Source organism: Erpetoichthys calabaricus, chromosome 5 (genome assembly GCF_900747795.2).
Source record: "Erpetoichthys calabaricus chromosome 5, fErpCal1.3, whole genome shotgun sequence".
Taxonomy (NCBI): domain Eukaryota; kingdom Metazoa; phylum Chordata; class Cladistia; order Polypteriformes; family Polypteridae; genus Erpetoichthys; species Erpetoichthys calabaricus.
In genome coordinates this window covers 172303012-172447190 of record NC_041398.2, presented here as the reverse complement: position 1 = coordinate 172447190, position 144179 = coordinate 172303012, and the positions used below count along the sequence as shown (strand labels likewise).

The following is a 144179-nucleotide window of genomic DNA, read 5'->3' as shown; positions in this document are numbered from 1 at the left end:
ACATAGCCAGTTCTTGATTTTCCATTTCCTATAAGTTCATGCACTTCCCACCCACTATTACACTTTAATCAAAATGCTTCCAGGACTTCATATCAAGTAACAAATTGCTCAGTATTAACCTCTTGACCAGAACATTTTCCGTTTACCGTAATTGTGTCATAATCAAGAGTCAATTCATTAATTCATTTTCCTGATTTCTCTTACTTGGTTTTACTGGCAGCATTATTCATTTTTGATTTCATTAACACAGAATAAATGTATTTAAAGTGTGCTATGAAGCTCATTTATCACTTTGTTCATTGAAAACAGCATTTTATTTTCACTAATAAGTTTTTAAATGAGTGAAGGTAAACAGTGTGACAGCTAAAGATAACGTCAGTTACAAGATGGAAAAGAGTCTACTGTATATTACGATATTGCTTCTTGGAAAGCTAAGGTAACTAGAGAGAGTTCAAAAAGGTGAACACCTGAAAGCAGTGGTGAATCTTAGGAGAGAACAGAAGGTCAAGTCAAAGGGAGAGACAAAGCAAAGGCCACTGTCACTAAACACAGTGTTCTTAGAATGAAATTGAAATATTTATACAAAACATAGCTGGTGTTGTGAGTACACCATAAAAAACTAGGTGGCACAGAGTTAAAATCAGAGTAATAAGACTAGGAGATAATAAAAATAATAATAATAACTAAATAAATAATAATCAGTAATTAAAAAAGGAGTAGGCTTAGTTGTTGTCAGTGTTAAGGATAACTCAAAGCAGAAGATGTGGTCAGGAGATAGCTAAGAGTTTAAAAAAGAAGATCAATCAAAACCTGGCAACCAGAAACTGAAAGGACAGGACTTACTTGAAAGTCAAAGGTAGAATGAAGTTGTAACCAAAACACAAAATCCTGTCATTAGAGCACACTTGATTTGAAAATATAATTGAATCCACTGAGAGATGTTTCCATTTGCAATGGAATTAATACACGGTCTTCTCTATTACCAAATGATTTATATTCACCAGTTATTCTTATAGTTTCATCTTTCATTTTGGATTCTTTTTGATTAAATAATTTAAATGCTGCAAGAATTAAGAAGGTTCGCTACATGGACAGTCGAAAAGACTAAAAGATAAAAAGCTATCCCATATTCTAACAATGTGACTGTCACCAAAACTAGGGACACTGAAATGATCAAGTATGAGTGAATGTGTGCCTACTCCTAGTAACTCAAAAACTGGATTAAGAGGTTCCTGCAAATTAAATTATTTAGTAATTATTTGAATTGAATCGAGTTGTTTAGTGATTAACAACTATGCTGAAATGAAAACCAGCATGTACTATAGCTATGCAGGTCCCAGTTAAGAATTCAAGCACTATATTCAAAAGCATTGCCTTCACCTTTTTAAAACAAAAGTAGTAATTTAAAATGATTGCCAAATAAATCTATGAGACACAAGAAACTAAAAACTGTACTAATGAACAAAAAGAAGAACCTGTGAAAAATGAAACAATGGGACTGGAGATAGAAAAGCTTCAGGAGATACTACAACACCTTTGAAAAAACATAGGTATGTTTCTAGAAAAACACACCAATAACAACATAATAACATCTATGTATTGTGAATTTCCCCTTGGGACTAATAAAGTATCTATCTATCTATCTATCTATCTATCTATCTATCTATCTATCTATCTATCTATCTATCTATCTATCTATCTATCTATCTATCTATCTATCTATCTATCTATCTATCTATCTATCTATCTATCTATCTATCTATCTATCTATCTATCTATCTATCTAACAGAGGTAAGCCTGCAGAGAGAGCTACTGAACAGAGTAGATGCATTTAAATATCTAAGATCAGTGGTAGCCCAAGATGGAGAACTAGATGCAGAGATAATCCATAGAGTGCAGTGTGGATGAAATATTTGGAAGAAAGCATCAAGAGTATATTGTGTGATCAAAGAATTAAGGCGAAGGTTAAAGGTAAGATTTTTAAGACAGTGGTAATACCAGCAATGATGTATGCAGCTGATACATTGGTAATAAAGGCAGCACAGGGGGAGAAATTAGATGTGGCAGAAATGAAGGATGTGTGGAGATTGACTGAACAAGAAATCAGACAATTAGAGGTACAACAAAATTAAAACAGAGTAGATGCATTTAAATATAATAATAATAATTTATTACATTTATATAGCGCTTTTCTCAGTACTCAAAGCGTTATCCACACAGGGAGGAACCGGGAAGCGACAATTAGAGGTACAACAAAATTAATAAATATCTAAAAGGTATGGACATGTAATGAGGAAAGATAATGAATATGTGGGCAAAAGAGTGATTGAAATGGAAGTGCAGGAGAAGAGAAAGTGATACATCCAGGGGTCCAGAGTGCATCCTATAACTGAGCTTGCCCTTTTAATTAGCTTGTTGGTTCAGTGGGACTTGCTTAAAATGATGCTACCAGCCCAGCACACCATAGTGTAGAAAATCACACTGGCCATCACAGAGTTATAGTAGATGTAAAGATTGTCATTACCCCCATTAAAGAAACACAGTCTCCAAAGGAAAAAGAGCATGCTCTGCCTTTTCTTATGTATTTCTTCTGTGTTCTGAGACCAGTCCAACCTGTTATTAATGAGGAACCCCAAAAACTTGTAAGAATAGATCACCTGTACATCCACTCCTTAAATAGTGACTGGACATAGAGACTCTTTGGTGTGGTGAAAGTAAATAACTAGTTCATTAGTTTTCTGATGTTAAGATTTGCACACAGAAAGAAACTTTTCCACCTGACTCCTATACTCTGTCTTATCCCCCGAACCAATACACCCCATAAGTGCCTAGCAGATGGATAAAGTAAAAGAAGATTTAAAGGAAAAGAGTCTAATTGGGGAGGAGGTGCAAGACCGAGAGATAATAGAGAAGCTTGATCAAGCATATTGACCCCGCATAGAAGTGGAAAAAGTCGAAGAGAAAGAAAAAAGAGAATAACATCTACTGCATCTATTTTCTTAACTCACGTTTTCCACTATAAGGTTGTGGGAATCTGGAGTTAATCTCATAAGGACAAACAAGTTCTGCTTAGGATGCCTATCCATTGCAGCCCACACAAGCACTCACACCCACACAAACCAGGCCAGTTTAGAAACACCAATTAATCTGGCAAACACACAGAATACTATTGGGAGTCCACATAAAATATGTAGACAGTGCCTGGGCCAGGGCTCAAACCCTGGTTATTGGTGCCACAGTATAACACAGCAGCAACATGTCACCCAGTTGTCATTAATAAAGCTCAGGAATGCCAAAAAGGAAACTGCAAAAAATATTGAAAATGTAAAAAAAAAAAAACTTATAAGACACTGTAATTAGTTTAACTGGAAGGATTTCAAGGAAGCCATAAAATATAGGGATTAGACAAAAGGAAATACATTACCTGTTTTCGAGACATGAAATAGTCATAAATATGCTATGAATACAGGGGCTGCTAGAGTCAGAGGAGATAAAAGTGAGATAAAAAGAGCACAATTTTTAATGTGAATAAAAACAATATAGAAAATAAATGATCAAGCTCCACCCAAAAGATTTTGTTTTTAATTTGTTTTTAACCTCTTGGTGTTCAACACTCACTACAATCCATGGAAATGCTTAGATAATGGCTAGGCAATAAGTTAAAAAAGTTAACTCTGAGTCAGGAAATTGCACAGTAGATCAGTTAAATTTTGCTGCAGACAAAGCAATGGCAGTTATTTCATAAGACAATGTGCCAAAGCATGGGTAATTAAGGGACAATCAAGATGAATTTAGTCAGGAGAAATTCAATGCACAGAAAACAGAGTAAGATGTTTACATCTTGCCTGAAGAAGGGGCCTGAGTTGCCTCGAAAGCTTGCATATTGTAATCTTTTTATTTAGCCAATAAAAGGTGTCATTTTGCTTGGCTTTTCTCTACATTCATAATGGCTAACACGGTACAACACCCTAGTACTACAGAAATGGAAAAGAATAGTTTCACGCAGGATACAGAATATTTTTTACTGCACTTATAAATCACATTATAATAAGTAAAACACAATTCAGTCAAAAATGTGCTCAGCACAGTATATTACCTTCCCATGGGCTCACCACCTATGGGAGGGGCCAAGGAGGTCGGGTGCAGTGTGAGTTGGGTGGTGGCCGAAGGCGGGTACCTTGGCGGTCCGATCCTCGGCTACAGAAGCTGGCTCTTGGGATGTGGAATGTCACCTCTCTGAAGGAGAAGGAGCCTGAGCTTGTGCGCGAGGTTGAGAGGTTCCAGATAGATATAGTCGGGCTCACCTCGACGCACAGCTTGGACTCTGGAACCAATCTCCTTGAGAGGGGCTGGACTCTGTACCACTCTGTTGTTGCCCCCGGTGAGAGGTGCCAAGCGGGTGTGGGCATACTTATTGCCCCCGACTTGGAGCCTGTACATTGGGGTTTACCCCGGTGGACGAGAGGGTAGCCTTCCTCTGCCTTCGGGTTGGGGGACGGGTCCTAACTGTTGTTTGTGCGTATGCACTGAACGGCAGTTCGGAGTACCCACCCTTTTTGGAGTCCCTGGAGGGGGTGCTAGAGGGCATACCTTCTGGGGACTCCCTTGTACTGCTGGGAGACTTCAATGCTCACGTGGGCAATGACAGTGAGACCTGGAAGGGTGTGATTGGGAGGAATGGCCCCCCGGATCTGAACCCGAGTGGTGTTTTGTTATTGGACTTCTGTGCTCATCACGGATTGTCCATAACAAACACCATGTTCAAGCATAGGGGTGTTAATATGTGCACTTGGCACCAGGACACCCTAGGCCTCAGTTCGATGGTCGACTTTGTGGTCGTGTCATCGGATTTGTGACCACATGTCTTGGACACTCGGGTGAAGAGAGGGGCGGAGCTGTCAACTGATCACCACCTGGTGGTGAGTTGGCTTCGATGGTGGGGGAGGATGCCGGTCAGGCCTGGTAGGTCCAAACGTGTTGTGAGGGTCTGCTGGGAACGTCTGGCAGAGCCCCCTGTCAGAAGTAGCTTCAACTCCCACCTCTGGCAGAACTTTGACCACATCCCGAGGGAGGTGGGGGACATTGAGTCCGAATGGGCCATGTTCCGTGCCTCTATTGTTGAGGCGGCTGACCGGAGCTGTGGCTGTAAGGTGGTCAGGGCCTGTCGTGGCAGCAATCCCCGAACCCATTGGTGGACACCGACGGTGAGGGATGCTGTCAAGCTGAAGAAGGAGTCCTACCGGTCCCTTTTGTCCTGTGGGACTCTTGAGGCAGCTAATAGGTACCGGCAGGCCAAGTGGAATGCGGCTTCGGTGGTTGCTGAGGCAAAAACTCGGGCATGGGAGGAGTTTGGGGAGGCCATGGAGAACGACTTTCGGACGGCTTCAAGGAGATTCTGGTCCACCGTCCGGCGTCTCAGGAGGGGGAAGCAGTACAGTGTCAACACTGTATATGGTGGGGATGGTGCGCTGCTGACCTCGACTAGGGACGTTGTGGGTCGGTGGGGGGAGTACTTCAAAGACCTCCTCAATCCCACTAACATGCCTTCCAATGAGGAAGCAGAGCCTAGGGACTCGGAGGTGGGCTCCCCCATCTCTGGGACTGAAGTCACCGAGGTGGTCAAAAAACTCCTTGGTGGCAGGGCCCCGGGGGTGGATGAGATACGCCCAGATTTCCTTAAGGCTCTGGATGTGGTAGGGCTGTCTTGGTTGACACATCTCTGCAACATCGCATGGACATCAGGGACAGTGCCTCTGGATTGGCAGACCGGGGTGGTGGTCCCCCTCTTTAAGAAGGGGCACCGGAGGGTGTGTTCCAACTACAGAAGGATCACACTCCTCAGCCTCCCTGGAAAAGTCTATTCGGGGGTTCTGGAGAGGAGGGTCAGTCGGATAGTCGAACCTCGGATTCATGAGGAACAGTGTGGTTTTCATCCTGGTCGCAGAACAGTGGACCAGCTCTACACCCTTAGCAGAGTCCTGGAGGGTGCATGGGAGTTTGCCCAACCAATCTACATGTGTTTTGTGGACTTGGAAAAGGCGTTCGACCGTGTCCCTCGGGGAATCCTGTGGGGGGTGCTCCGGGAGTATGGGGTACCGGACCCCCTGATAAGGGCTGTTCGGTCCATGTACAACCGGTGTCAGAGCTTGATCCGCATTGCCGGCAGTAAGTCGAACCCGTTTCCAGTGAGAGTTGGACTTGTTCACGAGTGAGGGAAGAATGGAGCGTGAGATCAACAGGTGGATCGGTGCGGCGTCCGCAGTGATGCGGGCTCTGCATCGGTCTGTTGTGGTGAAAAAGGAGCTGAGCCGTAAGGCAAAGCTCTCAATTTACCAATCGATCTATGTTCCTACCTTCACTTATGGTCATGAGCTATGGGCAGTGACCGAAATTACGAAATTACGAGATCGCGAATACAAGCGGCTGAAATGAGTTTCCTCCGCAGGGTGTCTGGGCTCTCCCTTAAAGATAGGGTGAGAAGCTCGGTCATCCGGGAGGGGCTCAGAGTAGAGCCGCTGCTCCTCCGCATCGAGTCAGATGAGGTGGCTCGGGCATCTGATCAGGATGCCTCCTGGACGCCTCCCTGGTGAGGTGTTCTGGGCACGTCCAACCGGGAGGAGGCCCCAGGGATGACCCAGGACACGCTGGAGGGACTATGTCTCCCGGCTGGCCTGGGAACGCCTCAGGATTCTCCCGGAAGAGCTAGAAGAAGTGGCCGGGGAGAGGGAAGTCTGGGTATCTCTGCTCAAGCTGCTGCCCCCGCGACCCGATCTCGGATAAGCGGAAGAGGATAGATGGATGGATGACAGTATATTACAAAAATGAGTGTTCAAAATATTCATTTACCATTTATTGCTGTATTTCCTGAATGTGTCACAGTCAGCGCCTCAAGATTTGTGTGCCTTTGTTTTGCCACTGCAGTGATTTTTGTACTTGTGAATGGGGTGGGCAAGGAGATGTCCATGCCTTTAGAGGGTGAGCAGTGATTGGGTGTGATGTCACTGTGGTCACTTTATTTCATAAATATATTTGGAAACACAGGAGAAATGACCAGCTCGTCCAATCATCATTGGAAAGCTTGATGCCATCTTCGTCTTATTATAATAGTTTGTGGTTTTGAATGTTTGCTATTTATTTATGTGCCCTTTGCACTGTTGCTGCATTCCATTAACCTCAGAAGTCGGATGTCGGAGCTGGGAATGAAGTCACATCCAAGTTGATTGTGTTCCAGTTAAACATTTGGAAAACCAATATGAACGCATCCCGGAAATCCTATGTTGCAATTGCTCCACCTGAATAAATAGCAGTTGATAACATTATACAGTGCTTTGCACATTTTGGATAGTACTGTGTGTACAACTAATTTAATAAGACAGAAGTGCTAATAAACAGTGTAATACATTCACTTAAGTTTGAGGTGTATGTCACCATTTTGGATTAACGTCATAATGTAAAGTCGGACAAACTCAGATTTGACAGACTAGCCCAGAGTTTCTGAATTGGAAGTCCAACCTAAGGGGAGGACTTTTCAATGGAAAATTCCTACTAGGACCTCGAAATTCCAACTTTCTACTTCAAATGGAATGCAGGTTCATGTGTCAGAGAATAATAAATACATGAGCACTTCAAATTAATAGTTTATTTAGAAGTTAATATTATCTTTTTATTAAGTATATCCGTATTTTATAGTCTCAGCATTTTCTTGCTGTGTTGTTAAGATGAGCTGCAATTTTGCAAGGGGCTGCCTTCTAAAAGACACTATGCACCATGTCATATGTGTTCAGCTTTATAACCCAATATAGTGCTTAGCACACAAGATGCCAGATGCAGCCCCCGAACAAATTCAACATAGCCCCTTTATGTCTTCTTGTTCACAGCACTTAGCATTCCATTTCTCAATTTTGCAAACGGTTTTAGTGTCTCAGTGTTGGTGACAATATGTCTTCCAGTTTACAGCTCTTGATAATTTTTGTTTTTCAGCTACTCCTACAGTTTAGCTCTTTGGTTTTTGACAGCATCTTTGCCGAGTCTTTGATACTGATTTTCATTTCAGAACATTTCTGTAATGCCCATGAATCTCCTGGTCCAGTTAACACCATTCTTGTGGTTGCTGCCATCCCCTTTGCCAGCAGGCTTGAACTTAAAGGCAGGTGGATGCTGTGATGCTCTCAGTCCTCTGTGGTTATGTATGACTGGAATAACAGAAGTAAGTCATTGCAGGCTTTTCAAAAAAATACTGAACTGGATTAAGGTTACACTAGTGGGAGAATCTGTGATGATCCTTTGGATTATGTTAAGTTGAATTTCTATTGTCCATCCATCCATCCATCCATCCATCCATCCATCCATCCATCCATCCATCCATCCATCCATCCTCTTCCGCTTATTACAAGGTTGGGTCGCGGGGGCAGCAGCTTGAGCAGAGATGCCCAGACTTCCGGGGAAATCCCGAGGCGTTCCCAGGCCAGCCAGGAGACATAGTCCCTCCAGCGTGTCCTGGGTCTTCCCCGGGGCCTCCTCCTGGTTGGACGTGCCCGGAACACCTCACCAGGGAGGCATCCAGGAGGCATCCTGATCAGATGTCCGAGCCACCTCATCTGACTCCTCTCGATGTGGAGGAGCAGCGGCTCTATTCTGAGCTCCTCCCAGATGACTGAGCTTCTCACCCTATCTTTAAGGGAAAGCCCAGACACTCTGCGGAGGAAACTCATTTCAGCCGCTTGTATTCGCGATCTCGTTCTTTCAGTCACTACCCATAGCTCATGACCATAGGTGAGGGTAGGAGCGTAGATCGACTGGTAAATTGAGAGCCTCGCCTTGCGGCTCAGCTCCTTTTTCACCACGACAGACCGATGCAGAGCCCGCATTACTGCGGATGCCGCACTGATCCGCCTGTCAATCTCACTCTCCATTCTTCACTCACTCGTGAACAAGACCCCGAGATACTTGAACTCCTCCACTTGAGGCAGGATCTCGCTACCAACCCTGTGTAAAAGGCGCTATATAGCGCCCGACCTGGCACAGACTCACGCAGAGGCACGTACTTCAATAAAATGCACTTTTATTTTATCTTCAGCCGTGGGGCACGCCTTCCCCGTGTCCCACAGGCCCAACACAGTCCCAAAAGCACTTCAAATACAACAAACCACACTTCTCTCCACCTCAGCACCACCACTCCTCCTCAGGCTTAGTCCTCTTCCTCCCGACTCTGGCTCTCAGAGTGGTGGTGGCTGGCCCTTTTTATATCCCACCCGGAAGCGGTCCAGGTGCTTGGACACCAGGTCCTAATTGCCCTTCCGGGTGGGGCTGAAGGTATGACCAGCCAGGCTGCTGTCTCCACGCAGCTCCCCCTGGCGGCCATCCGAGCCCCCAACCAGGCTGTGAAGGACTCCATCTCCTATGGAGCCATGCGCCGGGCTGGGGAATCATTGGCTGCCAGGGAGGCTGCCACCAAGCATCCAGGGGGAGGTATTGAACAGTCCATGGCTGCTCCCCCGGAACAGATGTAGCAGAGGCGTCCCTGCCGGGCATGGGACCCGGCTGTCCTTTACACCTGAGAGGGCACTCCACCCTTTTCAGGCTGAGGACCATGGTCTCGGATTTGGAGGTGCTGATTCCCATCCCAGCCGCTTCACACTCGGCTGCGAACCGATCCAGAGAGAGCTGAAGATCACGGCCTGATGAAGCAAACAGGACAACATCATCTGCAAAAAGCAGTGACCCAATCCTGAGTCCACCAAACCGGACCCCCTCAACGCCCTGGCTGCGCCTAGAACTTCTGTCCATAAAAGTTATGAAGAATTTCTATTGTCTTTTGACAAATTAGTGTTGTGACATTATTTTTCAATTACTTGATATTAATTTTTTACAGGCACCACCATATTGTTTATAGTTACTGTGCTAGTTACTGGTCATATGACTTCACAATGTCAGTTACCTTTATTATTTAAGGAATTAGCATCTATCAAATGAAACAAAGGTATTATCACAATTTTTAGTGTAATTATTATTTTACAGCAGCCTTTGTGAGGGGAGATGCCTAGTTGAGCAAATCCATTCTCCTTGCTTGTCCCACTGACTCTTTTGTCTAGTTTGCTGCAGATCAACTACCCCAGTGTTGCTTCTGTTGTAATGGTATACAATTTTTGAGAAGTCAATTCCTTGTTGCCCTTCTACTCCTGTCTATTCCATTCAATTTGTATTCTATTGCACTTTCACCAATCTGCTTGTCCAATTCAGAGTTACGGGGAATTTGACTTCAGGCACAAGGCATCAACTAACTTTGCATGTCCATCACTTGCACATAAAAACAGTCACTCAAACAAAGCCAATATAAGTTGTCAATGAACCTATGATACATATATTAGACATGTATCTGGGAGAAAGCTAATACAGAAATAGGAATAAGTTGCCAAATACACAAAGTAAGTGAGCTATGATTCAGAGCTTAATGCAACTGTGTTAACCACTGTGTCACCAGGTTAGCTCCTTAGTTAAACATCCACTGTACAAATTAGGAACATTTCAAAGTGACATTATTTAGTTGAGAAGGTGCACAGTGGTTAGCCCTGCTGCCTCACAGATCTTCATTCAAGGGTTCAAATCTCATACTCAATCATTGTCTGTAGAAAGTTATATGTGCAATGGCATTTCTACCCACATCCTTAAATATTTTCACTTTAACTAAGAATCTCTTAGTTCTTTGTGTGAGTATCCCTTGTCATGTAGGACCATTCTCCCCAGGTTGCCTCCTGCTTACATCCCAGTCATGCTGATTTAGGTTCTAGTTCCCTGCAACCATGAACTGCATTAATCGGGTTTTGATATTTCAAGTTATGTCGTGGTATTTTACTTATTTAGGTGGAATAAATCAGCTCTGTAGGAGATCAACAATATTCAAAGCTGTGCTGTTTTCTACACTGAGAGCAGGTGGGGCATTCCTCCCACCATCCCAGCAGATGGTGGTGCTTTACAAATATTAAATAAATAGTAAACTAATCTCAAATTTATTATTAAATTGATTCTTAGCAAATGCAAGTTAGTTATCTAGACTGTAACTGTAAAAATGCATTTAGTGTACACATGTTGGTTGAAGGGGATCTAATACTAATTGTAATTCACACATAATTAAATATAACATTTTTCAAAGAACTACATGATGGAAATTTTATAATTATCTTGAAGGTCTCCTGTGAGTATATGCAGCTAATGTGACTGCAAGTTCCTACGTGCGCATAACTCAATAGGTGATTCAGTAACTGTTTTGCTGAACAAAGATGGAGTAGATAAGTAGGAAACAGCTACTGTAAATATATGTTATGTGAGATGTTTTCTTGGCACACATTAGCCCTCTGTATATCAATTGACAATCAACTTTTTCAAATACATTTTTACAACTGGATAATTATGCCATTTTAAATTAATCTTGAAGTGTCACCTTAGGCTGCTTTCATGAACACGACAGTGATTTCAGTTTATTCCAATGGGCTGTGCAGTCTAAAGATCTCAAGCCATTAGAGCAGCTTTGGAATGAGAAGGAATGTGAGATTTGTAGCATGAACATGTGACTGGAAAATCTGCAGTTACTGTGTAGTACTGTTTAGTCAGCATGGAACAAAATCCTAAAGAATACTTGCAGCACCTTGTGGAATCAATGTCAAAAGCACCTTATTGAATCCATTTCACAAAGAATTCAGGCTGTTCTCTAGGCAAAGAAGATCTTACTTGATTTTAGATAAGCATATATGTGGCCACTGAGTGTATATTCTGAGGTTGTGATCTGCATATTGGAATCTGCAATGAGCAAATCCAGGGAGGTAGGGCCCTGCTTAAAAAAGAACATCATGTAAATATAAACGCATTGGTATTCAGTGAAATTTTAAAGTGATACATTGTTATGAAGACAGCACAGACCTTGATGTATGAATATATGACACCATCTGTCAGACCTCATCTTGGAGGATGATGTCATTAAAGAAATTTTACCCCTAAAATGAATGTTAGACACTTGTACAGGTGTAGCTATACCACAGTCAAAGAAAACCCACCTTGAAGAGCTATGACTTGACAAAGCAGTGTGACATGTGGCCGGCCGTTCATCCTGGCCAATACCCCCAGGCCGCCAGGTGGAGCCCTCCCTGCAGTATGGAGGTACCCTGAATGCCAGCAGGGAATTCTGGACAATGCAGTTTTTATCCCCAACCCTGCTGGATGCCGTGGGGGCTGCTAGGGGATGCTGCAGGGAGGAACAAGGATTATTTGCCCTACGCCCCGGAAGTACATTCAAGTCACATGGACAGGAAGAATGACGTGCTTCCGGGTGAAGAAGAAAGGATTTTTATCTGACCTGGAAGTGTTCCAGGTCACGTGGACAGAGGAAGGGTGGCAACGCGTCTGGGAGTGGGGGATTGTGATTGATTATTGTATTGATTTATTTATGAGTATTGTGGAGTGGAGGGTGCTTTGTGCATTGTTTATTGTTCAAATAAATTATATTTGGACTTTTACCTGGTGTCTGAAGAGTGGTCAGAGGGTTCAAGGGGTCGAGAGGACCGCAAACTGTCACAGCAGTTAAGGATACATTAGCTTAAAAATATGCATGCTAATTGTGAAGCAATGTACATGACTAAATGAAATATTAAAAGGTTTATTAACATAAATGTATACATATTTAAAGGGAGATATTACACACAAAAATGTATAATTACATGAAATAGTAAATGGCAGAATCACATTTGCAAAAACAAATTTATGTACAAATTAATGGCACTATGTTGTAAGGCAAATAACAAAACTTTATAAAGACACATAATCTTCTTATATAATATGCTACCGTGGCTGTCTGTTTGTCTGTCCAGGATTTTAAATTACCTGTAGCTCGAAAAACCATTTAACCTATTGACCTGAAATTTGGTACACATATACTACGTGACATCTACTATCCGCTTTTGGGGTGATGATTGACATCCAAGGTTATTCCTCTTTTTATTTTTATATTATTTTATTGTAGAATCAACTCTCGGCAGCAGCCGGCAGGGCAGCCGTGAAGCGCATGCATGCAGGCGCCATTCTCATCCCTTACCACCTTCACCATCACTTCCCCTACCCCTTCATATCTTAAATCATTCTTGAGGCAGATTGAAGTGCCAGCTTAAGTGAAAAATTAAAGAAAACGTACTAAGTAATTGCAACACAAACACTGACTTAATCAGTTTTAAAGTGAAAAGATGCCGATGGAAGAAGAGAAGAAGCGGGCTGCTAAGGTGGAGAAAAGAAGAGCTGCCCAGCAAGCAGCAAGCGCATCAACCTCTGAGCAAACAAATGCTAAATGTACAGAGAAAGAGTCTGAAAACTAGGAATGCTCAGGTCAAGTGTATTCACTGCACGTTATCGTGCAGTACACCATTTCTGGTGAATTATAAATCAAATACTTAATCGAGGAATTGTACTTAGTAAAGCTCTGACACTTCTAAGTAATAGAATATACTGCATACAGACAAAAGTCATGCCGATGGCAGAAACTGCCAATTAAACAGACACATTTATATTAGAAATATTGATGTTTTCACTGCAGTACCAAAAACATGATGAATCAGTACTAAAAAGGTGTACTGGAATTAACTTCATAATAAACAAAATATGTTTATGACCACTTATGGGTGTGTGTGTGTGGGGGGGGGGGGGGGAGGGGGGATTGTCCCCAGATAGGGTACCATTCTAGCGCAAAGCCCACTTTTTCACTTACCCCCGAGTGAATAAGTGGGCTCTGTGCTAGAATGGTACCCCATCTCGGGCCAATTCCTTCTTTGCACACAATACTGTCAGGATGGCTTGCAGCTCCTGGAGATGCTGAATTTAACTAAGTGGATTTGAATTTGAATTTAAACATGATCTGTGATCTTAAAGGACATAAAAGTGACCAAGAAAATTATTTGGAAATCCAATTGGTTTTAATGTTTATTCAAGGGCATTAAGAATAAAAAAAAGAAAAGAAAATCTTGGTATTAATGGTGAATGTCACAATAAGAACATTCCCTTTTTCTTTTGCACAAAAAATCAGCTACTTTTTCCTTCCAGGTGTTAAGACTACTAAATGAAAAAGTAGCATTTTATTAATGGACACCTGGACAGAGTGGAGATGGAAATTAAATATGAGTGGGAAGTATTGCCCTTTTCACGGAAGACAGAATGAAAAAACAAAGCAGATTTCTGGGTTAAGAACTCCTTCTCCTATATATACACAATATACGTATAGTCAAGTTTGGGTCGTAGAGTTGCACAGGAAACAGATTTTTCCAAGGAAGGTTAAATTTATTACTGAATAGGCAGAAACAGACACAAGACTTTATTCACCAGGAGTTTATCTTCAGCACATGAATGCACAAGTAGCAACTGGCAAATGTTGTGCTCCGGCTCCACCCTTCAGCTTAAAAAAAACACAAAGTATTATTCGTTGGGCAGGTTCAATGTCTCGGAAGCACTGCCTGTGAACGAGGCGGTCTGGGCAAGAGAGGACAGAAGAGTGAGCAATTGGGCTGGCCTGGGATCGGCCTTTTAAATGTTCTATGCATCATGTGAGAAGCATGTTACGTGGTAAGGGAACAAAGCTGATGCCGCAAAAGACCCAGTTAAGAGTGTGTTTGTTTCCCATTGAAATACTGTTTAGGAAGAGTTTTTGAAGGGCAGCTGTGTTTCTTTGCCATTGGTTTACTATGTAACAGAAAGTCAGCTTGCTGCTAAGGCAGCATCAGCATACAGCAGCTGGCATTAGGTGGTAGGAATACAGAGCAGAGGAGTTGGTGTGTTGATAAAGCGCTGCCACCGCTGTCATATATATAAATTGTAATGGACTGCACACATTCACTAACATCCCAACTGAGATTGAATAAGGACACTTACCCGCCCGGGAGGCCAGGAAAACAGAAGGACTGGAGAAAAGGAACACTGATAAATATTTTTTTCCCCAATGTACTAGGTGGCAGCCTCCTTGGATTAGGATCCCCACATGGATGCCTGCAGGGCATGCTGTGACCTGTAGTCCCATGAGGCAGCCCTTTTGGCTTCCAAGGCAGCCACTAGGAGGAGCTGAAGGGATTCAAAATTCCTACCTTTTGGAACTTCTGATTGACCTAGAAATACTTCCATTGTTTTATGCCATAGCACTAGAAGTACTCCGGGGTCCAAGATAAAAGAGACCACTCAACCTCATCCAGGCAAACTGGAGTCGGATAGAAGGAAGACAAAGCCAACCTAGGAGGTGTGGAAGACAGAGGCGTGACCATGGGGGGGCTGGGGTGGGCACTGCCCCCCCAGAGACAAGCTGTGCCCACCCTGCGAAATGCTCTGTCTGTCCAATGAAAACCCTGGAGAAGAATAACATTTGATTTTCAAAACTGAGTTGCTTTCCAATTGGCTGTTTGAATTTGGGGCATATCCGTCAGTGTCTCCTCCACTAGACAAGCACCGTGCCGCTCACAGTTCACTTCGCCGCACATTTTGCAGCACATTTTGAACCTGTTGACTGCATTCTTTAATTAAAACAGCGTATACATTCCATTCTTCTTTTATTTTCTGGTTGGTAACACCAAAGGCTATGCATAGGTGGCCTATTAAAAAGCAGACATCTTCAACCTCTGTCCCTCCGCAAGCTGCTGACTCCATGTTTGAGCCCAGCACCGCTGCTACCAACACGGACCACAGTGCACCCACGTCGGGAACTGAAACTCCAAAAGATGTAGATAAGTCTACACAATCCTCCAGCTCTGCGCCCGTGTTGGATACTCCAAACCTCTGCCTTCAACAAAATATACAGTCCAGTCTGCCTGACTTAAATATGGATAGCCTATCCCAGCCCGTTTTAATTAATTATCCCAAGCGCGCATTCGGAAAGACACTCAGATGTTTTAGTGCAAGCTGGTATCAGTCTCGACCATGGCGTGAATATTCTGTTGTCCGTGATGGCAGCTTTTGCTTTGCTTGCCGCAAATTTAGTGTTTCCAATTCGGACCGCGAGGACATATTCACTAAACACGGCTACACTAATTGGAAAAAAGACGGTGGCGGCTTCCATAAACACGCGTCTAGTATCCCGCACATCAGAGCCATGTCTGCATCACAGCACTCATCATTGGTGTGTCTTCAGCTGCATGCAAAAGCTCTTTCTCTACTTTGAACCGCATTCTCACTCCACTCCGCTGAACAATGCTGCATTCAAGGAAGAGAAATTTAGTCATTCTGGCACATGAGAAAAACATCACAGAAAATCTAGACATGAATGAATTTATTTCAGAATTTGCCAAGAGTAACCGCAGACTGGTCCTGTAGATAATATCCAGGTTAAACACTGGAAACTGATGTCCTATAGCCTCCCATGACTACAATAAGCCACGTTTCTGTTCTTGCTCTCATATGTTGTACACATTTGACTTTATTGATATTTACCTTGTAGATGTAGTTCTATATTTGTTCACAAAAAATAATAATACAAGTTCCATTGCCTCTGTTAATTTTATTGAACAATAGGTTATGATTTATGCCACAATTTTTGCTTTTATATGTTATATAAAACTATGTTGTTATTATTATTTGACCCCCCTACAAAAATGGGGATGGATGGATGGATATTTTTTGACCCCCCAGACAAGCCAAATGCCTACCCACACATGATGTTCTGGTCACACCTCTGGTGGAAGAGAAAAAAAGAGAGAGAAGAATTGTGTTGTGCTGTATTTATGATACTCTTGGAGCCTTTGTGGAAGGTATTTTGTGAAAATAAACCTGTGAAGTTGTGTCTTAGATTTGGGGTGCGACAATACCCCCTGTTGGTCACAGTATATTTATATGTGTTTGTGTATATGCATGATATATACATTTAATGTGATAGATCAAACCAGCTCCTCTTTTCCTCTTCTTTCTCTATCGATCAGTTTTGGCTTTTTTTCCTCACATTTATTGTGCATTTGCACCAACCCATCTGCCAGTTCCACGATCAAAGAGATAACAGTGTTGGTGTACATCTTCCTTCATGAGGCTTTTGTGTTGTTAGAGTTTCAGTGTAACAGACACAGATAGTAGGGGCTAATGGAAAGGTTAGGGGTGCCGCATCTGCATGTCTCTAAATTGATCCAGGTTTGAGAATGTTATGTTGTGTAAGAATTTAAGATGTTTATTATTTTAAAACATTTTTTCTGAAAAAAGAATTATTAAACAATGTTGTGCTTGAAAGCTTATAAGTATATGGAAATTTCAGCATTAAATGTATTTCTGTAGAAAAGCACATTTTTTACAAATCATTTTTATGAACTGGTAAACTCAATTACAATCATGTCCTATGAACAATAAGGATTAAGCCAAGACATCTCTGGATACACCAGAAGTTACCCATTTAGTTGTACATAACGAAATGGCCAAAAAATACTTCTCTGACTTGTGGTTGGTAGCAGTTTAGAGGTAGTACCTAGAGCAAGGTGACTGTCGTCTTTTGATAACAACTTTTTTGGTCTGTCTTAGTTTCTCCCTCTGTCTCCTAGGCCCTTCCAGATTTGGCTCCTTCTACAACATAGACAGCCAGACTAACAAATCCAGTGGGATATAAAGTTTTTATTGATCAACTGCAGAGTGGGGGCAGACAAGGGAATTAGTTATTTTCCAAGTTAAAAGACTCTATGAGCTTTCTTATCTGTTAAAGAACGTTAGAGTGAACGTTTATAAAGAAAACTAGAGGGGTGGGAATTCTCATACATAGAACAGTTCCATTTGTAGCATCAGATGTAGTGTCGGACCCTGAAGGGAGATATGTGATGGTCATGGGCAACTTATATAACAGTAAAATGATTTTGATAAATGTTTATGCACCCAATGTTGATGATAAGGAATTCATGCAAAATCTATTTGCATCCATTCCCAATGTGAACACTCATAAAATTATAATGGCTGGGGACTTTAATTGTGTATTAAATCCACTCTTAGATAGGACTCCTGTGACAGGGGGGACGACATCTAATACTGCAAAGACAATTACACAGTTTTTAAATGATCACAACTTATCAGACCCCTGGAGGTTTCTTAACCCAAACTCAAGAACATTTTCGTCCTACTCACCAGTGCATTATAGCTACTCAAGAATTGATTATATTTTTATAGATAATAATTTCCTGCCTACAATTAAATCATGCAAATATGACACAATTGTTATCTCTGACCATGCCCCTCTAGTCTTGAAGCTAAAATTAATAAGCCCCTCACACTCACCTCGCAGATGGCGTCTTAACCCTCTTTTATTGGCAGACGAGAACTGCACAGAATTTATATCCAAACAAATTAGCTTCTTCCTAGAGACAAACACGTCCACAGAGGTTTCTGCAGGAACACTCTGGGAAACTCTAAAGGCCTTCTTAAGAGGACAGATTATTTCATATCTTTCCCACAGAAATAAATTAGAAACCAAGAAAGTGTCAGAGCTAAGAAATGAAATTACTAGAATAGATGAAGAACAAGCCAGGCGTCCAAATGAAGTTCTCCACAGGAAAAGGCAGGCCCTACATACAGAACTTAACATCTTAACAACTAAAGAAACTGAACAACTTATTTATAAGTCTAGACAGCATTACTATGAACACAGAGAAAAAGCTAATAAGCTTTTAGCTCAACAAATTCATAAACAAGAAGTTCACAATGCAATACCAGTAATCACCAACAAGAATGGAGAAGAAATCATCGACCATAATAAAATAATGCACACATTTAGAGATTGCTATAAGTCTTTATATTCCACTGAGCCCAAAGAAGACAACACACAATCTAATGCATTTCTGGATACATCACATATACCACAAATAGATGCTTTAAGTGCTGAGGAACTGGATAAACCTCTAACGCTAACAGAATTACTAGACGCTATAAAGTCACTACAAAGCGGGAAATCATCAGGCCCTGATGGTTACCCCGTAGAATTTTATAAGAAATTCTCCACTCAGCTAGCTCCCCTCTTATTGGCAACATTTACAGAAGCTAGAGACAACCAAATACTACCTCAAACATTTCGACAAGCATTAATCACCGTCTTTCCTAAACAAAATAAGGACTTGTTACAATGTGCATCATACAGACCAATTTCACTCCTGAATAATGATGTTAAGATACTCTCAAAAATCCTAGCTAGAAGGATGGAGAAAGTGCTGCCCTCGGTAATATCACAAGATCAAACTGGATTTATTAAAGGCCGACACCTATCTTCAAATCTCCGACGCTTGTTTAATGTTATATATTCACCAGCAAAATCAAACACCCCAGAGATATTATTATCATTAGACGCAGAAAAAGCATTTGATATGATTGAAAGGAATTACCTTTTCACTGCATTGGAGAAATTTGGGTTTGGCCCGAATATTTGTGCTTGGATCAAACTACTGTATACCAATCCAGAAGCTTCAGTTTGTATTAATAACATTTGCTCAGACTACTTTAAACTAGAACGTGGTACCAGACAAGGATGTCCCTTGTCGACACTGTTGTTTGCAATCGCTATTGAACCACTGGCGGTTCACTGCCGAAATTCTTATCAGATAAAGGGGATTGTCAGAGAAGGACTGGAACAGAAAATTTCTCTATATGCAGATGATATGGTCTTATATATATCAGACCCAGAAAACACTGTCCCCGCTGTTTTAACAGCACTAACAGAATTTCAAAAGATATCTGGTCTGGAATTAATCTGAATAAAAGTATACTCTTTCCAGTGAATTCACAAGCATATAATATTAGATTAGACACCCTACCTTTTACCATAGCAGATCAGTTTAAATACCTAGGGGTAAATATCACAAGTAAACATAAAGCTCTTTATCAACAAAATTTTGGCGTCTGTATGGAAAAAATTAAGCAAGACTTGCATAGATGGTCAACCCTTCATCTCACTCTAGCTGGAAGAAGTAACATTGTTAAGATGAATATCCTTCCTAAACTTCTCTTTTTATTTCAAAACATTCCAATATATATCAATAAATCGTTTTTTAAACAGTTAGATTCAATAATAACCTCATTCATTTGGAACTCAAAACACCCACATCCGAAAAGCGACCCTACAAAGACCTCAGGCAGATGGTGGCATGGCTTTACCTAATTTTCAGTTTTATTACTGGGCAGCAAACATACAAGCCATAAAAACCTGGACACAAATAAATGAACATACACAGGCTTGGTCCGCAATAGAAGTAAAATCCTGTAGTACTACTTTATATTCCCTGCTCTGCTCTCCAATAAATGAAAGTTATCGCAAATATACTAATAACCCAATTGTGCTTTACTCACTCAGAATATGGAACCAAAGTAGAAAGCATTTTAAGATGGAAAATCTTTTATCAGTGGCACCTCTGCAAGAGAACCACCTCTTTCAACCTTCGCAAGTATATCCAGTTTTTAATACCTGGAAAAGTTTTGGGATTAAAATGCTCAGAGATCTTTATATAGACAACATATTTACATCTTTTGAACAATTATGTTCAAAATTCAACCTCCCAGCTACACATTTCTTTTACTATCTTCAAATTAGAAATTTTGTTAAACAGAAATTGCCCGATTTCCCCCACCTTGCACCCTCCACAATGCTGGAAAAAATACTGCTCAATTTCGAGGAAACAAACACTATTTCCGCAATATATAAAATCTTATTAGAGTCCCTACCTTTCAAAGATCCAAGAGGACATTGGGAAGAAGATCTCTTAATCAATATATCAGAAAAGGAGTGGAAGGTAGCAAAGCAGAGAATTCACTCGAGTTCTATATGCGCAAAGCATAGAATTATTCAACTAAAAATTATATATCGAGCCCATCTGTCTCGCTTAAAACTGTCCAAAATGTTTCCAGGGCAGGATCCAACCTGCGAACGCTGCAACCAAGCTCCTGCCTCACTGGGCCACATGTTTTGGGCCTGCACCAAACTAACATCATTTTGGACAAAACTTTTTAAGTGCCTCTCAGACAGCCTTAGTATCACAATCCCTCCTAACCCATTAACAGCTGTGTTTGGTGTTCTTCCAGATGGACTTGAATTGGAGAAGGACAAGCAAACGGTGATTGCATTCACTACACTTTTGGCACGCAGACTTATTTTGTTAAATTGGAAGAATCCTAATTCTCCTCTTATAAGTCAGTGGGAAACTGATGTTTTATATTATTTGAAATTGGAAAAAATCTAATTTTCAGTTAGAGGATCTGTACAAAATTTTCTCAAAACATGGCAGGATTTAATCAATATTATTTTAGAATAAGAGAAATAACTATTACCGCATTTAACTCCCTTCTCCATCTCTTATTTACATATATATTTACTTCTCCCTTTCTTTTGTTTAATGTTGCCTTATTAAAAAGCCTTAAGCAATTTTCCTTTAGCTAAGCTCTTCTTCTCAGGGGTGGGGTTTGATTAGTCTTCAAATTTGTTGGGTTATAAATTGATCTGTTTGTATGGAATGATTACAATGAAAATTAATAAAATAAAAATATATAATAAGAACGTTAGAGTGAACCAGAATGGAGAGGATATTTTTAAAATATTTAATAAAAAATCTCAGGAAAATATAAAAAAATAAAGAGATAATTGCGTGAATCTTTTATAACCTGAAAGAACAGAGTGTCCTGAACCACGTGTTCTTTATGTAAGATGCAGAAGGCATCAGCATTTCAGTACAGGACAGACCTTTAGTAAGACTGGGGAGAATTCTTGTGTGAGCTAGATACAGTGTGTTTGTGTTTGTGTAACAAGAAAAACTGGCAGGATGGCACTCTCGCTTGACAGCAAAATCTGGCAGAAATAAATGAGTGGATAGATTCCTTGGTTTGGATTATGATGCCTTCTATTTTGAAAATTCAATTTTATACCAGAGTGACTGTAGCAAAGGACAACTGTACCTGTAATGTGCTCAGGACTTACAGTGTTCACTCCGGGGTATCGGTCAGGACACTGGTAAATGATGCGGAGAATTCCACACAGCAGCTCAGAATGAAATTGACTTATTTATTCGAAGATATACACCTGTATTAGAATAGGTATATACTGGCTCTTAGTTATTACAAACAAATATTTCTCTATGCAGAAATTACTACTGGAATACATGTGCATCTCTTTCACTTTTTGAATATCCCATAATATGTGCTCTCGTGCATGCTGGGAGGTGCACCTTGAAATGTGAGCTGTGTCTCTTAATTATTTCTGTCTCTCTAACATTGGCACCCCCAAATTTGCTATGCATATTTGCTATTCATTTTTAACAGCAAAAATATTAAACTTATGGTTTATTACTGTCAGATTCCTGAAGTGGAATTTACGGAAGGGGAATAAGGCAAGCAACAGGCCTAATATAGAGTCTATCCTTCACCTTCACCTCTGCAGCTCTTACATGACCATCTGGGCTAGGGAAAGTTCTAACAATTTGGCCTATTAACCAAAGTGCTTGAGGAAGCTGAGGATCAATGAGCATGACTATCGTTCCTTCTAAGGGATCTTCAGGCTCTTTATGCCACTTCTGTCTGGCCTGTAAACTAGGTAAATAGTACTTGACGGAACTTGACCAGAATTGGTCAGTAAGCCTTTGACTCTGTCTCTGTCTCCACCTCCCCATCAGCTCATCTATGGGAGAGACAATTTGTGGTAGAGAAGTATCAGGCAGCCCCATCAGCAGGAAATTAGGTGTAACTGGGTCCAAGTCAGCAGCGTTTGATGACACATACCCCTGAGGCTTACTGTTCAAGATTCCCTCTATTTCAATGAAAACTGTTTTAAGCACTTCTTCAGACACTGACTGTGAACCTATTGTGGTGTAAAGGGCCTATTTCATGGAGTTAATTTCCCTCTCTCATGCACCACTAAATTGTGGTTCTCCTATTGGATTGAAATGGAAAATGATTTTTTGCTTTGCAAGCAGTTTCTGAAGCTCTAAACTAAGGGTGGAAAATGTTTCTCTTAACTCCCTCTCTCAACCATGGAAATTTGTGCCTTGGTCAGACAGTAGCTCATAGGGTGTGCCCCTTCGACCTATGAACCTTCTGAGCACCATTAGGAAGGAATCCGTGTCAATACTAGTGAGAACATCCAAATGGACACATCGGGTAGTTAGACACTTGAAGAAAATGCCCCATTTCTTCTCAAAGCGCCTACCTATCTTAACCTGAAACGGTCCAAAGCAGTCCATGCCAATGCTGAAAAAGGCAGGTTTGTGAAGCCTCAATCTTGCTAGGGGTAGGTCTGCCATTTTAGGGATAAGGGGCTTTTCCTTCAGTTTACTGCAAATGATGCAAGTATGTTGGAATTTGCAAACTGCTTCTCTGCCTCTTAGGATCCAGACATTTCTTCTTAATTCAGTAAACAATCTCTCGGGACCTGGATGATGAAGTTTGGCATCATATTCTTGACTAACTAATTTAGTTACTGGATGGTGAGGGTCTTAAACAATAGGATGAATTGATGACAGCTCAACCCCTTCAATACGGCATAATCAAACTCCAACTCGAATAACCCGACATGATGTGTCAAACTCTGGTGCTAAAGTAAGAAGTCGGCTGGTGGCAGGAACAGGCTTTCCATTTTTCAGTAACATGTATTCCTCAGGAAAGGTTTACACCATCTACCATTACCTTTATTGTTTTTGCCTGTAATAATTCAATGGCCTATTGATCTTGTTTAGACCTTGTTATGAGTCTCTCATTTCTGTAAGGAATGATGTATGCTTGCCAGAGTCTTTCAATATTTCTGAAAAGTTCAGACATTGAAAGTGTAAGGGTAATATGAAGGCATTGCTGTGGTTGAAGGTTTTCCTTAAGCAGTTGTGCTGGACCTTGTAAAGTCCACCCTAATCTGGTTTTAAATGCTGCAGGGTCCCCTAGTGGTCTAAAGCGCACAGGTACAATAGGGGTGATCAAGTGTGGATGATCAGCTCCAATCAACAAGAGAGGGCATGCTTTATGAACAGGCAGATCTGCTATTGGGTATGAGTGTTCTGCAAAGCTCAGTTGTTCAGTTGTAAAGGCTCTTGTGATAAGATAATTTTTGTAAGATTGGGAAACTGAAGCTATTCTGAAGGATACTGAAGCACCATGTAGTGTCTTCATATCTTGCCTAATGGTACTTAGTATTAGATCCTCTGGTTCTCCTTTCAGACATAGTTCCTGGGTGGTAGCATATAACAGGATAGTTCTCTCTGACCCATCATCAAGGATAATATATGTGTCTAAAACTTTATCTTGGTGTTGCAGATGAACTTTGATTATTTTAAGGAGGACACGGTTGGAGCCTTCAGGTTTATCTAGGTACAGAGTTTCACTGGGAGAACTTACTAAACAAATTTCTTTCTATTGTGATCTATCATTTACTTCATGCAGGATTTGAAGATGCTTCTTGTTACAGAGATGACATGGTTTCTTCAATGTGCACTGAGCTGCTTGATGGGCTCGTCCACACCTCCAGCACCAGTGACATTATCCATTTTGAGTATGGTCTGAAGACAAGTCATGGCTATAAATGTTGCTGCTAGACACAATAACTGCCAGCTAAAAAGTTTCAGTATCCACCAAATGGCCCCTCACCAAATGCAGTCTTCATGCCTTATCTGATATGATGACTGATACCAGACCATTTAACATCACAGAGGTATTTCTTAGAGGAATGAGCTTGATCAAACAAAGGACAAACTCAAGGATAAGTAACAGTGATGGACAGAACTTTGCATCAATGGTCAACCAAATGGATGGGATTATGTGCACCGTAAAAACCAATGGGAAGACTTCTATTCCTTCCTTTAAAAACCCCTGTAAGACCCTAATGCATTACCTATCTCAATTAGCCCACTGCTCAAACTGACTGTAACTTTTGCTATATACACTAGCATACAGTGCATCCGGAAAGTATTCACAGCGCATCACTTTTTCCACATTTTGTTATGTTACAGCCTTATTCCAAAATGGATTAAATTCATTTTTTCCTCAGAATTTTACACACAACACCCCATGATGACAATGTGAAAAAAGTTTACTTGAGGTTTTTGCAAATTTATTAAAAATAAAAAAATTGAGAACCCGATGGTCACTCTGTCAGAGCTCCAGAGGTCCTCTGTGGAGAGAGGAGAACCTTCCAGAAGGACAACCATCTCTGCAGCAATCCACCAATCAGGCCTGTATGTTAGAGTGGCCAGACGGAAGCCACTCCTTAGTAAAAGGCACATGGCAGCCCGCCTGGAGTTTGCCAAAAGGCACCTGAAGGACTCTCAGACCATGAGAAAGAAAATTCTCTGGTCTGATGAGACAAAGATTGAACTCTTTGGTGTGAATGCCAGGCGTCACATTTGGGGGAAACCTGGCACCATCCCTACAGTGAAGCATGGTGGTGGCAGCATCATGCTGTGGGGATGTTTTTCAGCGGCAGGAACTGGGAGACTATTCAGGATAAAGGGAAAGATGACTGCAGCAATGTACAGAGACATCCTGGATGAAAACCTGCTCCAGAGCGCTCTTGACCTCAGACTGGGGCGACGGTTCATCTTTCAGCAGGACAACAACCCTAAGCACACAGCCAAGATATCAAAGGAGTGGCTTCAGCACAACTCTGTGAATGTCAGACTTGAACCCGATTGAACATCTCTGGAGAGATCTTAAAATGGCTGTGCACTGACGCTTCCCATCCAACCTGATGGACCTTGAGAGGTGCTGCAAAGAGGAATGGACGAAACTGGCCAAGGAGAGGTGTGCCAAGCTTGTGGCATCATATTCAACAAGACTTGAGGCTGTAATTGCTGCCAAAGGTGCATCGACAAAGTATTGAGCAAAGGCCGTGAATACTTATGTACATGTGATTTCTCAGTTTTTTTATTTTTAATAAATTTGCAAAAACCTCAAGTAAACTTTTTTCACATTGTCATTATGGGGTGTTGTGTGTAGAATTCTGAAGAAAAAAAATGAATTTAATTCATTTTGGAATAAGGCTGTAACATAACAAAATGTAGAAAAAGTGATGCGCTGTGAATACTTTCCAGATGCACTGTATATACACTAGCAGAGACACTAGTGCTTAGAGCAGAGGGCCACATGGACATCAGTAAAGTCTCTTGAGGGCCGCATGTGGCAAAAATCTAAATTAACTAAACAATGAATGTTATTTTCACACATAAATACATTTATTAGTTATATGACTATGTAACCTTGGTACACAAAGAAAGCAGCAAAAAAAAAAAAGGATGGACTGTAAAAATGGAAAACCATCCATGACAGAAGTTGGATGAGTGGCGTCATTAGTCCATACTTTACTAAGATAGCAAGTACCCCAGCAGAGGATGACCATATGTATACTGTAATAGCCATGCGTTCACTTTGCTAACAACGGAGGCTGACCAATCACAAGCCAACCCATCAGGCTAAATTTTAATAGTAACCTGTGGATGCTGTGTGAGTAAAAACCTCAAAGAGAAACAACAGTACTGCCTGCAAGCTGAAGGTGCAACCATGGCAAAGAAGGAGATGAGCTCCTGAACTAAGAAAGTATACTGAAGATTGTTCATACATATCTGGAGAAAGATGACCAGGAAAGAAACAAAGCATCACTTACACCAAACCATAAGAACATCTACTTAGATTCTGAGAACTATTAATTGTAATTTAATAGATAGGTCAAAGCCAGATCTTATGGCATTGGTGTCACTGTAACTGAATGTTAATAACCTTGTAACAGATACGTTTTAGTTATTATGAGTTTCTCATCTTAAAACCCATAAGAAAGTGCAGAGCAGCATCCCACACACAGAAACTGCTGAGTGTTGAGCCAATGCAGACTAGCTGTGGACAAAAGAATGCCACAGTGCAGGTACAAGAAGTTTAATTATTAGTGTGGAGGATGGCCAGGGTTCATGCCCGGCCAGGACGTCCCTTCTACTTGTATTCCGGGGGAGCAGCCATGGACTCCTCAATACCTCCCCCAGGATGCTTGGTGGCCGCCTTCCTGGTTGATGATGCCTCAGTTTCCCACAGGGTTTCATGGGAGATGGAGTTCTTCCCAACCCTGTGGGATCTGGGATGGCCGCCAGGGAGCAAGGCAGAGATAGTTAAGCCCAGCTGGTCTAATCATGGGCCCCACATGGGAATGCAATTGGGAACAGGTGAGCAAGCACCAAGAGCACTCCCGGGAGGCCAGCAACCACCACTCAGGGCCAGAATCGTAAGGAAGAGGACGAGGTGCCTGAGAGGAGTGGTGGTGCCAACGGAAGGATTGCTGTCTTGAGAAAGAGGTACTTTGGGACTGTGTTATACCTGTGGGGTTCACGGGGAAGATGTGTCCCACAGGTGAAGAAAAAGATTTATTTTGTGTTGTGTTAAGTGCTTGTGGGACTGTGTTGGGCCTGTGGGACACGGGGAAGACGTGCCCCACAGCTGAAGAGAAAATAAAAAGATTTGTGTTCAATTTAAACGTGCCTCAGTGTGAATCTGTGCCGGGTCGGATGCTTATATAGCGCCTTATTCACACTAGCTAAAGTATTCCTCCATCTTGAGCACATGAATTGAAGATCAGAATTCATAATTTTTGTGCCTTTTTCTATAAGAAAGAAAAAGATCTAAGTGATAGAGTTCATAACTTATGTTCCCTCTTTTATAGGAGAGAAAAAGTTCAACTAAGCTTTTGTAATTTCAATGTGTTTTTTGTTATTCTCTTTCACCTATATGCATCTATATGCATATATATCTACATATATACTGTATAAACTTGTATATATCCATAATACTATGATCCATATATTATCCTTACAGGCTAGTTGTGACAGTAAGAACCACTACATAGAAAGTGAAAAGGATTAATATTGACTTTTGCTAATTTGTGAACCTCATACATAAACTTGGAGCCCCTCAAGCCCTTGGGTCTTATTGATTGTTTTATTTAATTACCAACATTGCCAGAGATAAAGCTAATAATTAATCAACTGAATGATAATACACCCTTTCCTACATACATCATTGCCATTTTATGTTTTTTGCAGGTGTTTAGAAACAATTCCAGCAATGTTGAGCCACCTGACTTCTGTCTGACATTTTATTTAAAGAGCGACATTCATCTGGACTTCCTTTAATCATAAAGAGTCTCAGACATTCAAAGCCTTGGTTATTTTTGTAGCTACTGTGTTTCTGACCCACTGTTTGAATTATGACTGCTTTCTTTGCCTTGTTCCTAGGAGACTTATTGAGATTTCTCCTGCTTCAGATCCACAGACTTCACTTCTGACTCTTTCTCATTGTGTTAGTCTTACCTGTTTGTGTTTTGTGAGCTTGCTTGTGATCACTCTGCTGCAGTCGCCTTGCCGGGGAAATAGATGTTTAGCCATAGGTATCAGGTGGGTTTTTGGCCAAAGACAGCACAACCCAATAAAATCATTGATAAACATAGACACACTATTTACAATAATGAAATCTCCATGCATCTATTTTCTGATCTTTCTGTTTCTTTTACAGAGTTTTGAACAGCCAGAGACACTCCTAGACAGGATAACTGGTCATTATAGGGCCAACTCACAACAGTGCCATTTCAGGCAATTATTATTTTAAACAGTTTTTTGGCATGTGGCAAAAGAATAATTAGAGTACTCACAAAAAAAAATCCCACAGAGACACTGTGAGAGCTTGCAAACTCCTGATAGTTATTGGGACTGGAGTCAAACCTAAGTGCCAAGAAACTGTGAAACAAGAGCATTAACTACTATACCACTGTGATGTGTTGTCAATTTCAAACTTAAGCTACTAAACAGAAACAGAAAACAAAGTTAAAAAAAAAAAGCTATAGAGCTGCTAAGGCAAAATTAGTTAATATGTGGATAGAAAAATAACATCCAATACTCATTACTGAACTGAAATTTCAACATTAGCAACACTCATCTTGAGCATGGGAAAGGCACTATATAAATAAAATGTATTATTATTATTATCTTGCAGTTATTTGATATTCTGAGTGACCATATCATCCAGCTACCACTTCCAGCTTGACACTTCTGGCCTACAGAGCCAATGGTCTTCTGAGTTTGCAGTTGTAGAATGTTATCCCATTCCTACAGAAGGATCTAAAAAAGTCGATGGCAATTTGCAGGCTGAAGTCTCACATCTCTGAATGTTGTGATTTATGGGGTTAAGGTCTGAAGAAAAGCAGGCCAAGAAAGCAGCTATGTACCAGCATTCATACCTGCATGCATGCAGCATTGTCCTGCAGCATGGTCACATGTCTAGAATGTTTGAATAGAGGGCCTCTGACATGTGTTCTGAGGCCAGCAGAAAAATGCTTGTCCCGCATTGTCCTGTCACCAGCACATTGTATCTGATAACAGATCTTAAACGTGAGCCAGGCTGCTGTGTTGGTCCTGCTCTAGTGTGCTCAGATGAGGAAGACCAGATATTGGAAAGGCACCTCTTTTTCCAATATGCTGAAACCTTGCTTGCATTTTTGACATAGTGTGGCCACTTCATCTGTAGTATCTGGCAGTACTGGCACATGGCAGCCTTCCTTGCTTCTGGTTATATTTGAGGCATTATGGAATGCATAAAAACTAAGTGCTGTGACCTAAACTTGGAATTAAGGCCTTTTAAAGGTTACATGATACATCACATCATTCCAACTGGACCTAAAAAGTTCACGTAACAAGCTTTGTGTTGTTAGCAGTTCTCAATTTCAAAAGCTCTACTGCTGCTCTGTGGGCTAAAACAAAATAACAACTTTATAAAAGCTGTAATTATAGCTTTCTCATTCCAGAAAAAGTTGTGTTTATTTTTCCTTCAGTATATGTAGTAATCTTTGAAGGTTTTGTTTCAAATTTTAATGTTTTATGATTTTTTACCAAAATGCTAAACCATTTTAATTGAATTAAGTTAAGCATTATGAAGAGAATTAGCTACACTTTTAGAAACTGTATTCTAATACATTAAAGAGAAAAACAGCTGCACATGATGTGCCAAATTAACTTACTGCCATCCCAGTCTGTAAGTTTGGTGCATGGATGGATCTTATTCTGAATGATCTGCCAGTTTATAGTAGAGCACACCGATATGTGTACTCAGTATCATTCAAATCTGTCCAACATGGAGGCTCCAACTAAACCAGTGTGCATATCTTTAGGATGGTATAAGATAACAATAATACTAAAAGAAAACTACATATGAACACTGGAACAACATGAAAACTCTACACAACAGATTATTGGGATCTGATCCCATCCTCCTTGACTTATGAGAATGCAGAGCTAAACATTGTGCCATTATGGAACACTATAAGTAAAACACAATATTTAAAATTAAGAATCGATAGCTCTTATTTAATTAGTAACTATTGTGATAGATTGAGGGTCTCCGTGACCCCTTGAACCCTCAGACTAGACGTCAGACACCAGATAGAAGTCCAAATAATAGTTTTATTATTAATAATAATAGTGCACAAAGCACCCTCCACTCCACAATACTCAATAATTCAACAAACAATAACCAATCCTCCACTCCCAGACACGTTGCCCTCCTTCCACCCAGCTCAGCTCGACGTCTGGGATTTCCCATAGTCCTTTTATATTCCCTGACCCGGAAGTGATTTCTTATCACTTCCGGGTCAGATAAAAAGTCCTTTTCTTCAACCCGGAAATTGCCTACAATGAACTTCCGGGTTATAGGGCACAAACAACTCTGGGCCTCCCTGCAGCGTCATCTGTTGGCCCCTGTGATATCCAGCAGGGCTGTAAAGGAAAATTCCATCGTCCATGATTCCCTGCTGGTATTCGGGGCACTTCCATGCAGCAGGGACAGCTCCATCTGGCGGCCTGGGGATGTTGGCCAGGGTGACAGGCCGGCCATATCCCACAGGATCCCTCCCCCCCCCCCCAGCGAAGAACCAAGGTTCGAAGCGGCCAGCCCCACGAGGGACGTCCTCCTCCAGGAGCATCCATGGGTCGGGCCATGGCTACATCGTTGAGACTCCTCGGAGAACCTAGGGGGAACGTTGTATCGGAAATCCCTCTGATCCCCCGTCCTCCGAGGACAACTTCGCCATAAGTGGCCCGGCCGGCAGCAGTCGTAGCATAGCCGCCGTCCTCCCGTTTGTAACCCTCTGCGTGACTGGAAAAACCTTGGGAACTCCGTCAACTCCTCCCTTTTCTCCGCCAAGGGAGGTTTTATAGCCGCCTCAGTATACTCTGCCCTTCTCTCTACTGTGTCAGGAGACCCGTATTTTATTTTGGGGATCTCCTGCTTTCTCTGGGGCTTGTGCTCAGCTTGAGGCTCTCTATGGAGAAAAGAGAGCCTCTTTGCTGTTTGCACGCCCATTGTCCTATGCAATTTAGGAGGCGGCGTCATTAGTACCACATCGCTCCAGGTAACAGCACTTTCCAGCTGCTCTGGTTTGATTGGCACTTCCTCCGCCCCTCCAGTACCTAGTGACAAGTCCCTCATCACTTTATCAGGAGACTCCCGTTTCTCTTTTAGGATCTCCTTTTTAATCTGGGGCTTTTCCACAGTTTGGATCTCTCTATTAGTAAAAGAGAGCCCTTTTTCTGTCTGAACGCCCATCATTTTTACCTTAATTAGGGGTGGCATCTTCAGCACCGCATCGTTCTGAGAGACAGCACTTTTCAGCTGCTCCGGTTTGACTGGCGCTTCCTCCGCCCCTTCAGTCATCACACCACAATCTCTTGTAGGGCTCGCAGTGGTTTGGCACCCGCTACTTATCAAATGCGGGCCCGTTTCATACTGCATCCCTATTTCATTATATATGGTACCGGCATTTCCTACTTGTACCGCCAAATCATATAACACGGGACGCTCTCTACCAAACCGCCGTAGGTATTCATCCACCTTTTGTAACAGCGCTTCAGCTGCTGCTCCCAGCTCTCCAACAATCTTCTGTATTGTTGCCACAATCTGCAAGAAACTGTGCACGGGCTGAACAACTTCTCCAGCTCGTGCATGTCCAAAAAGTTATTTAATTCAGCCGGAGGTATGCTCAGGAGATTACTAGCCTTACCCTCCGGCTGGGAGCCAATTAGCACGCCCTCTCCTGGCACGTGCTCTGACGGGTTCCGCAAGGGAGCCTAGGATTTGGAGTTTTCATTTTCCGAGGACCCGGGTTGGCCTTCTTCGGCAGACTGCGGTCTGTCTTTTTAATTTGTCGGCAGACCGATCAGCCATTTCTCGGCCCTCCTTACCTTTTTGTGGTTCGAGCGGCGCTTCGCTCGCCTCCCCCTTCTCCTTCGAACAGGCCAAGACCGTCTTTTTACAGGCGAAGGCAAAAACATCAGGACGCGTACCGTCTGTTTCCCCCACTCTTTCCGGAGTGGTCACGTGCCCTTCACCAGCACCCGACATGCGGAAGTCCTTCTTTTTATTTTCAGGGCAGTGACTGCGCGTATACCATCGTCTTCAGGAGGTTTTCCTGCCTTCCGCAGAGTCTCCTGGTGGACACCTGGGAGGTATGTGCACGGGACAAAATGGGTTATTTTAAAAAGGTTTTCAAATGCTTCCCCGGAACATACCTCTTTGAAATCGTCCTCCTCCGGATGTCTCTCCCGAGACGCGTAACCGCTCCATGGCTCGTCTTGAGCATAGGCCATATTAAACATAGGACCTCCACTTGGGCTGCCGCTCTGCTTTGTCTTCTTCTTTCCCATGACATCCTTGGAAATGGAAGGTTTTGGCGATGTTGCAGTGTGTCTGAACGTTGTCTTCTCAGGGTTCTGTCCACAGTAAAATTTATTTAAATTCAGGTCCTCTGCCAAATCCGACGGCCAGAGAATCCTGCTGAGACTACGCCAAATGTGATAGATTGAGGGTCTCCGTGACCCCTTGAACCCTCAGACTAGACGTCAGACACCAGATAAAAGTCCAAATAATAGTTTTATTATTAATAATAATAATAGTGCACAAAGCACCCTCCACTCCACAATACTCAATAATAATCAATAATTCAACAAACAAATAACCAATCCTCCACTCCCAGATGCGTTGCCCTCCTTCCACCCAGCTCAGCTCGACGTCTGGGATTTCCCATAGTCCTTTTATATTCCCTGACCCGGAAGTGTTTCCCATTCTACAGTCCATGTGATTTCTTATCACTTCCGGGTCAGATAAAAAGTCCTTTTCTTCAACCCGGAAATTGCCTACAATGAACTTCCGGGTTATAGGGCACAAACAACTCTCTGGGCCTCCCTGCAGCGTCATCTGTTGGCACCTGTGATATCCAGCAGGGCTGTAAAAGAAAATTCCATCGTCCATGATTCCCTGCTGGTATTCGGGGCACTTCCATGCAGCAGGGACAGCTCCATCTGGCGGCATGGGGATGTAGGCCAGAGTGACAGGCCGGCCATATCCCACACTATATATTTTATATTAACAGTCATTACTAAAATCAGGGTTGTTCACTAAGTCAGAAACAGTTATTTAACCCTTAGGTGTCTCAAGCTAAACCAAGATATTTTAGTAATCATACCATGCTCTGGAATTTGTATGAATTTTTGTATCATGCTCTTGTATTTGTGTAAATATCATCAGCTTTACACACAGTTATTCCAAAGTGTATCATATTTTTTTTCAGTATAAACACAGTCACAGTAACAGGTGTTCAACATCAATGGCAGACTGGACTGGTCTAGTAACACTGACACACTATATACTGTAAGAAACAGCACAGCAGACTCTTTTTCTTAGAAGAATGAATGAATATGTGGGTAGTGACGTCCTTCATATCTTTTACAACTCTGTGATGGCCAGTGTGACAACAAATCAACAGGCTAATTGAAAGGGCATGCTCAGTTATGAGATGTACTCTCAAGTCACTCAAGGTAGTCGCAAAGGAAAGAATGAAAATAAAACTAAAGGCCATTATGAACAATGTTGTATATCCTCTGACACAGTAATACTGAGTAGCTTCAACCAGTGGATAATTCAGAAGTGTAGCAAGAAACATTACCTTTATACCTTTATGCCTTTATAATTCCTCTGGGATTGTTCTTTTTATCTTCACCAAGTCAGACAGTTTTTGTGTGTATTTGATGAGAGTTGTTGTTTGATATAATAGTTATTTATTTATTGAGCTTCTGTAAAAAAGCTAAATTTACAACTTGGGACAAATAAAGTTCTATCTATCTATCTATCTATCTATCTATCTATCTATCTATCTATCTATCTATCTATCTATCTATCTATCTATCTATCTATCTATCTATCTATCTATCTATCTATCTATCTTAGCCGTGTTATTTTTTTCAAAACAGCATCACTTACCATCAGCACACTTATTCCAATAACCTGTTACTTGTGTACTTATTTTGGCTATTGATTTTGGGAGACAATTTTCTAATAGTGGGTGATTGAGTCTAGTTGTATGTCTATTCCAATCAAACTTTAGTAACTAAAGACAATCAACATAATGACATCAATCTGACAGCCACTCTCCCCTTTAAGCCAGTGATGGAATTAATATTTCTTGCCCATTCTAGTTCTAGCTCACTTGCCCTTCCCCTGATTTTGTGAACTGGCTTAACGCATTATAAAGTCAGTAAGTCATACACCAACAACAGCAGGGATGCAAGAGATATAAGACTACAGCTTTAATTACCTTTAAGGACACATGGTAGATTTTAACCTACTGAATTTCAGTCAAGTAGCTAATTTGCTATAATGCATGTGACTTCTATTTTGATTCAATCAGTTCAGATTTAAGTGTCACACACCCCAGGACAAACATAGAATAATGGACAAACTTCTAAATATAGGACAAACAGATAGGAGAGTGCAAAATTATATTGTGAAGGGAACCCAGTCAAAGCATGGAGTGCACATATTTAAATGCAGTATGGAACAGACGTTGGACCTAAGAAACTCTTACAAACAAAATATGTCTGTAGCATGCGGCCGGGGATCTTGTCCAGCTGGGATGCCGCCACACTGAGAAGACCGGGGAACCAAGTGGGGCCAGATCGTTACCTTCCCCGGGATGCTAGATGGCAACCCCCCTGGGTTGCAACAGTGCCTCGGACTCCTGCAGGGCTGCATTGGAGTTGAAGTGTGGTGCAGCCCTATTGAGATCCACAGGTGCCGCTAGGGGGTGCTGCAGCAAGAGCTTGCTGAGCCCTTATGGGCAGTTTTTCAGCCACACCCAGAACTGCTGCCGGAAACAAGTAATCAAGCAGCTGGAGCACTGCATTATAAAAGGAGCCAGCAGCCACTACTCAGGGAACCAGAGTCGGGAGGAGGAGCGATTAAGCTTGACCCGAGGAGTGAAGGTGGAGAAAGATAAAGAGAAGAGACGTATTGTATTGTGCTGTGCTTGTGCTGGGACTGTGTTATACTTGTGGGGAATGGGGAAGGCGTTCCCACAAGGGAAAAATAGGAAAAATAAAACCTGTGTGCCGTGAACTTGTGTCCCACGCGTGTCTGTGTCGGGTTCAGCTGGCGGTTCCAGCCTGGTGGACCACAATGTCATACAATAATAATGCAGGTAGTACTAGGCCACCATCAGTAGAGGGCGATATTCCTCTTATATCGAGAAGTTGTTCTCAAGTTAATCAGTCAGGAACAAGTTATCAATTGGAAAGACAATGGGTTACCACAAGTAATACAACAACAACAACAACATTTATTTATATAGCACATTTTCATACAAAAAGTAGCTCAAAGTGCTTTACATAACGAAGAAAAGAAGAATAAAAGACAAATAAGAAATTAAAATAAGACAACATTAGTTAACATAGAAAGGAGTAAGGTCCGATGGCCAGGGTGGACAAAGCAAGATTCAGCCAGGCAAATAGGTATAATATGCTGGTCAAGTTCTTCAATGCATTGTGTGATGTAAGATATTGTCACAATGGCTTAAAGGAAAAACTGAAGCCTGTTGGAACTACGATTTCCCACCAATCTGTGTAGACATGTGTTTACTGAGCTGAGTGATTATACCTTTACCACTATGTAGTGATTTATTGTTTTTTGCCTGAGGTTTATTCTGTGACCCGAGCTGGATGAAGAGTGAAGGATCCTGTTTTTGGGACCTAAATTGTAAATAAATTTGGACCAGACCAATGACCTAAATTTGTTTTTCAACAAGTTCCACTCCCTTCTGTCGATTACTAACACTGCTAGCTTTTGTGTGTTGGATAGGAAGGATGCAGCTCCCTTGGTGCTTATTTCCTCATCTCCATGCATTTCCTACTGACGCCTGCAACCCCCATTTCACTTCCTGGAGTGTCTGTCTCATCTGATCAGGTGAGGAGTCAGCTAGAGAAGCTCTGCAAATGCAAGGTAACTGCGCCTGATGGCATCAGTACAAGAGTGTTTAAGGCATGTGTGGGCCTTCAGCACCTATCGTTCATTTCTCTGAATGTACAGAGGGTGCCACAACTGTGGAAGACATCCTGTATAATCCTTGAGCTCAAAAATGAGTGTCTCAGTGCTCCTAAGGACTGACAGAATACCTGAATAAAGTGACCAGGAATGTCAGCTGCATCATATGATTAACTCTAGGCTTACTTAAACAGAAATGAGGAACCTTGGAAAAATTAGATACCATAATGACTAATGCTGCCCATCCTGTTCATAATACATTGTCCATGAACATAGTTAGCCACCCCCTCATTCTACTACAGTGTGCCAAAAGGAAATACTGGAGCTCTATTTTGCATGCAGCCATTATAATTTACAATGCCTGCTCACACCATAGTGCTCATTTGACCCATCTATCTATCTATCTATCTATCTATCTATCTATCTATCTATCTATCTATCTATCTATCTATCTATCTATCTATCTATCTATCTATCTATCTATCTATCTATCTATCTATCTATCTATCTATCTATCTATCTATCTATCTGCCTGCCTGCCTGCCTGCCTGCCTGCCTGCCTGCCTGCCTGCCTGTCTGTCTGTCTACATAATGCAGTCACTTTTTCTTATCTTATCAAGGTTTCTCTCACTTGTTTGTCTGTAAATGCAGTGGAAACAAAAATTAAATCTGAAGGACTACCATTGCTTGAAATGGTATATTATACAGTCAAGTTAAACTTTATTTATAAAACACAAGTAATGAGAAGTCAAGCAAAATGACACTTTTTATTGGATAACTATTCAATAATTTTAGGATTAATTACATTGGTCAACAAGCATTTTGCTACTTGGAGTCTTTCACCTTTACTTTAACAGGTTTCACTTGCTGACTCCAAATCTGAAAACCGTTTTCGTCCTGCACGTCCTGTTTTTTAGTTTTGATGTTCTAGGTCTTGGACAACTAGGGTGACTGGACAGTAAAGGCGGATAACCATTTTGATAAATACTGGTAATTGCACTAGGGATGCCATTGAGATAAAAGGATTCACCACACGTTACTAACAGCTGTGAGTTGTTTACCTTGTCATTATTAATTTTATTTAAAAATTATTAATTTTTAATTAGCAGAAAAAATATTTGTTACTGATTACCAGGTCTTATATGACTAATGACACAACTCAGACATGACGGTGCAGTAGGTAGAGATTTTACTGTTAACATAACATTGCATTTCAGGACATTTTGTTTTTTATATTCACCATTACTTTGAAAATTTTGTCAAAGAGATGGACAGAAACGGCAATGCTTTCCAGCATTTAAGAAATAAGTTTGGTCTTGAGAAAAGTGAAGTCAAAATTAAGGAAGGTGTTTTTGTTGCTCCTGAAATCCGTGAACTGATGCTTGATGATGAGTTCAAAAGGAAACTGAAGCCAACTGAATCAGCACCCTCATTCATGCAGGTTGTCCAGAATTTTCTTGGCAGTCACAGAGCAGAGAATAATGCTGAGCTTGTGGAGAACCTGCTGAAAGCGTATCAGCTTATGGGAGCCAGAATGTCACTGAAGATGCATTTTTTACATTCTCGTCTCGACTTTTTTCCATCAAATCTGGGCGATGTCAGCGATGAGTATAAGGAAAGATTTCATCAAGATATAAAGGTGATGGAAAACTGATATCGGGGAAAATTCACTCCGAGCATGATGGGTGACTACTGTTGGTTCTTGCAAAGAGAGACAGATGTGCAGTACAAGCACAAAAGCAAGTGCCTCCAACATTTTTAGGCACACTGACCTCACTTTTATATTGAGGTAAATTGACATAAATATGCTTTAATGTGTCTCTTCTGGTTTTTTTTCAGAATAAAAACATCAAAACAATTTTGGTGGAACATAGTCCAAGCTCCAGATATCGTGTTGATATATTATATTGATATATATTGCGTGTCAAAACATCAATGATGTGTATTTCAAAAACCTGACATGCTAGCTTAATTCCGATTTCATATATGAAATCAGTGTAAAAAACTTAACAAAGAGCTGCTCTGAAGTTCCCAGTAGCAAAAAAAAAATATTTTTTTGTACACCAGTGTTATAATTACATGTGATTATATCTTGTCTGAAGAAGGGGCCTGAGTTGCCTCAAAAGCTTGCATATTATCATCTTTTTAGTTAGCCAATAATAGGTGTGATATTGCACACAACACTCTAGTACTATAAAACACATATAAAACAGCCTAAACTGAACCAAAGTGCCCTACAAGATAAGCTAAATGGAACATTTAAATATATATATATATATATAGGGTGGTCCAGATCTAACTATGCAATTTTTAATGCACTGCAATAACTGCATGGTTAGATCTGGACCACCCTGTATATATATATATATATATATATATATATATATATATATATATATATATATATATATATATATATATATTGTGAAGGATTGCCGGCTTTCTACTCCGGCCCTCACCCCCAGGCCGCCAGGAGGAGCTCTCCCAGCAGCGTGGACGTGCCCCGAATTCCAGCAGGGCGTCATGGACTCTGTAGTTTATATGCACAGCCCTGCTGGATACCATAGGGGCCACCAGAAATCGCTGTAGGGAGGCTGTCGGACTCTTACGTGCCCTATAACCCGGAGGTGCGTCATGATCACATGACAGGAAACGACGTGCCTCCGGGGTGAAGAAGAGTTTTTATATGACCCGGAAGTGTTCCTAGTCACGTGGACAGAGAGGGCGAAACACTTCCGGATCAAGGACTATAAAAGGACTATGGGAAATCCCAGACGTCGAGCTGAGCTGGGTGGAAGGGTGGCAACGCGTCTGGGAGTGGAGGATTGATTATTGTGTATTGTTTATTGATTAGTTATATGAGTATTGTGGAGTGGAGGGTGCTTTGTGCACATTATTGTCTAAATAAAAGAAATATTTGGACTTTTACCTGGTGTCTGACGTCTAGTCTGAGGGTTCAAGGGGTCACGGAGCCCATAATCTGTCACTATATATATATATATTATAATAAAAAAAGTCTTGGGAAGAGAGACACTTTCATGTCCCGTGAGACAAGACTTTGTGCCAAGAGATTTAACCACGCCTGGGGCCGGAAATAAAGACAAACAGTAGATGACAAAGTAGAACGTTGTAAAGAATTCAAAAACATTGGTGCAATACACATGCAGAGCAGGTTAGAGATAATGAAAGTACTAAAATTCGAAAGTCTCAACAAATGATAGTAAAGATCGCATTAGCGCAAACAAACGGAAATTATTACTCGGTGAAATAACGGAACAGCAAAAAGACATTGAATATATTGTTCGGATTTAAACTTTAAATCGGAGAATTGTAGATCGTCTAATTCGTGTTGCCATCAGGGAAAAGGAGTGTTTCTTCCCAATGAAGAGGCGTAGTTGCAAGAATTAAAAGATTTATTGTTTGGTGAAAGTGAAATCCACATATGCTGTCACGCTTGGGTCACAAAGTTGCACAGATACACAGGAGATTTTAGAGACAGAAACGTTATTCAAACACTTCAAACAAACATAAGTCTCTTTCAGGAGTGAATTGAGCCCCATGTGTAGTCAGAGGCGTCAGTTCCATCTCTCAATTAAAAAAATAAAAAATCTTCCTCTTCATAGGGGTGTGCCTCGGGAGTGGAACACCAACAGGAGCAGAGGATGTCTGGGGGAGAAGAGAGACAAGGCAGTGAGACAAAAGGACAGCTGCTGTACAGTGACACAGCAGCAGCAGCAAGCCAGCAGCTGATCGAGCAAAGAGGAGGTAAAAAAAACTGCATTTGTTTCCCATTGTATCACTGATTAACAGGGGGTTTCGGAGGATCGACCGTGCCTCCTTTGGGTGTATTTAGCCCCCCTCTTCATATACAGTGCATCCGGAAAGTATTCACAGCGCATCACTTTTTCCACATTTTGTTATGGTACAGCCTTATTCCACAATGGATTAAATTCATTTTTTTCCTCAGAATTCTACACACAACACCCCATAATGACAACGTGAAAGAAGTTTACTTGAGGTTTTTGCAAATTTATTAAAAATAAAAAAACTGAGAAATCACATGTACATAAGTATTCACAGCCTTTGCTCAATACTTTGTCGATGCACCTTTGGCAGCAATTACAGCCTCAAGTCTTGTTGAATATGATGCCACAAGCTTGGCACACCTATCCTTGGCCAGTTTCGCCCATTCCTCTTTGCAGCACCTCCCAGGCTCTATCAGGTTGGATGGGAAGCGTCGGTGCACAGCCATTTTAAAATCTCTCCAGAGATGTTCAATCGGATTCAAGTCTGGGCTCTGGCTGAGCCACTCAAGGACATTCACAGAGTTGTTCTGAAGCCACTCCTTTGATATCTTGGCTGTGTGCTTAGGGTCGTTGTCCTGCTGAAAGATGAACCGTCGCCCCAGTCTGAGGTCAAGAGCGCTCTGGAGCAGGTTTTCATCCAGGATGTCTCTGTACATTGCTGCAGTCATCTTTCCCTTTATCCTGACTAGTCTTCCAGTCCCTGCTGTTGAAAAACATCCCCACAGCATGATGCTGCCACCACCATGCTTCACTGTAAGGATGGTATTGGCCTGGTGATGAGCGGTGCCTGGTTTCCTCCAAACGTGACGCTTGGCATTCACACCAAAGAGTTCAATCTTTGTCTCATCAGACCAGAGAATTTTCTTTCTCATGGTCTGAGAGTCCTTCAGGTGCCTTTTGGCAAACTCCAGGCAGGCTGCCATGTGCCTTTTACTAAGGAGTGGCTTCCGTCTGGCCACTCTACCATACAGGCCTGATTGGTGGATTGCAGCAGAGATGGTTGTCCTTCTGGAAGGTTCTCTTCTCTCCACAGAGGACCTCTGGAGCTCTGACAGAGTGACCATCGGGTTCTTGGTCACCTCCCTGACTAAGGCCCTTCTCCCCCAATCGCTCAGTTTAGATGGCCGGCCAGCTCTAGGAAGAGTCCTGGTGGTTTCGAACGGATGATGGAGGCCACTGTGCTCATTGGGACCTTCAAAACAGCAGAAATTTTTCTGAAACCTTCCCCAGATTTGTGCCTCGAGACAATCCTGTCTCGGAGGTCTACAGACAATTCCTTTGACTTCATGCTTGGTTTGTGCTCTGACATGAACTGTCAACTGTGGGACCTTATATAGACAGGTGTGTGCCTTTCCAAATCATGTCCAATCAACTGAATTTATCACAGGTGGACTCCAATTAAGCTGCAGAAACATCTCAAGGATGATCAGGGGAAAAAGGATACACCTGAGCTCAATTTTGAGCTTCATGGCAAAGGCTGTGAATACTCATGTACATGTGCTTTCTCAATTTTTTTATTTTTAATAAATTTGCAAAAATCTCAAGTAAACTTTTTTCATGTTGTCATTATGGGGTGTTGTGTGTAGAATTCTGAGGAAAAAAATGAATTTAATCCATTGTGGAATAAGGCTGTAACATAACAAAATGTGGAAAAAGTGATGCGCTGTGAATACTTTCTGGATGCACTGTATATATATATATATATATATATATATATATATATATATATATATATATATATATATATATATATATATATATATATAGTCACACATGCATGATTGGGAGACAGTTTATGGGCTCAAAGGAGTGCATGCTCCTGCTGGACCAGCGGTTGGAGCTGTCCTCTAATTCTTCCTCCTCTCTTCCTGCAGAACAACCGATGACCCCTCAAATTAAGGATCAGTTCTGGTGCTCAGAAGACACCCACAACCTCACTTCTAGTTCCCAGCCTCAAGATTCTACCTCCTGCTGATGTCACTTCCGGTTCCAGAATGCCAAATTCCATTACGTCTTTTCCATTCCGTTGACTAAACAGTATATATATATATATATATATATATATATATATATATATATATATATGACAGCCATTTTGTTGTTATCAGTTTTGCTTGGACTCAAGTCTGTGAAGACCTCACTTTCGCTATCTATGACTGTACAGTACAGAGGGTGGGTCCCCAAACCTTTGACATTGCTCTTGTGTTTTATTTACAGTAGTGTAGTCAGCAGGATATTGCTCCAATATCTGAAGAACAGGACCTGATTTCTGTCATCACGAATATGGCCACTAAACTACAAAGGGTGAAGCTACAGCTGGAGGAGATGGAAATCAGGCTCACCTAATTAAGGCAAGGGCACAAGCCACAGCTGCCATCAAGGAGGACCAGGTGCGGGCTCCTTCACAGGTACTGTTAGCTTTGCAAGAGAAGGATGATATTAAAACCTATTTTCTTATTTTTGAATCGATGGCAGTTCGCCATCATTGGGAGCGTGGGGAGTGGGCTGACATATTGCTCCCTGTTCCTAAAGGGTGAAACTCAGCAAACCTATTATGACCTCAGAGAGGAGGAGGCTGCCAATTACGACGTTCTCAAGTGCTTATTGAGATTCCCCTTATTGATATTCCTTTTTAACGTATCGGGGATGACATTGTGGGACCCTTTGATCCCTTGGCTACAGGACATAAATATATACAGTATTAGTCCTCATGGATTATGCTACTTGTTTCTCGGAGGCTGTCCCTTTATGAACAGCTAATGCTAAGAATATCACATGGGCACTTGTAGAGGTTTTCGTGCAACTAGGCATCCCCCCAAAAGATTTTAACTGATCAAGGAACACCTTTAACCTTGGAAACATTCAAGGAAGTTACCAGTTTACTCTGGGTAAAGCATCTCAAGACCGCAGAGTATCATCCTCAAACTGACGGTCTTGTGGAGCGGTTCAATCAGATCCTCAAGCAAATGATGCACAAGGTGCGTGGATGGAAGAAACTGGAATCAGTTACTTTCCCTCATTCTTTTTGCTCATCTGGAGGTCCCTCAAGCCTCAACAGGGTTTTCCCCTTTTGAATTATTATATGGAGGTAAACCCTGGGACTATTGGACATCCTAAACGAAGGATGGGAGGAAGAAGCCCACCCATCCACTAATATTTTAGAATATATTGCGCATTTGCACAATAGATTGGCAAAGATTAGATCTATTTTAAAAGAAAACATTGAAAAAGCCCAAGCAGCACAGGCCCGGTGTTATAACTGGGGGACATCCCTTTGAGAATTCTGACTCAGTGACCGTGCCATGGTCCTAGTGCCAACCTCCCACTTTAAATTACTGACTCATTGGCAAGGCCCATACGAAATTAAGGAACTAAAAGGTTTGGTCGACTATTTGGTTAAACAACTGAATTGACGACTGACCGAACGGATATTGTGTCAAATTGCTGAAACCATGGAGAGACAGAGATGTGGATACCTTTCCAGCTCAGCCCCACTGTCCTAAAACTCATAATCTATCACTTAATTTCAGTCCAAATTTGACTCCCATACAGAAGCAAGAGCTGAAAACAGTGATCCTGTGAGTACCAGAGGTAATTAGTGAATGACCTGGCCAGACCTCGCTGATTGCACTGATATTATAACTGAACTCTTGGTTATAGTCAGGGAACACCTCTATCATTTCCCAGAAGCGAAAAAAGCTGAAATGGAACTTGAGATTAAGAGGATGTTGGAACTAAGTCTGATTGAGGAAAGCCATAGTTCCTGGTCCAGCCCAATAGTCTTGGTTGTAAAGCCAGTTGGGAGTTGGAGGTTTTGCCACAACTTCCGTCAGCTCAATCAAGTTTCCTAATTTGAAGCCTACCCCATGCCTCGCGTGAATGACCTCCTCTAGAGACTGGGAAGTAAAAAATATTTGACCATCCTTGACATAACAAAAGGATGTTGGCAAACTCCTTTAACGGAATCAGCAAAGGCCAAAACCCCTAGTGGACACTGGTAACATTGTGTGCTTCCATTTGGTTTGCATGGAGTGCCTGCCACATTCCAGCATCTGGTGGATAAAGTCCTAAGGCCCCCAAATTCCTATTGTGTTGCTTACCTGGATGAAATCGTCATCTATTCCAGCACATGAAAGCAACACCTAGAGCAGGTACAAGCTGTGCTTTGATCACTAGGTTTAGCCGGTCTACGGATGAATCCCAAGAAATGTGTCTTTGGATTTACCAAAGCCATATATTTAGGTTAAAAGGTGGGCAGAGGTTCAGTGCAGTCACTGTGTTCCAAAGTTGAAGCCATTTTGCATTGGCCCTGTCCAAATCCAAAGATCCAAGCTTTTCTTTTCAGTTCGTGGCCCATTTCTCAGAGACAGCGGAGCCCTTGACAAATCTGTTGAAGAAAATAAATTTGGTGGTATGGGATGAAAAGGTGGACTTTGCATTTCCTGACCTAAAGCAGGCCCTGACCTCAGCACCTGTACTAATTTCTCCTGGTTCCTCTTTACATTTTATTCTCCAGACCAACACTTCGGACACAATTCTTTGTGCTGTGCTGAGCCAAGGAGTTGACAGTGTCAAGCACCCCATTATGTTCCTGAGCCAGAACCGGGAAACTGGGTATGCGGCAGTGGAGGACTTGGGGATTAAATATGCCATTACACAGCTGACGTATTACCTCCTGGGCCATAAATTCACCCTCATTACCAACCATGCTGCTTTACTGTGGATGGCGGAACATAAGGAGACAAACCCGCGTGTCACACTCTGGTTTTTAGATCTACAGCCTTACTGGTTTTCGGTTGATTATCACTGGGGCTTTCTACAGGCCAATGCCGATGCTCTTTCTCGGATTCAAAACCTCTCAGTTTGGGCCTCTCGACCTGATGGGTCCAGGCTGGGCGGTGGGGGGGGGCCCGTGTCACACATGTGTGATTGGGAGACAGCTTACGGGCTCAAAAAAGTGCATGTCCCCTCCGGACCAGGGGTTAGAGCTGCCCTCTAACTCTTTCTTCTCTCTTCCTGCAGAACAACCGATGACCCCTCAAATTAACGATCACTTCCAATCCTCAGAAGACACACACAACATCACTTCCGGGTCCGGGCCTCAAGATCCCAACTCCCGCTGATGTCACTTCCGGTTCCAGAATGCCACTTTCCATGATATAATTTCCCTTCCGCCAACTATAGATATGACAGCCATTTTCTTTTTTTCAATTCTGTTTGAACTGAAGTCTTTAAAGACCTCACTTTTGCTATCTACTATTCTACAGTATACAGAGTGGATCCCCAAACCTTTGACACTGTTCTTGTGTTTTATTTACAATATACACATATAAAAAACACACGCATGACAAACTATACACAAAAGATATACTCAAAATACCCCACACACACATACACACTCATAATCATGAAATAAGAGTTTAAGAATGTTAAATGCCATCCAGGTTTTAATATCATTTAACCTGAATGGAGAGACTGTATTTTCTCGCTCTGCTTTTATTTCACTGAGAAGACATAATGTACTTACTGACAATCGAGTATAAAGGTAGCATATATATCAGAAAGAGAATTGTTCCAAGGACAGAACCCTGAGGAGAATAGTAAAACTCATATTGCTTAAATAGGATATTAAACATTTAAGGGCATTACCTTAGATGCTGTGATGGATGGCCGGGGCCCATGCCTGGCTGGGACGCCCCTTCACCACATCTGCCAGGGGGACAAGGGTGGGAAGCCCAGTATCTCCCCCTAGACGCTAGATGGCAACCTCCCTGGGTTGCAGCGGTGCCTTGGACTCCCCCAGGGCTTCATGGGGGTTGGAGTTCTGTGCAGCTCTGTGGGGTTCCACAGGCGCCGCCAGGGTGTGCTGCAACAGGAGTGGCTGGCCTCTTTTGGGCACTGGTTTCCCCTTACCCAGAAGCCAGATGTCAATAATCAACCACCTGGAGCACTTCCAGGTACCCAATAAAATGGAGCCAGCGACCACCACTCGGCGGCCAGAGTCGGGTGGAGGAGGACAAGGTTGCTTGAGAGCAGTGGTGGTGCCAAGGAGAAGAAGAGTGCTTGCTGTACTGGTGTGCTTTATTTGGGACTGTGTATTGCCTGTGGGTCATGGGGAAGACGTGCGCCCACAAGTGAAGAAAAATAAATCTTTATTTGCTTTATTTTACACTTGCCTCCCGTGTCCAATCTGTGTCAGGCCGGGTGCTATACAGTGTCCATCTTACAATGTCTACATACTTTTCAAGGCAGGAAATAAGAATTGCATGATCCACTGTTTCAAAAGCTGAGGCAAGATCTAGCAGTACAAGAATAGCAGAATCTTCAGTGTTAGTAATTAGTAGGAGGATATTGTAAACCTATAACAGTGTGGTTTCAGTGCTGTAATTGAGTTTGAATGCGGACTGAAATTCTTCCAGAATACCAATTTCATTCTCTGTCAACAAAAACGGCCTTCTATTCTGAGCAATTCACTGTTGAAGTCAGTTTCATCACTAGCGAGGTGACGGAGTAGGAAGAACTATGAAAAAGGAAGGGAGTGTTCTGTGTATCTGGAACAAGAGGAATTGCAGAGAAGATAACTGTGTGAATATCTTTCTTTGATAAGGTTTACCAGTACATTTGTTAGAAATCAAATGATTTATGGTATGCAATGGCCAGACCTTCTATCAAATGAAAAAACAAATTATTTTCATAGTACTGTAAGGTGTTATGACAAATATGTGGAAATTAACTCTGTCTCTCAGTTCCAAAGGTTCAGGCTTAATTGACAGTCCTTTCCACTATAGTTTTTATGTTATTCCTTCTTCTTTCTCTGTGTTTGTGTGTGTTTTCTATTTTAAAAATATTAACATTGCACATTAGGATGTAAAATGTGCTACATTATATTTCATATACTGTCAAAAACATTAGAATGAGCCATCATCAGAAATGAATAAAAGATAAGAGATTAAAAGATAAGGAGTTTAAAACAGATTAATAAAAGAAATAAAATGAATCAGTCCTAACGTTTAAAGTCATTAAGTAAACAATTTATAAAAGATGTTTTCACATGTGTTTCTGCTAAATATGTACTTAAATATGTAAAATCTAATTTTATCATATAAGAGTTCAAATAATGGATGGATAATATAATTGAAGAATGAACTAAAGAATGAACCCTATTCTAGTAACTTAGTTTTTAGCATCCAAAATCCCTTTTATTTATGAAGACATTAACATTTAATTATATAAACACTTACAGTTTTTCATCATTATACATGTCTTTATTGAAAATCTTTATAAATGGAACTTGTTGCTCATGAGTATCGTTAAAAAAGTGTTATATATTAAATTAGTAAGCATGTGGCGACTACTTTGAATGCTCAATCTGGGGTACATACATTGAGAAACAGGAACAGTTATCTATCCCTGCTTTATTAACTGTTGTAAATGTATTTATTTATTCGTTGGACCTTGGTTACAAATTAAGCGATTAAATACTCCAACAGAAATATATTACGTGTAAAGCTGAAGCAGATTGTGTGTGTGTGTTCACACTGATCAATTTTCTCCGTTACTGTTTAAATGAACAGTGGGTTTAACCGTTAAAGTGAGATTTTTAAGAAATTTGGACTGAGGTTGGTCACTTTCAGTTTGTGGTGTCGTCTGGGTCAATTATAAAACAGTATGTCATGAGCCACCTCTCCGACTCACTGGCTTTATGTTTTTTAAGACCTCCCTGAAACTCGTGATTCGACAGCAGCCGCAGACCCGCACTATCACGACTACCTCGGTGTGAGTCACGAATCTCACTGTGATCTGTCAACAAACCTTAAACTGAGCATGACAGACATTATTCGGAAATGGAAACGTTACGTTTTATTAAATTCAATTTAACTGTGTTTATTTACTTGCGTATTTCTTTATTATATATTTTGTTTCAAGTAATGCAATGTTAAAATTATTTAACAGTTAATTTATTTTAGCATATGTTCAGTTTCTGATTTTTACTTACTGAATGTACAATACTGAACATTCCTGAAAAGACTTTATTCATTAGGAAATGGTATAAATAATGTATCCTACTAATTCGTCACACTTAGAACAGAGACGTTGTTCTTCATCCCAATAATCCATTCGTATTTGTTCTTCCATTTGTAGTTTAAATATATCATAACATAACTTTAGGGTTAAATTCCTTTTAGGTTAAAAAAGTACACAGATTAATGCAACATGGTTGACCTGCAGGGGGTCTTGTGACGAGACAGTTAGGCCGTTAATTTCGACTCCGCTCGACGTCCAATTCAGTAAGCACAGCGTCTCTCTCTCTCTCTCTCTCTCTCTCTCTCTCTCTCTCTCTCTCTCTCTCTCTCTCTCTCTCTCTCACTCACTGTTACTCGGTCATGTGCACAGAAGTGCGCCAAGTGTCAGCGCGTTCGGACGTAAGAAGCATCACCGGGACCAGGAGGAGGAAAATGGAATAGCAGCTCAGTGAGGCGCCGTTTGGAGATGCGGATAATTTCCTTATTTAAAATCTGTCTGACAGTATCAACTGGCGATTAGGAATTACGGGACCTTTTGTCGGAACTTTGGAACATGGCTGTTATGTGTCTTCTGATTATTTTAGCGTGCATTATGGGACAGCAACCAGTTAAAGGTAGTTATTATTACAATCACTTCCACTTCTTAGAAGTTCACAACTTTTCATATTGTATTAAAATATAATAATTAGCTTTAACTACAACATGTTAAAGGTAATTATTATATAATTATAATAATAATTATTATGCGAATTCCATAGGTACAGTATGTGGAGTTTGCATGGCCTCCCGGTGCACGAATGTTCTTTCTCAAAGTACTTTCTTCACAAATGTACGTTTTTGGTTCAGTCTAAACTGAGAATTTATGTGTGAGAGTGTTCTTAAATAGACCAGACTTTAGACTGGCAATCCGTCCAGGACTGGTCCAACGAGTGGTGTTAAATGCTGCCTGGATAGCCCCCTGCCAACCCACTCAGAAATAATGGATTGGGGAGTGATATCGTATTGCATACACATCACTTTTTGAGAATTTTGATAATGTTCCTTTTTGACGCATATTCACTTGTTATACAAATTTATTAATATTACGTTAATTAACGCCATCCTTGTCGTCATGTTCTATTCGTCCCTTAACTGAACTCGCACAATCCAGTTTTAGTTTTGCGTTTATCATTACAAGTCCAACGTAGTCTTTTTTGTCACCACCCTTTTCCACCTAAATGATAATAATAAAAATATACTTTATGAATCACCGAAAGGAATTGTTTTTTCGCATAACCTTAAATGCCGAAAGTAACCTCGTGGTGGAATTGAAAAACAGCTTCACTTCTTTGCGTATCAATTTAGGTTTACTGCATGAAGTTTTGAGCAGTCCATATTACCGCATTAATAGAAGCATGCGCCCGCTGGAGGAATTGTCCCTTTCATGAGTTAGTTAGTATGCTTCACGATTAGAGGGGATCTCCTACTGGCTCAGGATGCCACCGTGACGTAGCCTATCAATGAAATTTGAAGCGTTTTTTTTTTTCAAAAATATACATCAGTAATATTAAAATCTCCGCGGATAAAATGTATAATTAGGCAACAAAAATAACATCACATAACATTTTCAAATCAAAATATACCATTTAGTGGTCGCCAGGGTTGATGTCTGCTCCAACAGAATGTTGTCCAAGGCCCACTCACACGCATGTCCACACTCGCACAAGTTGCAAGTTTTGGAGGGTTCATAATAAAAATGCACGACGTGAATATAATGTAAATTAAACTGAAGTGACAGGTTGGCCAGTGATTAGCGTTGCTGCTTCAGTGCTCAGAGCGCGTGCTGTGGGTATGCTTCTTGGCCATGTCACTGTGTTTGCGTGTTCACGACAATCCAACAACGGACTAGTATTACTGATTACTGCCACACATTGGATGTTCTGTTTCGATATGTTTTACCAATCAGCCTACTATAATAATAATAATAATAATAATAATAATAATAATAATAAAAGTAGATAAATTGTTATAATTAAAACTGCCCAGATTTCTGTGATTAGAGAGTCAACTTTGCAAAGTATCTTTGGCTTTAGTAGGTCTCCAGTATGTATTGTTTACCAAAGTTTCTTAACTTTAAAGTGTGTGTTTGTGTTGGAAATATATAAAATCGATATTCTTTGTTTCTCAAAGTTACTTTATACATTACCTATGTAATAAGAGGTTTGAAAAAGGGAGGCTGTGATTAGAGAAGCTGCTGCACGACTCCCAAACCTGTTTACCAACTTTGTGTACTTTTTCCCATGTGTGCATTGTTTTTTTCTCTGGGTGCTCTGTTTTCCCTCTTATATCCCAAAAACATGCCTATTGGTGACTATGAAATGGCCTAATTTGAGAAAGTATTTCTGTGTCTGTTAGAGGCTCTGCTGTGGATTGGTGCTCAATTCTGGATTGGATCCTTTTAGTGCTCCAAGTACAGGCTCCAATTGTAGAGACGCTGAACAGAGTTAAATGTATTAGAATAAAAATGGGTGAATGTTCATTAAATGCTATATGAATGTATTTTTGAAAAAAAAATTCTTCTTCCACCTTACAATAAGCTTTATCAAAATTACTATACGTAAACATGATAGTTTTTTCACTGATTGTTAGCCTTTGGTTTTGATTAATTAAAGAGCTCTTATCTTTTTCCTCTTCAATGCTATTCTTAAGGATATAAACATATTTTACTTTTGAAATTAAGCAGGTAAGCACATCTATCTATCTATCTATCTATCTATCTATCTATCTATCTATCTATCTATCTATCTATCTATCTATCTATCTATCTATCTATCTATCTATCTATCTATCTATCTAGCTGTATGTCAGTCCATCTGTCTGCCTGCCTGCTGGTGTAGTGTGCTCTGCATGTATAGAATTCGTCTTTTTCCTGTGGTTTTTAATTTTCACCAAGTGCAATGCATTACTAGTAACTTGGATTTTTTTGAGGCTATATAGACACTGGCCTATAATCTATCCATTAATTCTGCATTAATGTTATAGTACTTACAGTTTGTTGATTAAGGACTCTGTTTCTGATGTTTTTAAAAATGGCCAAATGTTTTCTTTAGGGCATTTAATAATAAAGTAGTCCATGATAAAATCTGCGCAGTGAGTGGATGGTGGATAAGTCATGCTCACATGTGTCTGAGATCTAAATGAAGGGCCTGTAGATACTGGGTGTAGGTTATTATACATATTTTTTTTTTCCAATTTGAATTGTACAAGTAATAGTAAATTGACTAATGTATGTAAAGATTCAGTATGGTTTGATAAGCCTCTTCTTTCATATCATAGTTCTGATGAGATATTTTCTTTGTGAAATACCTCCAAAATTTCCATTTAGAAGGAAGAAAGCCTTATGAACATGTAAAAGGAATTTGTTTTTACTTTGCTTGATTTATGAGTACAGTATACATAAATTATATTTGAATGATCAAAGTTTGATATAAGAATCATTTATTGCACCATAAGATATGGAAGAACTGGTGAACTGCATTGAACATACACAATGTTAAAACATAAGCATAATTATATAAACTATTGGTTAAAATCAATTGTACCTACAAATATACTACAGTAAGGTCACCTTTGTCTTTGCTTTCACTATAGGTAATGGTGAGTTGGTACCTACAAAAGTAACATTGGATACAAAAAAGCAGCCCAGAACTATATTATGTCATGGTTAAACATGACACACTCCACAAGGGTGTTGTAAAGTAACCATCAAATGATATTCAGTTTAAAAAGACATTTTAAAATTCTGAGATAAAAGAAGAAAAAAATGGTACCACATTATATACTGTAGTAACACAGAAATAGGGATTCAACCTATTTCTGTCAGTTTCAGCATATAAAAATCTATGATCTGATGAACTGAACGCTTCATTTCTTTGCTAGTGGTTACTTCATAGCTAACTCTTTTTAACAAGTTTGGTACTTATATATATTAAAAGATACAAAAATGCATAAATTCCTTTTTAATTCCCAGGCTCCATATCCTTAGCAGAGGTCTTGTACTTTAGAGTGCGAAAACAGGAACTCCACCCTGATTTCAGAAAATACAATGCCATTGAGGCGACTTGGGGCCATCTGCCTTCTTTTCCTGTTATGATAGAAATTTGAGATTTGCTGCTGATCTATGGAAAAACATGTCTTGTAAAATTTGAATTCATATTAGCTCTGTTTGTGATATTCATTTTAAAAACTATGCTGTGGCTGTGTTGGTCAATTCTGAAAGTTTTTTTTTTAATTCTCTTAGGACTAAATCTGGGATACATCTCCGAAGCCCCCAGCATTAATATAAAAGAAGAAGTATACACAATCAATGCAAGTGATACTCTAGAGATTATTTGTTGGTAAGAAATTATGCCTAAATTATTTCCAAAAGCAGTTGAATAATGCACTTCTGGAATTTACAAAAACAAAAATAGTCTAACGTACCTACTGTGCAAATGTGCTTTACAGTGATAGTAAATATAGAGTGTACCATTCAAAGCATCAAAAAAGTATTACAGTGACTTCTTAAAAAAGGTTGGAAGCACATAAAGGTGAAAGACAACCCTTTTCTGAAGCTACTATATATTGGATACCACATCTCTCGGGTTAGTGTCCTGGCAGATCTGACATTTGTGGTGTTCATCAATGTGGGAAATATTGGATCAGGACTTGCTATCACTGTATTAATGTTCATTCATGACCATGATGTCATTCAAATGGCACCAATGACTATGAGAACACTATTTACAAGATCTTTTGGGTTCAGTGGCGCATGAAGGTTGTATATAAGTTAGATTTGTGATTAGATCATTATGATCACAGCCCATGTAGCCTTCTTTCAGTAAGGTCATTTTCCACTTCCAACTTCATAGAGGATGTCCATCATAAATTTACAGCAAAGGGAAATGAATTACAAATGAAGACATTTTCGGTTAGTTGCTGCATGTTTCTCTTAAAGTGAAGGGCCTTATGTAGCAAAGTACCTTATTGATATTAATAATGAGATGATGATGCTATTAATTATGTCTCCTGATTATATGTGTGAAGTTTAGATATTCTCTCCAAGCTGAAATAAGTTTCCTTGAGTTCGTGTATTCTGCTCCCAAATCAAGCCAAGACTCATAGGTTTGACTAACTGGCAATTCTTAATTGGCCTGATCAGAAAGTGAGTTTTGATGTGTGAATTAAGTTACCCTTTAATGGACTGGCATGTTGTCCAGGGCTAGTTCCATATGTTGCTGGCACAGGCTCTGGCTGTTATAACTGTGTGTTGGAATGTTGGCGCTGAAGGAAAATTTGAGGTGCCACAATGAAAACAAAACAAATAGAAGCAAAACATATTGCACCAGGTTACAGAGTTTATACAAAAAAGAGAAAAAAATAATCCATCCTGATAGCTCCTGGTAGTGACCTAAAATAGTCAATGCATGCACACGGACAAAAGTTATATGTATTATATAAATATTTCTTTACCGGCTGTTGTATCTAAAAATCAAAAAGTAAAATTGCACAGTTGGCTTATAATTTTGGAATATCACATTATATACTATTTTAAAATTGTATTTAAAGAATACTTCTCATTTGTTGTTTACTACTGTTATCTTGAAGGGGACAACAAATCTTGGAGTGGACATGGCCTAGAAATCAAAGCAGTCTTGAGCACAGGATATCAGTGAATGACTGCACTGGATATGGTCTCTTCTGTAAAAATCTTACTCTTTCAAAAGCCATTGGAAATGATACTGGGAGCTACAAATGTGCTTATAAAGATTTACCCCAGGAAGAAGGGAAAACATCTTCAAGCATCTATATATACATTGAAGGTATGGAACTCTCACTCTATATGTGCTTTCATTTGCAATTCTGTATACTTCACATTTATAAAAAGTGTCTATGTCATTCCTTTCCAAAAAGATACTACTGTAATGATGTGCTTAATATTGGTTATATGTTGGTGTGTTATGGCCAGTCAGTAACACACAATATATTAAAAAAGATGCCTATCCAGTTAGTGTCCATGATCGTGCTGACGACATTTTCAGTATTAGGAACAGATTCTGGAATGGAGAGCAGTTGCACAGTATTTTGGCAGGGTTTTGACCACATATCTTGGAGTCAAATGTTTGAAAATTCTGTGGAGACACTTAATATTATGCTGTTGTTCATGCTGGTTTTATCTTGTGGCAGTTAGTTTTGTTTCAGAGATGAAATTGTTCTGTTGATGCAACTTTAGCCTACAAAAAATTGAAAATTGAGCACTGGTCTTCTTTGGTGCATATAGATAGATCATGTTAGCAACTGTATAATAAACTGCAATCAACTAGTCCAAATGGACTAAGTTGTGACATAGCAAAACACTCAAACAAAGGTTTGCAAACGCATGAGTAGTTACCATTGCAGCCAACAGTATTAAAAAATTCAAACATTATTACAGGTAATTTTTGACTTCCCTTAACATACTGAAAAGTCATCTGCCTGATTGTTTTTATAACCTCCTTAATCTTCTTCTGACTCATGGGGTGCTGGTAGGGTTAAGAGCAGGAACTGATCATGAACTGGATACCAGTACAAAAAACTGCCATACATTTTTCAATCATTAGTGTTCATTTGACTCAGCTGTTTGTCTCTAAAATATAACAGGAAACCCATGAGTCTCATGAGGAAGTCTCATTAGCAGCAGAAGGTGAATATGCAAATCAAAATCTCCAACCCCCCCCCCTCCACCCCAAAACACTACAACCATATTTAAATCTATTCCTCTACTCAGTGTCACATACAGTATTGTCCAATGTCAGTCATTTATTACTTATAAAATTAGTACTTTCTATTTGCAATTTGTCTCATGGCTAAGCAGGATAACCCTACCAAAATCCACAGATGTGAGTAGTGTATAGGTAAATATTAGGTGTTATACAAGTAATAAATAAAAAGAAAAATACTTGTCATATAATATAAAATGTACAGAATATCAAACAGTATATAAAATAAATACAGACAGCAATAAATTCTTTCAGGGTGTCTAAGAAACTGTTTTCGGTGAAACTGACAATTATATCTGTCAAATGTTCTGCAACAAAAACAAAGAAAATCATCTTAATAATGAAATGAAGTGCATTGTAACATCGGAATTTGTCAGTATAAAACATTTTCTTCACAGCATCCTTATGGATCTTGAGAGGTGAACTGTGAGTACAATTACTTTAAAATACATACTTAGTAAAACAATATCCATAGAAAATTAATATTTAATTGTGAGGCCCAGGTTGCCAGTGACCTTAGCATCCTCTCCTCGAACCTGAACATCAATAATCATGACTGGGATGGCTAGAGCAATGATAACTCATAAGCAAGAGTACTATAGATGCAAAAAGTGCTTTGTGTTGTTTATTTCCATCATCATTGATCATCATTGTCCACTGTAAACATATAAGGTACAAAGCAGTTATTTTTTAAATAAATAAGATAGGTAGATAGATTTTGGCACACTGTATTAATTCCTGAGGAGAAATAGTGTTTTAGATAGATAGATAGATAGATAGATAGATAGATAGATAGATAGATAGATAGATAGATAGATAGATAGATAGATAGATAGATAGATAGATAGATAGATAGATAGATAGAACTTTATTTATCCCCAGGGGGAAATTTGGATTTTGACAGAAGCTCTTTAAATAAATAATTACATAAATAGATAGATAAGTGAGTAAATAAATAAATATACACACACACTTTGGTCTGAACACATACAGGAATGACAATAAAGCAAGAAAATTCAAAAGAAAGAAAAGTTCTGACTTGGCTGTCACAGTCCCAGTAAGGCATTATGCAGATATATTGCTGTTGGTGTAAAGGGGCCTCAGTAGTGTTTCATGACACACTTCTGTTTAATACATTTTTGGCTGAATGTACCATACTCAGTGTTAGTGTGTCAGGGAGAGAATGTGCAGCATTGTTTTAATGACACTCAGTTTTGTGTTAATTCTCCCCTTCACTACTACCATCAGGGGTTCTAGAGTGCATCTTAGAGTATAAATGAGCTTGCCTCTTTAATTAGTTTGTTGATTCAGTTGGCCTCTCATGAAGTGATGTCAAGTGATGACCACAGCATAGAAAATTTCATTGGCAATCGCAGAGTTATAACAGATGTAAAAGATGTCACTTCCCACATTAAAGGAACGCAATCTCCTAAGGAAGATGAGCTTGCTCTGCCCTTGCTTATATAGTTCCTCTGTGTTCCAAGACCAGTCCAACCTGTCATTAATGTGGACCCCCAAGTACCTGAAGGACTGGACCACCTCTATATCCTCTCCTTGAATAGTAACTGGACAAAGAGGCTCTTTGGTGTGGCAAAAGTCAATAACTAGTTCCTTGGTTTTACTGATGTTAAGATACAAACATCTCCACCTGACTCCTAGACTCTGCCTCATCCCCTTTATCAATACACCCTATAATTGCAGAATCATCTGAGTATTTTTGCAAGTGACATGACCTGGTGTTATTTTTAAAGTCTGAGGTGTACAGAGTGAAGAGAAAAGGAGACTGGACTATTCCTTGTGGTGCTCCAGTGTTGTTCACAGTTTTATCAGAAATACAGTCCTTGAGTCTCACGGTCTTCCTGGGAGATGGTCCATCATCAAGGACACTATAGGCTCATCCACCTGAGTATCTCTCTGGTAAATCCTTTAATAGGAATGCCTGGATGGTATTGAAGGCATTGGAAAAATCACAAAATGTAATCCTTGCAGTGCTGCCCTCTTTGTCCGGCTGAGAATAAGTCCTGTGAAAGTCACTTCCTTTCAAAGATCCCAGGTATTGGTGGGAAAAAGACCTTTCACATAAAATTTCAAAAAAGGAGTGGAAGGCAGCCTTGTATAGAATACAACCTAGCTCCATTGCATTTAATCATTCAACTTAAAATTTTTATCGGGTGCATTTATCCTGTTTACAATTGGTTTAAAATGTATCCAGGGCAAGATTCAACCTGTGAACATTGCAATTGAGCTCCGGCCTCACTGGGCCACATGTTTTGGGCATGTACCAAATCAACATAATTTTGGACAAAAATTTTTGAATGCCTCTCAAACAGTCTTGGTGCCACAGTCACTCCTAAACCATTAACAGCTGTGTTTGGTGTACTCCCAAATGAGATTAAAGTGGAGAAGGACAAACGAACTGTAACCACCTTTACCTCACTACTTGCACATAAACTTATCTTGCTCAATTGGAAGAATCCCATCCCACCTCTTTTAAGTCAGTGGGTAAGTGATGTTCGATAAATAAGTTTATAAATAATCCATAAAATCAGTGCCGTAGTGCTGGAAGATTAAAAACACTAAATAAGTTCAACAGTTAAAAACCAGGAATAAAAACACAGGATCACCTAACCTCCAGATGTCTCCCGTGCTTTTCTCTGTTATCTCTTCAGCTCAACCTGATGGGTCTACTCAGCAGGAGAGAGATACAGATGAGTGCAGTCAACCTTTTGGCTCAACCTCAGCCAGCTCAGTTGGTAACCCGTCAAGACCATCCAAGTCTGACTCCTCTGTTCTGCCACCTCTATGGGTCACTACAGGACCTTCAGAGCTCTGATTGCTCCTGCTACACAGTGCTTTGCTCAACAACATGCCTAGTGTCAATGAGACAATGGCTGAGCTGATCGCATTTGGAAATTAATGAACAATCAGCCAATTTCCCCATTAAACACTTAGGGGAGGAAGGCATTGCAGCAGCCTGCGTGCACTCACAAACCAGAACCACACTGTTTATTTAAAAACCCTGCATGGCCACAGACTTCTTACTCACTTTACCACATTAATATCTTGATTTTTACTTCATCACATTAATATGGTACAGTTCGGTGGCACTGCTGCCTCACAGTTCTAACATCTTGGGCTCAAATCCTGCAACAGGATGGTGAAGCTTGTGAATTCTGCCTGTGTCTGCATAAGTTTTTTGTCAACGGAATACAGGCTAAGTTGCAGTAAATGGCACTTACAAAATGGTGTGATGAGTGCCTGATGCCTTACTCAGGGTTGGTTCCTGCCTTGCACCCAGTGCTACCAGGATAGGTTTTAGCCCCCTGCAACCTAAACTGGATTTAAGAAGGCATGAGAATGATAAATGATTTTATTTTAGCAGAAAATACATTAGGAGCAAGCAATGTACCCACTGAATTTATTGTAACTAATTTTCCTTTGTTGTTGTTTTTTTATTGCACGCCATATAATAAGAAAATTATATCTTTGCTCAATTATTATTTGCGCTATCTGTTAACTGAATTTAGAAATTACCTTATGTAACACATTTCTAATAGGTCTGAATTTTTGATGACTTTATGTTACATTGTGCTGCTTATTGCTGGCACTTCATATTCATTTGTGTGGATAGCGCTTTGAGTACTGAGAAAAGCGCTATATAAATGTAATGAATTATTATTATTATTATTTGCTCAGCGTTTTTGATTGATTCCTCAAAGTCAAGGAGGGTTTTAATTTATTTGTGACATAGTAATACTGTACTTGAACTCTTTTATTTACACTATTAAGTACTTGATTTCAAAAGTTATTTGCAGCCTTTTTATAGATTAACTACCGAGAGATTTTTTTGACATTTGCACTTTGGACATCCCTAAAAAAACAGTATATGCAGGTACAGAAAGTCTTTTGGTTTGTCACAACGTAGTTGAGGTGTTTTTTGTGTAATATGTTTTCCACATGCAGTAGTTTTACTCATTGTGGGGTCAACTAATACAGTTGAGAGGTGGACTGCTTTTGACGTGAATTTCCTGTATCCTTGATATTTTGTACTCTGTGTTATTCTAGAGAAAATACTCTTCATACCTTTGAAAATGTACTTCTTCTTTTAGCTATGCTTAAAGATATAAATTGTACATTTTATTTACTATTGTAAAGAAGATGCAATTGTCCATTAAATTACTTTATTTTTAAGAAGTTTGTTCAATTAGGAATTGCAGCTCACTAAACGTAGCAGGAATGTCTGCTGGAATGATTGGCACTTAGAGAATGTAAAGTGTTTTGTCCAGAGACTTTTCCATATATTATATTAGATATTGTCTGAGATTACAGATACTTTTACTTAATAATCTTGTGTTATTGCAAAGATTTAATTATTACAAATATTGTAGATACAATGTATTATTTTTGTAAAGCACTATTAAGTGTCAAGAATTTGACTTTTGGTGGATTTGTAAGTTTTAGGTATCATTGAAAACAGTTTTAACTGCTGGTATGATGCCTGTAGGTTGGTGTGTGTTGGGTCTATGAGTCAGAATGTAAATCTGTGGCTATCACAACCCAAAAATAAAGCACTTATAATGGACTGTTCTCAAGAAAAGTGACCAATATTATTAAAGATTTCTGCCATCTTACACAGTCATATTCTTTACTCTTCCATTAAGCCAAATGGTTTTGGACTACTAACAGCCTGCTAAATCAGTCATGAGGCTACCCAAAAGTTACTCATACTGACAAATACCTGTATGTTTATTATGTCTAGTGTGATGTTGTATTTACTGTCTATGATGCATTCATTACCTGTTTCTATTATTGTACAATTTTCAGTATTCTGTGTTACGTATAGCATGATTATAATTTTGAACTAAAAACTGAATAAACGTATTACCATCCCAAAATGCCTGAAACCGTATCCAGATAGCTCCAGTAGATTTTGGTCTGCATACTGTTAATAATGATTCTACACTTTTTGTATATATTGAGCTTCATTGTTTTACTACTAAAAATCACTAAGATGTATTTTGTGTTTTTCAGTGTTTGTTTTGATAACTGAGATGTTGTTTGGCTTCCAGTTTATGCATTCTTCTTTTGATTTTGTTTAGTATAATTTTGAGATCACCAATACATAGAAATTGTTAATATGGTCTTCAGTTGTGTCTTATTTTGCAGAAGTACAGATCATTGCATCAAAAATACTGTATTATCAATGCCTGGTGTCTCTAAATTATGGGAACATATAGCCAGTGCTGGCTGTTAAGATCTCTGCTATTCAGCAGTTTCCTGCTCATCTACACTAGTAATTCAAAGACAAGTCTCCTTCCATTCACACCCTCATTGTGTTACTCTTCATTTAAATTTCCCATTGTAGCAATCACCTTTTTTGTGTAAAATGATGTTTACCAAACCCCAGTTTTGCACTTGCATTCCTTTTGAAGGATTTAATATAAGTCTTCTCTTTAAGACTAGTCACAAGGCTCTTTTGTGGAATAAATGCAACTATTTATGGTATATTCAATACACTCATTTATTAGTTTGTTTTGCAGTTCTTTATTTTTAGATGGTTTGTAAAGCTATTTGTACTGTATTTTATATTAATGCATCTTGCTCTAATGCAAACTCATATACAAAACATTCCACATGTGCGCATTACATAGTATAATTTCCCTAGAGTTAATATAACATTTTCAAATCTGCTTAATTTTTTTTTAATCCTAACAAGTCTTTTCTTTCTCATCTTTATAATGTAAAGATTTGTTTATTAAACCCTCTTTTTCCATTTCATGGTTGGTGTGAATTAAAACCTATCCCAACATGTAGATATCTCACTTAAAGGTTTTCCAATGTTGTATCTGTTCTAGTATCTATATAAACACAGGGAATTCCAGTTTCTATATTACATCTTGCCTGAAGAAGGGGCCTGAGTTGCCTCGAAAGCTTGCATATTGTAATCTTTTTAGTTAGCTAATAAAAGGTGTCATTTTGCTTAACTTCTCGGTACATCCATGATGGCTAACCCAGTACAGCATCCTAATATTATTGAAAAATTTTAAAATACTTTAAACTCATTTTACATCCTACAAATACACTATAATGTATGATAAAAAGATACAGCTGGAAGAAAAATTAATACAGTATAATGTTTATTTGTGAAAAGAAAATCTGTACAACTACATTCATTTTTTATGTACATTTCCTAAATTGTTCCACATGTGGATTCTTAAAAGGGGAAGTATTTACACAATGGGGAATGGTGCAGCTTCATGCCTATTACATAGTCATTTTCTGGATATAGTAGGAGTTTGTAGGTGATAGCGATTAAAAACATAATAAGAAGCATCATGTTATACTGTGAATGTAAAATAGTGTCAAGTTAAGATGTGAACATTCTGAAGGTGCAGCTTTTAACTATACTGCTTAAGTAAAGTGTTACAGAGGTTTACTCTTTATCATGGCAAACATACAAATGTTTTAGAGTAACGTCTGTCATGAACCTTACTTTTTTCCTTCATAATTCTGTATATTTTTGTAATATTTTAGCTTAGTTTCTATTTATTAGATCATGCACAATATTCCAATATTCCAGGGATAAATCTGGAATCTCTTCTGTGAACTTTTCCTTACACTGTTATATCTTACACTATGAAGACCAAAAATAGATCAACATATTAAAGATGTATTTTTAATAAGCTATACCTTAAATATAATGCCTTTAGACTTGTACTCCATACAATATGCAATAAAATTCAGCACCCTGTTAACATTTTTAATTACTTGTTTATAGTGTATTGTTGTGGCCAGTGACAAATAAGACTCAATATTATTTAGTACTCCAGACATCACCTTTTACCTATTTATACTTGATATTTTCCTTTTTATATGTAAAACATTACAATTATTTATATTAAGTGTCATTCATAACTGATGTATATAATATTAGGCACCACACATGGATCTACGTCTTCCTCAGTTTGAATGTTTATTTTTTTGTTCTGATACTTTAGGTTCTGTCCAGTTACGAGCATTTTATGTTAATATGCTGAGAATATGTATAGTTATGTGAATGTGGCTTGGAGTACACTGATGTTTTATCTAGAGTTGTCTTATGTCTTTGACATGATGCTTGAATGACTCTGTCTCACTATCATCTTGTAATTGAGATATAAATGAAAGGCAGATAATGTCATACACGTTTTGCTTCTTTAGGAAATTTCAAGTGAAGCAAATTAGTAAAACAAATATTCCCCTCTCTTAACATGTTTTTTTCTTCTCTTTTCTAATTCCATCAATCCATTTTCTTAACTCACTTAGACCAATGAAATGTCATGGGAAGTGGCAGACTATCTCACAAAGACAGAAGCCAGCCTTCAACTAAATGCCAGTCAATCAAAGACCATAATCACACCTGTACTCACAACAGGCCAGTTAGAGTCCATGTTCAATCTAACATTCACATCTTTGTGATGAAGGTTGCAATTTTAGTCCCAAAGGAAGTCCCATACGGAACAAGGTTAAAATATGCAAACTCCACTGACACCGTAACAATTGATGAGAACTTTCCATAGAAGACTTCGGGGACTTTAAGTAGGGAAACACAGTTGTTTGTTTTTTAATGGTGTGTCAGGGGGATCATCAGATGAAGCAGTGATCAGTACTAGGAGCAGAGTACAGTAGTCAACAGTCACAGGACAAAATTATACTCCATTTTATTAAAAAAAAGCAAAGTTAACACAAGAATCTAAACTATATAATTTTTTCAAAGCACTAAATCTGTTGCAAAGTTGCTTAGACGTTGTTTAATGTACACAGCCATAAATCTGAAAGCCATGATGTCACATGTCATGTGGCACACACGTCATGTGACTAGCAGCCACTTAGTAGTATTATGGCCATCAGACATGCAAACTAGTGTCACTCATGAAGACTAGAAACAGAAAATGTCAGTGCCCAGACAGACAAATAAAAAAAATGCCTGAGAAGTTCTGATTGCTTGAATTGTGAGACAGCAGCCCTAAGTCACTGCATCATTGTCTTCCATGCCTGAATATGCTAAATTGCTTGTGATTTTGGTTAAATTTTATTTTACACAGACCTCTGTCTTATACTAGTTGCTTATTGCTCCTGGGTAGGCTGTGGCTTAGTTAAAAGTATAAAAAATGATTTTATGGCTTGCATTTTGTCAAAGTGCATTTTTTCATTTATGATGCTGAAAAAGTGTCCAACTTACTGCAAAAGCCATTCCTAAAAACTAACCTATTTCAGCTCATGCTGCTCTGACTCAAGGGGAGCCTGGGGCAGTATGATGTATGAAATAATGTTTTTATTTGTGTATCTTACTAAGATGAATATTGCAACCGGAATGCTGCCAACAAATTCTTAGTACTGGTATTCTTGTAACAACATCTGAATTCCATGAAATCTTGTATTGGTGGAACATGCTGTGAGTTACATGTTAATAGATTATGCTAGTACAGTATCTAAAATATTTTCCATCTATCCTTCAGCATCATAAAATGCATAAATATTAAAATCTGAAATATAAAATGAATAAAGAAGAACAAGATCTCCAAAGGGTTTTTTAACCAAACAACACTCTTACTTCAATCAAACATTTTTTCTTTCAGAGAGTTAAAGAAAAAAACCCAAAAACAAATAAAGGAAATGACATGGTATATTCCTTAACCAATTTATTGTTAAGGAAATGACCCAGCTGGTCTTCCATTTCAGAGCCTTGGCATATGGCATTCAATAAGAATACAATTTGCTATGAGTCATTTGATATTGTTATCTTGAGAGAAAAAAGGTACAGATTGAGGCAAAGAATGAGTCTGTGCAAGTAATTTAAGTGGGCTGGATGCAGCTATCCTATTTAGGGTAAAAAAGTATAATGCTGTGTTAACAATCTATGGTGCGATATTAAGAGGTCTTTCTTTGAAATACAAAGTTTTCATTAAGGATTTAAATGGTAAAGTTTGAAAAAATTATTGTTGAGTTTAATTTGGAAGCCTGCTGCTTTACAGAACAAAGTAAAGTGCAAAGATATTAGAACAGCAGGATGTTTCAACAATAATAATAAGATGACTGTGCTCATTTGGCATATGAATTCTTACAGACTATATTTAGAAAATTAAACAAACATAAAAATGCTGAAAATTTGGAAAAGGTTATTAAAAGGATGTTTTAAAATCATATTAGCCCTTCACATCAGAAATACAAGTTTATTATATGTTATATACAAATCTTGATTTGCCAGTATTATTATTATTGATTTTTTATACTGTATGTTTGTCTCCAAAGAAGGAAAGCCCTCTACTTTTTTGGTTTCTTATGAAGTCTATTTGTGTAGGCTTCACTTGCACATTTACTTTGTGGGACTTATTTGGTAAGAACAACATAAAATCTATGTTTAATAATGGTGGTACTATATATATATATTCTTTAGACCTTTAAAAGTAGTTTGTTAGCCACTGTGCTGTGTTTCACTTGTTAATGCCAGAATATTGTATTTGCTCATCTATTTTCTATTGAGTTATTTAGCTCAACCTGAAAAACCAACTGTGCTTAGGCTGTACCATATGATTTGTGAAATGATGGTGTTGCAGTTAGCACTGGTGTGTCACAGCACTTCTACTCTAATTTGTTTCTGATATGGGGTGTATTTTGTGTAGTGTTTTCTGGTTTTCCCTGTCTGTACGTTGGGGTTCTTGTTTACTTCAGAAATTCAACAATATGTACAGCTTTATTAGGTGACAAGGTGACAAGGCAGAGGACCTCAGAACTAATCTTTGGAAGTACAAGAGCTTGAGAGTAATGATTAAAAGGGATATTAGTTAAACTTAAAAGCAGCTAGAGGGAAATATTCCAGAAAAGTCAAAGATGACAGTTTTTTTATTTTAATAGTAAAAGAGCAATAAAGGAGGAAGTGAAGTGTATTAGGAACACTAAGGGTAAATTAAAATTTACAGACAGTAAAACAGCAAATGCTGTAAACTTGTATCTTTTTAATGTCTTTACATGTGAAGAAGTGGATATCCTCTCAAAAGAAACTAAGACTGCCAAAGATTCACTTAGTAATATGGAAATTTTAGATGGAGAAGTGCTGCTAAGATTAGAAAGGGTGAAGTCAAACAAATTGCCAGGACCAGTTAACATTTATCCTAGGGGACTTAATAAGGATAGTGATCATTGAAATCCTATTATTTTTCAGAAGTCAATACATGCTCATAAGATTTCTAATGACTCGAAGTTAGCAAATATTGTTTAATTTTACTAAAAAAGAATGATCTGGCTAGTCCAAGTAATTATAGGCAGGTATGCTTAACAAGCATCATGGGTAAATTAGTAGAAGGAATTGTTAAGGAAAAGATTGAGCATCGCTTGACATTGCTTGACAAAAACAGGTGTGTTAGTGAGTAGTCTGCATCGGTTCAAATGGGGAACGTCATGTTTTACTAATATGTTGGAATTCTGTGATGGAGCAACAAAAGGATCATGGAGATACATATACTATTATTAATGTTGATATTAACAAAGCTCATTTTATAAGATGTGAAGAACATTATCAGAATTAGGTGATGTTTAAAGTGGCCTTTCTGAGGGTATAGTTGCTTGGGCTGCTGCTGTTTTTAATACTTAAATGATCAAGAAATGAGTATAAAAAACAAGCCGGTTTAGTTTGCAGTTAATACTAAACAATGTGGAATGACAGACAGTTTAGAATTAGCCAAGTCTTTACAAAGGGACTTGAAAAGAATACATTGCTTGGGCTGATTTGTAGCAGATAAAATGTAATGTGATTAAATGTAAAGTAGTACACATAGGAAATAAAAATGTAACATTTAAATGAACAACGGAAGATGTGAAACATGAAAATACCCCTTATGAGAGGGACTTAGTTGTTGTGGACTTGTCACTACATCTTCTACAGAAACCATTAAGAATGCTCATGGAATGTAAAGTTACATAGCACAGTGTGTAGAGTACAAGTCAAAAGTGGTTATGCTGGGAAGGTCTCACCTTGAGTATTTCAAACATCCAGAGAAGAGAAACTAGGCTGATTCCAGGCCTGTAAGGTATGAGTTATGAGGAAAGATTGAAGGAGTTGAACATTTTTATTTTAATTAGTTTAGTTTAAGTTGAGATTAAGAACTGGCATGACTGAAATGTTTAAAATTATAAAAGGAATTAATAAGACCACAGGTATAGGATCGAAACCCGGTAAGTGTAAATACATGCATAAATGCTGGAATGTTTTTCTGTACAATGTTTTGGTATATGGGAGAGAGCTCTACATAGACAGGTCTGGATTAAAGTCTAAAACATTATAGCTGTGAGGCAGCAATGGCATTGTGCCACATTGAAATTAAACCAATGTGTGTGACTATGACAAAGTACATAAGTGCATCTTGTAATGTACTTACCGTATGTTTTGTTCAGAGCTGTCTCTGTTTTGCAGCCAAGAATGGAATCCAGTTCCCCTGAACCTGGTCAAAAATAGAAAATGGATAGATAAAAGAAAGAATTGGTTGTCCCTAGGTATATATACTTCTAGTTAATGATCCAAAAGGTCTAGCTGTTTATAATCAAGCAAGCAATTAAAATGATATGGATATTGTTGTTAAATACTTATTATCTTGACAACAATGTAACTGCATTAATTTTAGGCTGTAGTTGAAAGTCTAGTAGTTTTCAGTTAAATATACTGTAGATTGTTACTGTTATTATCAAAAGGAGTCTAGATTTAGATTAACTTCTTGTCATGTGATTGTATTTGCAGAAGGAAAGACCAACATACTGGACCCAAATACTGGAAAATATAGAAAATTACTGTATATTTCAATTATTTTATGTTATAGTTATTTTAAGTTTACCGTTTACCACTTCCTTGGTTTTGTGTGTGTGTGTGAGTGACATAATTAAATATATTAGTTTGGATGTTATTTTTGTGGATATAGCCCAATTTTTGATGTTTACAATGCTGTAGAAACCCACAGTAGCATATATATGATATAACTTCAATTTGGCACTCAAGAATGTACAGACAGCAAAGTATACTTTTTAAAATAATTAAATCTGTGATTATTATTTAAAAGAAAAAATATTAAACATTAGGCCTTTGATAGCTTTCTCAAGAAACTAGCATTATTTTTGTATGACAAAAGAAGATTTTAAAATGAACTCTAAATTTAAATGGATGTCAATTCATTGATATGAAAGCTGGTATTATACTGTACAGTCAATTTTACTTCCATTGATAATATTTGCTGCTGTGTTCTGAGTAGCTTGGAGAATAAGAATTGAACAATAGGAACAGAGTGACAATAAATCACTACAGTAATCAGTTCTTGATATCAAAGAATTAAATACTGTGCCATAATCTGCATAATAAAACATTGCCTTTGAAAATTTTGTATAAAACAGGTCTTAGATAATGTGGAAGTATTTTGATTAAATTTTCCATGTCAAAAAACAAAACTGTAAAACATAATGCAATACAGTACAATAAAAAAACGTATCTGTTCCTCCCAGATTTCCACAAATTTTTGAAACTGAATGTTTTTCACTTTTTCAACCAAAATCTAATGCTTAATATAAGACACCTTATTTATCTGATGATCAAAGTTATCTAACACCAGCTGGTACTGTGACAAAAAGTAATTGCTCTCTATTAAAATCTGCCCAATTAAAATTAATTATATTTAAAGTCTTCTGATTGAGCAAAGACACGCTTGATTACAGCCAGCCCTGCTCCTTATAATATCTAATAATATATATTATTTTGACCCTCACTGTCACAGTCAAATTGCCAGTATAATGGTTCAACAAGCACTTTATGACACAACCACAAGCAATTTTTGATGAGATCAGAAAACAATTCAGTCTGCTCCCTGTAAATGTAGCACCACACCATTAAACTGTTAAGAATTTTTATCTTGCCTTACATAAATGTTTCCATGCCGGCATCTTGGAATTTTGTGGGTAGTTAATGAATCACTAGGAGGTATTGGATGGTTTCAGGGAACTGCCTCCCATGAGGCACCAGAATCTGCATGATGAACACCATTAGTCCTTTGTCCAAGATTACAGATTTAATCTGTGACCAAATGGTAATGTATAGTTTTAGACTCTAATTTTCTAGTAATGATTTATAGCTTTGTAGTCTTAAACTTTTAGCTCTATTTGAAGTATAGTTCTCTTGTTAATTATAATGGTTAAGCCTCCTCATTTTTGATAGCAATCCACAGTCTTTTTAAAAACCTGTTTGTCTTAGCTTCTGTCTTAAATACCAAGCACATCTCCTTGTCTGTTTCTGTCAGTAGGTCAGCAGGCTATTCAAAGAGTGTGGCTAGAAACTAAACAACAACAACAACAACAACATTTATTTATATAGCACATTTTCATACAAAAAGTAGCTCAAAGTGCTTTACATAATGAAGAAAAGAAGAATAAAAGACAAATAAGAAATTAAAATAAGACAACCTTAGTTAACATAAAAAGGAGTAAGGTCCGATGGCCAGGGTGGACAGAAAAAACAAAAAAAAACTCCAGAAGGCTGGAGAAAAAAATAAAATCTGTAGGGGTTCCAGGCCACGAGACCGCCCAGTCCCCTTTGGGCATTCTACCTAACATAAATGAAATAGTCCTCTTTGTAGTTAGGGTTCTCACGGAGTCACTTTATGCTGATGGTTATACAGACTTCTGGCTTTTAATCCATCCATCATTGTTGGAACATCATGGTGCTTTGGGTAGATGGTGGTGGCACAAGCCACCACCAATAGGACACCGGAAAAGGAAACAGAAGAGAGAGTAGGGGTTAGTACAAATTTTGAATGAATAGTTATTATAATGAATTGGATATACAGAGTGTCAGGATTAAATTACAGTGAAGTTATGAGAAGGCCATGTTAAAGTAATGTGTTTTCAGTAGTTTTTTAAAGTGCTCCACTGTATTAGCCTGGCGAATTCCTACTGGCAGGCTATTCCAGATTTTAGGTGCATAACAGCAGAAGGCCGCCTCACCACTTCTTTTAAGTTTTGCTCTTGGAATTCTAAGGAGACACTCAGTTGAGGATCTGAGGTTGCGATTTGGAATATAAGGTGTCAGACATTCCGATATATAAGACGGGGCGAGATTATTTAAAGCTTTATAAACCATAAGCAGAATTTTAAAGTCAATTCTGAATGACACAGGTAACCAGTGTAGTGACATCAAAACTGGAGAAATGTGTTCGGATTTTCTTTTCCTGGTAAGGATTCTAGCAGCTGCATTCTGCACTAACTGCAAACGATTGATGTCTTTTTTGGGTAGTCCTGAGAGGAGTGCATTACAGTAATCTAGCCGACTAAAGACAAACGCATGAACTAATTTCTCTGCATCTTTCGATGATATAAGAGGTCTAACTTTTGCTATGTTCCTTAGGTGAAAAAATGCTGTCCTAGTGATTTTATTAATATGCGATTTAAAATTCAGATTACAATCAACGGTTACCCCTAAGCTTTTTACCTCCGATTTGACTTTTAATCCTAATGCATCCAGTTTATTTCTAATAGCCTCATTGTATCCATTATTGCCAATCACTAAGATTTCGGTTTTTTCTTTATTTAATTTGAGAAAGTTACTATTCATCCATTCTGAGATACAGGTTAGACATTGTGTTAGCGAATCAAGAGATTTGGGGTCATCAGGTGCTATTGATAAATACAGCTGTGTGTCATCAGCATAGCTGTGGTAGCTCACGTTATGTCCCGAGATAATCTGACCTAATGGAGGCATGTAGATTGAGAAGAGCAGCGGACCCAGGATAGAGCCTTGTGGAACACCATATAGAATATCATGTGTCTTTGAGTTATAATTACCACAACTAACAAAGAATTTTCTCCCTGCCAGGTAGGATTCAAACCAGTTTAAGACACTGCCAGAGAGGCCCACCCATTGACTAAGGCGATTCTTAAGAATATTATGATCAATAGTGTCAAATGCGGCACTCAAATCTAAGAGGATGAGAACAGATAAATGGCCTCTGTCTGCATTTACCCGCAAGTCATTTACTACTTTAACGAGTGCAGTTTCTGTGCTGTGATTTGTTCTAAAACCTGACTGAAATTTATCAAGAATAGCATGTTTATTGAGGTGCTCATTTAACTGCATAATGACTGCCTTCTCTAGAATTTTACTTAAGAAAGGCAGGTTAGAGATGGGTCTATAATTTTCAAGAGCAGAGGGGTCGAGATTATTTTTCTTAAGTTTTCTAAAAGGTAGGCAAGGTGCGTCTGTACTGTGTTTCAGCCGAACCTTTTGAGGTACTTGTGTCTGACATAACAGCAGCCAAAAATATCACACTTTTGCCTGCATAACTGGTGTCAGTATTTTATTGGTTTGATTATGCTATTATCTGGTTAGCATCTGAATCTTGCTTTTCTTGGTAACTACTGTTGTTTTTCATCAACTGTATTATAAAGCCCCTATTAAAGCTGGTTCTCAGTTTTGCATATTGAGAAGGTTCATGTTTGAATGAATGCCTACAGACATGTAGAGCACCTTTTTAACTCAGACGATTTTAAATTTGCATCACAATATTTTCTCACTGAAATTGGCAGACTGTGTATAACATATGGCTCTCAAATATAGTAACTGTGGTCCCAACTGACTACAGCACCTGATAACCCTATTTGAATATCTGAATTCACCCCTCAGGACAACAGACATCATTGTGGGTATAGGACTATGATGAAATTAGTAACACACAATGAAACAGAAACATGATACTCAGAAGATGGAATGAATGAACCCTCAATTCTGCTTAACAGTCCATGAGCTACTTATTCATTTATTCTTTCATTCATTTTCCACTGCTTTTCCAAGACTGTGTCTTAGGGGCAACTTAGCAATGAGACTCATGTGTCTCTGTCCCCAGCCACACTTACTAACTCATACTATAGGATCAAAAGGCATTCCCAAGCCATCTGGGAGATATAATTCTACCAGCAAGCCCTGGGTCTTCCATGGGGTCTCTTCTGCTTATAAAACCCCTGGAGGGAGGCGCTGGGTGGCATCCGTATCAGACACCAGAACCATCTCAATTGGCTTACGCTATGCAGAGGGTCAGCAGCTCTATTCCTAGCCTCTCCCGGATTTCTGTGCTTCAATCCCATCTCTAAGGGAGAGCCCATCCACCCTGTGGAGTAAAATCATTTTGGCCGTTTGTACCTGTGAAGTTGTTCTTTTGGAACAAAGCTTATGACGATAGGCGAGAGTTGGGATGTGGATTGACTGGTAAATTGAGTGAATAGGTAAAATGAAAGCATAACCGTGCAGACCTATAAATATCTGGGAGTGCAGCTGGATGATAAATTAGACTGGACTGCCAATACTGATGCGCTGTGCAAGAAAGGACAGAGCCGGTTATACTACCTTAGAAGGCTGGCGTCCTTCAACATCTGCAATAAGATGCTGCAGATGTTCTATCAGACAGTTGTGGCGAGCGCCCTCTTCTATGCAGTGGTGTGCTGGGGAGGTAGCATTAAGAGGAAAGACGCCTCACGTCTGGACAAACTGGTGAGGAAGGCAAGCTCTATTGTTGGCATGGAGCTGGACAGTTTAACATCTGTGGCAGAGCGAAGGGCGCTCAGCAGGCTCCTATCAATTATGGAGAATCCACTGCATCCACTTAATAGTATCATCTCCAGACAGAAGAGCAGCTTCAGCGACAGACTACTGTCACTGTCCTGCTCCACTGACAGATTGAGGAGATCGTTCCTCCCCCAAACTATACGACTCTTTAATTCCATCAGGGGGGGTAAACGTTAACATTTAACATTATACATAGTTATTGTCTGTTTTTCACCTGCATTATTATCATTCTTTAATTTAATATTATTTATTGTATCAGTATGCTGCTGCTGAAGAATGTGAATTTCCCATTGGGATTAATAAAGTATCTATCTATCTATCTATCTATCTATCTATCTATCTATCTATCTATCTATCTATCTATCTATCTATCTATCTATCTATCTATCTATCTATCTATCTATCTATCTATCTATCTATCTATCTATCTATCTATCTATCTATCTATCTATCTATCTATCAGTCTGTCTTTGATCTCACCATCCCTTATCACCTCACTCTCTAACAAGACCCTGAGTTACTTTAACTTCTCCACCTGAGGCAGTTACTAACCTCCTACTCGAAGAGAACAGACCACCATTTTCCTACTGAGGACCATGTCCTCAGATTTGTTGGTGCTGAGCCTCATCCCAGCTGCTTCACACTCAGTTGGAAACCATTACAAAAGTGGAAGCTGGAGCTGGTGGGTGAGGCAGAGTGCTACCATATAGATATAATTTGGCTCATGTCCACCCACTCACTTGATTCTGGAACCAAATCTTTTGAAAGAGGCTGAACTCTCTTCTACTCTGGAGTTGCTAATGGGAAAATGCATCAAGTGGGAGTGGGCTTCTTACTGAACCCTTTCCTGGTTGATGCCATGTTGGAGTTTGTCCCGGAAGACAAAAGGGCTGTCTCTGTGTGGCTGAAGGTTGTGTAAGGGAGGACTCTGACTACTGTATGTGATTATGTACCAAATGACAGCTTGGAGCACCTGGCACTTCTTGGAGTGCATGGAGAGAATCCTGGAAAGGGTCCCAGCTAGGGACTCCATAATTCTGTAAGCAGCCATGTGGACAACATTAAGGACACCTGGAGATGCTTGATTGGGAGGAACAGCCTGTCTGATGTAAACCTGAGTGGTGTATTGGTATTGGACTTCTGTGTTAGGTATGGTCTGTCCAAAAAAAACACTATGCTTGGATATCAGGTGGCTCATAAGTGTACTTGGTATCAAAGCATCTTAGGCTAAAGGTCTAATTTTATAACCGTATTGTCAGATTTGGGTTTTGGACACTTGGTTAATAAAGAGGGGCAGCGCTACCAACTGATCACCACCTGGTGGTGGGAGTGAGAGGCAGTTGGTGAGGGATACTCCTGAATAAACCTAGAAAATCCAACCAAGTAGTGAAGGTGGAATTGGAACAACTGGGAGAGGCCCCTGTCCAGAAGACTTTGAAGTCTCACTTTTGAAAGATATTTCCCACATCTGGGGGGAGACTGGGAACATAGAGTCCAAATGGACCTTGTTCAAATCCTCCATTGTGAAAGAGCTGCAGCCTGAAGGCCACTTCATGGTGGGAAGGCTAAAAAGGTTAGAGCCTTGACAGTGAGGAAAGCAAAAACCTGGATGTGGTAGTTCAGAGAGAAAATGACTATCGATTGAGCTAAAAGAAGTTCAGGAATATGATCAGGCAGCTCACAAGAGAAGGCAGGTCTTAACCTTCTCAGCAAGTATGGAGGAAATGATGACCTAGAACCTGTTGGACAAGCTGTCTTTAGAAAAGGCAGAGCCAGAAGCTGATGGGGGATCAAAATCCATTTATCCAAGGGAGGTCACTGAGTTAGTTAAGCAACCCAGCAGTGTTAAGGGTCCAGGGCTGGAAGATATTGGCCCAGAAATACTGAAGGCTCTAAGCTATGATGGCTAACATGCCTTTTCAATATTGCATGGTCATTGAGAGCAGTGCCCTTTTAATTGTTCGTCCCCATTTTTAAAACTGGAGACCCAAAGATGTGCTCCAACTATCGGGGAGGACCATGAGCTCAAAAAAATTAATCTATTGAACTGACGAAGTTCAAGTCCAGACCTATACCTAATAGAAACTATCTGCAATAAGCAGTTCACTAGTGTTTTTAACTAAAACAGCTCTGCAAGTAAGAGTGAACTAATATTCTTCTATTAGGTTAAGATTTCTCTATAGAAATGTGAAAACTGATATTAAATTATAGGAAGCATTGGGTTGCAGTCATTGTAGCAATAGGGATAAAACATTACCCCTAGATGGCTTTTCATTCAATAAATGTAATAAGTAAAGAAAAAGGTTATTTATTCACTTAGACACCCTTTATAGAATTCTAGATTTTGGTTGAAGACCTGAAAATGTGTACGGTGTCAACATTTTATAATACTGTACTTAAAAAAAAAAAACAGCTTTTTAATGGAACTGTACATTTTGGAAGGCATTATTGTCTTATTATTTGTAATGTTTAACCTCTACTAAAATAGCTTCTCTATTTTATTAATTTAAGGCAAGGTCATTTTTAATTATCTGCAGCATCACTCCACTAAAGTGTTATCACTTTAGTGGAGTAATATGCATGAACAATTAATGTTTCCAAATAATATCTTATGGCAATACATAGAAAGAAAACATAATTCAAAGAATGCCAAAACTGAAAGATACCAATTTCAGACAGGAATGAGAGAGTATTAAAATGAGTGGATGAAAAATTATATGATGAGCAAGTTAACCAGCAAAGCACAGTATCTGCTGGGGCAACTAAATTATTAGGCTTGTGTATGGTAGTAAAATTCAGCAGTCAATATCACCAAGAGATGCACTTAAATCTACAACCAAAGACTAGCATTTTCTCCATCAGAGAATATTATATACAAAATCTAGTGTATATGTAACTGCGGTGTTAGCCATGCTGATATTTCTCATAAAAGATGAGCTTTTTAAAACAAGATTGGAGATGTTAGATTGCAGTGTTTGAAAAGGCATGGTAAAACTGTATATATGCATATGTATGTTTACAAGGATCTACCTGCTTATGTTAAACATATCTCTTTTCATTTTCTCAGACCATAGGGCACCATTTGTCAGCTCATCTTCTAATATTGAGATAGTGTTCATTCAAGAAAACACACCTGTTGTTATACCATGCCTTGGCTCTTTTCAGGACCTGAATGTGACTTTATTTGCGGTAAGAATTCAACTTAACTTGTTATCTTCTTTACACTATTAAGCTGTTATCAGTAATTTGAAATATTATGTAGATTTTTTCATTTTTTCATTTTATAATAAAACTGTGAACTGCTAGTATTAAAATAAACATACAAAAACAAAAACGAATGGCATGTGCCCAGTTCAGGTAGAAATTAATAAAGGCATTTAAGTTGAATAATTATATAGTATCACTACATTTGCACTGGTTAGGTGTAAAAAGGCCACCATCTATATCTGTTTTAGATGATTTTGGTGAGCTTTAGGTGCTTTTTATGCCTGTTTTGTTTTTCAAAATATCTTTTTTTATATATTTTCTGTTATTTTCTATCAGCATTTTTGATTATGTCAATGATAATAGTACAATGCTTGCTTCATAGAATGTTTACTTCACTGTGCAAAACACCCTATTTAAGGAAGAGGGATTACAGGTGATAAATTTGAAACTGCTGATTTAGTTAGCCCCTAACTATGCTTATTTTATTTATTTATTTATTTATTGACAGTTTTAATTTCTTTTTCGGATTCCTGGCATAGCCCTCTGAATCTAAAATACGGTCCAGAAAACTTTTACAAACAAGTTAAGAATATGCAATTAGTTATTTTTATGTTTTTTGTTTTTTAATGTTTTGATTGTGAGTACAGATTTCTTTTAGAATATTTTAAATACCCCAGTATTCTTTTGAATAGTTGATGTCTGGCAGGAGGGATAAAGCAAGTTGATATATTTTCTTTTAATTTACTGCTAAAATTATGTACATTCCTGAAAGAAAAAAGATAACAGTTTCAAGAAATATTGGTTAAAATGATGGGAAGGCAACCGACTATATAACAAAACATATCTGTGTGGGAAGGATAGTGGCACTAAATTAAATACTTGTTTTAAAACTATTTTGTAAATATATGAAATAGCTTTTTCCATAATGGTTTTATATCCATATTAGTGGTGTGCTAACCTTCTATAATTTGCTGGTATTTGTTTTATATATTGTTTACAGAAATACCCAGACAAAGAAATTGTTCCAGATGGGAAGATTATTTACTGGAATAGTCGCAAAGGATTTATTGTCCCCAGTTCTTTAATCAATTTTGCAGGAATAGTACGCTGTCAAACAATTATAGATGGCAAAATATTCCAGTCACCACTTTTCATGTTAACAGTTGTAGGTAAGTACTATTTTATTATTGATAAAGTTCCGCTTTTGTTTAAAATGTATTTATTTTCGTCACTGCACTGCTGTTCATGTCTATAAAACTTATTAAGGATACAGTGAGCGTCAAGTACTTTGACTGATGAATCGCTAAAGCCAGGTTAACTTTTCTTGAACCTCACAGAGGATCACAGCACAAGAGAAAATACAGCCAAGAATTAATTATTACTTGTTTTGAAGTATGAAAGTCTAACATTGTTTAGTCAATTTATACAGGTAGGGTAAGCAGATTTTCTCAGAACTATTTCAGGAGAAGATGTTTTTTCATATTTTATAACACTGACATTAAAATGCACATGTGCATCTCCTTATAACACTGTGCACTTTTTTTTACTTTTTCACTTATAGAAATTTATTTTTTTATGTTAAAAATCTTTTTATTTTATTTTAAGCCAAGATATACTACTGCTCATAACTTAAAAGTAATCCTGATTTCTGTTGACACCCTTCCCTTTTCCCATCATAAATCTGTTTTGGTATCCATTTGTAAAAAATTAGGATGAACTCAGTTCAACTAAGGACATTTAGATAAAGAATAGTTACTACAAGTTAATGGGCTAATCAACATATTAATAATGAATATAATTAAATGAGCCTGAAACTCAATAAACAAAACAAAGTCAGTCAGTCATTTTCCAACCCGCTATATCCTAACACAGGGTCACCTGGAGTCAATCCCAGCCAGCACAGGGCAGGAACAAATCCCAAGCAGGGCACCAGCTCACCGTAGGGCACACATGGGACAATTTAGGATCGCCAATGCACCTAAACTGCATGTCTTTGGACTATGGGAGGAAACCGGAGCACCCAGAGGAAACCTACGCAGACACGGGGAGAACATGCAAACTCCATGCACGGAGGACCTGGGAAGTGAACCCAGGTCTCCTTACTGAGAGGCAGCAGCGCTACCACTGCACCACTCAACAAAACGAAGTAATTTCCAAAATTAAAAAGAAAAAAATATACAACACCATGACCTTTGACATTATCCTTGGCTATAGGTTAGTCTCATACATCATTAAATACAATTATTAAGAATGATTAAAGCTAAGCAGTGTGACTTAATGTTAGTTCAACAATTGTTGATTGATTTTAATAGTCTCAGATTTATGACTAGCTTGCTAGTTCTACATTCATTGCAGATTCTGGCTTTATCCATCCATTTAATCATCATAACCTCCTACATTTACATTTACTTATTTGGCTGGTGCCTTTAACCAAGGCAGCTTACAACATTTATTAGAAAATTGGTTACATTTCTTTTGGTTTTCCAATTGGAGCACAGGCAGCTCAAGTGAATTGCTCATGGTCATACAGTGTCAGTAGTGGTATTTGAACCCTCAAGTTCAAAGCCTTACCAACTACACCACACTGCCTGCCAATGTATATCAAAACATGTATATCAAAACTAGTTAGCAATATTTATGACATCTTAGCTGTAATTGACATAGGTGTGAGAGTTTTCAAAAACAGGACTGGTAAGTAGTGCGCTGAAAGAATGTCTGTGATCTAATTTAAAATACAGGACAAAGATTTTTTGAATAATATACTGTATAACGAGACAAATACATTTGAGCAGAAAATTTAAATTTATTTTGCCAGCCACCAGCATTGTCCTTTACTGGCATTGTTATACTGAGAGTTCCCCCAGATACTTTTCCAACTAAAACACTGATTCGATGAGAAGTGAATAGGGAAGCTGTGAATAGACATGTGAACAGATAATCCTGCAGTAAATGTGATTACACCATTAAATATACACAAGAAACATATTCATAGTTTTTGCTTAGAATTCAAGCTTTGAACATCATCATAATCTATGAAGTTTTAAGAAATCTGATGGTGGAAATATGTGCAAAATTAGATTATGATTAGGATAAATAGGAGAAAGAACAAGAAAAGAGGAAAAAGAGAGACAGGGAAGCAGATAATGGCCATGTATGTTTGTTTAGTGAGCTTATCATCAGTGGATTAAAGGAATGTTTGGACTTTTTTTTACTGCCTGACACAAATCCAGCAAGGAGTTTGTTGATATCACAAGGTTCAGAAGTTTAAATATAGCCTTTGTCGGGTTAGGAAGGAGGGGGGTAATGGAGGGAGGGGTTTGGAGATGGTATGAGGGGCCCTGTTTGGGTTTATTTCTCATATTAATTACTTCTCAGTATGGCATGTTGATTTCTGTTTGATTTTACTAATAAAAAATTATCACAAAAAATATATATCCTGGCTCATTGAGTGACTAAATATTCTGTTTTCTCTTGAAAATATTTTTATCAAAATACTATATTAAGCAGCTCATCAGATTATTGTTTACTGAAGTATTTAGAATCAAGGAAATAAAAAATAAATGATTTTTAATTAATGTCAGAAGCATTAGTTTGCAATAGTTGAAGACTGTTTAGTATATGGTCTGAAACGAAGGACACCTTTAAAGTGAATTTATGTTTTCTGTTAACAAAAGAAGTACAAGTATTGTTATTTCTGGAAGTAAATTTTAATCTCATTTTGGTAACGGCATTCACATTGAGGATGATATTTAAGCATAAAAAAATATTGCTTGTGAGGAGTGCAGATCAAGACTAATGTAGGAAAGGAAGGAAATAGTCAGGAAACAGTCTGCATGATGTGTAGTGTTAAAAAGGAGGCCAAGATATTTCTTTAATAATGGCGGGTTTGGGGGCGGCAGGTTAGAATTGCTCTTTTTGTTACTTTAGTTAAAACAATTAGTTTAGGCCATGTTATAAATATTAATTTAGCTCTTATACTCTTCATTAGAGAGAGTCCTCAAGGTTTTGAAAATCAGAAATATTTTTTTATACAATTACAATGTAATGAAAATAATTAAATATTAACAATTGTATTTTTATTTGTTTTTTTTTAATTTTTGTTCCTATGATGTGTGCTTCTGTTTTATGTTAAAGTGATTGAATTAATTATGTACTGTTTACTTTATGCTTGCATTCTCTTCTGGAAATGTTTCTGGACATACAGTATATGAAGATATTCCATCAATAACAGACGATCAACACACAGCCTTACTACCTAACATTTACAATGAGTATTCTCTTTCAATATTCAAGAACTTCTGATGCATTTTTGTCCATTTAACTCTATGGAAAATAAATTACATGCTTGAAAATTAGCCTAAACACACACCTGATTACTGTTCTAACCATTTATTTAATTGGTGTCCCAGGAGGGATTTGGTTTTTATAAGTGCCCAAGGCTCTGGCTCTCAAACACCCCAACTTAGATAGAATGTATAGATTGCCAGTCTTCCCATTTTCAGAAAAAAAATCTAATACTAATAAACACTAACCACACTAAAATATTAAATGAGTGCCCTGTATCAGAGATTGAAGACTGTGTAATATATGGGCATATTACAAAGATTAGAAGATATCATCAGTTAAATTATTTTTCTTTTTCTCTGATAGTCGAACCTCGGATTCAGGAGGAACAGTGTGGTTTTCGTCCTGGTAACGGAACAGTGGACCAGCTCTACACCCTTAGCAGAGTCCTGGAGGGTGCATGGGAGTTCGCCCAACCAGCCTACATGTGTTTTGTGGACTTGGAAAAGGCGTTCAACCGTGTCCCTCAGGGAATCCTGTGGGGGGTGCTCCGGGAGTATGGGGTACCGGACCCCCTGATAAGGGCTGTTCGGTCCCTGCACAACTGGTGTCAGAGCTTGGTTCGCATTGCCGGCAGTAAGTCGAACCCATTTCCAGTGAGAGTTGGACTCCGCCAGGGCAGCCCTTTGTCACCGATTCTGTTCATAACTTTTATGGACAGAATTTCTGGGCACAGCCAGGGTGTTGAGGGGGTCTGGTTTGGTGGACTCAGGATTGGGTCACTGCTTTTTGCAGATGATGTTGTCCTGTTTGCTTCATCAGGCTGTGATCTTCAGCTCTCTCTGGATCGGTTCGCAGCTGAGTGTGAAGCGGCTGGGATGGGAATCAGCACCTCCAAATCCGAGACCATGGTCCTCAGCCGGAAAAGGGTGGAGTGCCCTCTCAGGGTTGGGAGCGAGATCCTGCCCCCAAGTGGAGGAGTTCAAGTATCTCGGGGTCTTGTTCATGAGTGAGGGAAGAATGGAGCGTGAGATCGACAGGCGGATCGGTGCGGCGTCCACAGTAATGCGGGCTCTGCATCGGTCTGTCGTGGTGAAAAGGGAGCTGAGCCGCAAGGCAAAGCTCTCAATTTACCAGTCGATCTATGTTCCTACCTTCACCTATGGTCATGAGCTATGGGTAGTGACCGAAAGAACGAGATCACGAATACAAGCGGCTGAAATGAGTTTCCTCCGCAGGGTGTCTGGGCTCTCCCTTAAAGATAGGGTGGGAAGCTCAGTCATCCGGGAGGAGCTCAGAGTAGAGCCGCTGCTCCTCCGTATCGAGAGGTGGCTTGGGCATCTGATCAGGATGCCTCCAGGACGCCTCTCTGGTGAGGTGTTCCAGGCACGTCCAACCGGGCGGAGGCCCTGGGGAAGACCCAGGACACGCTGGAGGGACTATGTCTCCCGGCAGGCCTGGGAACACCTTGGGATTCTCCTGGAAGAGCTAGAAGAAGTGGCTGGGGAGGGGGAAGTCTGGGCATCTCTGCTCAAGCTGCTGCCCCCGCGACCTGACCTAGGATAAGCGGAAGAGGATGGATGGATGGAAATTATTTTTCTTACGTCTTGATTTAGCCCTATTAGTTGATTTAAACAGTACTTCCCATCACCGACTATACCTGTAGTGTGATTACTGCATCTGCAAAAAATAATGTTACCCTTATTAATCAAAGTCACTGATCTTCCATACTCAAACTTGAATCTAACATCACTTGCTAGAATAAGTGCAGTACTGGGTAGTTCCATCATTCAATTTTTATCGGATAGAGGAAAAACAGAACAGAGACAATTTGATAATCAAGTTAATAATCAGTCTGGAGAAGTGGTAAAGGAGTGGGAACACGTTTTAACTTAAAACTGAATTGACAATTGTGTTCCAGTTAACTTACAGCTAAATGTTTTATTAACTGCTGAATAATCTTCATTTGAAAAGCAACATTTTAATTTATAATGTAATTTTCTTTTTAAAAGATATAATTTTTACATTTTATATATAACTATATGTAGCAAAAATAACTATCTGACCATCATCTAATTCATCCAATGCAGTTTAGGTCTGTATAGGACAGAATGTATCCCAGTTGCATCAGACACAAGGTTGGAGTAGGTAGCCAGGGTGTCAAGTCCATTGCAGACTTGCTCATACAAGACCAGTTAAGATCTTCAATTCAACTAACTTGCATATGTTTTATATAACTGTCATAGTTAATGAAAAGAGAGTACATATCTAACACTGATTGTGACCAGGCCAAGATTTGAATACAGTAGTGTACAACCTGTATAGCTATGGAATCCACCCATACCTAAGGAAAAAAGCAACTCCTTACATATGATTTATTACAGTTTTTATTATTTTAATAAACTGATTAGGGAAGTAAACTGAAGTTGAAAATCTTCAGTATTATGTAAAACATTTTATTAATCTTGTGTAGGACTTTTTTTGAGAAAGAATACTAGAATATAAAATTAAGAGCTTTTGTATTTAAAGTATTTTTATAGTAATGAGGAAAATGCGGAATTTAATAAATATTAAATGAATTTTAAATACTCATTTGAAAAAATATACTGTAAGCTCTTAAAAAAAATCCTAATTTAAAAACAGCTTCTGAATAACATTTAAAAGAAAAAGTCATGAAAATTTAGTTGCTACAAATTCACTTACAAATCTTTCCGTTTTTTCACAGGGCAGGTAATATACTTGTTATTCAGTCATTTCTGTGGATATCTCACAGACTTAGAGAGCGTCATTTATTTGTAAAATATAACACATTAATTATTGCTGTTAGTGTTACTGTTACTAAATTATGCAGATTATTATTATTGTTATTATTATTATTATTAACAGCACAGAATTGCAGAATACTCTGTCCATTTTCTTAGGTAGTTTGGTTTTCTTTTATGGGCCTTCTGAAATACATGTTAGTTTGATTGGTGACACAAATTTATCCTGTATCACTGAGTAGTGATGTATCTGTGAGTGTGCCCTACAGTGGACTACCCTCCCATCCCAGTGGGGTCTGCCTCATACCAAATGCAGACAAGATAGACTCCAGGTCCTGTGGCTATGTGGGATTAAATAATATTTAGAATAAAAATTAACAACACAGATGTCAAATATATGAGTGACAAATTAACAACAGATCTTTTTGGTTTTTATTACTTTAGGCTACAAAATCAAAGAGCTCTGGATGACCCCACCACAGCAAACACAGTTGATAGTTGGTGAGAAACTGGTAATAAACTGTACTGTTAAAACGGAGTTAAATGTGAGAATAGATTTTAAATGGACATTTCTAGCTCCAAAGGTAAGAATGTTGTTCTTTATTTGTTTTTCTTCTTGCCTGAGCAGTGCATTAATTAATATCATTCTTTACAGTCAAGGGCATAATTTATTTCTTCTAGTAATAGGGTATCCTTATTGGATTTTATCTTCTAGTAATAGGGTATCCTTATTGGATTTTATCTTCTAGTAATAGGGTATCCTTATTGGATTTTATGAAGTCTATGGTGAAGACTGAATGATTTTGATTAAGGTAGTATTAAGGGCATTTAAAAAAAAGATACAAAAGTGATTATGGAATGTATGAATACATAAAAGAAAGTGTATTGATTAAAAAAAGAAAGTATTGAATGGCTTTATGACATTGTATAAGAAGGCAGGAAAAATAATCTAAACGCTTTATTTTGACAAGAATGATAACAGTGTGCAACACAAGCACTGAAGTAAAAAAAAAAAAACAAACATACATGGCAGTTGCATCTAATTAATGTAATATGGTTTTCTTCCTTTTTAAAAGGTGGTGTAGCATTTATTATTATTATTTCATATTTACAAAAGTTTGATAAGTAACCTAAACATTTGCCTTGTAGTACTATTTAGGTAACATAAAGATGTCAAATGCATGCCTGCAGCTCTGAAGTATTAACACCTCTTACCCTGTTGTACTTCTGTGTCTGCTGAAAATTCTTTCTGTACTGGCAGCATAAGTTGTTGTCTCCTAGTCCAGCAAAATGCATCTTAATACAATAAACCTTAAGCCAATCATTATCTCAAAAGCATTACATATGAAATGAAAATCATGGAGCCCTACTATAAGTATATTAAATATACTTTCCGAAATATTTTTAAATATCTTATCACAAAATGATATCTTAAAACACATATGTACTTCAGACATGCTTAATTCCATGCCAGGTCATGGTCAGCCTTAGCCTGTCCTAGCAACAAAGAGTCCGTGACATACAGGGCCCCCGTCACAAGGCACAATAACACATGCACAATCACATTCACTCAAAATAAGGTATATTTATTGTTACCAGACCACCTATCTGACATGTATTTAGGAGTGCATTTATATAAACGGTACATTTATGTATTTTAAAAATGTGTTTTGGTATACTACTGAAATGTCAATAATTTACACGTTTGAATTTGTAACATTATACTCCAAGATATCATTGTATATTTTATATTGTATATTTTCAGATATTCATGGAATGTTGGTTCAATGATTAAGGTTGCTGTTTCACGTATCTAAATGTTAGGTTTCAAATCCTCCTTAAGTTTTCTGTGTGAAGGTTATATTATCTCCCAGTGTCTGGATAGGTTTTCCTCAGGGTACTCTGATTTCCCCGTACATCCTAAACATGTTAAGTTAATTCATGTTTAGAAGTTGACCTTCTGTGTGTGTCTCTGTATGAGTGGTCACCCATTTCAGAGTTGACAGGCTCATGCCAACCCGAATAGGAATAACTGGGTTTGAGAATATAATTGAATGTTATGTTATGTTATCTTGATTTTTCTGTGAATTTGATTTGAAGAAAACAACCATATTTGAAACATAAATACCTGTATAAAACTTCTGAATATCTGGCAGTTATGGATTCTTGTCAGTTCTATAACCTGTGTCATTGTTACTTTGTTTAGGAAAAATACCCAATACAACTCAGCCATCCCACTATACAGTTCAACAAGAAAAAATTATGGGATAGTTTAGAGCTTTTAAGTACTTTAATAATAGAGAATGTGACCATGAATGATACAGGAATGTACATTTGTACAGCATTTAGTGGAAGAATGGAAAAAACAAGCAACACCACATTAATAGTCTATGGTAAGAAACATTTTCTCAGTTGCTTTGTGACATATGATGTTTAAAGACGATTAACATTGTTCTAGACGTTTTATTTATACATTGCACTTATTTTTACATTAGAAATATTTCTGATTATTTTCAGGTTATGTTCCTTTTCAGAATTTCATTCTTATTTGTTTTATAGCGAAACCTTTCATTTCAATTGAACATGACTCAAGCACTTTGATTGAGGCAAAATCAGGAGATCGACTTGTTAGAATTCCAGTAAAATTTTTTGCCTATCCTCCTCCTTTAGTTGAATGGTAAGATTTAAGTTTTTTTTAATCTCAAATTGCTTTTAAGAAGCTTTAAGTTGCACAATGAAGATACAATATACTGTATATTTGAAAAAACATTTTTTCATCAGGAAGAAAAATGGAAATCCAATCCATCAAGATGATCAAAGCTACAAGATCAAAAACAGCAGCTATGACTTAAATATTTCATATGTGACTGAAAAAGATGCTGGAAATTACACTGTTATTTTGAAGAGCCCACTAACTAAAGAGGAATATAGTTATACATTTCAGCTAGTTGTGAATGGTAAGAATTCTCCTTAATGCACATACATAATAGTGTGTATTAAAGCTACAAAGTGTGAAACACTTTTGTTAAACTGATCACAAAGTAGCCACACCATTTCTTTGTTAACGTGACAACTAATATAATTCAAAATTAAGTGGTTTTAGCACTAGAAAGATAGAGGTACAGAGTCTGTGATTATTTTCTTATTTTTTATTTTTGCCTGATGATCCAGCGTTATGAGTTTAAAACCTGTTTCCAGTGATTGTCTGCATTCTATGGTTAATTAACAACGTTAAATGGTATGAATGTAGGCATGTGAGTGAGTGTGGCCTGCAGTGAACTGGTACCTAACCTGATGCTGCAAGTATATGTTCTAGCTTTCTGTGATCCTGTAGTTGATAATGTTATATTATTAATGTATTTTGCAAGATGTGTTTCTGACAGTATACTATATGCCTTTATTTTTGATAACTTCAGTTTCTCCTCATATTCGTGAGAAAGATGTTGCTAATGAAAAGGATCTTTATGAACTTGGTAGCAGTCCTGTTCTTAAATGTACAGCTGATGGAATCCCTTCACCAGTGTTGATTCAGTGGCAGTGGATATCAGAAGAGAAGTGCATCTTCAATTATCCGTGAGTTGAAAGAATAAACTAAATCCTTGGAAATGTAATTGCTGTTAAATTGGCTAATATGGTTGTAGTTGTGGTGTAAAAATACAAATGATATACTGACTTTTTGGACATTGATAGAAAAATCAATAAGATTGTAGAATTTTACAATACTAATTACTGTGCTTGGTTTCATTTGTTTTGATTGAATTACTTAGTTAAGTGTTATCATATCCATGAACTTGCATTCTGACACAAATATATACACTCATAGACAACACCATGAAAGTGTCCAAACTGTGTCCATGGAGACCTGAAATATTTGTGAAATGTGTGTGTATTCATTGATAACTTAGTCTGTAGTACTAGGTTGTTGTACCGTGTTAACCATTATGGATGTAGTGAGAAGTCAAGCAAAATTACACCTTTTATTGGCTAACTAAAAAGCTTACAATATGCAAACTTTTGAGTCATCTCAGGCCCCTTCGTCTAGCCTGAAGAAGGGGCATTTAGTTGCCTAGAAAACTTGCATATTGGTAAGTTAGTGAAAGTTTTGGGGCCATTAAAATGCCTTATAAATAAAGTAAATAAAGTGAAAGTAAAATTTTTTTTTTTCATCTACAATAAAGTATTTATGAAAGCTAAGAATTTATTTATTTGCAAAGTTAACTCTTGTTAGTCATTGTTTAATTTCTTAAAGTAATGCCTGCTATTTCTTATTACTCACATTTAATCTGTAAAATCCAACTGCAAAGATGAAAAAATATATTTTAATAATATATAAACATGTATTATATACTGTATTTTTAGTGCTTTATATATTATTAGATGTTGTGTATATATTACAGAGTTGTCTCTAAATAACAAAAAACGTACTGCAATAGCTATAAAAATGTATACATCATCTGGTACTTCATCTTTGAAATGTGCAAATGTTCTTCTCAGGGCTTTTTTATGGTGATGGCAGAACTGAATAGAAATAGTCCTCATTTTAAAATAAATGGATCAGTTTGATTAATAATTCTATAACATCCCTTTGATGTGATGGAGAGACTATTGCAACTGTTTAGAAATAAAATTTTAATCTCTTACAGTAATTATTATGAACAGTTATCATTGCAATATTTCTTTTTTCTTTGGGTGGATATCAGCATCACAGAGGAATCTCCTTATTTTCAGAAAGAAATTAATAAGCTGGTATTCCAGGCAGTTTTCTTATATCATAATTTTGCTAGACCTTCACCCCAGGCTCCACCCATTCTAATTTTTTTCCTTTCAGTTTTAGAGTTATGATCCTTTAAGTTGTTGATTGGTTCCTAATTTTCCAGTTAAAGGGGCCTCCCTTTCTTACTCATTCTGAGGTTCTACTGCTAGAAAATAAAAGCACTGCAGGCTCAGTTCTTTGCTAAGGCATTGCCTTGTGTACCTTTTAAATGTTAAAGCTTCTTTGAAGTTTTCCATTTTGTATTTCTGCCATTGATTTCTTATTTTCTTTAGCAGTTGTAGAGCTTCAGGATTGGAACTTAGGTTTTTAATTGTTGTTTGTGTTGTTAATGTTCTGCTTTGCTCTAGTTTTTCATGTTTTGGCCTTTGCTTTTCTGTCCTACTTATGATTCATTAGTTTTTTGAGCATAGCTTATTTAATTAGAATTTTTTACCCTTCCCTCGCTTTAGTGTTTTCAGTTTTTCCTTTAGTTACCATTTATCATTTTGTGTAGGTTTATTGCAATATTTTTCTTTCATAATTTTGAATTTCTGTTTTTCTTTTTTAGTTTTCATGTATTATTTTCCTTTTTTGTTTTTTTATTAGCAAAAGTTCAATTTAGTGTTATTTAAGGTCTGACTAATCAGAGCATGCACTGTAAAATTTCCAGAGTTTGCATATCCTAGTGTGTGGTCCTGAGTAAAACCTTTACAGCAAGCAAAAACTGTTCACATATTTTGAATCTTCCATAGTGATTGAGTCAACTAAAATTATTATATTTCCAGATGTCACTGATTATTGTAAAAAAAAGAAGCAGATCACTTTAACAGTTTATTTTTAAGAAAAGTTACCTATAATTATTAGTCGTTTTACTTTTTTATATTTGTTAATCATGAGAGTAACAACTCACTCTGGATGGAATGTCAGTCTGTGTACCATTGTGCTGCATAGACCTTTGTGTGCTTTAGGCTGTGAAATATTAAAATCTACCTTTGCTGCCTATCTTCCCATCCATAAGTGTCTGAAAGAGTTTTTGTTTTTGTATGCAGGCTTTTTGTTTGTAATCATCATTGTTGATTAACTGCAACATTCAACAGTAAAACAGCAAAAAAAAAAAAACAAAATTAAGTATGTAGTATGAACAGTATAATTATTATTTTGATGCTGTATTACATATGGAGTTTCCATTTAGTTGTTTCTAAGAATCACTGTTTCTTCTCCAATATAAGGACACTCTACTGTACAGTAAATAACAAATATTTAAGAAGTCTGCCATTTTCTTAGTTGCAAAACTGTTTTTTTTTTCTTTTTAGTTTCATTGCCATCATGTGGCAGTTTTTAGGCAAGTGAGTACATAGTATATTTCATATGAAATCAGAATGTTAAAAAGCATTGCTGCTGCTGGTAGGCCTTGTATGATTGTCTGAAAGGCACCAAAACTAAGTGTTTTATTTTCAAAATGTACATTCAGCTTCTCCACCATTCATTTCAACCTGGCAAGGACTCACACATAAGCTATAAGAATATGTTCTACTTTGAACTAAGCAGACCAATGCATGAGTATGCTACAAGACTAAGCCAATAGACAGTTAAGAAAACCAATGTTTAGTCACCTAAACATTTTTAAAAACAATCTTGCAATCAATGAAATTCATTGTAATAAACTTTCCTAATGTTAGTTAATGGGAACCATATTCTATGTAAGCAAAGAACTCATGTTAACAACTCAAAGCTCTCCCATGGACAAATTACTTTGACTCACGAGTGCAACCTGTGTTATTTCTGAGACAAGACCCTTTCTGTGTTAGTGCAGGACAATGATGAAGTCTAGTTGGACCAGGACAGTTAGTTTGAAAAAGGACTTCTCTCAGCTGATTATTATTAGTATTGGAGTTGAAAATCTATATCAGTAACCCAGTAAGCTTACCTCTTCATTGTCCTAAGGGTGTTTTATTCTTAATTATAATCTGAAGTGGGTGCTGATTGTCAGCATAACTGACAATCCTCTTCTAGAGGAACTGGCAGATCTGGGGTAAGTCACCCTCTGCCTGTAACACAATATACATACTAACTAGTGAACTAAAATTTTATCATTTTATGATTTTTGCTGTATGGTAGTATAAATCATTTAATTTATTTTCTGAACCCCCTTTTTACAGCATATTTTATGGATACCACTTAGTTCAACACAAGAACCAATCACAGAGGGGATGCCAGTCAGTCATAAAAAGTATGCATTTCCTTGCAAAAATAATGAATAAATTTAGCCAATTCAATGTTTCTTTTTAAATTAGGATGAATATCACTGAGGTTACTTCACAAAAATACAGTAGTAGGGCATTAAGTAGAGAATTTTTCAATATTATATTTATGTACTTAAAGAGTCTTATAAATGGTACATATATTTTGAATGAATTACTGTATATAATAATTGGCAAAGTGACATTGTGTTTAATACTGGTGTGTTTCAGCTTCAGGAAACTGTGTTCATATTACTGCTCTGTAACTGCCTGAGTGGGCGGCACGGTGGCGCAGTGGTAGCGCTGCTGCCTCGCAGTTAGGAGACCCGGGTTCGCTTCCCGGGTCCTCCCTGCGTGGAGTTTGCATGTTCTCCCCGTGTCTGCGTGGGTTTCCTCCGTGCGCTCCGGTTTCCTCCCACAGTCCAAAGACATGCAGGTTAGGTGGATTGGCGATTCTAAATTGGCCCTAGTGTGTGCTTGGTGTGTGGGTGTGTTTGTGTGTGTCCTGCGGTGGGTTGGCACCCTGCCCGGGATTGGTTCTTGCCTTGTGCCCTGTGTTGGCTGGGATTGGCTCCAGCAGACCCCCGTGACCCTGTGTTCGGATTCAGCGGGTTGGAAAATGGATGGATGGAACTGCCTGGGTAGAAATGGCATAGTCTGCTTATCAGGTCAGGTCTGGCTGGGGAGCATGCATTGGTACACCATGTCGCCACACCTATCACACAGCGAAACAGCTCGGGATCCTGGCAGACATGCGGTCTAGTCCCACCCTCCAGAAATTACCTTCTATCTGCCACAGACAGGTGTTACATGGACATCCGCTTGGCCTGGCCCAGCCACTTGGGTCCTCAGCAATGTGGATCTTGCGAACCAGATCACCCTCGGGGAATTGCACCACATTGCTATAGTGCCTTAAGTGGCGCTCCTTCACAATGCAGATAATGTGCCTTGTTCGGGACTCCATTAGCAACCGCTCATTTGACACAAAGTCAAACCAACGGTACCCAAGAATTCTCTGAAGAGACACAGTACCATAGGAGTCCAGTCTTCAACTCAGGTCACTGGATAGCGTCCATGTCTCGCAACCATATAGCAAGACAGGAAGCACCAGGACTCTAAAGACTTGGACCTTTTTCCTTTTACATACTGTAGATATTGTGAGCTCCACACACCCCTTTCCAGCGACCTCATAACACCCCATGCTCTCCCAATCTGTCTAGTGACTTCATAGGATGAGTCACTAGAGACATGAATGTCAGCCGAGGTAAGTAAACCTCTTGACAAGGTCAACACTCTTTTGGCGCAGACTGCTTATGCCTGTGTGATATTTTCAGTAGGTGTATCAAATTATTTGCCACATCCATAAAGACGTGTTAACTGGATACTTTAAATTATCATGGTGTGAATGCACTGTGGACATGATGTACCCTATGATGGACTGCTACATGGTTGTGGATTGGCTTCAGTCTTGTGTATGATGCTGACAGAGTATGCCCTAGCTCCCTGTAACCAGTCTATGAATGTATAGGTGTTATATTAAAAATAGCAAAATTATTTAAGTATTTGGCAGTAAAGTGGATAAATCATTTCTCTATAATATTATTTTCATTTCTGATTGGTTGATCACGTAAGTTTACTGATGTGTCAATTGAGTTCTAGGCAGAGGAGATTGAAAAGCAGTGAAGTCAAGCTTATCTTGGTCCAGCATAAGACATCACTTCCCTCATGACAGTTTGAAGGCTACTGTCATCCTGTTGTTGTTTTTGTATCCTCACATCCATTTAGAGATATTTCCTGTGCTTTGCTGAGCATTGTGTTACCCATCAGAATATTTTACAAACAAACTTTACAAACTGGAAGGTTAAAAGATAAATGCAGAAGGTTTTAGATCATAAAATAAATACATGAAGTTTCTTTTTTTCTTTGGCTTTAGCTTATTAATTACTTCATGTACTTTTCATAACATTTTTTATGTTGTGTAAAAGTTGTGTAGGCTTGTACAGTTTTGCTGCATTTAATAAAAATGTTTTTTAGTGTGCAGTAGATGCAGTATGCCCCCAATTTCATTCATTCATTCCTATTGGTTATAATTATTAGTTAATAATTTGCATATCAGTATGGACTTGAAACTGGATTTTAAAGACAAAATTACAGATAAGCCACAATACCACAATGCTAGAACCAAAAGCAATGTGTTGTTTTATTAATGTGGCATAACAAAAATACTGAAAGGTATCAATGACACACTTTATTTTAATTTTGAATTTACATTATTTTCAATATGTGCTGTTTCAGTGATATACTGTAAAAGTGAAGTTACTCCTAGTGTCCTTGCATATTTCAGAGACATATTGAAATTGGCAGTACAGTAGATAATAAGTTCATTGCCTTATGTGTGTGACTTTAGATTGCATAGTATTTCTTCATTGCTGTACTATTGTCATACCATATTAATTAGTATGAAATATTGAGAAGTATTTTCTTTTTTGCCTTTGATCATCAGCCAAGGGGTTGATCAATCACCAGAGTGCAACAACTGGAAAGATATTGCAAGAAACAGCACAAAAAATCCAATTGATGACATTGTGAACAGGATTGACATTATTGATGGAGTCACTAAGGTCGGCTATGCCCAGCTAATTAGATAACTATAAAAAAAAATTATACAGGAAGCTCATTAGAATATTTGTATATGGATCATTTGTGTAATATAATAATTAACTTTATATTATTACTTTATTAGTAGAGATTATATCAATTATGATTTTCTTTAACTAATGCTTGCAGTATGTTTATAAAGTTTCTTTTTTTTTTCACTGATGTGCAGACTGTGAGCATACTAAAGATTCGCACTGCAAATGCATCTGTTAAATACCGGTGTTTGGCAAAAAACAAAGTTGGACAAGATGAAAGAGAGATAATTTTTCATGTTACAAGTAAGACTTTACAAACTGTTATGTTTTAACTAATTTTCAGTCTATATATTTGTGAAACTAACCAGATTTGGTAAAATGTATGTCTTATTTATTGTCAAGTGTTATGCAGGTTATGTTTAAAGCTTAATAATGACAACTGGAATGGATTTAGACTTGGTTAAAAAAACAAAAGTTTCTCAAGATTTTATTTGATTCATTACACATCATATAATTTCTAGATTTAGGGTAAAAAAATTCAGTAAACTATTTAATTGCAAGAAAAAAAACATTTAGAAGCTATTAGTTAACAGTTGCCTTCCTAGTCTTTAATCCGTTGAAAATGTAAATTGTGATGCTTATATATATTTATTTTTTGAGTTTTTAACAGGAAACCTGAACATTAAAATTACTTGAGAAATAATATTTATATTATTATAGACTATTGCAGTCAATGCTAAGGACTAGTCTAATAAAGAAAATGTGAAAGGAAAAAAAATCAAAACTTTGCTACAAGACTAATATTACAAAATATCACTTATGATTTGAAGCAAGCTAAGCTAGTGTTGATATGGAAAAGGTCTAAATAGTGTGCTAAGGTTAAAATTACAGACAAAGGAAGCTTAAGGAAGCAAATGAAGCCTAAGGAAGTTCTTCATTTCCTGCTGAAAACGTTGCCTGATTAAATTGTTTTCTGGAGTCTCCAGTATTTAAATAGGGGAATCCAAATGCATACAAACATGAGAGAATATTGATGAGGCTTATTATAATGTTACAATCCAAAAAATAAATTGCTTTGTGATACAGCCCTTAATTATACTTTAAAAGAAATCAGCACTCCACAAGTCAGGCTCAGATAAAAAGCAGTTGAGACAGTTTTGACATTAACCAGATTGACATATACATACAAAGAGATCTAAAGAAACTGTAATCCACTTTGGAATCCAATGCAAGAAATGTTTAAGGCAGAAAGTGTGTCAAAAACCAAAAATGTAAACTAAAAGCACAAAGCTGCAACAGAGGTCTAATGACTCAAAAAACTGAAGAATTTAATGAACACAGGAAAATCTGATCACAAGTGTATAAGAAATACTGATGTATGATTTGTGGAGTATGTGGTAAATGTTTTTAAGCACTCCAAGTATGTAAATGAAAGGGGATAAATGGGTATAGTCATAGGGATAGTATGAAAACAGTCATATCCAGAATGGCTGCTCTAGTCTGTGTGCCATAATAATTTGGTGCAACAAGTTTTTGTCCTCCTGTCTTTTTAAAATTTTGAAGAAGTGATTAGAGTAACATGTAAAGCTACTGTAAGCAATGTTATTAAATAGCCTTAGGATTTTTTAGGTTAAGTAATGTTCTTTAAGTGATACCAGAAATGCTGAGACAGCTGAAAAATAAAGAGCATGTTCGTCTGAATAGAACATTGTGTGAAAGAACAGATTTCTTTTACATAGCAGGTTTCATCATGAATACCATCACAAAACTATTAACATTATCACTACAACAAGTTTTTCTGACATATACATTATTAAATTTAAACCACAGTTAGACACAAAGATTGGCTTAAACTTCTTTATGACCAACATTATAAACAATGTATGTAACTGTATTGCAGTTTTATGAGTAATAAGTTGCCTCATACTAACAACATATGCAATGTTAACATCCTAATTAATAATCATGATGTAATGGATGGTGCACATAGATGAGCATCCCTTCTAGGATGGGGCAAGGAACAATGCCTGGCTGTGAGGCCAGTGTGATGCAAGGACAGTGGGAGACATGTCAGAACAACATTCTCTCCCGATACACTAGATGGCAGGATTCCTGGGCTAGGATTCCCACATAGACACCTGCAGGGCATGCTGGTACCTTTAGTCCTATGGGGCAGCCCTGTTTGATTCCAAGGGGGTCACTAGGAGAATTGCCAGGATCAGTAATCCTTACTTTCTTGGGCTTCCGTTTGACCCAGACGTACTTCCAATAAGCAGTGTCCTAGCTCTGGAAGTACACCCAGATCCAACATAAAAGAAGCCACTCGACCTCATCCAGGCAATTTGGAATCAGGTGGAAGAGGATAACACTCCCCAGAAGCAGTGGAGAAAGAAAGAAAAGAGAGAAGTAGAGAATTGTGGTTCTGTTAACTTTTCATATGTGCCCAGTACTTAAAAATGCAAAGTAACAGAATGAAGACAGAAATATAAATAACCTATTGTTCTCTTTTTCTTTATTAGGAGGTCTGAAAATGAACTTACTACCCAGTGATGAGCCCATAGAGAAAGATAATGTAACTGTGCAATGTAAAGCTGACAGATTCACCTACAAGAATTTAAAGTGGTACCAAATGAAGAATAATCCCTTTTCCAACCGTCATAGGGAACTTCTTGTACTTCCATGCAAGCATCTCAACCTTCCTGAAGAGAACATTGAAGGAGTATCTAACTTTGAACAGGATGAAGAAAACATCATTCTTGAATTAAATTTTCAAATGATTTCCAGTAAAGCTGAGGGTGCCTATGTATGTCAGGCAGAGAATGTGAAGACAGGTGAAAAGCACTGTGTAGTCAAGCGCCTTTCTGTAAAAGGTACCTTTTATAATCAATTAAAAAGTAATTCCTTGCGATATATTTCTAAATGAAAGTTTCATGAATTTAACAATAATTTCCATATTGTTCCAGTTTTGATATACAGAAATAGCATACTGCACAAGAGATTTTAAGCCTATAGTATCTTAGTGAATGTTACTAGCATGTTTAGCTTCTAGGGATTTACCCTTGTTCTTTAAATTTTCCCTTTCACCTGGCTATGCTTAATTGTCACAACTTTTACTGCTGAATCATGCAGAATCTGTCAGGCCATGATTTAAGTATATGATTAAAGATGTTAAATATTCTTAAAGGATAAAACATATTTTCAGTGTTATACATATAAAGAAACAAATATTGTTTAACCATATACGGTATAATAGGAACATATTTGTATCAGATTTAATTTTTACAGAGTACTAGCTAAGATGTAAAAAATACATTGCAGTTGTCCATCCAAAAACACCTTTTCCAGACTTGTTAATTCAGTTCACTGTTACAAAGGCTATAACAGTGGTATTTAACTCCAGTCCTCAGGCACCCCTATGGCTGCAGGTATTTATTCCAACCAATTTTGCAATATGTGCATCATTCTTACTTTTAATTGATCTTACTATTTAGTTAACGGGCCTTCAGAGGTTTTTCATAAATTCATAAATATTTGTATCTTTGCCATAACTTTAAATGTGTACATTTCTTTTGCTGTTTTCTTTTTAATTTACCCTTTTCCATAGAGGTTGCTCCCTTAATTGTATCCAAATGCTGATAATTACCAAAGAGCAACGCAGGTATAGGTTCAAACAACTTTGAATGCTAAAGGGAAGCAATTATTTCACTGTCTTTTAACTTGCCTGGTCTTTACCTCTTATGCGCTTAAGGGGTTTTTTGGCATTATTGTGCCTAAATTACATACTCAAAAATAAACGGTTTTTATTCTGGTTTTGTCATAAAGGAGCTGCAAATGGTTGAAGAACAATGAGTAGAACACACAGTTTTTAAAAGAAAGTATTTATATAATTAAGAACTTCTGTTTATACCAATACAGTATATAAAACACAAAATAAAATACGCTTTAGGGATTTGTTTCCCAAAAAATTGAATTTTCAGATACATAACCAAGACAAATTATGATGCACAACCCTGGAATCAATTTTCTTTTGTGTCCCAGTCTGGCGGCTATCGTTGTACTAAGTTTAAATGTCATATATACTGGCATTGCAATATTATACTGCTTGGCACAAAGTGTACCTGTTTTTAGAAACATTGTGTCCCTTTTTGGAGACAGTCTGTTGCACCTAAACAATCTCAAAAAACATGTATTGCCGTTAGTTTTATATATATATATATATATATATATATATATATATATATATATATATATATTCATCCAAACCCTTACGTTCAAAATTATTTTTCATGGCTGTCCTTGAAACTAGACATAGTGAAACATTACATTTTGTAGAATAGATCGGGGTTTTTGTGCGATAATTCACAAAGGTGGCTGTCTCTGCATTGTGAGGATATACACTTGTTCACAGTATAATCCATCCACCAATTCCATTCTACTTCATCTATGCACTTGCTTCAGTCTCCTTCTCAAAATGAACATGATTAGGAGGTGGAGGATTATACCATGAACAAGGCTCTATTTGAAATTTCTTATTCCTCATATGCTTGTGACAAAGCAACACATGCGGCATAATACAGTGCCATTTGATCAAAGGAAGATGCAGGTGAGGTTCCCATTTGAAACTGCAAGCAGCAGGGTGACGTGGTGCAGAGTGATTCAGTGACATTAGATCAAAGAGCTCTTCATGTAAAACATCAAGTGGGTATGTAAGAAAGATGTACCTGAAAGAATAACATTACTCAGAAAACTAACAGGGAGAAGGTACAGCAGATAGCATCCAGATATTTCAACCAAATCCATGATGCTTACATTGTAAAACTGCACGCTGAAAAATTATACTAAGCAGTACTTACAAATCAAGCAGAACATCATTACAATAAAGTTCTATCTATCTATCTATCTATCTATCTATCTATCTATCTATCTATCTATCTATCTATCTATCTATCTATCTATCTATCTATCTATCTATCTATCTATCTATCTATCTATCTATCTATCAATCTATCTATCTAAATGAGTCAAAATTGTGACTTGGCCTTCATATTCAATATTACTAGCATTCTGTAACTTTTCTAGTACTTTCTCAAATGTATGTTCTCATTTTTTTGAACAAGACATTACATAGTACACAGTTTAACACTTACTTCACATCAGCCAAACAATCCACATGCACTCCTTAGAAGCGTTTACACAAAGAAGCACAATGATGAGCTGTCACATATGCAATATATTTTCTGTTTTATATGCACAGCTGTAGCATATAGCACAAATGACCAATCATAGATACCTATACATCATTGAAAAGGTCTGAAACTCAGCTTTCCAATGGTAAGGAGTCTTTCACTGTTTGTGGTGTGACACAGGGGGGCTCTTTGACGAAGGAAGATTCACTCAGCTGTGACATGCTGCTCCCCTCAGCATATAGATGTGCAAATCACATATTGTACTAATGAAAGTGAGTAGACAACATGGAACCTTATGACTTACTTGAAAGAAGACACCACTGGGTATGTAAAATGACATTACCACTTTTGATTGAGTTGTGGGTTTATTGCAACAAAAACTTTGAAATATGATAGCATCCTGCTAAAAAGGACACATGGTGCATAAGTGGTTACCAAAATATTTTCAGTGTTATCAGCATTTGGATAGAATAAAGAAAGGAAAGCCTAAAGGAAACAACTAGTTGTAAAGTTATAAAATGGCCAAAGTTTCAAGTTTTTGCAAAAATGTAAATAATTCATAATTTCTTAAAATAAGAGGATAAAAAAGGACAGCTCACTGGTTGGAATAAAAACGCACAGGCAAAAAAAGGCAAAAAAAAAAAACATTGGGCTAGAGTCTATCCTAGTAGTATCAGTCACAAAACAGGAATTTAACCTAGGCACGGAGGGTGTGTGACAATTTAGTTAAAGTTATTTCGGTTTGAAAGATATTTTCTAAAGTTTTTGCTTGTAATTCCTAATAGTTCTTGACCTAGAAGTTATTTGAATTGAATTGTTCAGATCTTCAACATAAATAATATGTCTAATTTGTTTCTGCAGCTTTACAGGCTCCTCATGTTACAATAAATCCAACCAGTCAGCATGTAAATATTAGTGAAACTATTGAACTTACCTGCACTGTTAGTGGAACTCCTACTCCTGTTGTGACATGGATAAAAGACAATGCCACTTTAATGGAGGATTCTGGTAAAACTTAGACTCTGTTTCTGCTATTTTCACTTTTATGTACTGTTTTTTTTTTAATATATGACAAGTTCTTTTGTGCTGTCTGTCCTACTAGGAATTGTTTTTACACAGAAAAGCAGAGCTTTGACTATCCAGCGAGTTAAAAAAGAAGATATGGGTGTGTATCACTGCATGGCCTGCAATGATTTGGGATGTCAAATGGCACGTGCTGTTGTCTCTATTGAAGGTGAGACTGTTTGTTGTATGTTAAATATTTTGGTATTACATATTAATTTCCCTAATTCATTGTGCAAATGTATTGTGGTTGGAACAGGTGCAGAAGAGAAGAAAAATGTAGAGCTTATTATCCTGATAGGCACAGGGGTGATTGCCCTCTTCTTCTGGCTTCTTCTAATAATCATCATGAGAACCATTAAAAGGGTAAAGTATGCATGTTTCTAAGAGATAAATTGAAACTAACTGAGCTTTCTCTGTATTGTTTTTGCTATGGTGTCTGAAACAGTAGCAGCATTTTCCTTTTCATGGTGTAGACCTTTTTGTGAGGCCTGGTAAAGCTCCCACAATTCAGTATTAATTGGATTGCATCTAAAAAAACTAAACTTCTGCTTCTTCTTCTATTGAGTATGTTTCTGAATGATTGGCTGAAAATTTGCTTTTGCTCAGTACAAGTGGATTAGGCAGGAGAAACCTCCTCTGCAGTTTTTAATAACTAGACTCTGATTCTCAATCAGTCCCATAGAGAAGAATTCAAGACAGGCTACCTATCAATCATTGTTGATCCTGATGAAGTTCCAATGGAAGAATTTCTGACTTATGATCCTACCAAGTGGGAGTTTCCCCGAGATAGACTAAAGCTAGGTGAGTTGATTTGTATGGGTATTTGCTTATTAACATAAAAAATACTGTGTTCGTCTACTAAATTAAAATAATAAAGTTAATATGTCCTATTATTCCAGATCCTGTCAATAATATTTTATAATACCTGCATTATTTTGTACTTCTAAAATCATGAACATGTTTCAAAGTTAGTTTAGATTTTATCAAAGTAAATTCTTGTATTCTTCATTGTGGTCCTTTTTATAAATTGGGAGCTAACCATTACTTTCTAACCCTAAACATTTAACTTTTATAACTCAGTTATACTATCATCAATGTCTATAGTAATGAATGACAAATTAACCCATATCGTGAATTAGTCATGTTTTTTTCACAACAGATATCATCTTGTCATAATACAATAAAACTTTAATGATTATGGCACCAGACAGTGAAGACATGTTGTATGTTGATTTGCACATGCAAGTAAGAAATTTGCTGTGACAATAGTAGCCCTATAAACATAGATGGATTGCTGAGTTAAGTGATCCTGTATGTGTATTCTAATTCGAAGATATTATTAAAGATTGTTAATTTGAGAATAGCCACAATATTCTAACATTAGGAAAATCTACAGATTAGTCTAATTCAAACAATTTCAGTCACTGTGTAGTTCTGTTTAGAACCTATTTTATGTTTTTAGTTATGCTGCTACATATGGAAAATTAGCATGTTCTCTCAGAAATAAAATGTGACAGCCTACTTATCACATAATCCATGGGTTTTCTTAATATTTAATAAAAGGCTGTGTTAGGAACAAATTAAAAAATGTAATGAACATTTGAACAAAATGAAACAAATTTGTCAGTCCAATTTAGTCAAACAATTTTTAATGTTTGCTCAAATTTATAATCTTTCTGCAAACACTTGTTACTATGCTAACATGCTAATATAGATAAATAACACCAAAAAAAAGGAATGTTCAGAATCAGTACTTTCACCATTTAATGACTAGACATTCAATTAGAAACTAAATCTGTTATCTAAGGAAGCTGAACAATTAGCATAAATATCTTCTATTGCAATTTCACACAGAAAAATGGAATGTAAATAAAATATTATAAAAGTGAGTCATTTTTTTAACTCCAGATAACAGTTTGAACTTTGGGGTCAGGAAATCTGCCAAACTGTTAGGGGATGGCTGACGCAATGTAAAATATCAACAAGATTATTATTTGTTATTTCAGGATTTCCTATTATAATAGTATTTGATTGAGTAGAATGTATTATTTATAGAAATGGTGCAACAAGAAATAAAAAATGTACAGTTTGCCAAAAAGAACTTTTATCTTTAAACTCTCCACCTAATAATTGTTACAACAAAGAAAATATTGACATTCCTAAAAGCAGTTGAAACAATAGAAAAGCTGTTACATAATCATACAACACTTATCCAGTTATTGTGACCGCAGGGTTTGTGAAAAATTAGAATAAATTTAGCCATTTTTAGATTTACATTTTCTTTCAATTTGTAATCAAAACTTGACTGAAGCCATCAGATTACAGCTAGTTGTTATTACTTATGATCTTTACAGGGAAACCACTTGGCCGTGGTGCATTTGGTCAGGTGGTAGAAGCAGCAGCCTTTGGAATCCAAAAAGCCTCCACATGTACAACAGTTGCAGTAAAAATGCTGAAAGGTACCATCACTTTACGTTTAGTCAATAACCTCTAATGTATTCTACAGTATAGTATATCATTTTAAATCCTTAACTGTATGTGTGTGTGAGTATCTCCAAAACATTTTTCTAAAAGAAATTCTTTTAATGGTAGAGTGGATAATTTTACAGACTCGAAAATGATTTTGACTTGGGTTAAGGAAGTGAGAAAACAGATTGATCTTTCAAAAAAAGAATTGAAAGTAGCATAGACTAACACAGGGACTGTTCTTATTGATGTGTGAAAACATTTTATAATGTGTAACCTTCTTTTTTACCTATTCTTCAATTTCAAAGAAAAAAAATACAATAAATAAATAATCTAGACAAAGGAAAGGTTAAAGTATATTTTTTGGTCAGTTGCAAAAAGAGATGGTTTTTTGCTAGTTAAAATGTGATTTAAATACTAATGTGCTAAAAAGCATTCTTGAAAACTTTAATTTTTTTTTAATTAGAGGGTGCAACCTCCAGCGAGTACAGAGCATTAATGTCTGAGCTGAAGATATTGATCCACATTGGCCATCACCTTAATATTGTGAATCTGCTTGGAGCATGCACTAAACCTGGAAGTGAGTGGGACAGGAGTTTTTTTCTCAATAATATTAAAACACTTGTCAAAAATTTTCTTAGTAAGAAGAACAAGGGTGTTTTTAAAGCATTTTATATGCATTACTTAAATAAAAAAAAAATAAAGGATCGAATTTAATTGCAGGTCCTTTGATGGTAATTGTGGAATATTGCAGGCATGGAAACCTGTCAAATTACCTAAAAAGCAAGAGAGGAGATTACACACCTTATAAGGTAAGTTATTTAAAGGAAAAGGTGCAATCTTATTTTAATAAATTGGGAAAATAAGCTCTTTCTCCACACTATCACAGTGTTACAGTGTTACAAAGGCTCTTCAATTCTGAAATTGGCTAGCAAGCCTTGACACTAGTAAACAGTAGCTGTCTTGTGAAGTACAAGATGAACAATGGATAAAAATAAGCAGTGGTTAAATAAAAACAACAACAGGAACAACTAAACTCAAACATCCGGTTGTTTGAGATTCATCACAGATGTTGATGTGCAGTTTCTTCCATACTTTTACATGCGCCATGTAAATTATTTACCTTGGGAACAAAATTAGTCAAAACAATTGTAGTTTGTAATATAGATGCACCCATAACAGCTGAAAAGGAAGCCAGTGAGTAATGTGTGCACATAATTGTTTGTTTTGTATCAGTAAATACTGTAGTTGTACATACTATTATAGGCGTGAAGCAGGTTCCCATTATTTTAATAGATTCTGGTACTTGGCTATAGAAATAGTGTATAAGTTCAGGAATTATCACACTCTAAATGTTTACATGTCTGACACACATGTACGCATTGAATGTCCAGAGCAAAGACTGTTTGAACATTAGCAATTATTGCATGATCCCAAAACAGTAGTCCCTTAGGACTTTGTTAAAGTCATATCCTGACATGTTAAAAATCTAAGATGCTGAAATATGAACTGAAAAAGCTAAAAAAAATGATGTGTTACAGTATTTTTCCATGACAATACAAAAACATAGAATAATGAATATGTGTTTGTGACTGAGTTATTTTCCAACGTATTGCGGAAGTTGTTTGACTTCCTGTGTAACCTTCCTGTGTGTCCATTCGTAGTTTATGTGGGTTTTTCCTCTGTAAATTCCTTTGGAAACGCTGAGTACGTGATTGTATGTTTGTGTGTGTGTCTTTGAAGTGATGATGTTCCAATCAAAAATTTTTTTACCCTTCTCACTCAGCTAGCTGATGCCTCTCATGCTCAAAGATAGAGATTAAGCATAGACGGATAAGTGATTGATTGTGATTAGAGTTTACCATGAGTATCCTCAAGGGGAAATGAAAAATAATTAAACATTTTTCTTAAACAGAAATATAAAAAGGAAATGGACTAATAAGTAGATAACACTGTTTTATTTATCTTTTCTTTCTTCTTTAGAACAAAAGATCCAGTGTAAGAAATATAGAAGAATGTGACAGGGACCTCGACACAACAAGAAACCTAGAAAATATCACTAGCAGTCAGAGTTCTGGTAGCTCTGGTTTTGATGAAAACAGATTGTCTTGTAATATGGAGGATGAAGAAGGTGTGTACAGATTTATGTAACTGAGAATGAGTTTTCTATTAAACTGATACCATCTTAATAATGCTAATGCTAATATTCTGCAATATGAAGCTTAATAGGAAAGAATGCATCCAAGCAAATAATATTATAGCAAAGTTTAACATATGAGCTTGTTATGGTTCAACAATGGTACTCCACCAGTGTTGATAACAACAACACTAGCTGCCAAGGCTACAGAATACCTGTTTTATTTCAGCTCTTTAAGTTGTTAGTGTGTCATTCCTGTGATAGGTCTGCAAGTGAAAGGCTCAGTGTTTGAAATTACTTGGTGAAAGAGGTGTACAAAATAAATCTGATTATTTATTATAATACATAGTGCATTTTGGATCTAAAACATATTTGTGTATAAATAAAGGATAGGTGAGGGCTTCAGGAGCTGAAATTAAGTCAGTTTATTTTTTTATTGCAGTATTTTACTTTCTCGCATACAGTAAGAAGCATAGGGAAAGTATTGTAACTGTTCAAAGATTTGATGTCGAGATTTTGATTAATCTCGACCTTTTAGACCTCCCTAGGTAAAGTGATACTTTACCTTTTACTCATGCAGCTGCAGAGTCTGATTTATTCAACTTTGCTTTTATAAAAATTGTTCAATATATTATTAATTTAATTTGATTTGTTGTTGATGGTTCTTTAATGTACATAATAAAAAAATATAATCATTGTCTTGTGGTTTACTCCTCAAATATCCATCCCCATATCTGAGTATACAAGAAAGTCTAGGGGAGACCACTCCCGATTTTCTCAAAACGTGTTTTTTCAGGGCTTTTCATTAATTTTTAAAATGCTTTCTTGAGACTATTGTCCATCTCAGATGCTCCTTTAAAAGAATATATTTGTTTAATAAATATAATTTATTTAAAATGTGTTATTATATGTTTTCCACAAGCATCTAGGTGAATGCACCTTTCTTCTGTGGAGATGCTGACACCAGAGGACTGTAATGTGCATATGCCCCAGCTCCTGTGAGCATGGCAGGGTGGTGTGAAACTGACAGACCACTTGTCAAACTTGCTACATAGTTTTTGGATACTTCTTTGTATTTCCATATACCACACATTTTAAATAATATTGACTATAACAAACATTTTACGTAGATAATTATATTAAAAGTACTGGAGACCTTTTATAAACTTGGTGCCTAAGTACTACAGGTACAAGTTATCAAGTTCAGTTCAGCATTATTTTCACACAATTTCTCACTTAGCATCTAAACATACTCAGAGATAATACACGGATATATGTATTGAAACTTTTTGATATTTCACTCATCTGGGTGGTACACCAACTGTGCATGCTTGTAAAAATTAGCTAATTTGAAATTTGTTTGAGAAATCAAGACTATAAAGACATTTATTGTAAGCTATAAAGAATTTCAATAAATCAACAAAAATGTATTAATTAATTAATTGATTTAGACAATTGTTAATTTCATGTTTTGCTTGCTCTCAGATCTTTAATGTTTATGTTTTAAAGGAGCTTTTCCTCATGCCAGACTCTTGACTATGAGATTGTCTTGTACTAACTTCTCCACTAATTAAATATACTTGTTGCCTTCATTCAACACAGTGAAATCCAAGGAAATGTCTGTTGTAACATAAAAGAAATGTACTCCTTTTAGGTACCAAGTTATCTGTGTCTTTGTGACATCTAAACATACACAATCACATTGTACATTCTCTCTCCGTTTTTTTCTAGAACTGGAAAATCATCAGAAGACTGTCTTGACAATGGAAGACCTGATCTCTTACAGTTTTCAGGTTGCCAAGGGAATGGAATTTCTTGCTTCACGCAAGGTAATGTGAAAAGTGAATGAACAGTTATCAAGGTGTTTACAGTATATTAATATGTAATCTTGATAACGAATTGCATGTTAAAATGTGTGTTGACAACAGAAGCTTAAATATACAGGTAAAATTCCGTTACAATGAACTCCCAGGGACCTAAAAAATATTTTATTGTAACGAACATTTTGTTGTAATGAGATTCTGTATTTGTTACTATAGTGCTTTCTTTAACTTGTATCCAGGCGTTTACAATCATTTCAATAGCTTCTTTCACGTTAATTTTAATCCCCTCCTGCCTACAAGTTATGCTGACGAGAATTTTTCTCAGCATTTCCTTGCGATGATACACTTTCAGGGTGCAAATGATGCCTAAATCCAATGGCTGAAGTGCTGCTGTGCAATTGGGTGGGAGGAATTCAACGTAAACATTATCTAAATGTGGAAGCATGTTGTGGGCAGCACAGTTATCAATCAGGAGCCGAATCATTATTTCTTCTTCATATTGTGAGGTTTCTGAACTCTTTTGAGACCCCACCCAACGGGAGCGACACGCTGAAGTGCGTCCTGAAGCACGATTGCAGCATCTGTGGAAGATTGTTTGTCCGTTGCTGGGGCAGGACAATAGGAGGCTCGCAGCACTGCAGTGAAGCACCACAGAAGCAAATCATAAAAGATCAGGGTCGCGCTAAAAGTCCCTGTCTTGCACCCCAAAACACAAGGCTTAGTCTCAGTACTTTAGCAAAACCAGCTTTGTTTAGCTTGAAACAGGAACGGCACAGTTATTTATTGTAGCGGGATCTGCCAATCTCCTATACACAGACACAGCAGTCAGGCAGAGTCATGGCCAGGTGAGTGATCAAGTAATCCTGTTATCTGCATTTACAATTTACGTGGTCCTAAACTTGCATCGAGATCGTTTCTGTTTACTTTGGCAGAGAGACACAGCATATCTGTGAGCCTGCTATTGCCCCATACAGACGCGGAGATCGCACTACGGGACGCTCTTCGGCTTGCTGTCTAATTGGGGGAGGTCCCAAGAGTTAACAAACCTCACATTTTCTTGAATGAGTGCCGCATTAATAGGAATGTTTCTTGAACGAGCATCACTGAACCACATAAAAACAGCTTTTTCTGTGTCTTCAAATCCAGCAGTTCACATATGTTGGCAACCCGAGATTTTTCTACTTTTTTTGCTCTGTCTTTCAAGAAAGTTGACAGTGTCAATGGCGAAATTCCAAATTCACTGGCAATGTCTTTTTTTTTTTTGCTGCAATCGAGAACTGCAAAAAAGCTAGTTTGTTTTTTCTAGTATGAACTGTTATTGTTTTTTCGTGTCTGCCATTTTTTTTAGGAGGGGTGACAATATGTTAAATTCCAATGGATGTTTTTCAAATGTTGACGAGCAATAAGCAAGTGGTATCACTGAAAACTGCAGGAGACAAAAAAGGCAAAAAAAAAAAAACAGTACGAGGAAAGTTTGAAGAAAGAAAAAAAAATTACTATGTTTCAGTTTGGGGATCATTGTGCACAACTGAGCTGTGGCCACAGAACTAACTGCTCTATGGATGATTCAGGCATTTCAAGGTCTCTTGTGCGCTTCATTGTAATGAAAGTATCTGCTGATTGTACTTCAAGACTCGTGTCATATGGGGTAGCCAACGGGACCATAAAAATACTTCGTTGTAATGAAAATTTCATTGTAAAGATATTCGTTTTATTCTCTATAATAAAATTAATTAATTTCTTTCAGTAAAAATCTACGAATTTTATAAAGGAATTTATCATTGCTTTTCACCTGGGTATATTTTAAAATATGCAAAGATTTCAAATGTCTGTACTTGCCTGTCTAGATGTTTAGAAGGCACACCAATCAATGCCCATTGCATTTCAATTTAATTTCATATTTTAATTTTTACATTCATTCACATATTTTTCCTCCAAGAAAACACTGCATTCCACATATCATCTGTGCCATACATTGATTTGTAATAGGGATTTATTTTGTTCTATTGCGCCTTATTTCTTACCTGCTAGTTTATTTTGACAAGTTCTTAATTTTTATGTAAATTATAACAATAATTAAATATGTTCTCTCATGTAACGTTTCAGAAACTCTTTCTTCATGCAAAGCATATTTACAAATTATTAGATGAGAATTAAGGAGAAGGGCGGCATGGTGGTGCAGTGGTAGCACTGCTGCCTCGCAGTAAGGAGACCTGGGTTCGCTTCCCAGGTCCTCCCTGTGTGGAGTTTGACTGTTCTCCCCGTGTCTGCGTGGGTTTCCTCTGGGTGCTCCGGTTTCCTCCCACAGTCTAAAGACATGCAGGTTAGGTGCATTGGTGATTCTAAATTGTCCCTAGTGTGTGCTTGGTTTGTGCGTGTGCATTCTACAGTGGGCTGGTGCCCTGCCCAGGATTTGTTGCCTGCCTTGTGCCCTGTGTTGGCTGGAATTGGCCCCAGCAGACCCCCGTGACCCTGTAGTTAGGATATAGCGGGTTGGATAATGGATGGATGGAATTAAGGAGAATATTCAGTAAAACTCACTTTAAGAAACTTAAAGCATTCAGTGTGTGTCTTATAGCTTGTGTTTTTTTATGTCAGTTGAAAACAAATTGTAATTAGATAAGTAAATGGAAATATGTTTATCACAGTTGAACTGGAGCATGTTATATGATATGGTATACAGCATCAGATAAGAAAGGTTGAAAAATAATTTCACTGTTTTAATGATTTTGTAGTAGGTTTGTTTACTATTAATTACTGTGAAAGGTTTAGACAATATATCAAAGGTTCAATAATTATACCACTGATAAGTTAAAAACTTTTCTTTTTTCTTTTGTAGTGTATCCACAGGGATTTAGCAGCACGTAATATACTCTTGTCAGAAAATAATGTTGTTAAGATTTGTGACTTTGGCCTCGCCCGTGATGTTTACAGAGACCCTGACTATGTTCGTAAAGGCGATGTAAGTAGAAATCCAAGTATAGATAAACCTTACTGCATTCGGAATGTAGCAGATGTTATTTTGAAATTATTTTTACTGATGTGTACAACATAAAACACTGTTCTGCAAAATAAAATCTGTTCCTGTCAAAAATTAAAGGTGTTGTTTTGAGCATTAAAAATTCCTTTAAACAAATGTAAGTTCTTTCTTAAAATAGCAATAGATTGTTTTGAAACTGAATCTGTTATCTCGCGGAAAGTGTTGTAGAGAATTTCCAGTTTCAGAAATGGATTTAGCATACTTAAATCTATAAAGTACATTGATGTTTTTTGTGCAGGAGGGTTTTGGTGAGGAACAGTGTAATCATTAAAGTAGTCACTTTAATTTTATAAGAAAAAAATATTTTCTAATCAGATGTATTCAATCAGAAGATTCACAATAATAATTGATATAATAATTAACAGACCTTTTTTTATTTTTTGATAAATGCATTGGAAAAATATTATTTTGGTAATTAAGAATTTGCATTAATCTTTAGGCTCGTCTTCCACTGAAATGGATGGCACCAGAAACAATTTTTGACAGAGTTTATACAACACAAAGTGATGTTTGGTCATTTGGTGTTTTACTTTGGGAAATATTTTCATTAGGTAAATAATTTACTTTTCTTCAAATGGAAGTCCAGATTTCAGTTAGTATTTTTTCTAATGTGTGCAACAATACTTTTTCAATAGGTGCATCACCTTATCCAGGGGTTGCAATTGATGAGGAATTCTGCAGGAGACTAAGACAAGGCACAAGAATGCGAGCTCCTGATTATGCCAGCCCAGAAATGTAAGCATAAAACTTTTTTTATTTAAACTTGTATTCCATAACATCTAAAAAAGTTTGTTTCAGCTCAGTCAATGGTCACTCAGTCAGCATGTTCACAAAAATAGTACTGATACATCTGGAACAATGTGTTCAGTTAGTCCATAAAATATATACTTGATAGTTGCTTTATTATGTACACCTCCCTAAAAGAGAGGTGTTCCCCCATTTGCCCTCTTAACAGCTTGAATTCAACATGACAAGGTTTTAAAAGTGCTGTTACAGAAGCTGAAGTGTGCCCAATATGTGTTACAAATTAAGTAGTTCTGGATTTTGACTCTGAATAACTTGTTCTTATATTTCACACTTATTTTCAACTTTATTGACTTGGGATTTCCTCACTTCACACTTAATTCACTGTCATGTTCTTGAAAAAAATTCCCTGCCTTTTCTAGCCCTATTCAATAAAGTATAATCCTATTGAAAGCACCATTTTCCTGAAGGCTACAGTGCTCTTAGAAAATGATGCAACCATTAATCAGTGATGTTCAGACATCTTGGGGCATTCAAAAATTAATCTACACTGCTATCTAATGACGCAGTCATAAATACATACCAGCACATTACACTACCACCACTACCCTGCATTACTGACAATTGACTGGATGGATCTATGGACTCATGCATTTTTCACCATATTCTGATCTTCTTATCATCATGAATTAGAGAATATCAAAGATTATCTTAGCAGGGGATGTTTTTCATGTATAGTGTTTATTCTTCTTAGTTAATTTAAACCACAGTTTTTTGTTTTCCCTAACAATAGTGGATAGGTCAGTCAGGTTGGTATGCTCAGTCCACAGTAAGTTGCATTATGATATGCCTTTTTGACATTAATATCATACTGAATTGTTAGTTCATGATCACTCATTTGATTGTTTATTTTCCCAGCCTGAGTCAGCCTCCATTGACCCCTTTCATCCATGGTCTGTTTTTGGTATTAGGACCAACATTGGCAAAATGTTTGTTTTTATTAGTGCTCCATTTTATATATACATGTGACACTCCTAAATGTGAACATATCAGCAGAGCTGCTGTTTAATATACATTAATACTAATATTGTTTTACATCCAAAACCTTTCTAAACCATAAGTCTATCCTTTTTACCACTGAATTACATTCATCATGCATTTCTATTGACTTCCAGTTTTATTCTTGGCATGTTTGATCCTGTCATTGATTGAGCAGAAAATTACATGGGAAGTGCAAGGTTACAGTAGCTAATAAACTAATAACCATTTGTGCTGTTAGGTCAGTAAATATCAGAGTTGTGTCACTGATTGTAAATAGGAAGTGATATGTTTACTACAGCATGGTAACAGCAGATCATGGTAAATGAACGGTAAGCCATGTATTTTCATATTAAGGACAATTTGTTGATGATGCTAAAAATATGCAAACTTTTTCTTCTCTGAATTTTACTGTTATCATTTGTTCTTTTGTATTTAAACTACTATATGCCTTTAATGAAGTATATCATATGCATACAGTTTTGTAAATGGCTCACAGTGAGACCTAAATTGGTTTTAGATGTCAAAGAACTAATCAAAAATGGTGTTATACTTCTGTCTTTAACCCTGCTTGCAACAGAATTGTTTTTTATGTATGTATTTCAATTAACTACCATCAGAAGGTACATTACATCTCTGTTTTAAATTAAAATTTTGACAATATTTAATTGCAGCTAGTCATCAATTACACAATTACACTTACCAAGTTGCTTAAACATCTGCATAAAAGTAATAGTTACATCTGCTAATATATATGACATATAAAAGTAAATGATCTGGATCATCATATCATAAGTCCTTCTCTGTGGGGTTTCTTTCTCCAGACACTACTGTTGTTTCAACATCTTCACTCTGTGTGTTAGGCTGTTTATTAGTTAGTGCTTCTAAACTTTGGTGTGTGTGCCTGAATATGGCCTATCATCACATTTGTCTTTATTTCATGATTTGTGTGTAATGCTGTTGAGGTCAACACGGGCTGCTTTAACCATGAAAGTAGATTAAGTAATTTCTAGAATAATTAGATAGATGAATAATAGTCTGCTCATTGTGATTTTACTGCTTTATACATATTGGTAGCGTACAAAATCTATTATCCATGCTGAGTTATTGCACGTAAATCACGTTTGTTGCTTCAGTCCCCACTTCAGACTCAGTGTTTAACCCTGATTACAGCTCTTAATCCTAATCTGCAAGTGCTCAAAGTGTAGGCTAGTCTAGTCAGGGTGATTGTCATTTTGTTGGAAGCTCCTTTCATGTCTTCTGAGTGTAATATTTTTTTCTGTTAGTGACAAATGTGTTGAACTCAAAAAAACATTTGGCTATAAACCACTTGCCAGAACCAGAATGCAAGCAGTAATCAATCACTAACTGGTCTAATATGTTAGTAAACAGGTCAACAGGAGATTTTAGAGAAACCCTGAAACACCCTAAAGGGCTCATCCAATGACAGCTTACATATGCATTCTGCATGTACAGTATGTGTAATGTGCTTCATTAATAATACAGCAGTGCATTCTTCAAGACCAGTGTTAATAAAGAATCCCAAACAATGTATCAACTTTTATGTTGCTATAATCATGTAAGACAAGTAGCTGTTTTGCTGATTGCTCTCATGGTATGTTAATGACACAATCCATAAATGAGCAAGGACTCTTGAATATACTGTACTTCATTGGTTGAGTGCTTTATACGTGTCATTAAAGCTGAGAAAATCTCTCAGAAGGTTTACGTGAAGACCTGGAAGGTTTTTCTATCAACTGGTATGAATCTCTACTTTAGGGTTAATATTCCTAAGTATTTTCTTTGTATAAAAATTAATATTTCTTCAATCTATTCATCATATTTTTTCTTTATATATTTTGGGTTCGATAATGGTACAATCGGTAGTTATTACTGATTCCCAGATTAAACACTTCCTATACTGTGGTTTTCATTGCTATTTCTGTGATTATGCTTGTTTCTTTGAAGATTTCTGTAGAGTTGCAATCACGATTATTATTAATTTTTTTTTGATTACTCAGGAAGAGTAAATATGGGTTTGCGTCAGTGCACCTTGGTATAAATGACATCCATCCTATCCAGTATGTCTTCATATCTTGTGTTTGTTCCTACTGTTTGAATGGCTTTTAACAGAACTGTAATGGAAAGATGAAAACTGTAGGATGGAAGTACTCATTTATAATTGTTAAATAATTTACTGCTGTGCAAACTGATGGTATATGCGTAACAAACACAAAGAATGCTTTGTGCAGGCCTGTGACAAAAATAATTTAAAGATCATGTATGTATATGTTACAAATAACTTGCCTTATATTTTTTGCCAGATATCAGACAATGCTGGACTGTTGGCTTGGAAACCCTAAAGAGAGACCAACGTTTGTTGAATTAGTTGAACACTTGGGAAATTTATTAGAACTTAGTGCCCAAAAGGTATGGTGGACAAATTAGGTAACTTATTTTTAGTTTTATTGTATAGTCAGTTTTTAAAATTGCTCATTTATAAACAAAAATTAATAGTGTAAAATATAGAAAGAGTATATTTAGCTTACAAAAACAGTAGTAATAATTTCCATGGTTATTTTGAGGTATTTTGTCAGTGTCAACTCTGCACAAAGCTTTAAAATTCTCCCAGATTATTTTTTTTAATTTGGAATATGCAACAAAACTTGTTTACGTGCTATCATATTTTGTTACAATCAAATCAGTTCTTAATTGATTCAAAAAACTGTTACTTCAGAAATCAAACATTTTCTTTCACTCTTGATTTTTTTCTTTTGGATTACATTTAAAAACATGGGTACAAATCCATCACATGGTATACACAGGCACCCGCATATACATACAGGGCTAATTTAGAATGATCAATTAACAATACTTTTGAAATAAATAATGAACTTTTTAAAATTATAATGGAATTACAAGGTATCTCTTTCTGAAATATAGTAACATGTGCCACGTAGTGTCAATATTATATTTGATGGTTCCAAGAATTGACAAAAGGCACTGTTTTTATTTTTGAAGAAATAGACTACCACCTTGTAATGTAACTACTCAAACAGGTGTAAAAGAATTCCATATTGAATATTTATCAGGAACACGTTTATTTTGTGTTTAACATTTTAGGATGGGAAAGACTACATTCCTTTAACAGTATCAGGGAATTTGAAAGAGGACTCTGGTCTTTCACTACCCACTTCACCTGTTTCCTGTGTTACTGAAGAACAGTGCAATGATTCCAAAAACAACTATGCTAATGCTGCAGTTGTGAGGTAAAGACAACCATATCTTTTGCAAAACATTGCTAATAGGTTTTGTCCAATATACAGATGCTGAGAGGTGAATCAAACATTTTAATTACATATTTTCTATACTTGATTACCATGTTATTTGGTACTTTTTGATAATGAATATTTTTGTTGAGTTAGCACTGAAAACCGCCGCTTTCAAGGTGCATAACTTTCCTTTTGCTGGGGGCATATTTTGCAAACAATTATTTCTTAGGCAGTCATCTGTTGATGACTCCTGAGAAGAGCTTAGAAGTGTTTCAAATGATGTTGGGAGAATGAAACTGGTGTTGAACATGTTACTGATATTAAGTTATGTTAATCTAAAAAAGGCATTAGTTTTTGTCATTTCCTGATGCGGGTGGCGCAGTGGGTAGCGCTGCTGCCTTGCAGTTAAGAGACGCAGGGTCGCTGCATAGTGAATGAAGAGATTTTAGTTTAAGAAATATAATCCATCTATCATTGTATAAAAAAGAATGCAGCATAACCATACTTTACATTACCAAGCCCCAGAGCCCAACACAGTCACGAGTTCTAATAATGGATTTTTAATCCACCAAGCACAAAATATAATGATGCACCCAATAATCATACAAAACAATAAAACTCTTCTCCTTCTGCCTCCAGTTGAGTGTCACCTTCCGACCCTTATATTGGACCTGGAATGGCTTCCAGTGACTTGTCATACTGAATGTATGGTCAATGGACGAATATTTTAGACGTGCATATATGCTTACAAAAATAGATATGCATTTAAATAAATAAAATATGCAAATAAATAAATGCAATGTTAAATATTAATAAACAAATTAAAGACAGAATGATATGTGAGCATAAATAATTAAATGTATCATGAAAAGTGGATACAGCAGAACTAAATGTAAAAATGTGTGCAGATCCAAAGCTTCCACTGGTGGAAACCACTGTGCTATCTTGAGCTGTATCAAATAGGACTACCCTGGTGAACTCATTTATTTTAATAATTTTGATGAAGCTAAAAAAAGATTCATGGTATTACCACTAGGTTAACAGAGACTGGCTCTGCATGTTCATCCATTTATCCTGCTTGTAGTTTTCCTACAGCTTTCCTGTGATTTTTGCACAGTGGTTCAAGAAATTCAAACATTTTTATCTATTAAACAAGTTATATTAATTTCTTCATTTTACTAATAATTTAAGTATATCAACAGTTGAATCTGACGCTACTGATATTTTAATAAAATTATTTTTTTTTGCCCATTGAAGACCATTTTGGTCACTTTAAGGATTATTTTATTCAGTCTTTTGGTTGTGAATTATTAAATGCCAAAGCGGCATTTTGAATCATAGTTTCTTATGGCTGCTGTCTTTTTGCACCAGGTTAGTATGCGGTGACTAAGCTGTTTACGGGTAAAAAGCCTGTTGCTTGTCCCATGTTCTCTGCTATTGTACTCATGACAGCATTGCATGATTCTTATAGAAAAAGGGCATGGTTATGGAGTTATCCATGTATTGGGTTCCTTACTTTATTTCACATTTTTCGCTGAAATAGTGAAAGCTAAAGATCACATCACATGTGTATTAGATTTAGTTTTTTGTTTCTTATATCTTTCTTCCAGTGTCCTCTTGCCTGTTCCTGACTACATCTTTAGCTTACCTCTTTGCTCCTTTATCTCCACTATTGCATTATATGTTTCTGTCTTTTCGTATTCTTAACACACACTATATTGTCTAATAAAGGGGCTGCCATTTTCCAATCTGTTGTACTTTACAGTTTTTTTGCAGATGTAAAATATTTTTAGTGTTTTTTTCAGGCTCAACAATATAGAAGATATCTTACAATTGTCTCTGACACTGCTGTAGAACTGGTGGTCTTGACTACTCTTGACAGTAAAATAAAATCCTGTAGTCTATAGTGAATGCCATGGAGGACAGATAACACTTTATCAGGGAGTAAAGCCATGTTGTGTGTTTTTGAGTTTTTGGCTTTATTCCAGTCAGGTTCATTACAACTGCAAATAAAGTAAGCCATGTTCTGCTTACTTTTGTCAGGACTTTATGTTTGTACTTCTGGATTCTCATATCTCTATTTCTTGTCTGTTGTCTTTTGCCTTAGTCCTTGTTTGTTGTTTGCACTTACTCTGTGAGTCAACCTCTGAACTTCTTGACCTTTCCTATGTTGTCTTACTCCCATTTGAGATAAATAAAAAATGTCAGCATAATTAAGTTTAAACTTTCGCATGTCCATCTATGTCCTGAAGCCCATGCACAACCAAAATAGGTGGTGCCTTGTGGATGTTATTGGTGAAGACAACTTTGTGTTTTATGAGCTGAAGATCAGACTGTTACAAACCTGTAAAATAATTAAGTCAGTTATAATAAAAGGTCTAGTAAATCAAAAATTGTTTTGCTCTTTTAATGAACTGGTTTGATATCTCCATTCTGTTTCTAAATGAAAATTAACAGAACAGAAAAAAAAGGTTCCAAAACCCTTTATCTCGCATTGATTTTATATATTCAACTTATGCTATATGTTATTCATAAAGGATACTTTTAAAATTTGATAGATTTACATTTAAAAAAATATATAATATATTGAGCCATTATTTACTTGTTTAAGTAGCAGGTATGGCCAAGGTGGCAAGAGGAAAAGTCGGCCAGTTAGCGTGAAAACCTTTGAGGATATTCCAGTGGAGCAAACAATGGCTATCGTAAGTGATATCATGAATTTTGCTTCTTCCTATTTGCTGCATATTTGCTTGCTCAAAGCCTGCAGGTCATAAGTTCAATCACCATCTGGAGTCAAGTTGCCTAAAAGGAAAAAAACAAAGGATGAAGGGATGTGGCGTATTTAGAATGATTCACTGTCTATCATTCCATTTGTAGCAAGCCAGTCTGAGCAGACAGTTTTTCACAATAATGCAGTGAATACTGTTACGACTCTGATATCAATGTGTTTCCCTGTAGGACAATCAGACAGACAGTGGAATGATCCTATCTTCAGAGGAGCTGAAAGTTCTGGAGAATCAGCATAATCAAATTTTGAAATTTAGGTGAGTTTTCATTTATAGGCATGCTGATATTCTTGTAGATCAATAGCAGCATTCCCAGATCTTTACTCAAAAGAAGGCTGGGTACCAGTTTCATATATTTTCTTGATCACATTCTGGTAGTTTCAATTTAAGTTTGTCACTTGGAATAAATCTTGGTTAACAATAGCATGGTGCTCTCTGGTTAGTGCTGAAAACCTCATAATTACAAGAAACTTGGCTTAAATCACTATCTAAAGTTTATACATTCCAATTCTGTTTATAATCTGCATTCCTCTCACATGCACATGAAGTTGACTATTGGCTAATAGTGTCCTGCAGTGGCTTATGATGTACATGTTAAAGCTGCGAAGATGAACTGCGGTTTTGCACTAATTAAATTGAACTAAATAATAAATTTACATCTCAACTTTACTTTGAATTTTGTAGTATTAGCAGTGTTGTAATATAGTCACAGTGGCTCCACACTATCAATTATTTTTATTATTTTTGATTTGATATTCTTTGTTAATCTCCAAGGGGAAATTGTCTTTTCACATGACCTTTGGGAGTCAGAGTGCAGGGTCAGCCATTGTACAATTGGAGACTCACAATTACAAAATAGACTTTATGCTCTTATTAGGCGCACCTAAACCTAGAAAAATGTTCATATAATCTAGGCATCATACCATATGTGCAGGCCATGCTGTTTAGAGCAGGTAGGCCATGTGTGTAAGTAATTAATGGAGAAAATCAGCAGAGCTGAAGCATAAATTGGCTTTGAGGGCAACATGGTAAGTGGTCATTAGATGTATTAGCACAACAAAAATAAATTGAACTGAGACAACATTAGTAAACCAAGAACATTTACACTGTTGGATTTGTCATGAACAGCAGTGTCATGGTTTTATGAAAATGGGCTATCACCCTAAAAACTTTCAAACTGGAAAGAAACAACCTTTAATGAAAAAGCCAGACAGAGATTGGTGTACTTGTGCAAAGTAACAGATTGACAGATACATTCCTTTAATCAAAACCAGAAAAAATATAAACCATTTTTTTGAATAGTTAATTTATGAAACAGAAAAAAACATGAATAAATCTGATGTTTTTGGAGAATTCAGGTACATACAGTAGCACTTTCAAAATAGTCGAAATTATTCTAGACAGTTTTAGAGAAAGGTGGTATGGTGATGCAGTGGTTAGTGCCACTGCCTCACAGCTCTAGGTGACTGGGTTTGAATTCCAGACCAGTCACAGTCTATGTGTGTTTTACATATTAATCTTCTTCTTTCGGCTGCTCCCATTAGGGGTTCTTCTTCCATATCTCTCTGTCCTCTGCATCTTGTTCTGTTACACCCATCACCTGCATGTCCTCTCTCACCACATCCATAAACCTTCTCTTAGGCCTAACTCTTTTTCTTTTTCCTGGCAGCTCTATCCTTAGCATCCTTCTCCCAATATACTCAGTATCTCTCCTCTGCACATGTCCAAACCAATGCAATCTCGTCTCTCTGACTTTGTCTCCCAACCGTTCAACTTGAGCTGACCCTCTAATGTACTCATTTCTAATCCTATCCATCCTCGTCACACCCAGTGCAAATCTTGGCATCTTTAACTCTGCTACCTCCATCTCTGTCTCCTGCTTTCTGGTCAGTGCCACTGTCTCCAACCCATATAACACTTTAACTCTTGCTGATACCCGTCTGTCACAAATTACTCGTGACACTCTTCTCCACCCTGCCTGTACTCTCTTTTTCACCTCTCTTCCACAATCCCCGTTACTCTGTACTGTTGATCCCAAGTATTTAAACTCATCCACCTTCTCCAACTCTACTCCCTGCATCCTCACCATTCCACTGACCTCCCCCTCATTTACACACATGTATTCTGTCTTGTTCCTACTGACCTTCATTCCTCTCCTCTCTAGAGCATATCTCCACCTCTCCAGGGTCTCCTCAACCTGCTCCCTACTATCGCTACAGATCACAATGTCATCAGCAAATGTTTTACACATTAATAGTAATAATAATTCTTTACATTTATATAGCAATTTTTCTCACTACTCAAAGTGCATCTACACAGGGACCCGGAATTCAAACTCACGATTTCCATACTGCGAATCAGCAGCACTACAACTGCACCACCTGTGTGGTTCCACTGCTTGGGTTTCTCTCACGTATTCGAAAGATATACAGGTTAGATTCATTGGTGACTCTGAATTGCCCATTATGTTGGCATTCACAAGTATGCTGTGTGGTGCCCAAGGGTTTCCTACTTCATGCACGGTGCTTCTGAGATACGGTCTGAAATAGATGAATAGATAGTTGAAACACATATTTACGCAACAGATATTATGGGAAAGAAAATGGTCATTTATATAAGTAGTTCACTACATACAAAATATTTGCAATAAACACTTTTAAATGATAAACATTAAAAGTGGCCTAACAAAAACAGATCAACAGTATTTGAAGTACTAAGTACAGTATTTCAAAATGACATTATTTTGAAATTACATTAAGAGGATTCTTTTTCATTTTTCTAAACAATGCAAATATTTCCACTGTTTAATTTTTATGTACTGCATACGGATTTTCCATAGTTTTCCTAGACAGGTATGGTGTAAGTATCTAATTTAAGTACAAGCTTGTTTAAGAAGACATATATTAGTCAGCTTTGGGTTCTTCATTGCTTTTCTCTTGTTGTTTTCTAGCAAAAGCAAAGAGTCCGTGGCATCTGAGAACTCCAACCATACAACTGGTTACCACTCTGATGACACAGACACAGTCATTTACAGCAATGAGGAAGCAGAACTTTTATATAGCCAGGAAACGCCTCCGATTTGCTGTATGCAAGCTGTAGAGTACGACCCTGTTGTCCGCTATAGTGCTCCACCTGTGTGAGACAAACTTGTTTTGCAGACTTCCTGACCGCTACAAAACACAAAAATATTACCAGCTATGGCCAACTGTTGCCAGTCACTGTCTCTCTTTCCTGGAAATCCCAGTGCTGGCCATCACAGTGATTAAGCTCTGCAGTAAGGCAAATGTTTAAAGAGGAGTGAGTGGAGTGGCTTTTTAATGTATATAAGATCTGTTATTTTTAATATGGGACACAAGGACTTCTGCAGGAGTTACATCTGTTTGAACTGTACAACAATGATGTGGACATTGCCAGTGTTGCCACCCACCGAAAATGCAGGAATGTGGCACGTGATTTAAAACATACATGCAGCTTGTGATCATACATTTTTCCACAAATGGTATACTTTGTAGCATATGTTATGCTTTTGGAATTGTACTTAAAGAGAATGACATATTTATAGCAACATGATGACATTTCTTTAGAAATAAATGTAATATATTACTTGAAAATTTTGTAATATCTTTTTGAATTTGTCATTTAAGACCCTAAATGTATTGTTTCACTTTTATCATTACAACATTGCCAAATGAGCTAAAGCATGTAAGTGCTTTTCTGTTGTTTTTGTACATTTTCAGGAAATATGCTATGCTTGTTTATTGCAAAAGAATCTATTTGCTATCTAAACTTTTGTAATCTAACATTATCATGAATAAAACTAGTTTTATAAAATAAAAGTGCTTGCTGGACAAGCCTTAGCTCTTTCCGTAAAAGTACTACATAGTATGTATCTGGGTAATTGAGTTTTTATTGCCCACATAAACATCCGAACAAAGTATCTTATTTTATGGAAGTCTCTGAATTTTTAGAGCTAATTTCTCGATGTAGCCTTTGTTATATTTATTCATATGTTCTTCCTGAAAAAAAGGTCTTTCAAAGAATTTCAGCAGAAATACACTATATACTTACTGAAACATTTCTGATACATTGTTTCATTTCATAGTGTTTTAAGCTTGTTGACTTTGCATGCCATAGTTTAAAGAGTAAATTAAATACATTTACATTTCTCCTAATTATGGCAATAATTAGGAGAAATGCAAGTGTATTTCATCCATCCATTTTCCAACCTGCTGAATCTGAACACAGGGTCACGGGGGTCTACTGGAGCCAATCCCAGCCAACACAGGGCACAAGGCAGGAACCAATCCCGGGCAGGGTGCCAACCCACCACAGGACACACACTCACACACCAAGCACACACTAGGGCCAATTTAGAATCGCCAATCCACCTAACCTGCATGTCTTTGGACTGTGGGAGGAAACTGGAGTGCCCGGAGGAAACCCACGCAGACACGGGGAGCAAGTGTATTTAATATACTCCAAAATGATTACTGAATTTTTCTTTTAAAGACAGCTTCATTAATAGTTAGGGGAAAATTAATGATGAAAGGCATAAGTAGAAGATGATGGAGAGAAGACTTCTGTGGGCTGGACAAGAGTTCTGGAGTTTTTTTTTTGTTTTTTCTGTCCACCCTGGCCATCGGACCTTACTCCTTTTCTATGTTAACGAATGTTTTCTTATTTTAATTTTGTATTTTGTCTTTTATTTTTCTTTTCTTCATTATGTAAAGCACTTTGAGCTACTTTTTGTATGAAAATGTGCTATATAAATAAATGTTGTTGTTGTTGACAAGTATGGAGACAAGAGGAAAACCAGGAGAAAGAAGGAGAGGGATATAGTCGTCAAAAATGTGCAGGAGATCTGTTGTAGTAAGAAACAGATCATGATGGAACAGATAAATACATCTCCACTGCTGTGACCCTGGAGGAGAGAAAACCGAGATGTCTCAATGAATGTCAACACATGTAATGTTAATAGGTATGCCATGGCAGACAAAAAAGGATGTGCATCCATCCATCTGTTTTGCAACCTAATTAATCCAGTTCAGAGCTGTAGTGTAACAACAGCCCAACACCACTGAGTATGGACCTTCACAATACAGCCAATGGTCTCTTTCTCAATCCAGTGGCATTTTCCAGGGCCCAGTGTTCATCACTAATGCATTATCAAGTTATCCTTCACATAATTTTAAAGTTTAAGAAGAAATCAAAACATTAAAAGATTTAAAAACACAATATTAAAAATGAACAACTACAATTATTTACATCATTCAGTCAAAAAACATTAGGCAGCCTATAGGTACTCTACTTTCTTCATCTTTCATCAACTTCACTGGCTTTTATGAAAGACATAAAAACCGTGCAAGGCTTTTATCGACAATACAGAGTAGGGGCTTGTCTTCATCACTCCAGAACAATCCTACAGTAATCATCTTTTAATTGGATTCAATCATTGTGTGGATAAGTCTTCGGACAAAAGTGGATTCTTTGATCTTATCTGTCCCGCACTAAGATATCCATTGTTTATTTAACTCTGTTTGATACAGCCCATCAAACCCTGGCTTACATGGCTACAGACAAAAAGAGTCAGCAGACTAAGCAAGACTGTAGTTTAGCAAAAAGCAACCAATAGACCTGTCCCAGTCTGTGAGTAGTAGTTATCTTTGTTCACTTCTTCTTTTTGAACGACTTATTTAACTGAAACCCTTTATATTGAGTCAACAGCATTAATCAGGCAGCGCTACTACAGTGTAGCTAATAAGTGTTAATTCTACTTTAATTAGAACATGAATTAAAAGAATAAAACAAACAATTATATAAAGCATATTTGACTGAAATATACAAGGTGAAATTCATTGCCACATCTCTATATATATAAAATCCAGCATCTGTCTCTCTGTATGTATGTCTGTCTGCTTTTCACGAGAGAAATACTTAATGAATTTAGATTGTGTTTTTTTCTGTAATTTGCTTGAACATTCCGGTTGATTTTGCGACTTCTCAAATCGCACTAAGTATTATAGTTCAGTTGCAGCTCAGATTTATTCTTGTGAATTCAAGAGACAGGCTGCGGGCTGAGGGGATAGGGAGATGGGACCTCAGGAGTAGGGAGCTGGACCGGGCCATCCTCACTCACACACCAGCCTTCGTTTGAGTCGCTCTACCTCTCGCCACGTGTTGGAGTATACCTTGTCTCTGCTTAGTGATACGTTTGTTCAGCAGACATTATCATCTAGCGATTGTTAAAGTGCAACGATTGATGTTTTTCAGAGAAAGATCACAGCTACATGTGTTTTAGAGGGTACCTGCTCATTGACACATGCTCTTCTCCTCATGCGGGGGATGCTCTCCCATCAGAGCTGAACACGATCAGATATAGTATCAACGTTTGACTTTGGAGCATACCTACTTTCTGCTTGGCCAGAGATACCTTGCCAACTTTTACATTTTTGGCAAAGAGATCATAGCTACATTCTCGCCCCTGATAGCAAAACCGAAAATATTGTATATCAATAGCCCCTTGGATACAAAAGCTATCAATATAAATTCTTGTCAATACAAATTATTACATTTTTGTTTTTTTTTTATTAATTTTTAAAGTTTGTCTTGTTTCACTACTACGTAGGCAGAGCCGTGGGGGACATCTAGTATACAATAAAATCCTTAAATGCATGTCATGTGCCATGATCAGCGAGGGTTAATAGTCAGATGTGGGCCTTACCTTGCAACTCCTGGATTCTTTTGCAATGGGAATCTTATCAGCATTGAGAACAAGTAGGGCAGAAATTCTGAATGGGGCACCAGTCCATTACAAAACACATTCACACACACAGCTATGCTGTCATGTTCACTTAACAGAGCTGCCAGTTAATCTAACACAGCAGAACAGTGGAGAAAAACCGGCACATACACAGTAAGTACATGGAAACTTCACACACAGAGAACAGGCTGTGGAACTTTAATGTAGCAGCATATACCACTGTGTTTTACTGTGAACAAAAATAATGCATAACATGAAAATATGTGTGAAAAAATTATGGTACAGTACTTCTAAGTTACTAAATTCTTTTAAGTTACAATTAACAAAGAAATATATTATCTAATATCTATCACTGACAAAGACTGATGGACATGCAAACCTCTGCCAAAATGCATCACTGATGAAGATTCATTGTCACAGAACTGCAGGATGCCAAAACTTGGGCCTTCAAGCTAGTATTGCCTATTTTACATGAATATTACTTCTTTCTCCTCCGTTAAATTGGTATAGCAAATAGATGACTTAATTCTATAGAAAGATCTTAGGGCTGGCATTTAAATATCCTTATCTTATTAACAGAGTCAGGGAAGGTTTAGCATTGCTCAGACAGCCTTTGCAACAATAACGGCAAATTACATTATCTTTACAATACTGGAAGTAGTAAACACAACTCCTTTCATTTAACAATTGCTATATTCTATAAAAATGTACTTCTTCCTTTCGGTTGCTCCCATTAGGGGTTGCCACAGCGGATCACCTTTTTCCATGTCTTCCTGTCCTCTGTATCTTGTTCTGTTACACCCATCACCTGCATGTCCTCTCTCACCACATCTATACAGGTAAACCTTCTCTTATGCCTTCCTCTTTTTCTCTTGCCTGGCAGCTCTATATTTAGTATCCTTTTCCCAATATACCCAGTATCTCTCCTCTGTACATGTCCAAACCAACGCAATCTCACCTCTCTGACTTTGTCTCCAAACCATATAACTTGAGCTGACCCTCTAATGTACTCATTTCTAATCCTGTCCATTCTTGTCACACCCAATACAAATCTTAACATCTTTAACTCTGCTACCTCCAGCTCTGTCTCCTGTGTTTTGGACAGTGCCACCGTCTCCAACCCATATAACATAGCTGGTCTCACTACCGTCCTGTAGACCTTCCCTTTCACTCTTGCTGATATCCGTCTGTCACAAATTACTCCTGACACTCTTCTCCACCCCTTCCACCCTGACTGCACTCTCTTTTTCACCTCTCTTCCATAATCCCCGTTACTCTGTACTGTTGATCCCAAGTATTTAAACTCATCCACCTTCTCCAACTCTACTCCCTGTATCCTCACCATTCCACTGACCTCCCTTTCATTTACACACATGTATTCTGTCTTGTTCTTCCTGACCTTCATTCCTCTCCTCTCTAGAGCAAACCTCCGACTCTCCAGGGTCTCCTCAACCTGCTCCCTACTCTTGCTACAGATCACAATGTCATCAGCAAACATTGTATTCCACAGGGACTCCTGTCTAATTTTGTCTGTCAACCTGTCCATCATCATTGCAAATAAGAAAGGGCTCAGAGCCAATCCCTGGTGTAATCCCACCTTCATGAATACATCCGTCACTCCTACCACAGACCTCACCACTGTCACACTTCCCTCGTACATATCCTGTACAACTCTTACGTACTTCTCTGCACTCCCAACTACCTCATACAATACCACGACTCCTCTTGAGCCAGCCTGCCATATGGATCTCCAGGTTCATAAAGACGCAATGCAACTCCTTCTGGCCCTCTCTGTACTTCTCCATCAACACACCCAGAGCAAACATTGCATCTGTAGTGCTCTTTCCTGGCATGAAACTAATGCTGCTCACTAATCATCACCTTACTTCTTAACCTAGCTTCCACTACTCTTTCCCATAACATCATGCTGTGGCTTATCGATTTTATCCCCCTGTAGTTACTACAGCTCTGCACATCCCTCTTATTCTTAAAAATTGGTGCCAATACACTTCTAATCCACTCCTCAGGCCTCCTCTCACTTTCCAAGATTCCATTTAACACTCTGGTTAAAAAACTCCACTGTCATCTCTTCTCAACACCTCCATGCTTCCACAGGTATGTCATCTGGACCAACGGCCTTTCTATTCTTCAACCTCTTCATAGCAGTCTTTACTTCCTCCTTCCTAATCCATTGCACTTCCTGATTCACTATTGCCACATCATCCAACCATCTCTCTTTGTCATTCTCTTCATTCATCAGCCTCTCAAAGCACATCTCAAAGCGTCCATTTTCAGCTGAACTGAAGGCTTCTTTTTTGCAACAAGTGGTAACTTAAATGATAGGTCTTTTTGAAAAATGTTCAATTAAAGGCAGTCATGCTCTCCCCCTTCTTGCCCAGAATGATCACCCAGCTTCTTTTCTGCTAGCAGAGTGGCTAACATTTTTATTTTTTTTCAAAACAAAGTAATTTTATTAAATCATTATCATAGAAACTCAAGGTTATATTGCCATGGGAATCAAAAGCTGCTTGAAGGTGCAAACAGACTGGCTATACAAAACACTGTGTGGTCCCTTTTAACTATGCAAAATACTCTGAGACCTGCTTTGCCTTTCAGCTTGCTTAGAATGCACTGCACTACTGCACACCATGACAAGTCTTTCAGGCTTAGGCCCCTGACACAAAATCTTTCACCTGAAAAGGCCAAAATATCTCCCATGGAGGCTCTTACACATGTCAATAGCTCAGGCTCCATCTTGAATCCTTGTTGAGCTAAACTTTATGGACTCTCTGAAGTCAGTCACCAATCTTACTGGGGTCATATTCCAAGTAGTGTGAATGTGGTTGATGATGGACTTGCATCCTGTCCTGCTCAGGTTTCTGCCTTCTCTCAATTTCTGCACATAAACTGTGTCTATAAAAAGTATTCACCTCCTTGGAAGTTTCCACAATTTATTGTTAGATCGAGGATATTCTTAATGCTATGCAACGTGCAAGCTTGAGGACGTTGCTGCTACAGAAGCAGTGTACTGACTATACTTGTGCATGTATGTAGTAAAGTGTAAAATGTTATTTATAATTTAGTTTTTTTTAGTTATGAATTTCCCTAAAAAGAGATGATCCCTGTAAATAGTTAATAGCATATTAACAATTATAATTTTGTTGTAGTACGGGTGTTACTGTAATTATCCATCCATCCATCCATTCTCTTCCATTTATCCGAGGTCAGGTCGTGGGGGGCAGCAGCTTGAGCAGAGATGCCCAGACTTCCCTCTACCCGGCCACTTCTTCTAGCTCTTTTGGGAGAATCCCAAGGCATTCCCAGGCCAGCCGAGAGACATAGTCCCCTCCAGCGTGTCCTTGGTCTTCCCTGGGACCTCCTCCCGGTTAGACGTGCCCGGAACATCTCACCAGGGAGGCGTCCTGGAGGCATCCTGATCAGATGCCCGAGCCCACCTCATCAGACTCCTCTCGATGCGGAGGAGCAGCGGCTCTACTCTGAGCCCCTCCCGATGACTGAGCTTCTCATCCTGTCTTTAAGGGAAAGCCCAGACACCCTACGGAGGAAACTCATTTCAGCCGCTTGTATTCGCAATCTCGTTCTTTCGGTCACTACCCATAGCTCTTGACCATAGGTGAGGGTAGGAATGTAGATCGACTGGTAAATTGAGAGCTTTGCCTTGCGGCTCAGCTCCTTTTTCACCACGACAGACCGATGCAGAGCCTGCATCACTGCGGATGCCGCACCAATCCGCCTGTCAATCTCCCGCTCTATTCTTCCCTCACTCATGAACAAGATCCCGAGATACTTGAACTCCTCCACTTGGGGCAGGATCTTGCTCCCAACCCTGAGAGGGCATTCCATCCTTTTTCGGCTGAGGACCATGGTCTCGGATTTGGAGGTGCTTCACACTCAGCTGCGAACCGATCTAGAGAGAGCTGAAGATCACGGGCCTGATGAAGCAAACAGGACAACATCATCTGCAAAAAGCAGTGACCCAATCCTGAGTCCACCAAATTCTGTCCATAAAAGTTCTGAACAGAATCGGTGACAAAGGGCAGCCCTGGTGGAGTCCAACTCTCACTGGAAATGGGTTCGACTTACTGCCGGCAATGCAGACCAAGCTCTGACACCAATCGTACAGGGACCGAACAGCCCTTATCAGGGGGTCTGGTACCCCATACTCTCGGAGGAACCCCCACAGGATTCCCCGAGGGACACGTCGAACGCCTTTTCCAAGTCCACAAAACAAATGTAGACTGGTTGGGCAAACTCCCATGCACCCTCCAAGAACCCTGCTAAGGGTGTAGAGCTGGTCCACTGTTCCACGACCAGGACGAAAGCCACACTGTTCCTCCTGAATCCAAGGTTCGACTATACAATGGACCCTCCTTTCCAGGACCCCCGAATAGACTTTTCTAGGGAGGCTGAGAAGTGTGATCCCTCTGTAGTTGGAACACACCCTTCGGTCCCCCCTTCTTAAAGAGGGGGACCACCACCCCAGTCTGCCAATCCAGAGGCACTGTCCCTGATGTCAATGCGTTGTTGCAGAGGGCGTGTCAACCAGGACAGTCCTACAATATCCAGAGCCTTGAGGAACTCCGGGCATATCTCATCCACCCCCGGGACCCTGCCACCAAGGAGTATTTTGACCACCTCGGTGACCTCAGTCCCAGAGATGGGGGAGCCCACCTCCGAGTTTCCTCATTGGAATGCATGTTAGTGGCATTGAGGAGGTCTTCGAAGTACTCCCCCTACTGACCCACAACATCCCGAGTCGAGGTCAGCAGCGCACTATCCCCATCATATACAATGTTGACACTACACTGCTTCCCCCTCCTGAGACGCCGGATGGTGGACCAGAATCTCCTCGAAGCCGTCTGAAAGTTCTTCTCCATGGCCTCCCCAAACTCCTCCCACGCCCGAGTTTTTGCCTCAGCAAACCACCACACCCGCATTCTGCTTGGCCTGCCGGTACCTATCAGCTGCCTCCAGAGTCCCACAGGACAAAAAGGTCCTGTAGGACTCCTTCTTCAGCTTGACGGCATCCTTCACCGCCGGTGTCCACCAACGGGTTCGGGGAATTCCGCCACGACAGGCACCGACCACCTTACGGCCACAGGCTCCAGTCAGCTGCCTCAACAATAGAGGCACGGAACATGGCCCATTCGGACTCAATGTCCCCCACCTCCCACGGGATGTGGTCGAAGCAGCTTCAAAGTGTTGGCCATAGGTCCATCCTTATATTCTGGTTGCTCCATGTGCAGGCTCCTTCTCCGGATCCAAACAAGGACAGGAAAGGACTCAAACCCCACCTTCAAAAATACAGGAATAGCACAATGCCTACATACAGTTTTCATTCTCCCAACAAGGAAAGAGGATAGTGTGCTGACAGAAGACAGAAATATACTAGTCTGTCTTTAGGCTGACTATTCAATTATCCAGTTGTCTTTGGTTCTCTAGTCCTGTGCTTGGCTTGGCAATTCTAAATGCTGATGCTGAGCCCCTGTGTACCATACTTGGTCTGCCTGTATAAATGAGTCCATAACAGTGGGCACAGAGAACAGTGACATTAAAGTTAATAACAAAACCTACTATAACACCCTCCAGAAATGACCCTCTATCTGCTGCAGCCAGGTGTTACATGGGTGACCCCTTAGCCTGGTCCAGCCACTTGGGTCCCCAACAATGAGGATCTTATAAGCCGGATCACCCTCGGGGAAATGTGCCACATGGCCATAGTGCCGTAACTGATGCTCCCTCACAATGCAGGTAATGTGCATCATTCAGGACTCCATGAGCAACCGCACATTCGACACAAAGTCAAACCAACGATACCCAAGGATTTTCCAGAGAGACACAGGACCAAAGGAGTCCAGTCTTCGTCTCAGGTCACTGGATAGCGTCCATGTCTCACAACCATATAGCAAGACAGGAAGCACCTGGACTCTAAAGACTTGGACCTTCGTCCTTTTGCATAGATATCGGGAGCGCCACACACACTTTTTTCCAGCAACCTTATGACCCCCATGCTCTCCCGATCCATCTACTGACTTCCCAGGAAGAGTCACCAGAGACATGAAGGTCAACACTCTCTCCGCAAACAGACACACAGCTAATGGCTGTGCCCAAGAGGTCATTAAAGGCCTAGATCTTGTTTTTTTATCCAGGACACTCGCAATCCCAGACACTCAGACTCCTCACTCAGTCTCTCGAGCACCCTGATCAGAGTCTCCATTGACTCCGTGAAGATCACAGCATCGTCAGCAAGTCAAGATCCGTGAATCTTTCTTCACCAACAGATGCCCCACAGCCGCTGGACCCCACGACCTTGCCCAACACCCAGTCCATACAAGCACTGAAGAGAGCAGGAGTAAGAACACACCCCTGACAAACCCCAGAATCAACTGGGAAAAATGCAGAGGTCCTGCCTCCACTCGGCACAGCACACACAGTACCAGTGTACAGGCCAGCCATGATATCCAGCAACCTCGAGTGGATCCCGCGAACCCTCAGGATGTCCTACAGGGCAGCTCGATCAACTGAGTCGAACGCTTTGCGAAAATCGACAAAGGCTGCAAAGAAACTCTGCCGATATTCATGTTTGCGCTCTATGAGAACCCTCAGTGCCAGGATGCAGTCGATGGTAAACTTCTTAGGCGTAAAACCAGACTGTTCCGGTCGCTGGTAGGTGAGCAAGTGATCACGGATCCTATTGAGGACGACCCTAGCAAGGATCTTACCTGGCACCGAGAGCAGTGTTATCCCCATGTAGTTGCTGCAATCCAAGCAATCACCCTTCCCTTTACAGATAGGAACGACAAGTCCCATTTTCCAGTCAGTTGGGATGATGCCAGTCTTCCAAATGGAAGCAAAGATTGCTTGCAATGCCAGGAGGTCAGCCTTACCACCAGCCTGGAGAAGTTCACCTCGGATACTACAGATCCCTGCAGCCTTTCCTCCCCTCAGCTGGTTCACCACCTGTGCAATCTCAATGAGACTGGGTGGTTCACAGCTAATTGGAGGATCAGCCTCAAGAACCGTGGGCCCAAAGATATCCAACGTCCTAGCCGGAGGAACAACTTTGAACAACTGCTCAACATAGTCAGCCCAGCGTGTCACAACTGCAGTGTCAATCGTAAGGACTATTCCATCAGCTGCCCTGACTGCGACTTTCCGAGGACAGATTCAGATGTGTGTAATGCTTCGTTTCCTTTGTAAGCAGGACGTGGGTCACTAGACCACAGATACTTGATCACTTGCTCACAGATTCCTCTAACAAACGCCTCTTTATCTGCCCTCAGAGCCCTCGCAGCCGTCCTTCTCTGTTCCCCGTACAGACCAGAGTTGCCATTGAGCCGTGCGCTGCGACTCCTCTCGATGAATATCCAGGGTGACCTGCGAGATGAAACACCTCCTTCTGGGAACACCAGTAACACCAACACAACCCTCAGCAACCTTCAGGGTCTTGTCATGGAAGGTCTCCCACATCACATTAGGATCACACAAACTGCATGCAAACTCATTAGAAACAGCCTGGTCTTGGAGTCTGGCCAAGTCCAGGCTCATTTTCCTAGCAGGTGGTAACCTACTGGACCTAAGCTGGATCCTAAGAGTAGCAACAACAAGTCTATGGTCAAAATTCACAAACTGGGCACTTCTGTAGACCCTGCAGTTTTGCAAAAGCCTCCAGCATCTGCCCACAACTGATGTGATCTATCTCCTTCACCGCACCACCAGTATTGGAGTACCAAGTCCAATGATGCGATTCAGGGCGCTGGGACCAGGATCCAGTGATTCGCAGCCCCTGACCTTTTGCAAACTCAAGGAATATGGAGCCACTTTCACCACGGTCACCAGACCCATGGGGACCGAGACAATCCTCATAGTCAGCCCTGAAGGGGTTATACGCTTGTAAGGTTATTGAGAGAATTAACACTGTAATGGTCTAACCCTTTTGTTGCAGGTGGGCACATGCTGTAGAATTTTCCTGTGAGGTACACAATTTGAAATATTCATGATTATTATGTATTCTATTTAGATTTAGAAATTGGATTAAATGTATCACATGTTAAGTTAAGCTACCTTGCCTCTTTGGCTTTATTCAGAAACTCAAGCTAATAAATTACACTTAGCCTCTGAGGTTGCAACACACGCTAAGTGAGCTGCTTAGCCCCAGAAGTTTCATTATCAAGCACATGCTAGTTAAATGGCTCTTAACCTCTGAAAGGCTATTTCATTCTAAGGGTATGCAACATAAAGCTTTACAAATGCTAGTCAATGCCAACTCAAATATTAGAGTAACAAAATATAATAATAAAAGTAATCTTTCAATATTAAAAATAATTTGGACTCAGATTAAGGGATCCACACCCTTATTCCATTGTTGGTTAAGTGGTGTGGCAACTGTGGCAAAATAATAACTAGAAATGCATAATTAACAAATGCATAAATTAATAACTATTTAAAAAGGCCCACAGCAGAATCTTTGATTCAAATCCAGACCCGGTTACTTTGTGCATGGAGTTTGCAGGTCATATATCTTCTGTGTGCTCACGTGTGTTTTCTCTGAATACTGTGGTTTCTGCCTCATTGCAAGTAACATTAACTGGCTTATCACAATATGCCCCATGTATTTGATTATTCCCAGCTATAAACTGCCACTACATCTAATTTTTAATTATTTATTCATTTTTTTGTCTTACACCCAAAATTGCCATGTTGCCATTCAATAACTCCGCATTATAATAAACAGCCTAGGAAAATGAATGGAATACCTTTAATACGACTGTGATTTAATTAAATGCCTTACTAGAGTTTTAAAGTAGGCTGGCTCAAGGCAAAACTTCATTCTGTCATGCTCTCTGTGCTAGAAGCCATTAACCGACCAGCGAGGCACTACATCCAGTTTTCGTATGGTGTGGTTGCACATACATAAAACATAACGTGAGTGCATTTGTGTGAGGGTGATTAGCAAGCTCAATATAGGGACATTTCAGGGTAGTGTTCAAGGCACATTCATGGACGTATATTTAGAAGATAATTGTGATTTATAGAAGATAATTGCTTAGAAATGTGCATACATTTTTTTGCAATATGCCGTTTTTATAACTGATGCCCCTGGAGTTTTAGAGTGTGATGAATCCAAGATTTTTAACATTCCTATTCATTCCATTTAATTTCTAGAATTATTGTACATTTACTTCAATTGGTTTATTACTTTTATTGTTATTCTGGAAATGCCATTTTGTGCTCTTTTGTTTTTTTGTATCATCTTGGGACTATATCTGTATGACCACAGCCCTTTCGTTTTCAATTGCTGTGCCTGTTCCTGGTCATGTGCTGAGCTTGGTCATCACACTCCTCCTATTTAAGATGCCAGTGGCAGTATCTTGTTATGCTAGCTTTCAGTTATTTAAAAAAAAACAAACAGTGAACTGCGCTAGCAATTGTTAGGGTAGAGAAACCCCTGGACCTTTTGCGTGTTTAGATTGTTTTTGACTTTTGTTTAGTTTGTTTCTTGTGATTGCCTGACCCCAGCCTATTTAAAAACTATGTATATAGCAGCTCATTTTGTCACCACCATTTCTTTGTTTAATAAATCAGGATTTATGTCACCCCCAGTAATCAGTTTTGATTCTTTGATTATTATTTTTGGAATCATTAGATTTGTTTTTCTGATTATTCATTTTTACTGTGATTCTATCATCACCCTATTTTTGTCTTTCATGCAGTTACCATCATTTTGGTGTCTGTCCCTATGGCTGCAGCTTGGCTGTTTACCTTTCCTTGCCATCACATGACTTGCTATGCCATTACAGATCAAGCTTACGTCTTTAAAATGGCTGCACACAGCTTCAGATATCCAGTCTGTTGGAATTTTCCAAGCAATAACATGGTGTGTTTCACACTAACAAGGGGTTGGTTCTCACTAGTTTTAGTATTCTACCTCTGCTCCAGTCTTTATCAGTAGGTCGAGGGTTGGTCATTTTCTTTTGTTTTCTGACTTTTGACCTCAAATTTTGCCTGCAAATTAATTTAATCTTTCAGTTTATTCAGATGTTGCTGGATTCTAATGTGGAGAGAGTAGCAGCCGTCAGTCAATAAATTCAAGCAGTGAAGCAAATCCTTTATCGGTTCATTTATTGTTGTTGGAGTTGTAAGTATTGCTTTTCCTTGCTATGTCTAGTTTCTGTATTTTTGCATCTGTTTTTGGAATTACTGTTTACTAGATTGTGGCTTTGGACTTGCTGTATTTGCTTTGGATTTCCTTTTTAGGAAAAAAAATTCTTTTTTCCTCTATTTCACCTTTTTGCAATTTTGTGCTTTTCAAATAAATATCTTTGTTGTTAAAGATTTTGCTTTGGCCTTTTCCTTCCAAGCCAAATGTTTTCTAAAGTCCCTTTCCCTTGAAGGGCACTTTCTCTATGTTGTGTATTTTGGGGGGGTTTTAAGCATTTTAAAGCCAAAACCCCAATTTAGGCCTGTGCAGGCCAAAGCAGGCCATTATATATTGGGGTCAGGCTACCTAAAGTGAAACCTACGTCTGGGCAGGCTGGTGTAGGCCCTGGCCTGGTTTAAGGGCCTTTTTCCAGGTATTCCATTATTTTGCTATTTGTGAGCATGCAGATCACAACACTGTGCAGTTATTGCTAATGTTATTGGAACCTCCAGGTGTCTCACTAGCATCTACAATCACCACCCATGTTCTTTTCTTGATCACCTCCTATTTTTTTACAGCAAACTGCTTAAAAGAGCCTTTAAGTGCTATATGTGTATCCTTCTTCTTCTTTTTCTTTTTACTTTTTTCACACCCACTGTTGTAATTTGTCTTTGTTTCTTCTCACCATTTTTTAGACAGCTATCTTTTCCCCAAGCTAACTTAGTTATTCTGCATTCTACAATAGCTTGAAACTGATGATGTAGATAGTGGAAGACCGACATGTCTCCAGGTTTGAATAAAGTATCTGCTGTCCCGTTAATTTTAGATTTCATCATGAATAAAAACTTAAGCTTTTTGTGTAATTTTTAAAACATGTTTATTTTTATACACATGTGAAGAAGGATTGCAAACTCTGGAATGGAGGGTACTGGCCGACACAAGACCCTGGGTGGCCGTCCTTCCTTAACTCCCACCTTCAAAACTGCTCTGCCAGTGGAACAGCATTTCACTTGATGTCTTGCATATCCCCTTGCTTATCCCTTGTGTGTTAGTTAAATAAAGATTAAGGTAAATGTTTCGTTAACTTACTTGTACTCAGATGTATCTTCCATTATGGCAAGACTGTTGAAGAGATGTGGTGAAAAATTCTGAACACATGTTCAGATATGGCTCCTGTAAATTTAATTACCTGTCAGCTCATTGAGCAAGGGATTAAAAATCCCAAGGCGCAAAAATATTAATAGAGAAAAACAACTGTAAAATAGATGTTTACAGTAAGTGAACAATGTTAATAAACACAATTTTTAAACATCTAATGTAAACAATAATACAACTGAACATACAACTGGCAATAAACTCAAAAATATTCTTGAGTGAACAAAATAAAAACCTCAGGTCAGTTGGCACGGTACTGTTGTGTAATAGATGCGTACTGCACATTGCAAGTTTAGATTTGATATTTGCTGTACTTTTTACTTGACTTCCCATTATTTTCAATTTTGTAAGTTTATTTATGGTTTATTTCAGTTCTTACTGGTTCCAATTTTTAGTTCCCCACTTTCTTGGAGGTAAGCTTTTATTTCCCTAGAGTAGGCCTATTTCAGTTTGTATCTTGCTTTACATCTGAATGGTCCAAACGTTTGTTAACTGTACAAGAGATCAAAGTGGTACTTTCAACTCTCATTGTAGCTACAGACTTTACAGGCTGCCCTACAGGACAAATTATATTTATACCCAACATTCTGATTATTCCTACTAATTTCTTGTTTCTATTCAAAAACAATACTTTCCTGTAAAATTGTTTTTTGCAATGACCATCAACAAAAGTCAAAATCAGTCAGTAGGAAAAACAGGAATTAGTCTATGACACAAATGTTTCAGGTGCAATTATGTACAGCATGTACAAGAGTAAGCAACTCTGGTGAGCTAATATTAGTCCCTGGTATAAAAAACAAGAAACTACAAATACTGTATACAGAAAGCACATAGTTAGTTACATATGACTTGTATTACATCATATTAACTGAGGCCCCTTGTCTAAGGAAGGGTTCACACACCGGGGTTCATTTCTCTCTGTCTCCCTTTAACTAGAATTAAATTCTTTCTATTAAACATATTGTTTTCATGCACTGTAAGACAAAAAAGTTATTAATTTTCAAAACAAAATACAAAATCTAGATTTCATAATAAAGACAAACTCAACACAGTACAATCCCAAAGTAAAAACAAACTACCGTGTAATGTTGTAAAGTAAGACACATCTCCTGTACAGGTTAAACACTTTACAGAAATTCAACATGCTCTGTGTCTGCGTGAAAAAAATGTGCCTGTGCAGTGCAACTTGAGCAGGAGAAAAAGATCAGGTAGCCACACTTCCCTCTTTGATTGTTAAGTGAAATGAAATGCAAGCTCTTCAAGGAATTTATGACATTTATGTATTATGTTCTGTGAAACAAATGCGTATCGAAATTCAAGGTAACTCAGTCACTGTAACGTGATTACAAAAATGTAAACTTTAAAATGATACACTGCTTTTAATGGTGGCTGGTGACAAACATTCTAGGTGGGGCTTGTTGTGCCTTATTCAGTCTGTTTGAATACCCATTCCAATAGGCTTTAATACAAACGGCAGGATACCAATATTCTGTGAAATAATATAAATGGCATTTTAATAAATATGATCGGCAGGTGAATAGGTAAGGAAACATATAGCCTACAGTATACAGTAAAATTTGCAAACATGCTATTAAGAAAAAATGTATTAGGAACTTCTACAGTGCCATATATTGCTGGCTGATGTCAAATGCTAAGGTCACCTACTGTATATAAAAAGAAAAATAGGATTAGGGGAATATGTGTGTGTGTGTGTGTGTGTGTGTTTGTGTAAGATCTTATTTATATGGGGATTTTGCCCATCTGTCTTTCTGAGTGGCAAATCTCTGAATGACTCTAGTATTAAGTCAGGAATGTTTCTGTTCAGCTTTTCTCCATGGAGAGCATAGACCGAGTGTTCAGGTGATCCTGTGTCATGGTGTTCCTTAGAAAGGTCTTGAATCAATTATGGTTTGGTGTTCAGTCAACACCCATGTTCAGCTTCTATTTTTGACTTTCCAGACATTCCAGTCAAAAAGTTACAAAACTGAACATGTACGATTTGGTAGACAAGCAATGCATGGAAGGAAAAGTGTAACAGAAATTGTAAACAGAAAAGCATGGATTTTGTAGTCTCAAACCTCAAAGAAGGAACTCCATGACTAAAAATTAAAGAAAGAAACATCCTGAATGATGTTAACTGCTCTTTTAAATGGCCCCATTGTAGTCAAAAAAACAATTTACTCCAGAATTACTGTGTGAATGTTTTCTGTATTCTCCATGTTCACTCTTGTCCGTTCACTCATGTTTTTTAGTCTTTTCAGAAAATGTTTCATGTCTCTAACTTCTGAAACAGTCCATGTTGAATCTGTCTTCATCATTTTAAAAAGTAAGCATGGGAAGCAAATTATAGCATTTACATGACTGATCCAGATAGCCAAACCTTTCCATTGTACCAAGGTGAAGCCTTGCATGTAGATTTTACCTTTTCCACAGGCCTGTTGTGTGATTTTGATGTCAGGTTGGTTTGGGCCAAGCTCTTTAACTTGTAGCTTCTCCAGCAAAGTTTTCCTCTAAAATGGATTTTGGAGAAGAGATCTTATTGAATTTGGTGGTGGCTGAAATCCTTTATCTTGATTAAGCATGCTCATCATTGTCAATAACAGTTTGTATTTATTCTGGCAAACAACATCAGATGTGTCTGCTCCACCGAAGGATTCTGCTTGGGGCAATAAATTAATTGCTCTTTAGGCATCAGATTTAAGGATGCTGATTGGTTAAATTTATGTTGCTACGTGAATATCTTTTGTCAGTAATGCTGCTGCAATAACAATGATTTTTCTAGAGCCCACAGTGCCCTAGAAGAGACATTGAGAAAGAGGGGATGAATATGAAGTGAAGTTCCCTCAGATATAATTAAACATTATTTATAAATTGCACGTTATTGCACATTTTAAAAACACACATTCTGTGAGTAATTATTATTTATTTTAAAAATGTATATTTTAGAAACAAAACTCAAAAATACTTTCCAGCAAGGAGGGTGGTACCCTAGTGCCCTCTATTGGCCAGCCGCCACTGACTTCTGTGTTACTGGGAAATGTAATTAGATTACTGTAACACGCTACTTTGTACTCCCCACTTGAGTGTCTTTGATAACCATCAAGTAACTGCAGCTCCAATAGCTTTTGCTCCTGAGGGTTTTAACCTTTTACCAAACCCCACTAATTATTGCTTCAATAAGGACTGAAAACAATTTTCAAAGAAAGTTATTATATTGCACGTAGGATTCCCCCAAACCTGGGATTCAAATTCTTGTGTTATGTCTATTTTGTTCATTCTTGATTCTTCTATTTATATTAATATCACTTTTGTTGATTATGTGCATTATTCTTTAATAGTGTTGATCATCGAAATTCGCCAAAGCATTAATCGCAATAAATATGCTCTGTTTGCCGTAACCTTGTTTGCTGAATATTTTCCTGGAAATTCGCAGTGCAGCCACCATAGAAGAACATTTTTATCCAAGCACCTCATGGTTCTTTGCAAGGCCAGCGCAACATCACAGAGCTGTAGCATCCATGCACAGAACTTTCAAGCATGCCTACTATAACATGCCTACATGGCTATAGCAGAGTCGCAATCACAAGAGGAAAAAATTGCCTGTTCAGCTAGTAAGATGTGCTAACTGCCCACCACCAAAGTGCTGCACAGTGTTGTGTTGTATTTTTCCTTGCCTCTAACCACGCTAGTCTCTTCCACTTCTTGTCACTTCAAACGCCTTGGCTTTTCAGTTGCTGTATTTTGGTTGTCAGTAAACTTAAAAAGGTAAAAATGGGTCCTGAAGCCACAAAGCTTAGATGAAGATGAAGAAGATAAAGATGAATATCTTTATTGTCATTGTACAATTCTTCCACAATGAAATTTGCAGTGCAGTCCCTAGGATGTACATTTAGTTAGTCATCTAAATATTCCTCACAATTTACACCAGAATAAATTTACTTAAGATGTAAGTTAAAAATTTACACTATGACATACAAGACATACGATTCTGAGATGAGCTAGAGTTCAGTTCAATGGTGGATCTAGGGAAAAAAGCCTTTTAGTGTGAGTCTATGTGAGTGATGGCAGGGGTGAGTTGTATCCTTTGTCACACACATGCGATGGGAGGCAGCTAGAGGACCTAAATAATAGTACTACCACGTCAAACCAGGGGGTGGTGAGTTGCACTAACTGTGTCACTCCGTCCTCTGCAGACTATCCATGGGAAATCCCACTAGGTGCTGGCGCTATTGATGATATAATATCCGGTACTGGCACCATGGATGATGCCACTTCTGGTCCAGAAGATGTAATTTCCGGTTCTGACGCTATTGATGACATCACTTCCAGTCCACGGTGTTTTTGGGGGACTGGGGTGGTTGGGGGTCAGGGGCATCAGATGACGTCACATCCTGTCATGGCCTTTAAAGCCACCATATTATCAAACTAAAATCAGTTCTTCTTTGGATTTCAACCTGAACGCAACTCATAAAAAATACCCATTTGCAACCAGGGCATATTATACGGGTGACTGCCCCAAACCTTTGATGTCTCTTGGCTATCTTTGTTACACCCTCCAGATGTTGCTAGCTCTGCAAAGACAGCGAGTCTTGAAGATATCCTCCAGCAAAGCAGAGGAAGTCCAATGATCATTTGAGCTGTATTAATAACACACTGTAATGCCCTCCTGTCTGCTGCATACAGTATGTCAAAACGCTATCAGCAGAGCAGCGATTAAAGGCCATGAGCAGCTCCGCAGCCAAGTTGCTGATCTTAAGTGTCCTTAAATAACAGAGCCACTCCTGAACCTTTTTAATTAGAGCTGTGGAGATGGTTGTCCATAAGAGGTCATCAGCGATATGGGTTCTGAGAAACTTGAAACCCTTTCTACTTCTTCTCCTGTGATGTTTAAAGGAGAGTGATCCTTACATTGTCTCTGAAAATCCAGAATGATTTCTTTGTATTTTTTGCTGTTCAGTAATAATTATGTACTGAACATCACTCTTACCAGTTTAGCAACTTCATCTCTGTATGCCATCTCATCTGAATCAGCCCTACCTCTGTTGTGTCATCTGCAAATTTGATGATTGTATTTGTAGAATGTATGGCGACACAGTTGTATGTATACAGGGTATATAGAAGGGGACTCAGACCAAAGCCTTCTGGCACGCTGGTGCTGAGGATCAGATCTGAAGAAAAATGATGACCGAGTCTGACCATCTGTGGTCTGTTGGATAAAAAATCCTTGATCCACATACACAGAGAATTATTGAGGCCCAGCTTCAAGAGTTTAATGACTAACCTGCTGGGGACAACAGTGTTGAATGCAGAGCTGTAGTCCTCAAACAGAATTTTCACATATGTCCCCCGTTGCCCTAAATGGATTAGTGCTGTATGGAGAGTTATGGCAATAACATCCTCTGTGGAATGGTTTGACCTATAGGCATACTGATGCCAATCCAGGGTGGGAGGGATAATAGATTTAATGTGTTTTAAGGCCAATTTCTCAAAGTACTTTGTTATAATGGGTGTGAGTGCACTGGTCTGTAATCATTTAGACTGCTGATGTTAGACTGTTTGGACACTAGCATGATAGTAGCTGGTATCAGACAGGTGGCTACCTTAGCTTGCACCAGAAAGAGGTTAAAGATGATTATAGGTGGCACACAAGATGGGTGGGTATTCTGACCATGAATCAGGAAGATCCCTTACCCAGATAAGAGGCCCCATGGGAACATAAAGGCTTCCCAGACAAAACTGGGAAGGAGGTAACACCTGGACTAGGAAGCCCTAATGGGTGGATGGACATCCCCCCCAGAATGAATGGTTCCTTACTCGGGTGGTAAGCCTCAAATAAATGGACAAGCAGCCTGACCAAAAATGGACTTCATACCTTCCCTGGCCATGACAGAAGGGATATTTAATCTCCCCCAGGTGCTAGATTTCAGCAGTAGTCCATATTGGTGCCCATTTGGGAACCAGCAGGAAATGCTCGGAGTTGTAGTCTGGCAGCCCAGCCCTGCTGGTGTCTGTGGGTTCTGTAAGGGGCCTCTGCAGGAGTTGCGTTCCCCAATTCATGGGACTTCCATATGACCCCAGAAGTACTTCCATTCGGCAGTGGTCTTGGCACCGGAAGTAATCACGGGTCCTCAATAAAAGGGACCACACTCCCTTATCCAAGTGAGTCGGAGCTGGAAGGACGTGGAGCAGCACTAAGCTGGAGGAGGATAATGCGGTGGTCAGAGGAGAGGGATTGTGTGGTGATTGGAAGAGAGATTACTTGTACTTTCTGCTTGTGCTTTGTACTTGTTGCTTCACTGAGGAATTGGATATTAAAATCATCCATTATTTGAACCTGGGACTCTGTGTTTGTTCGTGTTGGGGTTTGGGTCTTGCAGGCATACCGGTTTCCATCACAGATGTCTGTAAACACCTTCACTAGGTAATAGGCACAGTCTTTAAGTACTCGGTCTGGAATATCATTAGGTCCTGCAGCCTTCTTGACATTCACAGTCCTGAGGAGTCGACCTACTTCCTGGGTCTATATAATAAAAGCATGATTAACAGAGACTAATAGGGAAGTAATTGTACAGTCTGACTCTTTTATCTCGAAATGGCCAAAGTAGCAATTGAGCTCTTCTTCCAGTAAGTCATTGTCCGTAGGTCGGTTTTTATTGGTCTTGTAAATTGTGAGCTGCTCAGTGCCCTGCCACACCCATGCCATATTCCTGTTGGTAATGTGACCCTCTATCCTTTTCTTAAATGCAGCCTTTGCACCTTTAATTTCATTTTTTAGGTTTCTTCTGACAGTACTATATCATACTTTATCCCCAGATATATAGGCTGCGCTCTGTTCCTTCAGTAGGTTTTTAACTTCTTTTGTCATCCATGGTTTTCTATTTGGAAAAACATGGATACGTTTGTCACTAGTGACATTTTCAATACAGGACCTGATGCAATACAGAACGACTGAAGTGTGTATGTCAACATCCTGATCAAAGAACAAGTCTCAGTTAGTACGTTGTACAGATGCTCCTTCAGGCCATATTTTAACAGTTTTGTATCAGTTTTTACTCTATTATTAAGAGGTCTGTAGGCTGGAATTAAGAAGAATGATAAATGATCTGATTGTTCCAAATGTTTAAGGGGTGAGGCTCTCACAACTAACACTGCTATATTTCAATCCTGCATGCATTTAAAAAAACAACTTGCAGCATTTTGAGTACCGCCACCAGATAAACAACTCAGACCTCTGTGCACCAGAAATTACAAACTCAAAACTAGCCTTAAAGAGCTACCCCATCCCCTCATCAAAAAACCCAGGACACACTGTGAAATCACAAAAACAAAAGATTTATTAATATTTACATGGAGTTTGTTTCTTCTTGATGGAAGAAATAAGTGTGAAGCATCCACACAGATACATGGGAAACAAAAAAGATGTCGCAGCTTCACTCAGACCCATGGCTTCAAGTAATGAAATAAAACAATTCCTCTCTGCCACTTCATGACACTGCCAATTTGTGCCCCAAGATTGGCAGTCTGCAAGTGCAATGATCTATATTTTATTTATTTATTAGCAGTTTGTGGCCATATATTGTATGTTGTTGGTGGTATTTGCTCCATCTGTGTCTTTTGTTGTTTGAGGCACTGTGGTGCTGTGATTAGCACTGATGCCTTGTAGCTGAAATCACATATTTGGGCAGAATAATTGGTACAGCAAAGCTGACACCCTTTTTCCTATCCTTCAGGAACACATAAAAGACCATTGAACCACTATGATCCACTCAAAGCTTGTGCATTTCCTCCTTCCCCAATGACTTCAATGCAGTTTTCAGAGTTTACAAACATTTTTGTTATTTTGAAACAAAACAAATTTGATGGAGTTTGTTCATCACTATACTTTTGTTATATAGGTAGGCTGCCTGTGTTGTTTCATGTGTTTTGTTGGTGGTCCCCTAAGAGGCAGGGCCACCTGACAATCACCATCAAGAACTGCCATTTAGATCTGGAGGGTCTCCCAGAGTTAGTGGTGGTTCATTTCGAAATATACTTGGGAGTCTGGTATTTATATGTTTGCATAGTTCTGTGCTTTTGCAATACTTTGGATTTTTGACCTTATTCTTCTTTTTTTGACCATTCTTTGTACATCTGTAGTGGGACTTGTTTGCTTGGATTGTCTTTTGTGTTAGAGGCAACTTCTTTTTGCCTTTTGTGCTCCTATGGAGTTTCGCTCTTGTGAAATACAGTTTTTGTGAAGAATGAGTATTTTTTATCTATGAAGACTGTGTTTACCCTTATTTCTAGTTGGGGTTTGATGGTAATAGCCCCTTCTAGTGAACATTTTTGGAGGTGTTTTTAGAACTTTTGAACTTTAGAACTCTAAGTTCATGACAAAATATAAAACGTAACGAAGATGGCGTGAGGAGGTGGTGCAGTCCTAAGAATTAAAAATGTGTACAAAACAGAATGAAAATGTTGATGATGAGCCAGGATTTTCTGATTGTACCCTATGGCTAAGAATTTTTAACAAAGGCTGTTTTTCTAACATAAAATAAATGTCTTCAGTGTCAGTATTAATTTTGTTTTGTTTCAATTTAAATTACAGTATATTCTATAAAGGGTGGCACAGTGGCGCAGTGGTAGCACTGCTGCCTTGCAGTAAGGAGAACTGGGTTTGCTTCCCGGGTCCTTCCTGCGTGGAGTTTGCATGTTCTTCCCATGTCTGTGTGGGTTTCCTCTGGGTACTTCAGTTTCCTTCCACAGTCCAAAGACATGCAGCTTAGGTGCATTGGTGATCCTAAATTGTCCCTAGTGTGTGTGCCCTGTAGTGGGCTGGTGCCCTGCCCAGGGATTTGTTCTTGCCTTGCGTTCTGTGTTGGCTGGTATTGGCTCCAGCAGACCCCCATGACCCTGTGTTAGGATATAGCAGGTTGGAAACTGACTGACTTTATTCTATAAATTTTATATTTATCTTTCTTGCTGATCATTCTCTCCATTAATTATAACAGAATGAAGTTATTGGTGTTGATCAAACCCAGGGAACAGGTATATGCAAACCTTGCCCTGAAAAGACTCCTCAATGATCCTACTCATTCTCTACACTATAAATTCTATATTACTAGTTTGACAAGTTATAGAGCTCAGCAATGCAGAATAAAAGCAATACAACATACTGTAAGAGATCAGTAAATTCAGAAATGTATTCCTTAATGGTAAAGACCTGCTCAAGAAGAATTTGAACTCACTGTATTTAGATTGACATTTTTTACCTAATCATAATGTTTACTTTCTTCTTCTGTTTTTGTTATTTAATTATGATGCACAAGACCATTTGGATTTCTCAACCAGAGATAATAACATCCCTCTTGATTTTGATAATAGCTCATTTGTTACGTGTGTGTTTCCGATTACTTAGATTAGATTACTTGCCCATCCATTATCAACATCTCAACAGGCCTCCAGGCTCTGCACATGCTGTGCAAGGAGGAATTTTGTGCCCTGGCCATGTGAGTCAATGATGTCGTTAAGGTGGTCCAACCTAATAGCAGTGAGCTTCAGTAATAGGAACAATGCTGCCCTGGAGTTAAATGTTTGTTTGAGGTAGTCCTCTGGACTTAATTAAATGATAACGAACTTATAAGCTCTTACAGTTTTCAGAGTAGTTTTAAACCAAGAGTTCTGCAAAAAAGTTTGATAACTCTTAAAGAATAAAAGAGAAAATCAACAATAGAATTTAAAAGAAATGTACCTCTGGCAGTGGTGAGGAAAAAAGAAAGTAAAACAACAATATTGCAAGTCATAAACCAAGTCTTCCATCATGTCTCATTTCACCATGTCTCTCTTTTTATACCAAGCAAAAGATGTCACATGAGAGAGTAGCCAGGGTTTGATATTAAATAGTTAATGAAACCTGAACAATGAGTTACGCTTTTGAATTCATAATGGAGATTAAGGGGAAGCACATTCAAGATGGAATGTAGGAATCATGTCTTGATGAAAAAATAGTAATTGGTGAGGTTGAATGGAGATTTTGTTACATATAAAGTGTCCTCAGCCCCAAAACCCAAGATACAATTGCACTCCAAGAATTTCCAGGTTTAAATGAGTAGTTTTTGTCACAGTACCATCACAAAAGCCGCATCTTCCACAGTTAAAAGTCCAAAATACATTTGCCTTTCCTTTTATTCTTCCTTTTTCTCCTCTGCTCAGCTCCACTCCCGACTCTGACTCCCTGGGTGCAGCAGAGGAGCTTGTTTTAATCCATACCCTGTAGTACCTTTGGTTATGTTCTCTTGGAAGCATTTCAGGTGAGGCAGAACCTCTTGGGAATAGGGAATCCTGAATCAGGCAGCACCCACTAGGGGCACCCAAGGACCTTAACAAGGACACCCTCCAGAACTCCAATTCCCATGTGGCTATGCAGGTGTCCAAATGGGAGACATACAAGAGAGGTACTGCCACCCAACATACTGGGTGAAAACCTGGGGCCTCGTGTATAAATGGTGCATACGCACAAAAATGTTGCGTTTGCCCGTTTCCACGCTTACATCGCGATGTATAGAAACTAAACTTGGCATAAAGCCACGCACATTTTCACGGCAGCTCAATCCCTGGCGTACGCAAGTTCTCCTCTCGGTCAAACTGGCAGCACCCAGCGTTAAAGCAGTGCTATTGTTCCAGTGTGGTTTCCCTTTCTTTTTTAAATCCACATCCCTGACACGGCCTTATCAAATACACTGAAATTAACCGTGTATTGTTTATTTGTTTAAGGCATCTGATTGTAAATAACCTGTAACAATATAATGGTCCACGGAATGGCCAAACTATTCCAAATACCATAGCTGCTTAAGCATTGTTACTCTCACTGCACCACTCAGAGTATTTATCCCACAGTATCTGAGTGTGGAATCACAGCTCTACAGCGGCTGATCGGAAAGAGAATTATCGCAAATAGACATGGTCTATTTGAACTTTCCCCATACAGCAAATGCTTCAGAGCCTTTCCGGTAGGGACCTCATGGTTCAGAAACAGTTTCATCGCAAGAACTATAAACACACTCAATCAGTCCATCAAGTGTTCCTGGCAGAACTGTTTGTACTTATAAGTACAATTACCTCGCTGTAAACTTGTGATA

At 38.2% G+C, this 144179-nt stretch overlaps 1 protein-coding gene across 1 annotated transcript; it reads left to right on the top strand.

The window, feature by feature from the left end:
- The first annotated feature begins 48505 nt into the window (after nt 1-48505).
- Nucleotides 48506-118821, top strand: kdr (kinase insert domain receptor (a type III receptor tyrosine kinase)). The gene is made up of 30 exons (XM_028802232.2): nt 48506-48763; nt 52429-52525; nt 53775-53989; nt 74617-74738; nt 75757-75925; nt 82247-82386; nt 84009-84195; nt 84362-84479; nt 84584-84759; nt 85219-85375; nt 91299-91416; nt 91623-91731; nt 93948-94298; nt 97476-97622; nt 97717-97848; nt 97936-98042; nt 98354-98480; nt 100034-100138; nt 100612-100725; nt 100869-100957; nt 102129-102276; nt 104014-104111; nt 106945-107067; nt 107585-107696; nt 107781-107880; nt 111252-111357; nt 112051-112196; nt 114814-114901; nt 115158-115243; nt 117936-118821. Exons 1-30 carry the CDS (start codon nt 48703-48705, stop codon nt 118123-118125), a joined length of 4038 nt encoding a protein of 1345 aa, XP_028658065.2. The 5' UTR covers nt 48506-48702; the 3' UTR covers nt 118126-118821.
- The last annotated feature ends 25358 nt before the right edge of the window (nt 118822-144179 follow it).

Bases quoted from the DNA above. Each gene is read 5' to 3' on its own strand.
- kdr (XM_028802232.2), top strand. From the start codon at position 48,703: ATGGCTGTTATGTGTCTTCTGATTATTTTAGCGTGCATTATGGGACAG. The intron at 98,043-98,353 runs GTAAAGTATGCA...ATTCTCAATCAG, and splicing joins TCATGAGAACCATTAAAAGG to TCCCATAGAGAAGAATTCAA. The intron at 112,197-114,813 runs GTAAAGACAACC...TTGTTTAAGTAG, and splicing joins GCTAATGCTGCAGTTGTGAG to CAGGTATGGCCAAGGTGGCA.